Here is a 144,179-nt window from a genome sequence, read left to right on the forward strand (position 1 = left end):
TGTCGAGGGTGCAGCAAGTCAGCACCTCAGGAGTAAATGTCAGTGGGCTTTTCATAGCCGATCATTAAGAGTATCTCTACCGCTCCTGCGGTCTCTAGAGAGTTGAAAACAGCAGGTCTGGGACAGGTAGCACGTCTGGTGAACAGGTCAGGGTTCCATAGCCGCAGGCAGAACAGTTGAAACTGGAGCACCAGCACGGCCATGTGGACTGGGGACAGCAAGGAGTCATCATACCAGGTAGTCCTGAGGCATGGTCCTAGGGCTCAGGTCCTCCGAGAGAGAGAAAGAAAGAGAGAAAGAGAGAATTAGAGAGAGCATACTTAAATTCACACAAGACACCGGATAAGACAGGAGAAATACTCCAGATATAACAAACTGACCCTAGCCCCCCGACACATAAACTACTGCAGCATAAATACTGGAGGCTGAGACAGGAGGGGTCAGGAGACACTGTGGCCCCATCCAATGATACCCCCGGACAGGGCCAAACAGGAAGGATATAACCCCACCCACTTTGCCAAAGCACAGCCCCCACACCACTAGAGGGATATCTTCAACCACCAACTTACCATCCTGAGACAAGGCCGAGTATAGCCCACAAAGATCTCCGCCACGGCACAACCCAAGGGGGGGGCGCCAACCCAGACAGGAAGATCACGTCAGTGACTCAACCCACTCAAGTGACGCACCCTCCTAGGGACGACATGAAAGAGCACCAGTAAGCCAGTGACTCAGCCCCTGTAATAGGGTTAGAGGCAGAGAATCCCAGTGGAGAGAGGGGAACCGGCCAGGCAGAGACAGCAAGGACGGTTCGTTGCTCCAGAGCCTTTCCGTTCAACTTCACACTCCTGGGCCAGACTACACTCAATCATATGACCCACTGAAGAGATGAGTCTTCAGTAAAGACTTAAAAGTTGAGACCGAGTCTGCGTCTCTCACATGGGTAGGCAGACCATTCCATAAAAATGGAGTTCTATAGGAGAAAGCCCTGCCTCCAGCTGTTTGCTTAGAAATTCTAGGGACATTTAGGAGGCCTGCGTCTTGTGACCGTAGCGTACGTGTAGGTATGTACGACAGGACCAAATCGGAAAGATAGGTAGGAGCAAGCCCATGTAATGCTTTGTAGGTTAGCAGTAAAACCTTGAAATCAGCCCTTGCCTTAACAGGAAGCCAGTGTAGGGAGACTAGCACTGGAGTAATATGATCAAATTTTTGGGTTCTAGTCAGGATTCTAGCATCCGTATTTAGCACTAACTGAAGTTTATTTAGTGCTTTATCCGGGAAGCCGGAAAGTAGAGCATTGCAGTAGTACCTAGAAGTAGTACCTACCAGTAGTACCTAGTACCTAGAAGTAACAAAAGCATGGATTAATTTTTCTGCATCATTTTTGGACAGAAAGTTTCTGATTTTTGCAATATTACGTAGATGGAAAAAAGCTGTCCTTGAAACAGTCTTGATATGTTCATCAAAAGAGAGATCAGGATCCAGAGTAACGCCGAGGTCCTTCACAGTTTTATTTGAGACAACTTTACAGCCATCAAGATTAATTGTCAGATTCAATATAATATGGTGAGTGACGGTTGTTACTAGTTATACACAGCCACAAAGTCTTAATTTGGTAAATCGTATAAATTCATTTAAACAATATTAGCTTTTTGGTCTTAATTTAAGGTTAGCAGTGTGGCTATGGTTAGGTTTAAAATAACATTTTAAGAAGATACCTTACATAAATCGGTGGAGTTTCTTACTTTGTGATTGTGGTAACTAGTGACGACCTAGAGTGACGCTCTCAACTAGCAATGCGCAAAACGTTTATATAGAAACAAAACTGATTAAAATATTCGTACTGTTTTTCCACTCACATGAGCTCAGCAGAAAAAAAGGTTCCAAAAGGGTTATTCAACTGTTCCCATAGGAGAATCATTTTTGGTTCCCGGCAGAACCCTTTTGAGTTCCATGTACAACCATCTGTAGAAAGGCCTCTACATGGAACCCAAAAGGGTTCTACCAGGAACCAGAAGGGTTCTTCAAATGGTTCTCCCATGGGGACATTATTTGAGATTTTGGTTTACAGGTATCAAAAATCGAATACACATTCTTTGGCACATTCTTGTAAACAACAGGTGTAGACTAACAGTGAAATGCTTACTTACGGCCCTTCCCAACAATGCAGAGAGAAAAAATAGACAAATAATAAGACAAGGAGTAAATACACAACGAGTAACTATAATTTGGCTATATCCACATGGTAAGTACCGAGTCGATATGCAGAGGTAGTAGGTAATTCAGCAAAAGGATAGATATTAAACATTAGCAGCAGCGAATGTGATGAGTCAAAAGAGTTAGTGCAAAAAGGGTCAATGCAGATAGTTAAATAGCTACCTGGACTAACTAATAAATAGTTACCCAAATAGCAGTCTTATGGCTTGGGGGTCAAATCTGTTCAGGGTCCTGTTGGTTCTAGACTTGGTGCGTCAGTACTGATTGCCGTGCAGTAGCTGGGAGAACAGTCTATGACTTGGGTGGTATAGAGGTCCTGGATGGCAGGGAGCTCGGCCCCAATGATGTACTGGGCAGTGCGCACTACCCTCTGTAGCGCCTGGTCAGAAGCCGAGCAGTTGCCAGTTGCCAAGATGCTCTCAATGGTGCAGCTGTAGAAGCTTTTGAGGATCTGATGGCCCACGACAAATCTTTTCAGCCTCCTGAGGGGGAAGAGGCATTCTCGTGCCTTCTTCACCACTGTGTGTGGACCATGATAATTCCTTAGTGATGTGGACACCAAGGAACTTGAAGCTCTCGACCCGCTCCACTACAGCCCCGTCAATGTGGATGGGGGTGTGCTCGGGTCTCAATTTCCTATTATCCACAATCAGATCCTTTGTCTTGCTGACGTTGAAAGAGAGGTTGTTGTCCTGGCACCACACTGCCAGGTCTCTGACCTCCCTGTAGGCTGTCTCATCATCATCGGCGATCAGGCCAACCATGTTGTGTCGTCAGCAAACTTTATGATGGTGTGGTAGTCGTGCATGGCCACACAGTCGTGGGTGAAGAGGGAGTACGGTAGGGGAATATGCACGCATCTCTGAGGGCCCCTGTGTTGAGGGTCAGCGTGGTGAATGTGTTGTTTCAGGTGGTGGCGGCCCGTCAGGAAGTCCAGGACCCAGTTGCAGAGGGAGGTGTTCAATCCCAGGGTCCTGAACTTAGTGATGAGCTTGGAGGGCACTATGGTGTTGAATGCTGAGCTATAGTCAACGAACAGCATCCTCACATAGGTGTTCAGGTGGGAAAGGGCAGTGTGGAGTGTAATAGCGATTGCATCATCTGTGGATCTGTTTGGGGCGGTATGCGAATTGAAGTGGGTTTAGGGTTTCTGGAGATAATGGTGTTGATGTGAGCCATGACCAGCCGTTCAAAGCATTTCATGGCTACATATGTGAGTGCTATGGGGCGATAGTCATTTAGACAGGTTACCTTGGCTTCCTGTTCAGGGGGTTTACTTGTACATCAAGCTGCCTCACGCTACAGAAGCAGGAGATAGGCTCCTGCTCCTATGAGCCGTTCCGGCTCGCACACGTTAAGGCTCGTGCAAGGCTGCTTACTTACCTTGGCGTTCTTGGGCACAGAGACTATGGTGGTCTGCTTGAAACATGTAGGTATTACAGACTGGGTCAGGGAGAGGTTGAAAATGTCAGCGAAGACACTTGCCAGCTGGTCAGCGCATGCTCTGAGTACACGTCCTGGTAATCTGTCTGACTCTGTGGCCTTGTGAATGTTAACTTGTTTATTAAAGGTCTTACTCATATCGGCTACGGAGAGCGATATCACAGTCGTCCAGAACAGCTGGTGATCTCATGCATGGTTCAGTGTTGCTTACCTCCAAGCATAGTTCTGTTAGTCAACATAGATTAGTCAGATGGAAAAGATATTCAGAGCCTTTTATTCAATGGCTTGGTAGGCTATCTTAGATTGTTGGCTGTTAAAGGCTCTCTATGATGAAAAGAGAACTATGAATGTTAGAGATCGCCTGCACAAATAAAAATACACCTTATGGAACAGCGGGGACTGTGAAGAGATACACACAGACACACGCACACACACGCTAGCACACACACTCTACACACACACACATACATTGTAACATTGTTGTATGGTGGTATTATACATGTTGTATTGTAGATGTGTAGTGGTGTAATAATGTTATATGATGTACTGTTTTTATCTTTTGTTTTATGTGTGATGTAAGCGCCTTAGTGTGTTTGGATCCCAGGAATAGTAGCTGCTGCCTTGGCCTAACCCTAATACTTGGCAGCTAATGGGGATCCCTGATAAATACATCAAATTAAAATACACAAATAAATACTTTGTAAAGGGCAAGACAAAATACTTTTTGTAGTTAGCTTATGTTTAGAGCTTCAACCTCAGGATAAGACTAAAATCATAAAATAAAAAGGTGTACTTATCCCATCCCAAAACCCGCATAGCATGATGGTTTTAACATGCCTTTCAGTCCAACAATTATATAACCATCTGGTTGTGGAGAGTGTAGTCAGGAAGGAGGGAAGGCAGCAGCCCAGATCTATGTGAGAAATGTGAGGGAGGGGAAAAAAAGAGACTGAGTCAGTCTGTAGCGCAACTTCACTTTATGCAACAGTGCAACCAACCTTCCATCTGAAGTACCATCTGAAGCATTCCACCGCATATACAAAACGTTGAGCTCTCAGCTCTCTATAAGAACTAGACAGAGACTGAGATAAGCAGCTTACTTTGTGGCACACAGTGGCAGTGAATAATGTTTTGCCTACTGTTTTTTCTCACTCTAAGACGATAGCATACCCGATGAAGAAAACCAAATAGATCTATACACAGAATAAGTGTCACTTATAATAAATCATTGTAGTTTGGACAACAGTTTCCTGTGTGCGCCTGCGCTATGATGGAATTAGCGTGGGGCTGTGCGGAGATGGCCAATCACATCACAGACGAGGTAGGCTACGGTAACCCACCAACCCGGCCTGCTGGGAAGCGCTTGGCTAGAGCGCAGCTTTGAGTGACCGCAAGGGCGACAGACCAACAATCAGGGAGTGTGACGAGCAGCAAGTTATCCGTGTCACTCTCGTCTCTTTTCCTTCCCTTCCCAGCAAGGTAAGAGTTATATTGACTGGCATTATTTGAATTGATTATCATATTACTGAGATTAAATAGTTGCTGTGATAGTACGTTTTCGTTTTGATACTATTTGGTGAATGCTTAAAAGCCCTCTGAGAGTCCCATGAAGTGGCAAGAGTACGGAGCTCGATAGAGCGACATAACGTCCCTTGACAGGACACTTATATGGTATCAATATCAAATGTATTGTGAACACACAGCATGCATTTTGTTTTCGTGTATCATGATCTGTACAAATAAGCACCAATCCACAAATGTAAATCACTTTCCACAAAACACCTTTTGATTTGTATTTGTAAATCGATATATTGCATTAGATTTGTTTTTATTACTGCAGATATGCAGGTCATTTCCAAGGGCCTTAAGTAAAATGACTGCCATTAGCACAATTAGATTTATGAGGTGAAATTGTTTTTCTTTATCATTATTATAGTTAAGGAACCCGAGCAGCACATTCTCCCATAGAAAAACAAAAGTCATCAAGAATAACAACATTTATAAAACTATGAATATCTTGCCATCATTTCTTTACAAGTAGACAATGCCAAAATAAATGCAAAACTGTTTCTGGATGCTCAACATACACATTTTATTCAGGTAATGATTCGCAAGGTAATACTTATGGATCATTCTGAAAGAGACCTCTTTGATCTTGTTAACAAGCAAGTATTTGTGTGGTAATAACCAGACTTTTTTCCAATAGATATTATTGACAAATGTATTCCAGTAAGTTGTGACATAAGGAATGGATGCAATATCCCGTTGAAATAAAGCACGTATAGGTCTGTTGTTCTGAGGGAGCAAGGAGAAGCATATTTCCTATTGGAGAGTCAACTGGATTAAGCGAGGGTAGGTCAAGAAGGTGAGGTCTGGCTACACCTCTAAATAACATGAGAGTTCCAGATGGAATAGCCTTAATGTAACGGAATTGGTGATTCGACCAAGACGCAGCGTTGTAACTTGACATTATATTTATTAAACAAGACGAAAAAACACGAAACGAAATACACTTGAATAATTAACAAAATAACAAAACGGAGTAGACAGACCTGGACATGGAACTTACATAAAACACGAAGAACTCACGAACGGGAACAGACTACATAAACCGAGACAGTCCCGTGTGGCGCGACAAACACTGACACAGGAGACAACCACCCACAACAAACAATGTGAAACAACCTACCTTAATATGACTCTCAATTAGAGGAAACGCCAAACACCTGCCTCTAATTGAGAGCCATACCAGGCAACCCATTAACCCAACATAGAAAACACATAACATAGACTACCCACACAAAACTCACGCCCTGACCAAGTAAACACATACCAAACAACAGAAAACAGGTCAGAAACGTGACACTTAAAGACTATGGCGAACTCTAGGTGTAACAGGGATATTGTAATGAGGTAAAAATTCCTCATATTGAGTAACAATCCTTCTGCATTAAAAAGTTGACTCACCAGCAGGATATGATTATTAAACCAGTTCTTAAAAAATAGACTTGTTTCTATACAAAATATCCGTATAGTTCCAAATGAAATACCTATGCGGGGAAAATTATGTTTATATATTAACAACCACGCTAAGAATACTTTTGTAGGAATCCTATCAATATTATAGTTACAAAGTAACATCAAATTGAAGCCACTAAAACGGGAGAAGATGTAAGGAGGGATGCAATTCCAAATTGAAGTAGGATTCTGAAATGTTTAGCCCAATTTATCTTAAGTATTATTCAAAGTAGGAAAATCCCCAAAAATTTAGTCCACCATATTCATATGTGTTCATAACGACAGATTTCCTAGTATAATGTGTACGGTTTTTCCAGATGAAGTTGAAAAGCATCTGGTCAACTGCTTTACCTATTTTGTTGTCAAGATGCAGGGACTGGGCTGCATAACTAAGTCTGGAGATACCTTCAGCTTTAGAAAGCAATACTCGACCTTTCAAGCATACAATTTACACTTATTAAGGTGTAGGCAAAGACCAGATGCTTTGGGAAAAATATTTATCACGTCAACTCCTCTAGGAATCTGATCAGCATCTTTCAAAAAGAGGATGGTGTCATCTGCAAGCTGACTTATGATAATGTCTCTGTCAGCAATAGAGATCTCCTTTATATTGCTGGATTTAACAGAACATTTAAGAAGTTGGGTTGCAAGCAGGAAGAGGTAAGGTGAAATTGGGCAACCTTGCCTAATTCCTCTTTTCAAATCTAGTAGAAGTGCCATCCTTTAATTTAATGGAACTGTTCCCATTCATTATAAAGAGTTTCAATAGTACTACAAAATAATTCCCCAAAACCACATTTCTCAAGGGAGAGAAATAGAAACTCATGTTCCACTGTATTAAAGGATTCATAAAAGTCTAAGAAGACAATCAAACTATCTTGGAAGATTAGATCCGAATAGTCAATAGTCTCCTGTCCCTGACAATCTGTTCTTAGATCAGTGATAGGAAGCCTGTCTGACAAGGCACCCCTGTTCAAAGTATATCTGATAATGTTCTCAAGGGGCTGTGCCTTGTACCAATATCTTTTTAATACAACACATCTGTATTGTGCCCAAAGACAGGGGAATTAGTTTCCATTATTTACAGAACAAGCACAGTAACATACTTTTTTAATTGTCCTATAACTTGCTACCATGCTATTACCATGTTGGTCCCACTTTCGGTGCTATAATGTAAAGTTCTACGACAGTGCCAGTACTCTGCCCTCCTGGCCAGGTGTCCCGGATTTACGTTTACTATGTTACGTCTAGTCTATGAGACCAGGCATTTTGGCCAGGGTTCCCTTGAAAAATAGGTATTTTGACCTCACCTTTATCAGGACAACCTGGTCAATTAAAATAATAATAGTTATGTAAGTCACCCTTTATTTGAATAGGTCAATGGATCAAACTATGATACAAAACAGCTGTCTTTGTCCTAATAAAACTGTTATCAAGAATTTCTACTTCTTGGTTTTATGTCCATATAGATGACAGACGTGGAGCTGATGAAGAGAATGTTACGGGCGGTGCTGGCGGCCAATAAGAGCGGGCCCGGGGTGTCTTTGTCTCGCCTCCAGTCTGAATACAAGGCTCTGACTGGTGAACAGATCCCTCATAAACAGATGGGTCATGCCAGTCTGGACACCCTGCTGCACAGCATTCCCAGCGTGGTTCACATGGAGCGCAACTGCACTGGGGAGGTGAGGAGAGAGTGTACACACATACACATACAAACTCATGGATGGATGGATGCATGGATGGACGGATAGATGGATGGACGGATAGATGGGTGGGTGGGTGTGTGAGTGGACGGACCGGGAGACAAACAGCATGAGGAGAAAACACACAAACACATAGACGGACGGACATGGACACACACAAACAACACATGCACACCAACACGCACATATATACACACACACACCAACACTCACAGACACACAAACACGCACACGTACACACACACAGTCTTGTACAGCTAACCTTGTGGGGACTCAGATTTCAGTCCCATTCAAAATCTTATTTTCCCTAAACTTAACCCTAAACCTAACGCTAACCCCTACTCTTACCCTAACCTAACCCTAGCATCTAACCCTAGCATCTAACCCTGAAACTAACCCTAGCTTCTGACCCTAACTCAAAATGTAATTCTAACACTAATTCTAACCTTAACCCTGAACCCCCTAGAAATATAGCATTTGACCTCGTCAGGACTAACAAAATGTCCCCAGTTGGTCAAATTTTTGTTCGTTTACTATTAGTCCCCACAATTCGCTTACTGCACACATACACTCCAGTGGCTGGCTAAAGATAATGAAAGTATCAAAAGATGTCTCTATGAGACGTCAAAGTAATTAAAGCAATGATCCTGAACGATTAGCATCCTGCTGGCGTGAGATAATGAGTGTGCCATGTGGTGTGTGTGTGCACGTCTGCGGGTCTCCTCTCGATCCTCTCCAGATGGTGTGTTTCGCCTCAGTCTCCAGCGAGACGGTCCACGTTGCCAAACTGGTGGCTCGACAGCGTACCTCCAAGAAGACTGGACGACCCCAAATGGTCAACTGTCAGATGAGGGTCAAACCGGCCGCCCCTCTCATCCTCAATGGTAGGGGGTATGTGTGTGTGTGTGTCTGTGTGTGTGTGTGTGTCTGTATGGGGGGAGGTCTTTGTCTGACTGCCTAATCCATATTATTTTTCAATATGGAGTGGCTTCGGAGCTGACTTTTCTTGACCCCTCTTCCCCACAGCTAAATGTCCCCACGCTTCTGCGCATGTGCGGGTTTCTACATAACAGAACCGAATACAATAGCAGTGTAACATTACTGGAAGTTAAAAAACACCACCTCATTTCTTATGAGCATTTAGGATGATTGTGCGTGGCCAAAACGCAACAGTTCGCGCCACTAAGCAAAATATGTGCTTTGATTAAAATCAACACAGGTAGACTATGCTGCAGTTTGTTAACACCATCTACTTTAATTTACTCACTGTACATCATTTAAAACAACGCTGTAGGCTACCTCGACGCACCGCTGTAGGCTACCTCGACGCACCGCTGTAGGCTACCTCGAACCACCGCTGTAGGCTACCCCGACGCAACGCTGCGCTGTAGGCTACCTCGACGCAACGCTGTAGGCTACCTCGACACACCGCTGTAGGCTACCCCGACGCAACGCTGCGCTGTAGGCTACCTCGACGCAACGCTGTAGGCTACCTTGACACACCGCTGCGCTGTAGGCTACCCCGACGCACCGCTGTAGGCTACCTCGACGCAACGCTGCGCTGTAGGCTACCTCGACACACCGCTGTAGACTACCTCGACGCACCGCTGTAGGCTACCCCGACGCACCGCTGTAGGCTACCCCGACGCACCGCTGTAGGCTACCCCGACGCACCGCTGTAGGCTACCCCGACGCACCGCTGTAGGCTACCTCGACACACCGCTGTAGGCTACCTCGACGCAACGCTGCGCTGTAGGCTACCCCGACGCACCGCTGTAGGCTACCTCGACGCAACGCTGCGCTGTAGGCTACCTCGACGCACCGCTGTAGGCTACCTCGACGCACCGCTGTAGGCTACCTCGACGCACCGCTGTAGGCTACCCCGACGCACCGCTGTAGGCTACCCCGACGCACCGCTGTAGGCTACCTCGACACACCGCTGTAGGCTACCTCGACGCAACGCTGCGCTGTAGGCTACCCCGACGCACCGCTGTAGGCTACCTCGACGCAACGCTGCGCTGTAGGCTACCTCGACGCACCGCTGTAGGCTACCTCGACGCAACGCTGTAGGCTACCTCGACGCACCGCTGTAGGCTACCTCGACGCGACGCTGTAGGCTACGTCAACGCGACGCTGTAGGCTACCTCGACGTGACGCTGTAAGCTACCTCGACGCAACGCTGTAGGCTACCTCGACGCGACGCTGTAGGCTACCCCGACACACCGCTGTAGGCTACCTCGACGCGACGCTGTAGGCTACCTCGACGCGACGCTGTAGGCTACCTCGACGCAACGCTGTAGGCTACCTCGACGCAACGCTGTAGGCTACCTCGACGCAACGCTGTAGGCTACCTCGACGCGACGCTGTAGGCTACCTCGACGCGACGCTGTAGGCTACCTCGACGCGACGCTGTCGGCTACCTCGACGCGACGCTGGAGGCTACCTCGACGCGACGCTGTAGGCTACCTCGACGCGACGCTGTAGGCTACCCCGACGCGACGCTGTAGGCTACCTCGACGCGACGCTGTAGGCTACCTCGACGCGCCGCTGTAGGCTACCTCGACGCGCCGCTGTAGGCAACCTCGACGCGCCGCTGTAGGCAACCTCGACGCGCCGCTGTAGGCTACCTCGACGCGCCGCTGTAGGCTACCTCGACGCGCCGCTGTAGGCTACCTCGACGCGACGCTGTAGGCTACCTCGACGCGACGCTGTAGGCTACCTCGACGCGACGCTGTAGGCTACCTCGACGCGACGCTGTAGGCTACCTCGACGCAACGCTGTATGCTACCTCGACGCGACGCTGTAGGCTACCTCGACGCGACGCTGTAGGCTACCTCGACGCGACGCTGTAGGCTACCTCGACGCGACGCTGTAGGCTACCTCGACGCGACGCTGTCGGCTACCTCGACGCGACGCTGGAGGCTACCTCGACGCGACGCTGTAGGCTACCTCGACGCGACGCTGTAGGCTACCCCGACGCGACGCTGTAGGCTACCTCGACGCGCCGCTGTAGGCTACCTCGACGCGCCGCTGTAGGCTACCTCGACGCGCCGCTGTAGGCAACCTCGACGCGCCGCTGTAGGCAACCTCGACGCGCCGCTGTAGGCTACCTCGACGCGCCGCTGTAGGCTACCTCGACGCGACGCTGTAGGCTACCTCGACGCGACGCTGTAGGCTACCTCGACGCGACGCTGTAGGCTACCTCGACGCGACGCTGTAGGCTACCTCGACGCGACGCTGTAGGCTACCTCGACGCAACGCTGTAGGCTACCTCGACGCAACGCTGTATAACTCAAGAAGCTCTAAATGCATATCCCCATGAGACTGATTGAGGTCCAAACGTGGACGTATCATTCACTATTGACTGGGAGACATGTGAAGGGAAGGAGACCACAAAAATGTGTGTGTAAAATAGAGGTGCAGAAACGTGCAGAATGTGATTCAGGATGCGGTGGGACAGGGTGGATACCTACGGGGATGGTTACCAGGGTGGTTACCTACCGGGATCCGTAGCCTCAGCCTTTTCCATAGCCACAAAACCTACAGTGTAGAAAGGCATATTGGGTCTTATCTGAGCAGGGCAGCCTTGTGTGACTGTCTCTGTATATATCTGCTATTATATTAGCAGAGATCCAAGCCTTTTGAAACTGAGATTTCACCTCATACTGATTCCATTGAATGTTCCCTTTTGGAATGAAACTGGTGACGATGCAATTAACTTTTATCAAATTACACGGACACTTAAGCTTGATTGTAGAATAAGTCTGAACTCAACTACTTACACACGTTTGGAATGGGACCGCACTGGGCACACGCTGGTTGAATCAACGTTGTTTCCACGTGGAACCAACGTGGATTAAACGTTGAATTGATTGACGTCTGTGCCCAGTGGGACAGCGATGTAGGACAATGTATGTACTGGATTTACAAGAGTATGCTGACAGATGGAAAGTTAATGACATGGAAAGGTAGCTTGACTATTTCCTAATTAAGTTGTCAGTGTTCTGTGCATTCTTTCAGTATTCAATACATTCTTTCAGTATTCAGTACATTCTTTCAGTATTCAGTACATTCTTTCAGTATTCAATACATTCTTTCAGTGTTCTGTACATTCTTTCAGTGTTTTGTACATTCTTTCAGTATTCAGTACATTCTTTCAGTATTCAGTACATTCTTTCAGTATTCAATACATTCTTTCAGTGTTCTGTACATTCTTTCAGTATTCAATACATTCTTTCCGCGTTCAATACATTATTTCAGTGTTCTGTACATTCTTTCAGTGTTCTGTACATTCTTTCAGTATTCAGTACATTCTTTCAGGTGGTGTTGTTGTTCAGTAGTTTTACGTGCTGCTATGGCAGGTACATGTAGTGGCCTATTTTGCTCCTTGTTCCTCTGAGGGATCAGACTGTACCAGAGGTGGGCCTGGGGATGAGAGAGATGAAGCAGAGAGAGGGAGGGGGAGGGATGACACAGAGAGATAGAGATTGGGGAGGAAGAGGGAAATGAAGCAGAGAGAGAGGGGCAGGGAGAGCGAGAGGGGCAGGGAGAGAGATGAAGCAGAGAGAGAGGGGGGAGATGGAGGGAGATGAAGAGAGAGAGAGGGGGAGAGAGATGACGCAGGGAGATGGAGATGAAGCAGGGAGGGAGGGAGGGAGGGAGGGAGGGAGGGAGGGAGGAAGTAGAGAGAGAAGGGGAAGGTAGGGAGGGGGGAGAGAGAATAAGAAGGGGAGAGAGTGAGGGAGGGAGGCAGAGAGAGAGGGGGGGGAGATGGAGAGAGAGGGGGAGGGAGAGAGAGGACGCAGAGAGAGATGAGAGGGAGAGATGAAGCAGAGAGGGGGAGAAAGAGAAGAGGGATGAAGTAGAGAGAAGGGGGAGGTAGGGAGGGGGAGAGAGGGAGGGAGGCAGGCAGAGAGAGAGAGAGAGAGAGAGAGAGCAATAGGGAGGGGGAGAGAGAGGGAGGGAGGGAGGCAGGCAGAGAGAGAGAGAGAGCGAGAGAGAGGGAGGGAGGCAGAGAGAGCGGGAGAGCAGGAGACAGAGAAAGATAGAGCAAAGAAACTAATCGCAGCTGTGAACAGAGCATTTGGAAGCAAGAGGTAAGGTGCTGATTCGCATGCCAATGCAGCAGCCTCTGTCTCTTCCTGCCTCCTCTCTCTGTCGGTCTGTCTCTCTCTCTCTCTTTATTTCTATCTCTTCCTCTCTATCTTTCTCCCTCTCTCCCTTCACATCTCCTGAATGGAGGCTGATTACAGCTAGAAATATTGTGCCTTTCTGAAATCCAAAACCAGGAAACTCTGGGATGCTACTTCTGCTGTATCTGTCTCTGTCTCGCCACCTCCAGTGTCGCCTCGCCTAACCTCAGATGGCGCGTCACTAGACACTGTGTAACTGAGTTGCGTTGTGAGACAGACTGCCACATTCGGTAATTAGCTGCAGCTAAAGTATCTGCACAAGCAGTGGAATAAGGAGGCTTCCTGGCTGCGGTGGAGGACTTGGTGAGTATTAGGTTCTGCAGAGGTGTGGAAGAGAGGATGAGACAGTCAGGCTTAGTGGTATGGTGTGGAGTAGTGTGGTGTTGTGTGGTGTGGAGTGTGACGTCATGACAGCTGGGATGGGCTGGCATGGATGATGTAACATATCAGACAGAATCAGACAGGTCAGAGTTGCGTTGTGAGGCAGACTGCCACATTCGTGAGTATTAGGTTCTGCAGAGGTGTGGAAGGGAGGATTTTGTCTAACTGTGTTATTTTCTCCCCTTGCCAACTGACCTGTTGTAGATGATGGATGTGAAGGGCGTGCGTTTCTGAGTATGACGTGGAATGCTTTGCCTATTTGTGTGTGTTAGTTCTGTACATGTTTCTATGTGTGTATACAGCTGTGTATTTCTTATCATCCTGCCACCACCATCTTTGTCTCCTCCCCAGCCAAGCACAGAACCTCCCTGAGAGAGCCTGACCACAGGGGTCGCGGTGTGGGGCGAGGAGGAGGTGGGGGCGGCCGAGGATTGGGAGGCCAGCATGGAGACTTCAGACAGGGGAGGGACATGAGGGACACCCAATCAGAGGGAAAGAGCAATCAGAGCTCCAACCAGAACAAACCATTCAATCAGAACACCCCTGCTACCAGGAAGTCCTATGTGCCCTCTGAGAGGTGAGTGGTGATTAGTGGAAACCATAAACTAGACTGGCTAGACTGCACTAATCATTCCCTTATGACTGAAAGGAGTTCAATTGAGGAAGAACTTGTCAAAAAGAAAGACAGACTGACGTTTTCTCGCTCTGCTGACCTAGTACTGTGAATAGCTATCCTCTGTTGGGGCTGTTTGAAATTCTGTCCTTGTAGAACGACTCTCTAGAAATGAAACAGTTAGAGTTTCTTACTCTGTTAAAGGTGGAATCTGCAGTAGGGGGAAATAGTGCCACTGGCCGCTCCACCACGGTTGTTATTGTTTCTGTTGCGGAGCTGAGGAGCGCTGCACAGATTAGTGAAAAACATTTCAGCACATATTGTTCTCGTCTACCGTGCGTGCGATGATGTCAGAGGGGGAAAAACGGTTTGTTTTCAGTATCTTCTTTGTTGTTGTAATAACGCAAATGGATGTGGCTGTTTCACCATTAAGGATTCCAGCTTTAAGGAAATATCACTTTGAGTTGCAAGCATTGCCGTCGCTGCGAGGGGGGGATTCTGTTCCATGGACTCTACAGATTAGCAGCCCAATGAATCAGCATGTCTGTAGTAGGACAGTCACTTTCATCTGACGTCTCAAATCAAATGCAAAGAGACACGCAGGCAGGCAGCATGCACACACGCACGTACGCACACACACACACACACACACAGATATACACTCAAACACACACACAGATATACACACACCCACAAACACGCACAGATACACACACACACACACGCACACACACAGATATACACGGACACACACACTCACACACAGATATACACTCAAACACACACACAGATATACACACACCCACAAACACGCACAGATACACACACACACACACGCACACACACAGATATACACTCAAACACACGCACAGATATACACACACCCACAAACACACACAGATACACACACACATACGCATACACACATGCCCACACACACATCTGAGTGTATGTGAGGTCACTCACATTACAGCCAGGGTTGGAGAGCAACTGATTACATGTAATCTGATTATATATATATATATTTTAAGTACCTGTAATCAGTTACGTTATCAGCTAAATATTGTAATCAGATTACAGATATATTTTTTTGAACTAGATGATTACTTCTGGGATTCATTTTAAATTCAGAAAGGATGTTTGCGGAAAAAAAATACATTGACATCTTTCTGTTTTCTCAATGGCATTCAATTCAGCATGGAAGAAAGGTGCAAGTTTACATTTGTTCCACCTGAGCGAGTCTGACCACAAGTCAGAGACCACTATGATGTCAGAGACCATTACGATGACACACCAAATGCGTTTTATGAATCCTTTTTTTATTCTTCTAATGCCTCATAAGGGGAAACTAATTCAACATTAACTGAAAGTAATTCGATTACTGAATTTGGTTATTCAAATGTAATGTTACTGCTAAAATAATTTGACAGGTAACTAGTAGCGGATTACATTTAGAAACTCACCTACCTACCCAACCCTGATTACAGACGGTCTCAAAAGTTTATCTGGCTTCCTGTTAACTGTTGGGGCAGAAAGTTTTTAACAGTTACAGTTGAAGTCAGACGTTTACATACACCTTAGCCAAATACATTTAAACTCAGTTTTTCACAATTCCTGACATTTAATCCTAGTAACAATTCCCTGTCTTAGGCCAGTTAGGATCACCACTTTATTTTAAGAATGTGAAATGGCAGAATAATAGTAGAGAATGATTTATTTCAGCTTTTATTTCTTTCATCACATTCCTAGTGGATCAGAGGTTAACATACACTGAATTAGTATTTGGTAGCATTGCCTTTAAATTGTTAAACTTGGGTCAAACGTTTCAGGTAGCCTTCAACAAGCTTCCCACAATAAGTTGCATGAATTTTGGCCCATTCCTCCTGACAGAGCTGGTGTAACTGAGTCTGGTTTGTAGGCCTCCTTGCGCGCACACACTTTTTCAGTTCTGCACACAAATTTTATATAGGATTGAGGTCAGGGCTTTGTGATGGCCACTCCAAATACATTGACTTTGTTGTACTTAAGCCATTTTGCCACAACTTTGGAAGTATGCGTGGTGTCATTGTCCATTTGGAAGACCCATTTGCGACCAAGCTTTAACTTCCTGACTGATGCCTTGAGATGTTGCTTCAATATATCCACATAATTTTCCTCCCTCATGATGACATCTATTTTGTGAAGTGTACCAGTCCCTCCTGCAGCAAAACACTCCAACATGATGCTGCCACCCCTGTGCTTCACGTTGGGATGGTGTTCTTCGGCTTCCAACCCTCCCCCTTTTTCCTACAAACATAACGATGGTCATTATGGCCAAACAGTTCTGTTTTTGTTTCATCAGACCAGAGGACATTTCTCCAAAAAGTATGATGTTTGTCCCCATGTGCAGTTGCAAACCGTAGTCTGGCTTTTTTATGGCGGTTTTGGAGCAGTGGCTTCTTCCTTGCTGGCCTTTCAGGTTATGTCGATATAGGACTCGTTTTACTGTGGATATAGATACTTTTGTACCTGTTTCCTCCAGCATCTTCACAAGGTCCTTTGCTATTGTTCTGGGATTGATTTGCACTTTTCACACCAAAGTACGTTCACCTTCCTGTTCGTTATGACGGCTGCGTAGTTCCATGGTGTTTATACTTGCGTACTATTGTTTGTACAGATTAACATGGTACCTTCAGGCGTTTGGAAATTTCTCCCAAGGATGAACCAGACTTGTGGAGGTCTATAATTTTTTGTCTGAGGTCTTGGCTGATTTCTTTTGATTTTCCAACGATGTCAAGCAAAGAAGCACTGAGTTTGAAGGTAGGCCTTGAAATACATCCACAGGGACACCTCCAATTGACTCAAATGATGTCAATTAGCCTATCAGAAGCTTCTAAAGCCATGACTTTCATTTTCTGGAATTTTCCAAGCTGTTTAAAGGCACAGTCAACTTAGTTTATGTAAACTTCTGACACACTGGAATTGTGAGACAGTAAATTACAAGTGAAATAATCTGTCTGTAAACAAATGTTGGAAAAATTACTTGTGTCATGTACAAAGTAGATGTCCTATCTGACTTGTCTAACTAGGAATGTGTGGAGTGGTTGAAAAATGAGTTTTAATGACTCCAACCTAAGTGTATGTAAACTTCAGACTTCAACTGTATATGTAGCTATCCATCCTAGTTTACAATATATAATATTTAAATGTAGATTCCAGTGTTATGTACAGTGGGCCCAGGAGTTGTCCTGTGTGCTGACCACAACCTCACCTGACCTGATCAGGGGAAAGAAACTCCTAGGCTATGATTTATGGACGGGAGTTTTTCCTGGTCATTCAACATGGTTATGAAAACTCCTGGCGCCTCATTTATCAACCGCGCGTTGGTACAAATATGTGGGTGAACCAAGCGTAGGATCATTTCCACGCAAAGTGTGAGATGTAGTGATATGAACGTTCGCTTGAGAGTGTGGGTAAATGTACGCACAGCCATGACCGTGCGTAGACACAGCCAAGTGGTGGGATAAGGGAACTGCTTGTCAAGCGTAGCCTCGGGAATGGAGAAAATATATGTTTACAATGTGTGAAATTGGGAGAGTAATAATTAAATCATTTTTCGTTTTTATTGTATTTCCATTGTGAACTCATGCAACACGTCTTGACCATATCAGTGCATTTGTCACGATAATAATAACGATAATAATCCATATATCCACCTGCATTGCTTGCTGTTTGGGGTTTTGGGCTGGGTTTCTGTACAGCACTTTGATATATCAGCCGATGTAAGAAGGGCTATACAAATACATTTGATTTGATAAAGTACAGTCATTTGTTAAAGTAGAGGTACGTGTGAAAGTAAAACCATTGTTGATATACAATAAAAGACAGATAACGGGAAATCCAATGAGAGATGGCCGATCTTGCTCTGTTTAAAGATTTGGCACACGTTGGATTTCTTAGAGACCGTTTTTAGAGACAGGTGGGACTTTTTTGCACTAAATACATATTGGCTCATCATATATACTGTAGTTTCCCGAACCAATCTCTAAGGATTTAGAAAGGCAAACACATGCCATTCCGGTGCACATTCAATCGCTATCCACCCTCGGGTTTTTACTTTTCAGCGGGAGCTTGTTGATCAGCATGTCACAGCCCTCGATGAATCAATGTTTTGGATGCAATCATCAGCAAAACGACCAGTTAAATACAATTTCGATACACCATCGCACAACTGGTTAAGGTCAAGAGGGGTTTCTTTTCCATTAGGGCTCCCAAATACGAAGGGAACAATTGACAGCACGCACATCGCCATAAAAGCACCAGATCAAAACGAGTTCAACTATATGAACTGAAAAGGCTTCCACTCATAATGTGCAGGTGATAGGTTATGTGACGCGGGAAAGACTATAGTGGCCAGGTGGAATGCACCACTCGTTCATTCTGCAGAACAGCAATGTTGGCCTATACACCTATAGGAGGGAGCTGTTGAGGATGGATGGCTTATTGGTGAGTGTTGCCTACTCATTTGAAGTAAATTTGCCATTGCTAAAGCAACTTGAATTGTCCTAATGGTCCTCTCTTTGTAGTAATGTTTGCTGGTCAAGCCACAACTGAGTGTCTGTACTCAATCTCTGACACTAGCACCTCTTATTTAGTCTCGGATAAGTCTTTTTTTCGTAGTTCTATTTGGTTGTGCTTTGTATTTTATGGTACAGCGTTGTATATTCCCCACTGGCTTTAAAGGGAGGATTTTGACCCTATATGGTTAATTAGGGGCGTTTCGATATGCAAACAGCCAAGGTCGTGCACGATCACTGAAGCTAATAACAATTGGTATTTATCAATGGTTATCTACTACCGGTGTGAGTTTGATGCTCGTAGGTTTGTTTGATAAATCATACTTTTATTATGCGTACGAACATTCTAAGTTCCGTTCGTAAGTAGTATTTTAGAATATTTTTTATGCAATAATGATAAATGAGGTCCCGGGCCCACAATTATCTATGTCTGGGGATTTCAGGCCTGTTTCAGGTGCTGTTCTGCCTAGCGACTCTGTTGTATAAACGTGATCTATTCAGAATGTTATGCTCCCATTGTCTAAGGTAATTCTGGGATGGAGAAGATGCCTTCAGAGAGAATTATGGGTAGTAAGTAGTGTTTAATCAGTGTAGTAGAAGGGGAGAAGGCTCACTCACCCATTGAATTGAATGGGGATGACTGTTGGAGGAATTATTCCATTTCTATGAGGATATCTCAGGCCTCTACACTCTAGCACAGGCCTAATGTTTATGGAGTGTGAACAGGGTACAATAGAGTACAGCAGTTTCGTCTTGCACTGACTGGTTTGACTAGTATTTGCTGGCTTCTTCCACCTGAGTCTCTTTTTTTGGTTGAGAAATGGGGACACAAACTGCCATTATGTATCCAACCAGGAAACTAAACAAAAAGGAAATGAATGCAAGTCCTTTTGTTATTCCTCCATTGTCCGCCATTGTTTCAGAAGTGTCTGTTTTGTCTGATTGTGAGGAATTCTTAGTCAGGTGAACAGAAGGAATTGAGTTCCTGTATGTTGCTATGATTTCACCACGTCTCGTTAATCATAAGGCATACCCCCCCCACCCCTCTTCTTACCAGAAAGATGCTTGTTTCTGTCGGCGTGATGCGTGAAGAAACCAGCTGGCTGTACCGACTCCGATAGCGTGTCTCGAGTGAGCCATGTTTCCGTGAAGCAAAGAACGTTACAGTCTCTAATGTCTCTCTGGAATGCTACCCTTGCTCGGATTTCGTCTACCTTGTTGTCAAGAGACTGGACATTGGCGAGTAGTATGCTCGGGAGCGGTGCGCGATGTGCCCGTCTACAGAGCCTGACCAGAAGACCGCTTCATCTGCCCCTTAGACTCTCTGTCATCTGAAGGATACAGTGAAATGGTTCTAAGTCAACACTCTCCCTCTCTCTTCTTGTTGTGTGTTTAGGTCAGACAAAAGGATGACCCTGCCGTCACTGTTCCAGAAGGAAGTGTACACTCATTTCTCCAGGAACACCCAGAGCAACCGTATGTGGGACACTGACACACACACACACACACAAATGCCCAGCAGAGCAACAGTATGTAGAACCGTTTAAGGACTACAATAGACTGACTGTATGTCACAGATCAGGGGTTTTATCGGTTGCTGTTTTCATCTGGGGTGTAGTTCCTCACAGAGAGATCAGTCTTTACATCAGAAGTAAAACAGCTGTGTAAATGACTGTTTCAAGAGATGACTGACCCCTCTGGTTCCAGTCCTTCACATTACTGTCCTTTGAATACAGCCTGTCTCAAAGCAAAAATCACATTACAGGCTAGAGATTAGCATTAAGTTATGCTAACTCATGACTTAATTCTCGGTAATAAGAGACAGGTCTAGGAAAGCAGACCGTTTTTAGTGTTACCCCGAGGCACCAAAAGTCTCTTGCAATGTAACACAGAGATTTTCTCTGGGCCCTAGACGAAAGCTGCCTTCTCAGGACAGACTCCTGGACTTATATATTCCATATGATCCCAAAAACTGTGCAATAACACGTCTATACCTGTATTATTTCATACAAATCGTGCCTAACCAATTTCACCAAAAATGTCCCCCTCTTTCCTCCTCCAGCTTCTACAAACTTCAAAGAAAATGCTGTCTCTGGGAAGCCCAAGCCACATCACTACCCCAAGGACTACAACCCCTCACCCGGGGGGAACTACAACCCCCAGAAGGTGCAAGGGCGTATCAGAGAGGTGCTGAACAAGTACAGTAATGGTTTCTGGGTGTCCAAGCTGCCTCAGCTCTACAGAGAACTGTACAAACAGGACCTGCCTAGTGAAGCAATCAAAGACTTGGAGCACTGGACACACATCTGCACCGTACGCACCATACTTGTATTGTATTTATACTGTTGTACAGTATTAAATAACACTGTTGAAATATCACTATCTTGGTAAGACCTGGAGCACTGAACACACATCTGCGCAGAATGTACAGATGTAGGAACTTAATTTGACCACCCTATTGCAGGAGAACTTTCCTGCAATGTAGGACATTAAAACGTGTAGTGTATTTGAGGTTTAAAAAGGCTTCTGAAGTTTATAATTTCCACTTTGAAATTTCAGACTTGATATATCTTTACAAAAAATGTACCAACCCCTACAAAAATGTCCATTAATTATAATCCACATAATAATTCACATTTCCTGTTGCTGCAGGATTATTTTGATGTAGCAAACTAGCTCAAAATATGATCCTGTATATATTAAATACTTTATTTCAGTTTATTTTAAAAGCTGTATGAATAATGTATAGCTTAATAAACAGAACATGGTTTGAGTGTAATACTGATATTGTACATAGCGTTTTATTTTCTAGCCAAACATTTTCTATGTTTACGTGGAGTTCAGTAATACCGTCATAAGCATCCCTCATCTGGTTCGCAAGAGAAATAATATTTGCACCTTATACCCGTTGTAACAGTTGATACTCTCGAACTCAAATAGCCTGTAAGTCCCCACAACTGCATAATGTATGGTGTGAAGTATTTTAATATTATGTGATTTATAATGGCAGTATTATCCTTTTGTGTGTTTTAGATCTGGGCGTATATGTATCAAACGTGCTGATTTAAGATCTGTTTTGACTATTAGATCGCAATGTATAAGGTTACATGAACAGGAAAGACCTGATCCTAGATCAGCACTCCTATTCTGAGATGCTTTATACATACTGTATGGCCACTGGTTGTTCTAGACTCTGTTTATCTGAAGAATATGTCCTCCTGTTCCAGGTAGAGAAACCATGCAGCAGCAACCCCAATGAGTTACTCCTCTACCCGGCTAAGGATCCAACACAAACACAGACCGCATCCCCTGTCCCTACCAGAGTCCAATACCCCACCTCCACCGCCTTCACCCCAACCATGGACATCAAGCCCCAGTCAAAGCCCCCTACCACCCCCTCTACCTCCCCTAGTCCTCCAGCCTCCCCCTCCACCCTCTCTCCCGACCTCAGACAAAAACTGGGAGAGCTTCTAGTCAAATACAGCAATGGTCTATGGGCCCACGCCTTACCCAAACTCTACTTGGACACGTACAAAACCAAACTCCCTGAACACATCCTGGAGAATCTCTCGCTGCTCTCCGACTTCTGCACCATCGAATACCCCATGCCGGACAACCCCAAACGGGCCATTCTGTACAAGAGGACCAGGGAGGAGGAGAACCGCAACAGGAGGGAGTCAGTGGAGGAGTGCAGGGCGAGAGAGGAGGTGGGGAGGAGGCTCAGTACCCAGACTGTACCTCCTCTTCTCATCCCCCGAGAGGAGTACCCCTCTGTGTTGGTGGGGGAGGCTGCTAATACCAACGGAGTCATACTCCGGTAAGAACCAGTGGGATGGGCATAGGAGTCGTTTGGTTGTGGTGCAGTAAGAATATGCCCTCAGTGCTGTTTAACTAAGCCTTACCTGGATGAATAGAAAGAAATGAAAGATTCTCCTCTCGCTCTCTTCTTACCCCCCTCAAATCAAATTATATTTGTCACATGCGCCAAATACAACAGGTGTAGACCTTCTTGTGAAATGCTTCCTTACCCTCCCCTCTCTCCCTGTGTATCCTCCATCCAGGTACATAGGAGAAGGTTACTCCCAAGCCCAGGAGGCTCTGGAGGACAAGATGAGAGAATTCTACTGTTGCCAGGACAACAACACCCGTACTGGTGACAAGAAAAGTGGTACGCCCCTGGCCTCCCTAACCTCAGGTCAGCTGGCTGCCGTCAGGACGGAGGAGGATGAGGAGGTACTACGAGCACAAGTCACAGAGGTCATGGCTGACAAGGTCAAGGTGAGTTCAAAGGTCAATTGGTTGAAACTTTGAAATGAAAAAAGACATAATGATTTCTATATTGTAGGGTATATGTTATATTATGGATCTATGGTGCCATGTTAATGGTTTAAGGATAGGAGGACAGTTTAGGGTTTGACATTTTGGAAAATGAATCACTTCTCTCCACTTTCTTTTCACTGTTTTTTGCGAATCTGTAGGTTTACTATGTGGATCACGGGTTTTCAGAAGTCATCAGCAAGGCCAAAGTGTTTGAGCTGCATGAGAAGTTTTTCAACCTGCCTTTCCAGGCCACCAAGTGTCAATTGGCTGGTGAGTTTTGATCACAATCTCAGACAGTGAATTATATATATATTTTTTAAATCACAAAGTTACAGAAGGCTTGTGGATTTTTATATAATAGTGTTGCAGTCAGATGTTTGGATTCAGTTTCTTCTCCTTAATGAAGTGTCTGTCTGTTTTCCTACCTAGGTCTGGAGCCTTTCTACCAGGAGCCTGCTGTCCTGAAGAAGTTTCAGTCCATGGCCAGCGGCAAGATCCTGTTGGCTGAGATCCTAGAGAGAGGGCAGACCCCATTGGTGGTCCTGTACGACACGTCGCAGGATGATGATGTCAACATCAACGCTGCATGTATCAAAGCCCTGCAGGACAAGACTCTGGCCAGCCCCCTACAGGTGGGTTATTGTCATAGGAGGGGATGATGATGTCAACATCAACGCTGTATGTATCAAAGCCCTGCAGGACAAGACTCTGGCCAGCCCCCTGCAGGTGGGTTACTGTCATAGGAGGGGATGATGATGTCAACATCAACGCTGCATGTATCAAAGCCCTGCAGGACAAGACTCTGGCCAGCCCCCTACAGGTGGGTTACTGCCATAGGAGGGGAGAGTACCACTGTCAGTGGGTCGAAGACGTTCGTTCATCTTTCATCAGTACTGTATTAATCCCTGTTTTTCAGTCCATAGTATTTGAATCTGAGTGGAATGGGATCATGTCTAACCCAGCCATGGTTCTCTCTCTCCCCCTGTAGGTGAACAGTGCCTATATGAACGTGGCTGTGAGTAGTGTGTGTTCAGACGGGACCATCTACTGCCAGCTCCCGTCTCGAGGTCTGGCCAAACTCACTGAGATCCTGGAGAAGGCTGAGGCATACTTCCACTCACAGGTACCCGTGTGTCTGTGTGACTGTGCGTGTGAGAGCTTCTGTCTGTCTCGTCCTCTGAGGAGGCTGCTGAGAGCCAGACACAGTTGAGATTAAGGAACATAATCTGGGGTTAAGACACAGGCTACTTAGTTCATCTCATCACATGACACTGGAACTGACTGTCATTGACCCAGTGGCAACATAGTACCTACCGTAGTCCCCAGTTATCATTCACTAAGATGGTGTTCAGGTTTGTCCAGATGCACAAAATACAGACTCTCATATATATATATATATATATATATATATATATACCAGGCTACATAATATTGCATATAGAGTGTATTCAGAGGGTATTCAGACCCCTTGACTTTTCCACATGTTACGTTACAGCCTTAATCTAAAATTGGTTTAAAAAAAAAAAAAATCCCTCATCAATCTACATACAATATATTAACCTTGACCTGAGATGTTCTGCTTCAACAGTCTGAGTCAACGTAGATCTCATGTTGTTGTTTTTTGCCTGTGTCTGTCTCACGTTGATGACATAATCCTGTCCTATACTGATAACATAATCTCTTCTGTGTGGCAGGTGACGTCAGAGTTCCTGGTGTCCAGACCGTTCTGTGGGAAAAGCTGTCTGGCACGCTACAAAGGCAAATGGTCTCGCGTGGAGGTGAGATGGATTCTATTGCCTATACAGTCAATGGTTTGTGGCAGTGATAGATACTGCATGTCTCGGCTACAGTTCTGCCTAAAGGTCATACCATCCAGCTTCAGTTTGACCCACAATGAAGAGGTGGAGCAGAAGGTGACTTACCTGGATGGAAGTTAACTAGCTCAATTCTACACCAAATATTGTACAAAATGTATACAGATGGAGGATCTTAATTTGACCAGTATTGCCATGTCAACAATAATCCTGCAGCAACAGGATTTGAACGTTTAGTCAAATCAAATCAATCAAATGTATTTATATAGCCCTTACATCAGCTGATATATCAAAGTGCTCTACAGAAACCATAATCCATAATGTTGCTTGGTCTGTGGTTAGGCTATTAGCTGGCCAAAATTAAGCTACATGAAAAGTGCAATACTTTTAATATAACTGTGTGTTAGTGTGGGTTTTCAGTGAATGTATGTAAATCATCAAGCTCCTGCGGTGCAGAAGAATTCTCAGCAACATAAGAGTGATCAAATTAAGATCTCACATCTGTAGCACACAATGCTAGCACATCCTAGACAACCAGGTCATATGTTATGTTCTCACACTTTCTCCACGCTCTCTCCCTGTATTCTTTCACCCTCCCCAATTCCCCTGTTTCTCCTATAGATCACTAACCTCCATGGTAGTCGTGTGTTGGACATCCTCTTCATAGACCTGGGGGTGCAGGCCTCAGTGGAGGTGATTGAGCTGAGGGAAGTCCCACCTCCTTTCCTACGGGACTTGATTGCCATCCCACCACAGGTCAGAACATGGATGGATGGATGCATGGAGGGATGTTGTGTGTGGGGGGGGGTCTGTGTATAGGTAATGTAGTCAGTCCTGCTAGGCGTTGAAGTGTTGCCTGGGTAATGTAGTCTGACTTGCAGTAGTCTCTCTCTAGGTGGTGAAGTGTTGTCTGGCTGACCTGACTGTGAGTGGTGTGGGCTCCTGGACTCCAGACGCTGTTCAGTGGTTCCGAGACGCCGTGCTCAACTCCACAGACTGCAGCGTGAAGGTAATGTATCTTTTTCCTCAGTGTGATTGACTAGGCTTTGCATAGAACTCGTCTTTTTTTGTGAGTTTGTGACAACTTCCAATATCCATTCTGAGAATGTATCAACCCACACACATACTGTATACTCACACTGAGATACAAATGCATACACATACTCCTGTGTATGTCACCATGGTAAACTTAAAGCGGAATTCTTCTTAACATTGAGATTTTATATTACTGTTTTATATCTTTACTGTTTTACAGTGCATTCGCACAGAATTCAGACCCATTGACGTTTTCCACATTTTGTTACATTGCAGCCTTATTTTAAAGTTGATGAAATAGTTGTTTTTCCTCATTAATCTACTCACAATACCCCATAATGACAAAGCAAAAACAAGTTTAGACATTTTTGCACATTTATGAAACATTAAAAAAACGATCATTTTTTTATGATAATTTTTTTACGATAATTGTTTTACCTTTACTTAGTACATTGTTGAAGCACCTTTGGCAGTGTCTTAGCCTGGGTATGACACAAGATTGGCACACCTGTATTTGGGGAGTTTCTTCCATTCTTCTTTGCAGATCCTCTCAAGCTCTGTAAAGTTGGATGGGGAACTTTGCTACACAGCTATTTTCAGGTCTCTCCAGAGATATTCGATCGGGTTCAAGTCCGGACTCTGGCTGGGTCACTCAAGGACATTCAGAGACTTCTCTCAAAGCCACTCCTGTGTTGTCTTTGCTGTGTGCCTAGGGTCGTTGTCCTGTTGGAAAGTGAACCTTTGCCCCAGTCTGAGGTCCTGAGCACTCTGAAGCAGGTTTTGATCAAGGATCTCTCTGTGCCAAGTTTCCTCCAGACGTGACTCTTGGCATTCAGGCTAAATAATTCAATCTTGGTTTCATCAGACCAGAGAATCTTGTTTCTCATGGTTTGAGAGTACCTTAGGTGCCTTTTGGCAAACTCTAAGCAGGCTGTCATGTGCCTTTTACTGAGCAGTGGCTTCCAACTGGCCACTACCATAAAGGCCTGATTGGTGGAGTGCTGCAGAGATGGTTGTCCTTCTGGAAGGTTCTCCCATCACCACAGAGGAACTCTGTAGCTCTGTCAGAGTGACCATCGGGTTCTCAGTTTGGCCGGGCGGCCAGCTCTAGGAAGAGTCTTGGTGTTTCCGAACTTCTTCCATTTTAAAGATGAGGAGGCCACTGTGTTCTTGGGGACCTTCAAAGCTGCAGCAATGTTTTAGCACCCTTCCCCAGATCTGTGCCTCGACACGATCCTGTCTCGGAGCACTACGGACAATTCCTACAACCTCATGACTTGGTTTTTGCTCTGACATGCACTGTCAACTGTGGGACCTTTATATAGACAGGTGTTTGCCTTTAAGAAATCATGTCCAATCAATTGAATTTACCCCAGGTGGACTCCAATCAAGTTGTTGAAACATCTCAAGGATGATCTATGGAAACAGGATGCACCTGAGCTCAATTTCAAGTCTCATAGCAAAGGGTCTGAATACTTATTTAAATAAGGTATTTCTGTTTTTTGTCATTGTGTGTAGATTGCTGAATAACAAAATCAATATTTAATCCATTTTAGAATAGGGCTGTAACGTAACAAAATTTGGGGGGAAATCAAGGGGTCTGAATACTTTCCGAATGCATATTACTGTATATTACTGTTTTATATCTTTACTGTTTTATATCTTTGTTTTATGTCATTACATCCTCTTAGTATGAATATACCATTTTTATATCTTTTGAGATTGAAAGTAGTTTTTGGTTTAAGCTCTTTGTGTATGAGAAGTGTAATTATCTAGTGGTATACTGTAGGAATGTGTATTCCCAATAACTCCAGGTGCTATCTGATAAGAAGCACAGAAGAGCATGATATGTACCGAAGAGCATGGATAAATCCTGGATGATGGAAAAGTACTGAAGTACATCTTAGTGGAAGGGAGGGGTTGAGGGCTCAGAGTAGAAATGGACACTCCACTGTATTGAATGTGTGTATTCAGCTGGTACATCTTTGCTGAGTTAACATTGGAAACGTCACTCTGAGATTGGGCTGTTTTGTATGATAAATATGTTTATTGTGTATTGAAATATTGGGCTTCTTATCCACTCCCCGACCTCTCTCCACAGATCGCCAAGCTGGATGAGACCAAGCGCAGTGTAGCCCATGTCTACCTGTTCCCCGACAAGAACTTCCAGGACCCCGCGAGGAGTCTCAACCGCCAAATGGCTGCCTCGGATCTCTTCAAACAAAGAGGGGACCACTGGTAGGGCTGGGAGTCCATTTCAACAAGTCAGTTCCTGAATCCTACGCAGTGTGGAATCTCCTGCCGTTGTGCGAACTCCGCTTTCTTGTGGGGTTGGGGTTAGGAAAAATACACTTGAGTGGCTCTTTGACAATAGTATATATTTCATCTTCTCTTATCACAGCCCTTCCAAGACCTCCACCTGTACCTCCACTGCCACCCTTACCTCTACCCCCAAGACCTCCACAACCACCACCACACCCAGCTCCAACGGGACCAAGCCCCAGCTGAGATGTGCCCGCTCGGAACCAAGGCCGACGGGGGGTACAAGCACCCCTCCGGGGACTCCCCCACCTCCCTCATCCACCACACCTATCAAGCTACCCTTGCTGCTGGAACTACCACCTGCAGGTCAGTACCATACAGTGCACTCAGAAACTATTCAGACCCCTTGACTTTTTCCACAATTTGTTACGTTACAACCTTATTTTAAAACAGATTAAAAACAATTGATCAATTTACACACAATACCCCATAATGACAAATTGAATATTTTTTTAAATAAAAAACAGAAATTCCTTGTTTACATTAGTATTCAGACCCTTTGCTATGAGTATTGAAACTGAGCGTCCATCATTCTTAAATGGAAGACGTTTGGAACCACTAAGACTCTTTTTAGAGCTGGCCTCATGGCCAAACTGAGCAGTCGGGGGAGAAGAGCCTTGGTCAGGAACCCGATGATCCCTCTGATAGAGCTCCAGAGTTCCTCTGTGGATATGGTAGAATCTTCCAGAAGGACAACCATCTCTGCAGCACTCCACCAATCATGCCTTTATAGTAGAATGGCCAGACGAAGCAACTCTTTAATAAAAGGCAGCCCGCTTGGAGTTTTCCAAAAGGCGCCTAAAGACTCTCAGACCATGAGAAAAAAGATTCTCTGGTCTGAAACCAAGATTTAATTATTTTTGGCCTGAATGCCAAGCCTCACGTCTGGAGGAAACCTGGCACCATCTCTACGTTGGAGTATGGTGGTTTGCAGCATCATGCTGTGGGGATGTTTTTCAGTGGCAGGGACTGGGAGACTAGTCAGGATCGAGGAAAAGATGAATGGAGCAAAGTACAGAGATCCTTGATGAAAACCTGCTCTAGAGCGCTCACCTTCCAACAGGGTTCACCTTTCAACAGGACAACGACCCTAAGCACACAGCCAAGACAACACAGGAGTCGCTTGAGACAAGTCTCTGAATGTCCTTGAGTGGCCCAGCCAGAGCTCGGACTTGAACCCGATCGAACATCTTTAGAGAGACCTTAAAATAGCTGTGCAACGACGTTCCCCATCTAACCTGGCTCTCACGGGCGCGCGCCTAACTGAGCTCATGGCATTCTGCCAGACACCTGATTGAAACGGCTCTTATTCTCTCCCCCTTCACAGTAGAAGCCTGAAACAAGGTTCAAAAGACTGATGACATCTAGTGGAAGCTTTAGGAAGTGCAATCGGACCAAATTCCCACTGTATATTGGATAGGCAAAGACTTGAAAACTTACAAACCTCAGATTTCCCACTTCCTGGTTGCATTTTTTTCTCAGGTTTTGCCTGCCATATGAGTTCTGTTATACTCACAGACATCATTCAAACAGTTTTAGAAACGTCAGTGTTTTCTATCCAAATCTACTAATAATATGCTTATCTTAGCTTCTGGGCCTGAGTAGCAGGCAGTTTACTCTGGGCACCTTATTCATCCAAGCTACTCAATACTACCCCTCATCCGTAAGACATTAACAGCATTTTCACATAGGTGTTCCTTTTGTCCAGGTGGGAAAGGGCAGTGCGGCGTGGGATTGAGATTACGTCACCTGTGGATCTGTTGTGGCGGTATGCGAATTGGAGTGGGTCTAGGGTTTCCGGGATGATGGTGTTGATGTGAGCCATGACCAGCCTTTCAAAGCACTTCATAGCTACTGACGTGAGTGCTACGGGGCGGTAGTCATTTAGGCAGGTTACCTTCGGATTCTGGGGCACAGGGACTATGGTGGTCTGCTTGAAATATGTGGGTATTACAGACTTGGTCAGGGAGAGATTGAAAATGTCAGTGAAGACACTTGCCAGATGGTCCACGCGTGCTCTGAGTACATGTCCTGGTAATCTGTCTGGCTTTGCCTGTTTGATGGTTCGTCTAAAGGAATAGCGGGACTTCTTATAAGCATCCGGATTAGTATCACGCTCCTTGAAATCGGCAGGATCTAGCCTTTATTTCGGTGCAGATGTTGCCTGTAATCCATTGCTTCTGGTTGAGATATGTATGTACGGTCACTGTAGGGATGAAGTCGTCAATGCACTTATTGATGAAGCCGGTGACTGAGGTGGTGTACTCCTCAATGCCATTGGATGAATCACGGAACATATTCCAGTCTGTGCTAGCAAAACTGTCCTGGAGAGTAGCATCCGCGTCATCTTACCACTTCCGTATTGAGTGAGTCACTGGTTCTTCCTGCTTTAGTTTTTGTTTGTATGCAGGAATCAGGAGAATATAATTATGGTCAGACTTGCCAAATGGATGGTGAGGGAGAGCTTTGTAAGTGTCTCTGTGTGTGGAGAAAAGGTGGTCTTGAATTTTCAAGACCTGGTTGCACATGTGACATGCTGGTAGAAATGAGGTAAAACAGATTTGTTTGTCTCTATTAAAGCCCCGGCCACTAGGAGCGCCGCTTCTGGGTGAGCATTTTCTTGTTTGCTTATGGCCTGATAGAGTCGGTTGAGTGCGCTCTTAGTGCCAGCATCGGTCTGTGGTGCTAAATATACGGATACGAATAATATAGTGTGTTCTACAGCTTATCATGAGGTACTCTACCTCAGCCGAGCAATACCTCGAGACTTCTTTAATATTATACATTGTGCACCAGCAGTTATTGACAAATAGACACACACCCTGCCCCTCGTCTTACCAGACGTAGCTGCTCTGTCCTGCCAATGCACGGAAAACCCAGCCAGCTCTATATTATCCGCGTCGTCGCTCAGCCACGACTCGGTGACGCACAAAATATTAGTTTTTAATGTCCCGTTGGTAGGATAGTCTCGACAGTAGATCTTTGAGTTTGTTTTCCAGTGATTGCATGTTCGCCAATAGAACCGATGGTAATGGTGATTTACTCACTCGCCTACTAATCCTAACAAGGCGTCCCGACCTTCTCCCTCTGTATCTCCGCCTTTTCTTCACGCAAACTGTTTTCCGGAAAGCAGTATATCCTTCCCGTCGGGCTCATTAAAGAAAAAATCTTTGTCCAGTTGGAGGTGAGTAATCGCTGTTCTGATGTCCAGAAGCTCTTTTCGGTCTTAAGAGACAGTAGCAGCAACTTAATGTATAAAATAAGTTACAAACAATGCGAGGGGGGGGGGGGGGGGGGGGGGAAGAAAATAGCACAGTTGGTTAGGAGCTCATGAAACGGCAGCCACCCCTTCGGCGCCATTATTATTATTATTACATAGTTCACTATGTAGGGAATATTTTAGAACAGACACCATGTCAGCACCTTTGAGAATTCCCTACTGTCCACATATACAGCGAGTTCCCAAATTATTGGCACCCTTGATTAAAGATGAGCAACAAAAAAAAGGTTGCAATCATTTGGGATCTGACTGTATCTACAAATGCATTGTTTTATACAATATTTTAACATTTGATCAGTTACCTGACCAAGTTTTCCTGACCAAGATGGCCAATATTTAATCATGTTGCTAGGATGCCAAAGTCAATTCTAGTGTTCTATATGTAATTACATGGTCCAAACTCTCCCTAAATCTGTCTCTGCTGCAGGTCATAACATGGATATCTATGTGTCGGTGGCGTGTCATCCGGGCCACTTCGTAGTGCAACCTTGGAGAGATATGTACAAGCTGGTAGTTCTGATGGAAGAGATGATCCTGTACTATAATAAAACAGAGGAGAAGCCTCTCAAAGGGGAGAAGAACCAGATATATGCTGCCAAAGTAGAGAACAAGTAAGTATGTTGGTAGTGGATGGGAGCGGGTGGCATTTCGGGGGGGGGGGGTTAATGTGTGTTGGGAGTGTGTTGGGCCACTGTAGCCCAGGAGTGTGTTGGGCCACTGTAGCCCGGGAGTGTGTTGGGCCACTGTAGCCCGGGAGTGTGTTGGGCCACTGTAGCCCGGGAGTGTGTTGGGCCACTGTAGCCCGGGAGTGTGTTGGGCCACTGTAGCCCGGGAGTGTGTTGGGCCACTGTAGCCCGGGAGTGTGTTGGGCCACTGTAGCCCGGGAGTGTGTTGGGCCACTGTAGCCCGGGAGTGTGTTGGGCCACTGTAGCCTGGGAGTGTGTATGAGGGATTTGGGTAGGTCTTCTAGTAAGATAGTCTGACTGCATTCATTAACAGTGTACTAAATTGGGCACCCAGGCTAAGGATGAACTTGAATTAACAAACCTCTTGATTGAATTAACTTGATTAATTGACCTCTCTGTGCCCTCCCAGTTGGCACCGTGTGCTGGTGAAGGGGGTGTTGACCAATGGTCTGATGTCGGTCTATGAACTGGACTATGGTAAACATGAGCTGGTCAGCGGCACACAGCTCCGCCCCCTCATACAGGAGTTCCGACAGCTACCATTCCAGGGCATCACCGCACAACTCGCAGGTAACTAAGGAGAGTTGCCCCAGGCAACCATATAGCGTAGACTTCGTAATGCACCCAGACTGCAAAAGAATCAGCAACAAGTGGTTCTTCTGATCTGCACATTTTGGAAAAAGAGTTATGTCCCTTATATGGCTGTGTTGTTGTGAACAAATACCTCTGGAAGCATCTCTACATGTGTCACATGGTCCTTGAGCTTGTTAATGTCTAGAGAAGTCCATTAGTTATGAGCATACAGATTGTTTGAGTAGGGAGTCCTCTGGTGGCCAGGATAGCAACTGAACTGAGAAATTCATTCAGTGTGAGTTATGAGTTTAGAGCAGGGGTGTCACACATACGGGCCGGATCCGGCCCACGAGGGGGAACTGTTTTGTTGTTTTTGGTGGACGGGGGAACTAATTTAAATGGATTAAAACCACATTTAAACTGTGTAGAAAGGATAATGGACTTATATTTAAACCGTTTTTATACCTCCCTAATTATCACCGAAATTAAACCTAGACTGTCAGGGAGCATAGAAAATTCCCCAATTTTTTTGCTATTTATGACCACGAGGACATTTTCAGTGTGGCCCTCCGGACCTTGTTGAAGATCGAATTCTGCCCCTGGGAGAAAATTAGTTTGACACCCCTGGTTTAAAAGATATGTGATATAAATGTTTTACCTAACTTTTTTTTCCCCATTTCGTGAAATTAAAATTTTGACTTGCTTATTTGTCATACATAATTCTGAGGATAGCTTTTTTCATATGAAGCTTGTTGATTGGCTAACATTTCTGGTTGGAGGAGGCTTCCATTGTGTTCTGCTTTTGTTGTTGTTGATTAACATTACTTTCCCCTCCACCAATAGGAGTGAAACAGAGGCAGTGGTCGGAGGAGGCTTCCATCTTGTTCCGGAACCATGTGGAGAAGAAGCCGCTGGTGGCTCAGCTGGAGGCCGTACAGGAAGCGTATCACCCCTGGGACAGGAAGTTGACCGTCTTCCTGGTTGACACCTCGCAGGAGGAGAGGGACATCTGGGTTCACGACATCATGGTCGAGTTCGATGACGAACTCACCAAAGAAGTGTAGTTAGATCAACCCTGTGCACAACAGTGCATCTAGAGTGCTGGTTATGGCAGGAACAACTAGGTAGGTCTATTCAAAACAAATGTTTAAAAAAAATATATATTTATATAATAAAGTATAAACATTTGTTTTGGATACCTAAGTGTAGTTGGATGCTGGACATTTCTACGGATGTTGCTATGAGAAACCAGAACGCCTGTTGCCGTTACAATGGGAGACAGTTGGAAGGAGAGGAGACTTGTGACTTGGACTTGTTGTGCTTGAGAGTGGGGGGACACAGTGAAACACACTCTCGCTCACAGTATGGGATGGCATTCTGATCAAAAGCTCAATAATATCCCCATCGTGCCGACTTCCCTAAAAGCTTTGCCCCACAGAGGAGTTGTCATAATCTGTTGAATGTCTAGCCCTGATATGGGATGGGTTTCCTGACGCCTTCGCTCATATGGTACTTTTGTTTTCTTGACTCAAGCCCCTCCGTAGAACAGCAAAGTCCTACATTTGACAAATTTCGCTCCTTGACTGGATTGTGGAGAGATAATGTAGCTACGAAGGCTTTGGGAAACACATTAGTGTTCCTCTAGTTAGAAACAAATTATGGAAATAAATATGTTTGTGACACATAAGCTGCATTAACAATCAACGCAAAAAACGTATTTACAGTGCATTCGAAAAGTATTCAGACCCCTTGACCTTTTCCACATTTTGTTACGTTACAGCCTTATTCTAAAATGTATTAAATATATATTTTTATCATCAATTTTCACACAATACCCGATAATGACAAAGCAAAACAGCTTTTTTTAAATGTTTGCTAATTTATTAAAAATAAAAAACGAAATGCCTTATTTCAATAGTATTCAGACCCTTTGCTATGAAACATGAAATTGAGCTCAGGTGCATCCTGTTTCCATTGATAATCCTTAACATGTTTCTACAACTTGATTGGAGTCCCCCTGTGGTCAATTATATTGATTGGACATGTTTGGAAAGGCACACACCTGTCTATATAACGTCCCACAGTTGACAGTGCATGTCAGAGCAAAAACCAAGCCATGAGATCGCAGGAATTGTCCGTAGAGCTCCGAGACATAATTGTGTTGAGGCACAGATCTGGGGAAGGGTACTGAAACATTTCTGCAGCATTGAAGGTCCCCACGAACACTGTGGCCTCCATCATTCTTAAATGGAAGAAGTTTGGAACCACCAAGACTCTTCCTAGAGCTGGCTGCCTGGCCAAACTGAGCAATCGGGGAGAAGGGCCTTGGTCAGGGAGATGACCAAGAACCCGATGATCACTCCGACAGCTACAGAGTTCCTCTGTGGAGATGGGAGAACCTTCCAGAAGGACAACCATCTCTGCAGCACTCCACCAGTCAGGCCTTTATGGTAGAGTGGCCAGACGGAAGGCACTCCTCAGTAAAAGGCACATGACAGCCCGCTTAGAGTTTGCCAAAGGGCACCTAAAGGACTATGAGAAACAAGATTCTCTGGTCTGATGAAACTAAGATTGAACTCTTTTTGGCCTGAATGGCAAGCATCACGTCTGGAGGAAACCTGGCACCATCCCTACGGTGAAGCATGGTGGTGGCAGCATCATGCTGTGGGGATGTTTTTCAGCAGCAGGGACTGAGAAACTAGTCAGGATTGAGGGAAAGATGAACGGAGCAAAGTACAGAGAGATCCTTGATGAAAACCTGCTCAGGACCTCAGACTGGGGTGACGGTTCACCTTCCAATAGGACAATGATCCTAAGCACACAACCAAGACAATGCAGGAGTGGCTTTGGGACAAATCTCTGAATGTCCTTGAGTCGCCCAGCCAGAGCCCAGACTTGAACCCGATCGAACATTTCTGGAGAGACCTGAAAATAGCTGTGCAGCGATGCTCCCCATCCAACCTGACAGAGTTTGAGAGGAATGGGAAAAACTCACCATACAGGTGTGCCAAATCTTGTACCGCATACCCAAGAAGACTTGAGGCTGTAATCACTGCCGGCGGTGCTTCAACAAAGTACTGAGTAAAGGGTCTGAATACTTATTTAAATGTAATATTTCAGTTTTTTATTTTTTATAAATATGCAAACATTTATAAACCTGTTTTTGCTTTACACACTATAATGTATAATGACAGACTGATAAGGGGGAAAAAAACAAAGGCTGTAACGTAACAAAATGTGGAAAAAGTCAAGGTGTGTGATTACTCTCCGAATGCACTGTAACTCAACTTATCAAAGACTGTTGTTAATTAAGACAGTTACAGTATGAAGGCCTTTACCGAGACCTGTACACTTCCGTCTGACGTCATGAAGGTTTACAAAACGTAGTTAAAGGGATAGTTCAGCAATTCCTTTGGTCCATAGACTGCTTTTGAAGGTAAAATCGCTGAACTGTCTCTAGAAATATATTGCCTCTAGTCAGTTGATGATGCAAAGAAGCTATTGTTATTTCTGTTTCCCGCTCATGTGACTTAGATCGGTTGGGGAAAAAATAAAAGTGGGTTTTCATTTATTTATTTTTCAAGTGTTGAATTTGTGTCGGACGACAAGACTTTCTGCAGATATCCTTAGGGGCCAGGTGATTTTTCTGGCCATGTGTTCTGTGAGAAAAACTCTATAGTTTGTTACAGTATCAGGCTAGTACTTCATTATAGGGCCCAAAGTCTTCCATGATCAGGAAAAACTCCTGACTCTAGATACGCTGCACGATATGTTGGACATTTTGCTGAATTGTTGAGTTACCGTTTGAGTGATGGTTTGGCTGGAGTTTAGCTGAGAACAGAATATCTACTTGGCGTTAAGGGGTAATTCAGCAATTTTTACATATTTAGATATTTTTTTCCTAACTTTGAAATCAGTCTACAGACAAGTAATGACTAATCCACACTTTGGTTTTGTTAAAATACACTGCTTTCATGGGGAGGAAACAAAAATATATAAAATTGCTGAACTATCCCTTTAAGGGTATTGGTTTTCTTTTCGTTGACATTTAGACTTGAGGTTGACTGCATACAGTATGTAAAATGTTTTAGAAATAAAGTTAAAGGGTCAACTTTGCCAAGTTGTTTGCAGAAGTAAAGTTAATACTGAGACAGAAAGAAAACATAACTTTTTTTTTTTTGTCTAGTTGTCACTCATAATGGAATTGAAACTCTTTATTAAAATAGCAATATGGTAACTTATCTACATGTCATATCACATCAGTGTCAATAAATTGATAAGTAACCCAAATACATTAAAGTTCATACTCTTTCCCAACGTGCACACCTTCATGTCTTTTCTCAGTGACCGGGTATAGAGGAGAGAACAGAACTGAGAGGATGGGGAGCAGGAGGGGTGAGGAGATGAGAGGAGGGAGGAGTACATCTCATCCTTAGATCTGATATACACATTACATCATTAGGCATGGATATGATCTTGTAGCATACATACTGACACAAACACGTGTAGTTTATTATTTTAAAAGGCCAATCGATCATTAGAAAACCCTTTTGCAATTATGTTAGCACAGCTGAAAACTGTTGTCCTGATTAAATAAGCAATAAAACTGGCCTTCTTTAAACTAGTTGAGTATCTGGAGCATTAGCATTTGTGGGTTTGATTACAGGATCAAAATGGCCAGAAACAAATAACTTTATTTTGAAACTCGTCAGTCTATTCTTGTTCTGAGAAATGAAGGCTATTTCATGCGAGAAATTGCCATGAAACTGAAGATCTCGTACAACGCTGTGTACTAATCCCTTCACAGAACAGCGCAAACTGGCTTTAACCATAATAGATAGAGTGGGAGGCCCCGGTGCACAACTGAGCAAGTACATTAGTGTCTAGTTTGAGAAACAGACGCCTCACAAGTCCTCAACTGGCAGCTTCATTAAATAGTACCCGTAAAACACTGGTCTCAGTTCCTCTGTCCAGTGTCTGTGTTCTTTTGCCCATCTTAATATTTTATTTTTATTGGCCAGTCTGGATATGGCTTTTTCTTTGCAACTCTGCCTAGAAGGCCAGCATCCCGGAGTCGCCTCTTCACTGCTGACGTTGAGCCTGGTGTTTTGTGGGTACTATTTAATGAAGCTACCAGTTGAGGACTTGTGAGGCGTCTATTTCTCAAACTGGACACTCTAATGTACTTGTCCACTTGCTCAGTTGTGCACTGGGGCCTCCCATTCCTCTTTCTATTCTGGTTAGCGCCAGTTTGCGCTGTTCTGTGAAGGGAGTAGTACACAGCGTTATACGAGATCTTCAGTTTCTTGGAGATTTCTTGCATGGAATGGCATTCATTTCTCAGAACAAGAATAGACTGACGAGTTTCAAAATAAAGTTCTTTGTTTCTAGCCATTCTGAGCATGTAATTGAACCCACAAATGCTGATGCTCCAGATACTAAACTCGTCTAAAGAAGGCCAGTTGTATTGCTTCTTTAATCAGCACAACAGTTTTCAGCTGTGCTAACATAATTACAAAAGGGTTTTCTAATGATCAATTAGCCTTTTAAAATGACAAACTTGGATTAGCTAACGCAATGTGCCATTGGAACACAGGAGTGATGGTTGCTGATAGTGGGCCTTTGTACACCTATGTAAATATTCCATTAAAAATCAGCCGTTTCCAGCTACAATAGTCATTTACAACATCAACCATGTCTACACTCTATTTCTGATCAATTTCATGTTATTTTAATTGACAAAAAAATGGCTTTTCTTTCAAAAACAAGGACATTTCTAAGTGACCCCAAACTTTTAAATGGTAGTACAAGTGTAGTAGTACACACAGATGCACACATACAATGTTATCTTGTCTTAGTCTAACAAGATTCATTAAAACGATAGCGTCCTCTCAGGTCTTCCAGCGCTTATCGAATGGACAGAATCATGACGAACTCTGGGAGGGAAATTAGAAAGGCCACAGCATGTTTGGCCACCACTGCGTTAGAGAATTTTGTGTGTGTACCAGTCAAAGGTTTGGACACACCTACTCATTCCAGGGATTTTCTTTATTTTTACTATTTTCTACATTGTGGAATAATAGTGAAGACATCAAAACTAGGAAATAACACATATCGAATCATGTAGTAACCAAAAAAAAGTATTAAACAAATCAACATATATTTCAGATTCTTCAAAGTAGCCACCCTTCGCCGTGATGACAGCTTTGCACACTCTTGGCATTCTCTCAACCAGCTTCATGGGGTAGTTGCCTGGAATGCACTTCAATTAACAGGTGTTTTTTCTTAAGTTAATTTGTGGAATTTCTTTCCTTCTTAATGCGTTTGAGCCAATCAGTTGTGTTGTGACAAGGTAGGGGTGGTATACAGAAGATAGGTAAAAGTCCATATTAGGGCAAGAACAGCTCAAATAAGCAAAGATAAATGACAGTCCATCATTACTTTAAGACATGAAGGTCAGTCAATCCGGACAATTTCAAAAACTTTGAAAGTTTCTTCAAGTGCAGTCGTAAAAAAACCATCAAGCGCTATGATGAAACTGGCTCTCATGAGGAACACCACAGGAAAGGAAGACCCAGACTTACCTCTGCTGCAGAGGAAAAGTTCATTAGAGTTACCAGCCTCAGAAATTGCAGCCCAAATAAATGCTTCACAGAGTTCAAGTAACAGACACATTTCAACAACAACTGTTCAGAGGAGACTGCGTGAATCAGGTCTTCATAGTTGAATTGCTACAAAGAATCCACTACTAAAGGACACAAATAAGAAGAAGACTTGCTTGGGCCAAGAAACAAGAGCAATGGACATTAGACAGGTTAAAATCTGTCCTTTGTTCTGATGAGTCCAAATTTTAGATTTTTGGTTCCAACCGCCGTGTCTTTGTGAAACGCGGAGTAGGTGAACGGATGATCTCCGCATGTGTGGTTCCCACCATGAAGCAAGGAGGAGGTGGTCTGATGGTGTGGGGGTGCTTTGCTGGTGACACTGTTTGTGATTTACTTAGAATTCAAGGCACACTTAACCAACATGGCTACTGCAGCATTCTGCAGCGATACACCATCCCATCCGGTTTGCGCTTTGTGGGACTATCATTTGTTTTTCAACAGGACCATGATGCAACACACCTCCATGCTGTGTAAGGGCTATTTGACCAAGAAGGAGAGTGATGGAGTGCTACATCAGATGACCTGGCCTCCACAATCACTCGGCCTCAACCCAAATGAGATGGTTTGGGATGAGTTGGACCGCAGAGTGAAGGAAAAGCAGCCAACAAGTGCTCAGCAGACTGTTGGACAATAATCCAAGGTGAAGCTGGTTGAGAGAATGCCAGAGTGTGAAAAGCTGTCATCAAGGCAAAGGGTGGCTACTTTGAAGAATCAAAAATATATTTGGATATATTTAACACTTTTTTGGTTACTACATGATTCCATATTTGTTATTTCATAGTTTTGATGTCTTCACTATTATTCTACAATGTAGAATATAGTAAAAAATAAAGAAAAACCCTTGAATGAGTAGGTGTATCCAAACTTTTGACTGGAACTGTAAGTGATCGTACTTTTGTGTGTGTATCCTGAATGTTTTTGAGTATTTCCTCCACGTGTGTGTGTGTGTGTGCACAATTATCTCCTCACCGTCAAAGTCGATGCTTCCATCTCCGTTGATGTCAATCTCCTTGAGGATATCTTCCAGCTCTCCTTTCTTTAGTTTCTCCCCCAGAAAACACTTCACCGCTTCCTTCATCTCATCCTGACTGATTTTCCCATCACAGTCTTGGTCAAACTGAGAGGAGAGGTGAGGAGGGGAGAGGGGTGAGGCGAGGAGGCGTGAGAGGAGGGGTGAGGAGAGGAGGGGAGAGGGGTGAGGCGAGGAGGAGTGAGAGGAGAGGTGGTGAGGCGAGGAGGGGTGAGAGGAGGGGTGAGGTGAGGAGAAGTGAGGGGAGAGGTGAGGAGAGGATGTTGAGGACGAGAGGATGGGGGTGATTAAGTAAACAGGTGAGTTAATATTGGTTGAGGGCTGAATCTGAATTTGAGGAAGAGTAGGTCAGCTCAATCATGCAAGGATGTAAACGCTGGAAGATGAAAGTTTGAGTTATAATGCCTGTGTTTTTATTTGTAGTTTCCTTTGGTTCCAATCTCAATTTTTTACCTGAGAGAAGGCTGATCTGAGCTCTTTCAGCCCCAGCATGTCAACAGTCTCCCCCATTATCCTGGGACCCATTAGCTCACAGAAGTCATCAAAGTCCATCAGACCGCCCACTGCAGAGAAACATACCAATCAACAATCAGGACACAGATAGGGACTGGACCAACACACCAATCAACAGTCGGGACAGGAGGGTTTAGTGGAGTCAATAACCTCAGTCAATGAGATAGAGAAACAGTTTCTGTCAGTTGTAATGTCACTACATTGACATGAGTCTGTATCTGTTCTCCTCTCTCTCTTTCTCTCGGTCTTTCTCCATCTCTCTCTTTCTCCCTCTTCAGCAGTCATATCACACAATCCTCATCTTGATCTCCAGCAGAACTATAACAGGTCTGTAACAAGTTAGAACAAGTTATAAAAGGTCTATAACAGGCTATAACAGGTCTGTAACAGGTCTATAACGGGTTATAACAGGTCTGTAACAGGTTATAACAGGTCTGTAACGGGTCTAACAGGTCTGTAATGGGTCTGTAACGGGTCTGTAACAGATTTATAACAGGTCTATAACAGGTTATAACAGGTCTGTAACAGGTTATAGCAGGTCTGTAACAGGTATATAACAGGTTTGTAACAGGTCTATAACTGGTCTGTAACAGGTTATAACAGGTCTGTAACAGGTTAAAACAGTCTATAAAAGGTCTATAACAGGTCTGTAACGGGTCTATAACAGGTCTGTAACAGGTCTGTAACAGGTTACAACAGATCTGTAACAGGTTATAACAGGTCTATAACAGGTCTGTAACAGGTTATAACAGGTTTGTAACAGGTTATAACAGGTCTGTAACAGGTTATAACAGGTACATAACAGCTATATAACAGTTATAAGACACTCACTCCTCATCTTAATCTGTTGTACTATTTCCAGAAGCTCCATCTCAGTGGGCATGTAGCCCATGGTCCTCATGCACTCTGCCACGTCCTTGTAGTTCAGGTAGCCGTCGCAGTCGTAGTCAAACTCCTTGAAGGCAAAGTCCAGCTCTGCCCCAAACGCCAAATGTTAGAGGTCAGAAGGTGATGATGACACCATGGAAGTCGAATTACTAGAAAGAACATTCCCATTTAAGTCAACATTCTGTGATGGCTGGGCTGACGGCCATATTGAGTCTACCCCTGACAGTAGTACTGTCAAAGTTCCGTGGTCTGAGGGGCGTTTTGTCCATTCTAGTCATGCTATTTCTATGGATGACTCAAAGCTACACCCCTTTTACAAATATAATGTCTGGCTGAATCCTAACTTGAGTAATACGAGCTCAATGTAATGAGTGGTGCTACTGGTCAACCTACTTGAAATAAAGCATTCTACTATATACGCAACATCACTGTGCTAAGAAAACTCACCATCCAACTCAGCTTGAGCTAACTCTCTCTCCTAAAGGAAGACAGCAGGGGAGAGGTGTTTTAGTGAGGGAGAAACAACACTATCTGACAATACTTAAACCAGGCTTACATTTTGTGTAATATTATAGCGCAGGACTTGCAAAAGATCCCCATGTACTATAATGTGTATAGGGGCAACCTTGAAGACGTTGGGACAAAAACAGATGCTTATGGCTGGAAGTTTAGGACAGGAAATGTGAGATTTAGACTGTTGTGTAAGAGGAGGTCATTCTGGTACTGTAGTGAGGTAAATTAGTGAGGGATTGGGGACAGGCACAGTTAAGGACGTTTCCTTCTCATGGTGGATTAAATCATTAAGAGTTCCATCCTGTTTCTCTGGGAAAACCTTCAACCTCATTCATCAACACGCCACGTGTGTGGCGTGTTGATCCGCACAGCCCACATGCTCACACTGCATGCTCAATACCACCTAGTTGAAGTTCTGATCTGAATGATTATTTCCTTAATCGATGTCCCCGGGTTACGTTTCACAATGTCAAGAAACATTTCAAAGTAAGACAACAGCAATTGTTCATAAAACAGCAAACATGCACACATCAATTGGTCTAAACATGATTAAAATAACCGTATAACTTTCCCCTTTTGTTCGATGCTCTTCCAGCATCTTCTAGCCTTAATCCTAATGAGTGGTGAGAGGATAACTACTCTGTGTGTGTAACTTAAAGGATCATTACTACCCCCCCCCCCTCCCACACACACACACACACAGTCGTACACACAGGCAGGCACGGATGTAGCATGCTGGCAGATAAGCAGGCACGCACTGGCACGCACTCACACGCACTCACACACATCGGCATGCAAAGATCAGAAGCTCAGCTAAAATAGCAGCTTCCCTGACTTTTCACTCCCCACCAAACACCAGACTGCTGTTAGACTAGCATGTCGCTCACTAAGTGGTGTGGGGTTATAGGTCAGGATTATGGGTTAGGGGTTAAAGGGTAAAGTAGCTGTTATGGTGTGTGTGTGTATACCGCTCCAAACACGCTGCAGAGCAGGGTGGTGTGTATCTTCTCCATGTCCTGTCTCTTCTGCTCTTTCTTAGACACCTTCTTGGGAGCCGACTCCGAACCCGAGGCCGAGGACTTCTGGGAGGATTTACCACCTTTGCTAGGAGCCAAGAGACAACAAGGGTTCATATTAGAGACATTGACAAGCGCTATCTTACCGACTCAGTGGCCTGACCCTGAGATTGGAAGGTTGGGAGTAACACTAAAAGACTGTAAAAATGGGAGACAATGCGTCTCTGCTTGGCACTCAGCATTAAGCAGATAGATTGGGGGTAATGCTGTGCACTAGACAGGCATCATGTCCACTCCAGGCGGTGTACTTGTTCATCAAGCTGCCTCACGTTACAGAAACAGGAGATAGACTAGCATCATGTCCACTCCAGGCGGTGTACTTGTTCATCAAGCTGCCTCACACTACAGAAACAGGAGATAGACTAGAGTCATGTCCACTCCAGGCGGTGTACTTGTTCATCAAGCTGCCTCACGTTACAGAAACAGGAGATAGACTAGAGTCATGTCCACACCAGGTGGTGTACTTGTTCATCAAGCTGCCTCACACTACAGAAACAGGAGATAGACTAGCATCATGTCCACTCCAGGCGGTGTACTTGTTCATCAAGCTGCCTCACGTTAAAGAAACAGGAGATAGACTAGAGTCATGTCCACACCAGGTGGTGTACTTGTTCATCAAGCTGCCTCACACTACAGAAACAGGAGATAGACTAGCATCATGTCCACTCCAGGCGGTGTACTTGTTCATCAAGCTGCCTCACGTTAAAAAAACAGGAGATAGACTAGAGTCATGTCCACACCAGGCGGTGTACTTGTTCATCAAGCTGCCTCACACTACAGAAACAGGAGATAGACTAGCGTCATGTCCACTCCAGGCGGTGTACTTATACATCAAGCTGCCTCACACTACAGAAACAGGAGATGGCCGTTCTATGAGCCATTCTTGCTCACACATGCCAACGATGGTGCAAGGATACTTACTTACCATCTTGCCACCTTGACTTAACATAATCACCATTGGGTGAATGCATAGAAATAAGGTCATCACTCAATGGCCCCGCATACACATTAAAGTTTTACAACTGATGTAAAACGCATTTGGCACAACAGCTGTGATAAAAACAGAGATATTTTCTGCAACAACAAAACAAAAACAAAACGATCCAAGTATCGTGGTGAAGACACCACTTGATAGTGTTGTTTTATTTTGGGCATCATCAAAAACATCAGGTGTATCACAACCGCTTTGTCAACCTCAGGTAACATATCAGTGTGTACGGGGACAATGTCTCTCAATAACTTTTTATTGTTGCCCAACATTGCCACTGTCTTTCCCTGCTGTGAATTCCCCTGTCTCAGATGTAGACATTGATCTTACCTGTCTGTAGAGGCTGCAGACGTTGCCGAGGTTACAGAGGCTGCAGACGTTGCCGAGGTTACAGAGGCTGCAGACGTGGTGGATGGGGTCTTAGACATCCTGGAGAAAAATTTGGAAAGTTACTCAGTTGTCACACACTCACAAAAATTCTATGCAAGTCAAGCCAATCACACTGAGGAAAAAGAGGTGTCACCTACTTTAAGGATACACAGTCAAGGCATAGGTCATCAACCAATCTCCCCTTCTATTTTGTGCAAAGATCTGCGTTGTCCTTACCTTCAGCTGTCCGGTACAAAACCAAAAACTAAAGAAAGAAATAGGAGATAGAGAGCTGCAGTCTTTCTCCTTCAGGAATGTGAATGACAGGATTGGGTCCTCTTGCTCTCCTCTCCTTCATCCCTCCCTCCCTCCCTCCCTTCCTCCCTCCCTCCTTCCTTCCCTCCCTCCCTCCCTCCCTCCCTCCGTCCATCCGTCAGAGAGTATTATCATGTGATTACCTGGCTAAATGTGTCTAGGTCAGATAACCAAACAACACGCGTGACAGAGTGTGATTGACTGTGGCTCTGTCATACACACACTCACGCACACATTGTCAGTCACAACGTGTGTGTGTGTGCGCGTGCGTGCGTGTGTGTGAGTGTGCGCGTGCGTGTGACAGATACAACTAATTTACTTAGTGAAGCAGTGCACAAAGTCAAAGGCACAAAGATGAATGATGTTTAATTTAAATTGTGTTTCAATTCATCAAATGCAGAGCAAATTAATTGATGAATAAAAACGTAAGATAGGATTCACATTAATAAGCTGTATGGTAACCTTTTATTTGACAGTCCTCTTTCAGTTGGTATTTACCTAGTGTAGATGCAGGGTTGGTGTAGTTTACCTAGTGTAGATGCAGGGTTGGTGTAGTTTACCTAGTGTAGATGCAGGGTTGGTGTAGTTTACCTAGTGTAGATGCAGGGTGGGTGTAGTTTACCTAGTGTAGATGCAGGGTTGGTGTAGTTTACCTAGTGTAGATGCAGGGTTGGTGTAGTTTACCTAGTGTAGATGCAGGGTTGGTGTAGTTTACCTAGTGTAGATGCAGGGTTGGTGTAGTTTACCTAGTGTAGATGCAGGGTTGGTGTAGTTTATCTAGTGTAGATGCAGGGTTGGTGTAGTTTACCTAGTGTAGATGCAGGGTTGGTGTAGTTTACCTAGTGTAGATGCAGGGTTGGTGTAGTTTACCTAGTGTAGATGCAGGGTTGGTGTAGTTTACCTAGTGTAGATGCAGGGTTGGTGTAGTTTACCTAGTGTAGATGCAGGGTTGGTGTAGTTTACCTAGTGTAGATGCAGGGTTGGTGTAGTTTACCTAGTGTAGATGCAGGGTTGGTGTAGTTTACCTAGTGTAGATGCAGGGTTGGTGTAGTTTACCTAGTGTAGATGCAGAGTTGGTGTAGTTTACCTAGTGTAGATGCAGGGTTGGTGTAGTTTACCTAGTGTAGATGCAGGGTTGGTGTAGTTTACCTAGTGTAGATGCAGGGTTGGTGTAGTTTACCTAGTGTAGATGCAGGGTTGGTGTAGTTTACCTAGTGTAGATGCAGGGTTGGTGTAGTTTACCTAGTGTAGATGCAGGGTTGGTGTAGTTTACCTAGTGTAGATGCAGGGTTGGTGTAGTTTACCTAGTGTAGATGCAGGGTTGGTGTAGTTTACCTAGTGTAGATGCAGGGTTGGTGTAGTTTACCTAGTGTAGATGCAGGGTTGGTGTAGTTTACCTAGTGTAGATGCAGGGTTGGTGTAGTTTACCTAGTGTAGATGCAGGGTTGGTGTAGTTTACCTAGTGTAGATGCAGGGTTGGTGTAGTTTACCTAGTGTAGATGCAGGGTTGGTGTAGTTTACCTAGTGTAGATGCAGTGTTGGTGTAGTTTACCTAGTGTAGATGCAGGGTTGGTGTAGTTTACCTAGTGTAGATGCAGGGTTGGTGTAGTTTACCTAGTGTAGATGCAGGGTTGGTGTAGTTTACCTAGTGTAGATGCAGGGTTGGTGTAGTTTACCTAGTGTAGATGCAGGGTTGGTGTAGTTTACCTAGTGTAGATGCAGGGTTGGTGTAGTTTACCTAGTGTAGATGCAGGGTTGGTGTAGTTTACCTAGTGTAGATGCAGGGTTGGTGTAGTTTACCTAGTGTAGATGCAGGGTTGGTGTAGTTTACCAAGTGTAGATGCAGGGTTGGTGTAGTTTACCTAGTGTAGATGCAGGGTTGGTGTAGTTTACCTAGTGTAGATGCAGGGTTGGTGTAGTTTACCAAGTGTAGATGCAGGGTTGGTGTAGTTTACCTAGTGTAGAGGCAGGGTTGGTGTAGTTTACCTAGTGTAGATGCAGGGTTGGTGTAGTTTACCTAGTGTAGATGCAGGGTTGGGGTCAATTCCTTTTCAATTCAGTCAATACAGGAAATAAACTGAAATTTTGACATCAATTCCAATTTACCTCATTGCCTTCTATGAGAAAAAAATTGGAAACAGAATTGGAATTTCAGTTTGCTTCCTTAATTGACTGAATTGAAATGGAATTGACCCCAACCCTGCAGAGACAATATTTATGCTTAAGTATATACCAAGTCAAAAGTGAACTGCAAAACACACCAGAACCAAAAAAGGGCAGCTGACACAGGGCACACTGGTAGCCCTGAGCCCTCAGAGCCCTGGTAGCCCTGAGAGCCCTGGTAGTCCTCAGAAACCTGGTAGCCCTCAGAGCCCTCAGAGCCCTGGTAGCCCTGAGAGCCCTGGTAGTCCTCAGAAACCTGGTAGCCCTCAGAGCCCTCAGAGCCATGGTAGCCCTCAGAGCCCTCAGAGCTCTCAGAGCCCTGGTAGCCCTCAGAGCCCTCAGAGACCTGGTAGCACTCAGAGCCCTCAGAGCTCTCAGAGCCCTGGTAGCCCTCAGAGCCCTCAGAGACCTGGTAGCCCTCAGAGCCCTCAGAGCCCTGGCAGCCCTCAGAGACCTGGTAGCCCTCAGAGCCCTCAGAGCACTCAGCGCTCTCAAAGCCCTGGTAGCCCTCAGAGCCCTGGTAGCCCTCAGAGACCTGGTAGCCCTCAGAGACCTGGTAGCCCTCAGAGCCCTCAGAGCTCTCAGAGCCCTGGTAGCCCTCAGAGCCCTCAGAGACCTGGTAGCCCTCAGAGCCCTCAGAGCCCTGGTAGCCCTGGTAGCCCTGGTAGCCCTCAGAGCCCTCAGAGCACTCAGAGCTCTCAGAGCCCTGGTAGCCCTCAGAGCCCTGGTAGCCCTCAGAGCCCTGGTAGCCCTCAGAGACCTGGTAGCCCTCAGAGCCCTCAGTGACCTGGTAGCCCTCAGAGCCCTCAGAGCCCTCAGAGCCCTGGTAGCCCTCAGAGCCCTGGCAGCCCTCAGAGCCCTGATAGCCCTCAGAGCCCTGGTAGCCCTGGTAGCCCTGATAGCCCTGATAGCCCTGAGAGCCCTGGTAGTCCTCATTGGAGACCTTCAATACAATACAACTTTATTGTCCATTTGTTACATTAAAGAACAGAGATTGGTCATGTGCTTATATTCACAAAACACACAGACCTGGCAGACGAAGTGGGCCTGGAGGTGGTCAGTGTAGCCGCCTCACCTCGATCCCAGTTTGGCCTCAAGGTTGTCGGGGACAGCCTACTGGTCCCACTGGTCATTGTGGACTGGGCTGGGTGAGGGTGGCGATGGCTCCTCAGATACCAATGGAGGAAGAGGAGACGGATTCAGTCTGATCATGTCACTGTAGATGCGGTTACAGCCTGTGCTGTACGTCCAGCTGACCAGGAGGTGGGCCTGGTGGGCAGCAAGGCTGGGGAGTGGCAGCCAACACAAGCCACACTGGTAAGCCTGGGAGCCCTGGTCGTCTGGTGCCTCAGTGAGGTCCTGCAGGATGGACACGCGGTGGAGGAAGAGCATGGAGGTGGTCGGGACACTGGAGGTGCCACCCAGGTTCACCTCAGGGTCGTCGGGTACAGAGTGGAGGCATTTGGCCCCGTCGGACTCCTGGTCATGCTCCTGGATACTAAATACCTGTGGAGGAAAGACAGGCAGAAGTAAAAGGTTAGTCCCAAATGGCACCTCTACATAGTGCACTACCTTTAGTTAGAGAAATGGCACCCTATTCCCTACATAGTGCACTACTTTTGATTGGAGAAATGGCACCCTATTCCCTACATAGTGTACTACTTTTGATCAGGGTCCATAGGGAATTGGGACCTATGCAAAATTAGGCTTGTAAATTAGAGAAAAAAGTAACATTTAAACAAATAAACCTTCTTTGTAAAAAAAATTGTTTTGGTAATAAATTCCCCAAAATAATTATAATGGAAACGTTTGGATGTCATTGTAACTCAGACACGTCTTCTTATTAAAATAAATGTTTCAGTTCTGAAATGATTTCATTGTCTTTGGGTGATAAATGCATTCCAGTGTAATATTTGGTTCTGTTTCCCGTGAAATTCGGACACTTAGTAGAATGCCATTATCAAGGAACCCTAACGTCATAATTGATATCTATCATGTATTCGATTTTGACAGTAGCTTATTTCCCGGGAAAACAGAACCTAATGTTCGACTTTTTCACCAATGAAACGTGCTTACGAATATAATTTTAAAAACGTACATTTAAGTGCTTTTTTTTAATAGTGTGTGACGTTGAATACATATTATTCAATAGCTATTATTCTGTGCTTTTATGTTTGCTTATTGTCTAATCTAGGTTCAAACACCTTGTTTCATAGTGCGAAAAAGGTTTGGAACCAGGTTGATTTATTTTTCTAACAGATTCGAATGGAAATAGTGAGTCATTCTTTCCATTCAGTTGGATATGATAGACAGGGCTCTGGTCTCCGAGACTAAGTGTTAACTCCAGGCCAGGCTGATAGAGAGGAGGAAAGGGAAGCGCTGACTCTCTTCCTAGGATGTGACAAGAGGTTAGCTTGGGCAAAGGACACTTATTTTAGTGTACGCAGCAGCTGACTGTGGAAATGGTCAAATGATGCAATAGAGTACACATAGGACTACATTAAAGGTCTAAGCAATTGTGTGTTTATGTACGTACACGTAGGCTACGTGCGTGCTTGCGTGTAGCATTTTCAATTTCCCAATAGGAAATAGCTGAAATAGCAAGGAATTATGAATGCCACGATGAGGTCAAATAAGTGGAAAGGTTTATATACGACACATAGCACTCAAACTTCTGGAAAAATGTATCTGAGGATTGAGAAAACAGTTCAACTTTCCCACAGCCAATGGCCTATTTTCATAACAGGGAACTCCTTCTGTTGACAGAACAGCGCGGTGGATTTAAGAAAATAAACTTTATTTGTTCAGTCAGCGATTATTAACCTGTTCCCTGCAGTCAGCTGCACTTTCTTCGCACAAACGTCACAGGACAGGACAATTCTGATGGATTTGGGAAATCCTCTGTAAGCAAAACAACGGATGACAATCGCCGATTTTTCACCAAAGATCTGACTTTGGAATAAGTAACGCTTCTATGGACCATTGAGTGACAACACAATATTGATATTCTTCTACGACAAGGCATCTCCAAGTTAGCGGTTTTAACGTCTCACGCCCTCTTCGACAGCGATAGTAAACGTTTGTGACGTGCTCCATGGATAGTGTGCGCACTGCGCGAGGAGGGTGCAGATGCGCATGATATCCAGCTTCGCTCGGGGAGTTTAAAGTAGGGCTACAACATGAAAAAGTAGGAAATACTTCGATTCATTATGTCAACCGCGGAACAAAAGGTGGAACCCGTGGCGGTGGTTAACCGTAAGGACACTAACACGCGCCATTACCGGAGAGAGCTCTCAGCAGAAGACCACAACCATGATCCGGTAAAAAAGGGGACCAGAAGTAGAAAAATGGGTGAGTCATTGATCCATAAAGTGACATTAAAATGACACACAGATCCACAATCGGCCTCTGCAGTAGTAGCATACAGTGATATTGTTTTTAGGACTACCAGTCAAGTCTTCGAACACCTCGTTCAAGGGTTTTTCTTTGTTTTTACTATTTTCTAAATTGGAGAATAATAGTGAAGACATCAACACTATGAAATAACACATATGGAATCATGTAGTAACCAAAAAAGTGTTAAACAAATCAAAATATATTTTATATTTGAGATTCTTCAAATAGCCACCCTTTGCCTTAATGACAGCTTTGCACGCTCTTGGCATTCTCTCAACCAGCTTCATGAGGTAGTCACCTGGAATGCATTTCAATTAACAGGTGTGCCTTGTTAATTTGTGGAATTTCTTTCCTTCTTAATGCGTTTGACCCAATCAGTTGTGATGTGACAAGGTGGGGGGGTATACAGAAGATGGTCTTGTACCAAAAGGGTTAAGTCCATATTATGTCAAGAACAGCTCCAATAAGCAAAGAGAAACGACAGTCCATCATTACTTTAAGACATGAAGGTCAGTCAATCCGGACAATTTCAAGAACTTTGAATGTTTCTTCAAGTGCAGTCGCAAAAACCATCAAGCGCTATGATGAAACTGGCTCTCATGAGGAACACCACAGGAAAGGAAGACCCAGACTTAAAAAAAGTTCATTAGAGTTATTAGCCTCAGAAATTGCAGCCCAAATAAATGCTTCACAGAGTTCAAGTAACAGACACATCTCAACATCAACTGTTCAGAGGACTGTGTGAATCAGGCCTTCATGGTTGAATCGCTGCAAAGAAACTACTACTAAAGGACACCAATAAGAAGAAGACTTGCTTGGGCCAAGAAACACGAGCAATGGACATTAGACTGGTGGAAATTTGTCCTTTGGTCTGGAGTCCAAATTTGATATTTTTGGTTCCAACCGCCATGTCTTTGTGAGACGCGGTGTGGGTGAACGGATGATTTCTGCATGTGTATATCCCACGGTAAAGCATGGAGTAGGTGTTATTGTGTGGGGGTGCTTTGCTGGTGACACTGTCTGTGCTAGTCTTACAAGCTCAGTTTAAATGATGGTTATTTGACAACTTGTTCATTGTTTCAGTTCTATCTATGGTGGTCTGTTTTGTGACCCTGCCCCCTTTCTCTCAATTCTTCCTTCTTGTTTAGTTGGGGACACTGTTATGAAATCAGAACGTGACAGATTCCTCCTGTCTCCCTCTGTGTGGTGTGTGTAAGCGATAGCACACACAGGAAACAGCACAAACAGGACTAGGGATCATATGTTTTCCTGCTCTTGTCATAATAAACACATAAAAGACATGTCAACCACTAGCCAAAAGGCCCATAAAGAACTTTTGGGCATGTCACCTTTTAATTTGAAGGTTATTTTGTTTACCTACTTCTTACAATCGGTCAAAGTAGCATACACACTGTGTTCAGTATGAAATGAACATGTCTGTTTATTGCAGAGCGCTTCAGCTCCAGAGGAGCAGGCACATCCGAAGACGGCTTCCCAACAGGTGACTAACTAATAATTGTGTATCTACTCTACAGGGCTGATCTAGAATCAGTTCCCACCGGTCCATGTAATCTTATTCATTATGATCTACAAGGCTAAACTGATCCTAGATCATACCCTGAAACACTGTATTAATACAGACCCAGATATATGACACCTTTCAGTGAAAGGGGGATTTCCATTTTCAATTGTCCATTGCATGTAATATCAGACACTTCATTCTCATTGTGGAAACTCTGAATTTAACGGAATGGAATTTCATGAAGGTTCCAACCACAGTATTTCCAAAAGAAGGGGAGAGAGTTTGAGGTTTGGCTGTGGTAGTTGGAGTAAAGTTATGGTTTATGGGTTTAACTCTCTCTTGCCATTATGAGCTCTAAGATTCAACTGTGGGTTTTGAATGACACATTCTGCTACGAACCATCATGCTATTTCATACAGCCTCATGCTTCCAATATCAACATAGGGGTAGCGAGTAGCCTGAGTGCCAGCCTGTTTGTGCTATCATGCCAATTCCCTGTCACTCAATAATGAGAGCAATGGAGACAGATCTGGGACCAGGCTAGGTTGAGAGCAACACACTGAGCACTGCTGTAGTGATTTGACCCACGCTATGACTGCAGACAGACTCAGTCAACCATTAAAAAGGCGAGTTGACATTGGGTCATATTACAATCATATAAGTTATGAGTTTCATGTTTGTTCAGTAGGAAACAGTTTTTATATTTTGTATATTCCTACTGTGGTTTTTAGTGTACCCATAAACAACTTACTGCAGTTATAGTGTGTTCTGCACTCTTTCTTCTCGTCTCACAAAAGCAGTAGCCTGTACGCTATTAAACTAGAACTCACTAGCCTGGTTCCCAGATCGGTTTGTGCTGTTTTGCTAACTCCTATGGTTATTGTTACATTTGGTGTGACAGTGACCATAGGAAATGGCAAGACAGCACAAACAGATCTGGGACCAGGCTGGAAATTCACTTCTCATTATGGAAAAATCATGTATTTGACAGTGAATTTGAACTATGATTCTTGCACCTTGGACCTGAGAGAGCCTGAGAAAGCCACTTTGAAGTCATTGATTAATCTCTGTGGGTCATTCACTGTCAATCAGTGTCACCAGACCAGTCCATTACTGAAAAACAACATGAATTTCATGTGGACACACATTAAGGGTTCCAAAAACACACGTTTTCATGTGATCACGTGATCGTATGTAAAGTTAATATGATAACACGCGACATGTAAAGCAACGTGATAACATGGAACTAAACATGTGATCGTATGTGACGTTAATATGATAACACGAGACATGTAAAGCAACGTGATAACATGGAACTACACATGTGATCACGTGATCGTATGTGAAGTTAATATGATAACACGAGACAACATGTAAAGCAACGTGATAACATGGAACTACACACGTGATCACGTGATCGTATGTGAAGTTAATATGATAACACGAGACATGCAAAGCAACGTGATAACATGGAACTACACATGTGATCACGTGATCGTATGTGACGTTAATATGATAACACGAGACAACATGTAAAGCAACGTGGTAACATGGAACTACACATGTGAAAACGTGATTAAGTGTTCCAAAAACACATGATTTCACATTCAATTTCACATGTGAAATCGTGTGATTTCCCACATGTGAAATCATGTGGTTTTTCTGTAAGTGGTGAGATGATTGTGTCCAAAATGGACTTTGGTTAATAAAGAAACGGGAAGTAAAGCAAAGTTGAGGATACAGTATTAGTACTGTACCTGTCAGGATATTGACATTTTTGTTCTGAGTCGTTTTTAGTCTTTAACTATGACAAACCTCAAACTACACTTTTGAACTGCTTTTGGAATGTGGAAGTGAATTACTTCTACGTGGTGTTTTGATAAATGGCACTTTTTTTATTACGAAGTCACCAGAGTATCTCTGTCACCTCTTCTCTCCTACAAAACATTAACTAGAGAAGGATTGCCCATACTCAGCTTGACATAGACTGTAATGGTGATTTTAATGTGCTTGTTTCCAGCGCTGCCCATGCTGTTGGCCATGGTGGAGGGGCCGGACAAGCTTCCTGCAGACGAGGGGTCACAGGAAGTGCTGCGGGGAAAACTCCGCCTCCTGGAGGCCGACAGCATGGAGGTCAACGCTCTCTTCATGGTATAACACTCTATTAACCTTTATGTATCCAGGTTAGTCTTGTCGCAGGTTGGCATTTATTGTCAGAAATCTTGACCTGGAGGCATCGCTGCAGTGTGGTCAGTAGCTAGCATAGCCACAAAGTCATAAAATCTGATATTAACCCTAACCTTAAATTAAGACACAAAATATCATTTTTGTTTTCATGAACTACGATATAGACAATTTTGACTTTGCAGTTGGCTCATTTAGTGGAAATCGCTCAGTTCTGCCTCTAGGGAAAGATTCAGGACAATAAACGTTAACCTATGTAATTTTCATGTAATCTTTATGTACAGCTGTAATCTATATGTACTCCTGTAATCTATATATGCTGCTAAAATGCATTTGCTATGATACTGTACTCAGCACAGTCACACCCCATTTTGTCAATGCTTTGTCACAGCTTTTGTGGAATTATCGCAAGTCTGTAAAGTTATAGTGAAAAGAATGAATGCATTGTGTTTGGTCATATCACCAGTTTTGCATTTGAAGTGGTTGTGTTATCAGGTTGTATTTGTTCTTATTGAGTTTAGTACCTTATTAACAGATTACATTGATTTATACAGTAGTTTGTGAGAAATCATGTACATTTAGAACTCTTCTCTGTTCTCCTGTACTTTTAGGAACTATCAGCTCGGCTTGTTTCCATCAACTGTGAAGAAAACGCCATATTTGTCAAATTCAAAACATTTGAAGAGATATGGAGGTTCACCACGTATTACACAATGGGTAATGTCGTCTAGTATAAGAAGTTCTAGATATAGTATGGGGGTTTTATTTACATGAATGATACGCAAGTTCTGAATCCTAACTTAACATACATGGTTATAGAATATATAGGAAAGATAGAAATGCATATGGAGGTGTTGCCATGTACAGTGCATTCGGAAAGTATTCAGACCCCTTGACTTTTTCCACATTTTGTTACGTTTTTCCACATTTTGTTACATTACAGCCTTATTCTAAAATTGATTAAACTGTTTTTTTCCTCATCAATCTACACGCAATATCCCATAATGACAAAGCGAAAACAGTTTTTTAGAAAGTTTTGCAATTGTATAAAACTGAAATATTACATTTACATAAGTATTCAGACTCTTTGCTATGAGACTCAATTGTGCTCGAGTGCATCCTGTTTGTATTGATCATCCTTGAGATGTTTCTACAACTTGATCGGAGTCCACCTGTGGTAAATTCAATTGATTGGGCATGATTTGGAAAGGCACACACCTATCTGTCTATATAAGGTCCCACAGTTGACAGTGCATGTCAGAGCAAAAAAGAATACGGTACAAAGAATTCTGCAGTATTGAAGGTCCACAAGAACACAGTGGCCTCATCATTCTTAAATGGAGGAAGTTTGGAACCACCAAGATTCTTCCTAGAGCTGGCCTCCCAGCCAAACTGAGCAATCGGGGAGAAGGGCCTTTGTCAGGGAGGTGACCAAGAACCCGATGGTCATTCTGACAGAGCCTCATAGCTCCTCTTTGGAAATGGGAGAACCTTCCAGAAGGACAACCATCCCTACAGCACTCCACTAATCAGGCCTTTATGGTAGAGTGGCCAGACGGAAGCCACTGCTCAGTAAAATGCACATGACAACCCGCTTGGAGTTTGCCAAAAGAAACCTATAGACACTCAGACCATGAGAAACAAGATTATTTGGTCTGATGAAACCAAGATTGAACACTTTGGCCTGAATGCCAAGCGTCACGTCTTGAGGAAACCTGGCACCATCCCTACGGTGAAGCATGGTGGTGGCAGCATCATGCTGTGGGGATGTCATGCTGTGGGGAGATTAGTCATGATGGAGGGAAAGATGAACGGAACAAAGTACAGAAAGATCCTTGACGAAAACCTGCTCTAGAGTGCTCAGGACCTCCGACTGGGGTGAAGGTTCACCTTCCAACAGGACAACGACCCTAAGCACACAGCCAAGACACCACAGGAGTGGCTTTGGGACAAGTCTCTGAATGTCCTTGAGTGGCCCAGCCAGAGCCCGGACTTGAACCAAATCGAACATCTCTGGAGAGACCTGAAAATAGCTGTGCAGCGATGCTCCCCATCCAACCTGATAGAGCTTGAGAGGATCTGCAGAGAAGAATGGAAGAAACTCCCCAAATACAGGTGTTCCCCAAATACAGGTGTGCCAAGCTTGTAAAGTCATACCCAAGAAGACTCGAGGCTGTAATCGCTGTCGAAGTTGCTTTAACAAAGTACTGAGTAAACGGTCTGAATACTAATGTAAATGTAATATTTAACTTTTTTTAAATACATATGCAAAAATGTCTAAACCTGGTTTTGCTTTGTCATCATCCGGTATTGTGTGTAGATTGAGGAGGGGGGGGAACAATTAAATAAATTGTAGAATAAGGCTGTAATGTAACAAAATGTGTAAAAATGGGCAGAATAGTTTCCGAATGCACTGTATGTCCAGAGTCATATTCCTGTAAGGCGGAGAGAGGATCTCATGTCAGGTGATGTTGAAATAATATGGCTACAGGTTCATCTGCCTCAAAAGCCTATTCTTGTAGGAAGTTGCTATAGACCACCAAGTGTTAAAAGTCAGTATTTGGACTATATGTGTGAAATGTTGGATAATCTATGTGATGTCAACAGAAAGGTATATTTTCTGGGTGACCTAAATATTGACTGGTTGTCATCAAGCTGTCCACTCAAAAATAAGCTCCAAAATGTAACCAGTGCCTGCAATCTGGTTCAAGTCATCAGTCAACCTACCAGGGTATTTACTAACAGAACAGGAACGTACTCATGCACGTGTATTGATCACATCTTTACTAATGCTGCAGAAATCTGCTCTAAAGCAGTATCCACACCCATCAGATGTAGTGATCATAATATCATAGCCATGTCTAGAAAAACTCAAGTTCCAAAGACTGGACCTAAACATTTGTATAAACGATCATACAAGAGGTTTTGCAATGATTCCTGTGTCGAAGATGTGAATCATTATTTGTTGGTCTGATGTGTGTACTGAGGAACATCTGGATGAAGCACTTGAAGCGTTTATGAAACTGTTTCTTCCGGTTACTGACAGGCATGCGCCCATCAACAAACTGACTGTTAGATCTGTCAAATCCCCATGAATAGATTATGAATTGAAAAACAGTATGGCAGAGAGGGATGAGGCAAAGGTAATAGCAAATAAATCTGACAACACAGCAGACTGGCAAACATACAGTAAATTGACAAGTCACGTAACTAAACTAAACAAAAAGAAGAAGAAACTATACTATGGAAGAAAGATGAATCAAAGTTAAAAGCTCTGGAGTACTTTAAATGCAAGAACGCAAACTCAGCTCCATCTTTTCATTGAGACAGATAGCTTGTTCGTAACAAAACCCTTTGATAATGCCAACCACTTTAATAACTGTTTTGTTGACAAGATTAGCAAACTTAGGTATGACATGCAAACAGAGTCTTCATATTCATGCATAATGGACCAAATAATGAAAGACAAACACTGTAGTTTCAACTTCCTCAAAGTGGGTGTGGAAGAGGTGGAAGAATTGTTGCTATGTATAGATCGCTCCTCCGCTCTCTCCACTGGCTTCCAGTTGAAGCTCGCATCCGCTACAAGACCATGGTGCTTGCCTACGGAGCTGTGAGGGGAACGGCACCTCAGTACCTTCAGGCTCTGATCAGGCCCTACACCCAAACAAGGGCACTGCGTTCATCCACCTCTGGCCTGCTCGCCTCCCTACCACTGAGGAAGTACAGTTCCCGCTCAGCCCAGTCAAAACTGTTCGCTGCTCTGGCACCCCAATGGTGGAACAAACTCCCTCACGACGCCAGGACAGCGGAGTCAATCACCACCTTCCGGAGACACCTGAAACCCCACCTCTTCAAGGAATACCTAGGATAAAGCAATCCTTCTGCCCCCCCCCCCCCCCCCCCCCTTAAAAGATCTAGATGCACTGTAAAGTGGCTGTTCCACTGGATGTCATAAGGTGAATGCACCAATTTGTAAGTCGCTCTGGATAAGAGCGTCTGCTAAATGACTTAAATGTAATGTAAATGTAGGACAAATCACCTGGTACCAACAACCTGGATGGTCAATTGTTGAGGTTGGTAGCAGAATACATTGTGACTTTGCCACATCTTCAATTTAAGCCTAGAAGATGCTGTGTGCCCTCAGACATGGAGGGGTCTGAGGTCATTTCTAACCAAATATAGCAGAGCACCCTTTAATGGCCTCCCGAATGGCGCAGCGGTCTAAGGCACTGCATCTCCGTGCAAGAGGCGTCACTACAGTCACTGGTTCAAATCCAGGCTGTATCACATCCGGCCGTGATTGGGAGTCCCATAGGGAGGCGCACAATTGGCCCAGCGTCGTCCGACATTGGCCGGGGAAGGCCGTCATTGTAAATAAGAATTTGTTCTTAACTGACTAGTTAAATTAAAAAATATATGTTTAAATGGTTCAAATCGGCGACCAATCAGCCTGTTGCAAGTGCTTAGCAAACTTCTGGGGAAAAGTTGTGTTTGATCAAGTTATTTTACAGAAAACAAAGCGCACTCAACATGCTTGGCACTGACACAAATTACTGATGATTGGCTGAAAGAAATTGATAGTAAGAAGATTGTGAGTGTTGTTTTGTTAGACTTCAGTGGATTTGCATCTTCTGCCTGTATTATGGATTGAGTTACCCATCTAATAGAACACAGAGGGTTTTTGTTAATGGAATCCTCTCTCTCTTCGTTAATGGAAGCCTCTGCAAATTCAGTGTGGTGTACCGCAGGGCAGCCGGCTAGGGCCATTATTGTTTTCTGTTTTTACAAATGATCTTCAACTGACCTTGAATAAAGCCTGTGTGTCTGTACGCTGACGACTCAACAGTATACATGTCGCCTGTAACAGTAAAATAAATAAGACACTTAAAATATAGTTCCAGTCAGTTATAGAATGGGTATCTAGCAATAGGCTGGTGCTAAATATCTCAAAAACTAAAAGCATAGTTTTTGGGACAAATCACTCGCTCAACACTAAACCTCATCTGGATCTATTATTGAATATTGTGGCTATTGAGCAAGTTGAGGAGACTAAACTGCTGGGTCTAACCCTAGATAGCAAGCTATCATGGTCAAAAGATATGGACTTAATGGTTGCTAAAATGGGAAGAGGTCTGTCCATGATAGGGAGTTGCTCTGCCTACTTGACATCTCAGTCGACCAGACAGGTCCTACAGGCCCTAGTTTTGTCGCAGCTGGACTACTGCCCAGCTGTGTGGTCATGTGTGGCAAAGAACGAGTGTCAGTAACATGCATGTCAGTCTCTCCTGGCTCAAAGTTGACTGCATCACTATTGGTCTTTGTGTGTGGTGTTGAAGGTACCGAACTGTCTGTTCAAGCAGTTGGCACACAGTTCAGACACGCATCGGTACAACAGAAAACATGCAACCAGAGGTATCTTCACAGTCCCCAGGTCCAGAACAGAGGCTGGGAAACGCACAGTATTAAATAGAAGCATGACTACATGGAACTCTCTGCCACCCCAAGTAACTCAAGCTAGCAATTAAACCAGTTTAACAGATGAAAGAACACCTTACTGCACAAAGGGGACTGTGAAGAGACACAGACATTTTTATATAGTGTATTGTAATTTGCACTGTACTGTGTACTAGACCTAGATATTGTGTGCATGTACTGATATGTAGGTGTCCTGACTTGACTTTTAACATTAATCTGGAGACTGTTATATATCTAATCAACTAATTATGTTGTTACCCGATCAAATGAATCATGTAACAATTAACTCATTAGGATCTGGGGCACCCTGAGAGCAGTTATTTAAAGAGTTACCATCTCCCGAATTAAACTCTAAAGGTCTTTACCTATCACATCTATAAACAGTCAACTTATTAATCATAACCTTGTATCGTATCATCATTCTGAACAGTCGTAACCTATTTTCAGCTGTAAAAACCCGAGCCTTACTCGGTAAGATTCCGTACTACACAAATTTGTTTAATTATTTATTTACTAGCTAACTAAATGGTAACACAGGATAAACATACACACTTAATACATTAAAAACAGGTCCCTGGTGGACTGACAACAATAGGACTACTTGTTACAAAAGACATAGGGAGGGGGACCGAGACACTTAATGTTGGTACATTTAGAAACTACTCAAACTTGATTTCTTACTCCAAGCGGTTGCCGGCACAGGAACCGACACCAGCTTGGAGTAAGCAATCATGTATGTATTTACATGAAAATGCCTTGGTTCGCCGTGTATCTCTCTAAACTGGGTCGCCTTGGAAAGGGGTTTTAGGCCTTTTCGCGGCACGCTTGTAAGGCTCTGATTGTCCAAAAGGGGTTTCTCTGTTGCTCTCCTCTGCAGTCGTCCGGTATACGGTGACTTGTTGTGTAGTTCTGAACAGAACTACAGAGTTTATTCTACTTCCATTCACTCTGGAAGATGCTTCTTTGAAGCTGTGTCGATGCTTCCCAGTGAAATGGTATGGGCAGAGTAATAGAATGGTCCCACTTAAATTTGCTTTTCTAGATACTTTACTTCGGACAGCTAATCAGCCGTACCAGTGATTTTCCGGGAGGTGACTTTATTGTCTCTACCTTGTGTTGAGATTCAGAGTTCAAACCACTTTTTAAACGTAAGCTGCCGCTCTACATCTCTCTGGTCTCATATGTTAATTCTTAAACCATAATTTTATACAGTTTGTTCAAAAGGGGCGGTTCTATCAGGCTGACACTCTCTCTGACCTCAATCAAGGGGTTGGTGACTACTTACTGTGCACAGTTATAGAAACAATTTCCTCCTAGTTTCTAAAATCACATCCCTCTCTTAACAAAACATTCATGTTTCATATAGCATGCACAACGCAGAGGATGGAAAGTTTGTACATGGCGTATGTATACTTTCCAAGTTACAGTGTTTCCTTTATATTACTTTTAATGACATCACAAAATAACAACCAAACCGACAGTAGTGTTCTTTTAGGTCGCCTCTGACAATTCCCCACATTCTATGTTAGAAATATTGTTCTAGTAGTTGCTTTTGAACGTGTTAGACTTTTGGCGCGAAAAGTCTTCTTAAAACAAAGTACATTCCTTGAGGTAATTTAGAGAAGGATTTCTGAATGTTTTATTTATTGCAAAGCTGATCTGACCTATTTGGATCCTCACAGGACAGTCATGACATAGGCTATGTGTCACGTTTTAAATGTATGTATTTCAGTCCTTGACTAATAATGTTCTGCACAATGGATTGTTTCATGAGGACCCCAGGAAGAGTAGTTAATGCTTTTGCAGCGGGTAATGGATATCCTAATAAATACCAAACAAAGTAGAGTTCTTCACGGGTTCGGGTGGACCTGATATACCCGAGACCCGACCCAGGCCTGAACAGGTTCGGGTGGACCCGATATACCCGAGACCCGACCCGGGCCTGAACAGGTTCGGGTCTGAAATAACAAAGTAACTGATTTTATATCTCCGATTGAAATCAATACATAAACTACTTATAGACCAGGAGTTCTGACTGACCTCTGACATATTGACATCTGACCTTTGACCTCTGTTCCCCAGGCTTTCTGGGCCAGTGCATGGAGAACCTGCTGTTGGACCAGGACTTCTGGTTGAGTTCTCTGGACCAGGAGTACTTTGCAATAGAGATCTCTATCCAAGAAGAGACTCTCAACCTCATGTACAAAGGCATCCTCATGCAAGAGGGTAACTCGCCCAGTGATTCACAGATTAAAATATCTGACTTCGACAGCTTTTGGTACCCACATTCAGATGGTGTATTCAGAATATACAGAAGCACTTCATTTGATAAGTCAGCACATACAGATCAAATTAACATTGAGTATCCATGTTATGCTGTTATGATATGTTATACATGTTATACTCTTATTTACAATGCTACAAATTATTTGTTATTTAGTTATACCCACAAATAAAGTATGACAAATCTCCCCTTCTGTCAGGTTCCTTGTTCGCCAGCTGCAGCTCCACCCAGATGTTCGACAGCTCCACCTCTGGTAGAGACCTCTACCTGGAGCAGGGGGACATCGCCCTGTTTGAGCCCCCGTTCCTGGGCTCGGGGTGGACCGTACTCTCCCTGGGGGATGGAGCCCGGGGGACCAAACCCAAACCAGCCCTGGAGCCCGTCATTCCCTTCCACCAGTCAGTACTTTGCCTAGTGTATACTTAGCTATTTCATTCTTAGTCAATACAGAAGAAGAAGCATACTGCTAATTTTCCAAGTTTCACCTTTTTATTCGCATATTTCGTTCCTGTTTCCGCCCTATAGATGGTTCCTCAAATCATGTGCGGAGAACATCTTAGTTGGCAGTGGCAAGCCAGCATGTGATTTCCCCTGCCAGTTTGGTAAGAAGAACCTTGTTTGAATTCCTCTTGACAATCCTAATTCTAAGGGCTTCACTGTTCCTTTTTCTCATAGAATTAGAGTTATGTGGAGGAATTCTAGAGTCAAAACTTACTTTAAAATTCTAATTAATCTCTCCTGTCCACCTCTCTCTCTCTCTCCATGCTAGCCACTGGCTCCTGCGTGGCCACTGTTGAGTATGACGCCGGTGGGCCAGACGAGCTAAGCCTGGAGCAGGGTGATCGCATCATCATTGTGGGCCTGTTGGTGTCGTGCTTCGAGTGGTTCACTGGCAGACTGGAGAGGACAGGAGAAGTGGGATTGGTGATGACAACAGTGGTCAGACCGGCCGATAGCCTTTGTGAGTAAGTGTGTCCTTCTGCTGAGTTATATATTGATTAACCTTTCTGAACCACCCATCCCGGATCCGGGATAATTGTCATCAGCAACACTGAATAGCATAGCGCCACAGTCAAATAATATTACTAGAAAATATTCATATTCATGAAATCACAAGTGCAATATTGCAAAACACAGCTTAGCCTTTTGTTAATCCACCTGTCGTCTCAGATTTTGAAATCATGCTTTACAGCGAAAGCAATACAAGCGTTTGTGTAAATTTATCGATCGCTCAACAAAACATTAAGTACACTTAGCATCAGGTAACTTGATCACGAAAATCAGAAAAGCAATCAAATGAATAGTTTACCTTTGATGATCTTTGGATGTTTTCACTCACGAGACTCCCAGTTAGACAACAAATGTTCCTTTTGTTCCATAAAGATATTTTTATATCCAAATACCTCCGTTCGTTTCGCGCGTTATGCTGAGAAATCCACAGGAAAAAGCGCTCACGACAACGCAGACAAAAATTCCAGATAATATCCATAATGTCCACAGAAACATGTCAAACATTTTTTATAATCAATCCTCAGGTTGTTTTTTAAATATCTATTCGATAATATATCAACCGGGAGTGTTGGTTTTTCAATAGGACCGGGAGTAACAATGGCCGCCTTTCTCTGTTGCGCACAACTCACTCTGAGAGCCCCCACCTATCCACTTACGCAATGTGATCGTTCTCGCTCATTTTTCAAAATAAAAGCCTGAAACTATGTCTAAAGGCTGTTGACACCTTAGGGAAGCCATAGAAAAAGTAATCTGGTTGATATCCCTTTAAATGGGTGATAGGGATGCATAAGAACAGAGGTTTCAAAAACAGAGGCACTTCCTGATTGAATTTTCCTCAGGTTTTAGCCTGCAATATCAGTTCTGTTAAACTCACAGACAAAATGTTGACAGTTTTGGAAACTTTAGAGTGTTTTCTATCCTAATCTGACAATTATATGCATATTCTAGTTCCGGGGGCTGAGAAATAGGCAGTTTCAAATTGGTACGTTTTTTAGCCAAAAACGAAAATACTGCCCCCTACACTTAAGAAGTTTAACTGCGTCTGGTTAACTGCATCAGATTAACTGCGTCATCATGTATACAGTATTGATATATTCATAGAATTAAATAGAACACTTACATGGTGATTGGTATGCCAGCAACTATGCAGCTCGATGGTATGATCTATTCAAGTGTAGTTTTCCACACTCAACAGTTTCCTATGTGTATCAAGAATGGTCCACCACCCAAAGGACATCCAGCTAACTTGACACAACTGTGGGAAGCATTGGAGTCAACATGGGCCAGCATCACTGTGGAGTGCTTTCGACACCTTGTAGAGTCCAGTCCGTTCCCCGATGAATTGAGGCTGTTCTGAGAGGAAAGGAGGGGGGCGCAACTCAATAATAGCACACTTGGTTTATCTCTATGGGTGTATCACAGTAAATGTACAAAGGTACACTGTGGACAATGCTTTCAGAGCCATGTTGAATTATATGTTCAAACCCACATAGTAGCTCCTCACGTTCCTTTTAGAAAGTGTTATCAATCTACCTTGTCTGAAATTAGTAGACATTTTGTTTTATTAACTCCATTCTAGGGCGTCTGACATTTTCCTAGAGAAAGAAGAGAGGTTGTTTTTCAACCTGAAAGAAGATCAGATTAAAGAGGAGACAATCGCCTTGCTGAAAAAAATCAACCAGAATGATGTTGGACACGTCTACAAACTTGGTGAGGCAGAAATTGGGAAATGCTCAGGGGCATTTTCTTGGTGATGAACAGCTGCCAGCAAGAACAGCTTGTTTTTATTTTTGCATTGCTCTCTTAGACTTGCTTACTGTGTAAAGACAGTCTGTTTTAATATTGATTCATTAATTATTCCTTTCATTCCAGATCTGATTGCTCAACCGGATTCTCCAAATGAACCAACTCAAAGGAGGGGTATTTATTGTTTGCTTTGTACTTATGGACTATTGGGTTTGAGTATTTTTTTTCTCAACTTGGAAAACTATTCAAATAATTCCCTTTTTCTGATTCTTCCCACATGTCAACAAAATCATAAATAATGATCTTCATCTAATGTCTTACAGATGGTTCCCAAGGCAACATGGACACTCACCAACAAGCAGAACTGAGGAGGAAGATTGAAGAGATTCTGCTAAAAGGGAAGATGAAATCGAAGGTGCCTCATGCAACTGTGACGACAAACGGAACTCTGGAGGACCACAGTGAGACCTCTAAGACTACATTACCCAGTGGGCCTCACTTCACCATCCAACCAGTTGAGGAAGGCACTACCACCAACCAGGAGAAATTCCTTCCTCTTCTATCCTTCCTGGGTGGCAGCAACTACAAGCCAGAGTTTGGCGCCCTCTATGGCCAAACTCCGGAACGGCTCCTCGCCACTTTCACTGGCCACTTGGACGACGTTGACAAATTGGTGGCGTATCTAGGTGTTGCCAGGGAAACTGCCAGGAAGAAGCGTCTCCATTGGTCCCAGAGCCGCCTCTGTTTCCTTTTGGGAAAACTCTGTGCAGGACGATCAAAATTTTCCCAGGCTCGAGTCTACTTCGAGGAGGCCCTTAGCGTCCCTCGAGACGGCTTCACGGACATGCTAATGCTAGCTAGCATCTACGCTAATTTAGCGGTGATCTATCTCATGCAGAAAAATACAGAAAAATACTTGGCTCTGTCGGAGCGGATCGCTGCGCTGCTAATGGGCATCCCTTACTGCGTCTCGACAGTGGAGAAAGACTCAGAAGTTCTGAAGTTTATCCTGAAGAAGGCGGTGCTTAGTCACAACAAGATGGCAGAAGCCAGAGCATGCTTCCTTTTGGCCAAGCTCCACTGGAGGCGAGGTGAGGCGGCGGACACCGTTCCCTTCCTGGAGAGGCTTCTGGTTCTCTTGGCGGAGCCCCCTGGTGTCCGGAGCGTTGCACCCAGCCATGGCTACCTCAGCCTGGGGAGGCTGTACAGCCAGCTCTCCCTCCCCCACCTCTGTGTCAGCTCGGCCAGGAGAGCCACGATGCATCCATCTGCTAGGCTAGCCGATTGTCTGAATGGAATGGGGCTGGTTCTGGAGAACACAGACAGACTCTATGGGATCCGGAAGCAGGACGTTGCCATTCCGGCTCAAGTGGCTCCATATCTCAGCCGGTCGCTCTCCTTCACTGGGCGATTAGATGGAGTCGGTGGCACTGGTGACCACACTCTAAGCCAGGCTCTAACACTCTGCCTATCCCAGCTGTTTCAGGTACATGGGATGCTAGGTCACGCTGTACGCTCCATGCACACTCTCATAGACCATCATCGTGCGCCGTCATCATCATTGGGCACCACTAGCATTCCTGAACGAAACATCGCCCTTGTGTGGCTAGCATGGCTCCACATCTGTAACAGCCAACCAGAGGTATCTCTAGACGTCCTCGACTCAGTGCTGGCCTCCATGCCAGAACATTGCACTACCCCACAGGAAGGTACTGTTGAACTTACCTCTACATATGTCTTTTTTTTGTAATGCTAATCTTGTAATGCTTGTTTGTGTTATTATAAAAAATATGTGAGTATTTGTATAGTTTATTTACTACTGCTGTAAGTATGACTAACTAATTTCCCCTTAGAGATTAATGAAGTACAATCTCATCTCAAGGACTGGTCCACAACATGAGGGGTGTAGCCTTGCGAAGCATGGGGGACCTGAGGAGGGCAGCAGAGAGCTACCAGATGGCCATTGATGTGTGTGAGGAGTTTGAGGACAGGGCTAACTGGGCAGTAGCAGAAGCTAACCTGGGGTTATTGTGTCTGAAGGCTGGGGCTAAGGTATGTGAGCAGAAATATATTGTTGTTTTATTGTGTTACTATTTCCTTTTTTTTATTTAGCAATTTCTTAAAACTTTTTAACTCTGCATTGTTTGTAATGGGCTCGTAAGTAAGCATTTCATGGTTTCGTCTACACCTGTTGTATTTGGCGCATGTGACAAATAACATTTGATTTGATATATGAATTATGATTACAAAATTCCCAGGTTTTCCAGAAATCCTGTTTGGAAAGAATCTGTGAATATTTCAACAGGGATTTCTCAGAAAACCAGTTAATTTTGAGGAAAGTTAGCGAAATGTTGTTACTTTAATTAGGATTCCAGATAGATTAGCAGTCCTTTCTCTTCATCCTCAGAGGTTAGCGGAGCAGCATCTAACAGAAGCTGTTGAGATGTTGTCAGCGCTGGAGGGACAAGAACACGAGGTTAATTGTATTCCTTTTGTATTTTTACGCATCCCTATTAGGAGGACAACTTTTTCTTTTTTTTATGTCAAAACTTTTACTATTTTATTTATTTATTTAGTTCTATGTAATATTTGTTATAGTTACAATTTACTGTAGGTGTCATTATGAATGCTTTCATAAAGCCTTTATAACAGCTATATAATATACATTATAACATTTGTCATTCGTCGTCATCTTTTGTTATTCAAGGTGAACTTTACCACAGTGCTGTTGGAGCTGGGACAGTACTATGTGAACCAGAGACACCTGGACAGAGGAAAGATCTACTATGAATGGGCTCTACTCATGGCTATCAAGTCAAACCACTCAGACAGTACGTTCATTTGTTTTTTGTTGAAACCATCCTTTCTTAGTGTCACCACAATGCTACGGAAAACATGGCTCACATACAGGTTCAAACACAATTCTCGCCACTACCCATCAGCTGAATCAACATTCGGAGGTATGGGGACCCTCTGAGAACGTTGGTATTGGATCCAAGGAAAGGAATTACTCTCAAGCCTGTGGTTAGTTTTTGTTGGAGAAACCGAGATGCAGAATATTTCATACGTGTATATTTCCCTGCTAAAATGACATGAAAAAATATGCACAGGATGGAATGTCGATTATGCATTCTACAGTTCTATAATGTATTTATTTAATAATTGATTGTTTAAATACTAAGTTACTATATACTGAACATATGGAATGAATTTCATTTGCAGTATACCCGAATATATCACTTCTGCCCCAAATGTGTATATCAAGTAGCTCCTCTGGTTAATGTCGAGGCTTTAGCTCAGTAGGCTAACAGAAAGATGCTGTTAATCCGACTGTCCATGGTGTATTCCCCTCTAACCAGGTCAGATGAGCGTGACGCGACGCTTGTGCCACCTTTACAGAGCAGTGTGTCCGGATGAGGCCCAGTGCATCATCTACAGCGAACATCAGCTGGCCCTGCTGGTGACCCGGGGAGACAGGAGACAGGAGGGGGAGGTGTTGGAGACCATCAGCCAGCTATACCTTAGTCTGGGGACAGAGAGGTCTGTCTGTATGTCTGTATGTCTGTCTGTCTGTCTGTCTGTCTGTCTGTCTGTCTGTCTGTCTGTCTGTGTGCCTGTGTGCCTGTGTGCCTGTCTCTAGTTGGCAGCAAATGATAGCATTTCTCATCCTTTCCATCTCTGTGTCCAGGGCTAGGCGGTCTGCTCTAGACTACACCAAGCGTAGCCTGGGTATCTTCATAGACCTGGGCCGGAGGGAGAAGGAGGCTTACGCCTGGTTACAGGCTGGGAAGATATACCACCTGCTGGGCCAGACTGAACTGGTGGACCTTTATTTACAGGTCAGAACCTATTCTATTCTATAGCACAGTGCACACAGCATTCACTCAGACTTACATTGACACGTTACCTCTTGTATTTCCTCCCAGGTGGCCCAAGATGTGGGTGTGAGTACGGGAGACACACACTTCATCCTACAGCTGCTGGAGGCAGCAGGGGACGTCTTCTTCAACAGCTCAACGGAGAGAGAGAAGGCTGTCTGCTTCTATGAGGTAGGACACAGACGCACACACTGCTTCTATGGGGTAGGACAGAGGTGGTGTATGTGTGTGACCCACCTCGTGTGTGTGTGTGTGTGTGTGTGTGTGTGTGTGTGTGTGTGTTAGGACCGTGCCCTGCCCATCGCGGTGAAAACCAGCAGTACTGAGGTCAGACTGAGACTGTCTAACAAGCTGGTGGAGCTGCTGCTGCAGATGAAGCTGTATGGAGAGGCTGTTGAGTACGCCCAGACCGCCCTGGACATCAGTGTTAAATTGGGTAGGATACACAACAGAGCCTGGGTGTTCTAGCTATGGCCACTAGAGGTCAGACCTTGCTTAGCACAGACCCAGTCCTTACTTGTATGTTCCAATAGAAATATGTGTTTACATATCGCAGATGCTCTTATCCAGAGTGAATTACAGTCAGTGCATTCCAGTAAGGTTTGGCAGGAAAAAACAACCACATCACAGTTATTATTACAACAACAACAACAAAAAGCTGCCATCAGAAGAATCCGTGCCAGGAAGTAGAAACAAGTGCACCCTGGCTATAGCTCTTTCTGTGAAGAAATACTAACTAATGAAACCATGGTTGTACTTCATATAGGAAACCGTCTGAACGAGCGCGTGGCCTTCCACCGCCTGGCTACTCTGTACCACTGTCTGGGTCAGTTTGAGCTGGCTGAACACTACTACCTGAAGGCCCTCTCCCTCTGCCCCACGCCCCTGGAGTTTGATGAGGAAACCCTGTACTATGTCAGGGTGTATCGGACGCTGGGGGACATTATATTCTATGACCTGAAGGTAATCAAATTAATCAATCAATCAATGGAATTCATGACTGGAATGTTTGTTGTTTTTTCAGGTTTTAAATACATATCTATAAGAAATTGAAATTTGATCCCAAAAGTTCAACTTTGAATTGCACTCCTTTGGAGAAATTCCGTGTCAAGATGGAGTAGATGCCAACCCTCAAAAGCATACAGAAAACATATACATGAATTTCCATTTCATTATGGCTATATAACGCTTGATTTACATGGATCAAACCAAAACGGTTTCTCCACTGACCCGAACCAACCTTACCCCTAACTTTTCACCTTTGACCCGTAGGACCCGTATGACGCCGCAGGGTACTACCACCTAGCACTTGCTGCAGCCATGGACATCGGCAACAAGAAGTCCCAACTCCAGCTCTGCACCCGATTGGCTACCATCTACCACAACTTCCTGGTTGATCGGGAACTGTCCCTCTTCTTCTACCAGAAAGCACGAGCGTTCGCCTCCGACCTCAATGTACGACGCATCAACCTCTCGCCAGACCAGATCTTCAGCAGTATGTCACAGTACAAGACGAACAGGGTAAACATCCAGGAACCAAGAAATAAGTCCCCGTCAAACGGCCATCTTGGTTTGAAGTTAGTGAGAAGAGGGGAGAAATTATAGCCTGGACCCAGATCTGTTTGTGCTCTTACCAACTCCAATGCTCATTGTCAAGCAAAACATGACACTGAGTGACAAGGAGTTGCAATGATAGCACAAACAGACTGGCACTCAGGCTAGAGAGGTTATGGGTGTTGAAAGATATTGTGCCAAGTGGGTGGTGTAAGCCTTTGTTCGGTTTAAATATGTAATTCTGACATTTTGAAAAGCTGAGATGTGTTAATGTGATTTTGCCAATCAGTGTTCTGTGCCTTACTGAACAATATTACTTAGAATAGAATCATACAGCAATGACTGAATATCTATAATTGTCTTCAGTTGATGACCTGAAACGAGTTAAGTCATGGTGAAAGTAATGAATCATGAAAGATATCTCTAATAAAAAGTCAGAGAAGATAATGGAGAAGGTCCAGCTGTTGCAGGTTATAGTGGAGTCTGGAGTGAATTGCTCTGTGAGAGTGAAGACCACTTGGACTGCGCGGCTGGGCCCATATCCACAAAGTGTCTCGTAGTAGGAGTGCTGATCTAGGATCTGTCCATACAGTCGTATTTATTCTCATCCAAAAGGCAAAACTGATCCTAAGTCAGCACTCTGATAAGCCGTCAATGCCTTTTTTTGTATAATTAGCTAGTTTTCCATGCAATCGGCTCACAGATTTTCATGCGAATATTCAACTGTCCGCATAAAGAAAATATGCGCATTTTCCCATCAGTGGTGTTTCCACCCAACGGACTTGTTGTAGATAAAAATCAATGTGTGATGACGTAGTGCACACAAAATGTACTTTTTCGCTTAGGTTTTCGTGTAATGAATAAAAATCTAAAGAGTTAATGTGTTTCCATGGCATTTTTCTTTTCTTTACTCTACTGATAGTTTTGTCACAGAAACTGTTGAGTTGAATAGAAAATGTGCCTCCTCTGATCTGGGCACGTGCATTCTAGCCAACAGGTGGCAGATGCTGTGCAGGTAGGCTGTGCTGGTAGTCTACATCATGAGATTATTATGGATAAGAGAGAGAATATTTTCATTTGTCAAACGTCGATAATCAAGTCACCAGAATAAGACGCTTGATATTTATTGGAAAGGAGCATCAAGCCCATCACCGTCCACTTTCCCCACCCTGTTAAATTCATAACTTATTTAATCTGTAGCCTAATAAACTGCATGGTTTCCTGAGTCATAGTGGGAGGACCACACACCATATCATCTCGTGACTCCAAGTTTACTTCAATATGATGGTTATAATATAAATTATTATATTGTATGTTGTGTAGTAAGCTGTTAGTAGCCCATGTGCCTCACCCTAATAATTTGGTCTATTTCCCCTCTTAATTTCACCTACTGTTCTGACTTGGTGGTGCACATGTAGCCTATAACCTTTTTTAGAGAAATGTAATCATTGAATATTGTAAGAGCTTTCAATGTTTGCTTATATGCCCCCTTTATTTATCCTACGATTCTGACTTGGTGTACAGGGAGAACACTGTAAGAACGGCCCATGTTCTGAATTCTGTCGCTGTCCATTTCAAAAGTGCTGAACAAATAGTTATATTGACTACGTCTGTCGTCGCTCGCTCAGTTAAGGTCTTAATCGAAATTATGGATTGCCTCTTATCCGCTTGTCGTCCCCTTATGGTTTAGTTTGTACATCTCAATTGTCAGTAGAAATCACATTTGTTTAAGCAAGTCAGCCATAACAGCTATCTTTTTTTTAAGACAGTAAATGAGGCTGAATGAACTGTTTCACTGCCAGACAAGGCTCCGCTGATAGCCAGGTGTAGCAGTGGTATGGTGTTGGGAGTCTGCTGTTGGGACAGCTTTATGTAGGCCCTAACAGTTTGTGGGCACCGTTTGTCACCGTTATAGTGCAATTAATGTATTGTGTTGTGGCTTTGCTGGCATGCATCCCCAAAGAATTTGGGGGATTTGCCCCACCAAGATTCACATGCTAAAATCGCCACTGACTGGGGCCATCATGTGCCCCCCTGACAAGGGAAGAACTCTGGGCCCTAGTTTTAACTTCTAGTTATCCTACCTACATTTACATTTTAGCAGAAGTTCTTATCCACAGCGACTTGCAGTTACTGCATTGATCTTAAGGTAGCTACAGTGCCTTCAGAATGTATTCATACCCCTTGACTTTTCTCACCCATCTACACACAATACCCCATAATGACAGCGAAAACATGTTTTTAGAAATGTTTGCAAATGTATTGAAAATGAGATCTCATTTACATAAGTATTCACACCCCTGAGTCAATACTTTATAGAAGCACATTTGGCAGTGTTTACAGTTTTGAGTCGTGTTGGGTATGGCTTTATCAATTTTGCTCATCTGAATTAGGGGATGTTCTCCCATTCTTCCCTTCAGATTTTCTCAAACTCTGTTCACCACTGCCCCACATCTATCTTCAAGTCTTTCCACAGATTTTCAATGGGATTCAAGCCTGGGCTTTGGCTGGGCCACTCAAGGACTTTCACCTTCTTGTTCTGAAACCATTCCAGCACTGCTTTGGCTGTATGCTTGGGGTCATTGTCCTGTTGGAATGTAAAATCTTGGCCCCCGTCTAAGGTTGTTTGCACTCTGAGGCAGGTTCTCATCATGGATTTGCATGGATTTGCCATTCATTGTTCTCTCTGTCCTTACCAGTCTCCCAGTCCCTGCCGCTGAAAAGTATCCCCATAGCATGATGCTGCCACCTCCATGTTTCACGGTAGGGATGGTGTTAGATGGGTAAGGAGCTGTGCCTGGTTCTCCAGACATAGCGCTTTGCATTCAGTTAAAATGTTGTCTCATCAGACCACAGTCTTTCATGTGAATGTTTGTAAACTCCAGGCGTGCTGTCATGTCTTCCGTCTGGCCACTCTCACATAAAGCCCAGATTGGTGAAGTGCTGTAGACTGTTGTCCTTCTGGCAGGTTCTGCCATCTTAGCTAAGAAACTCTGTAGTTCTGTCAGAGTGGTCATTGGGTTCTTGGTCACCTCCCTGACCAAGGTCCTTCTTGCCCAGTTGCTCAGCACTAGGCGGAGTCTGGGTAATTCCATATTTTTTCCATTTCCCAGTGCTGGAGACCACTGTGCTCGTGGAAACTTACAACACTCTAGAAATTGTTTTATACCCTTCCCCAGATCTAATCCTCATCACAATTTGGAGATCTACGGACAGTTTCTTGGACTTCATGGTATAGTTTCTTCTCTAACATTCACTGTCAACTGGTGGGTCTTTTATAGACATGTGTGGGGTATTGTGTGTAGATGCTTTGCGAACAGCTAATAGGGATCCTAATAAAATACCAAATGGGGAAAAAATCTATTTAATCCATTTTGAATTCAGTCTGTAACACAACATTTTGTAACTCAAGGGGTATGAATAGTTTCTGAACATTTTATAACTCAAGGGGTATGAATACTTTCTGAAAGGACTAACACATGCATATACAGTGATTTTTAAAAGTAATGATACAATGACTGAGGTTAAAGTGCAGACTCAGCTTTAATTTGAGGGCATTTTCATCCACATCGGGTGAACTGTTAATAAATCACAGCACTTTTTGTACATAGTCCCCCCATTTTAGAGGACCAAACGTATTGGGGCAAATTCACTTACAGTGTATTCTGGGAAAGTATTCAGACCCCTTCCCTTATTCCACATTTTGTAACTTTACCACTTTTTTTCTCATCAATCTACACACAATACCCCATAATGACATGGCGAAAACAGGTTTTGTATAACTGTTTGTAAATGTATTAAATATAAACAGAAATACCTTATTTACATAAATATTCAGACCCTTTGCTAAGAGACTCGAAATGTAACTAACATGCAACCTGTTTCCATTGACCATACTTGAGATGTTTCTACAACTTGATTGGAGTCCACCTGTGGTAAATTCAATTGATTGGACATGATTTGGAAAATCTATATAAGGGCCCACAGTTCACACTGCATGTCAGAGCAATAACTAAGCCATGAGGTTGAAGGAATTGTCCATAGAGCTCCGAGACAGGATTGTGTCGAGGCACAGATCTGGGGAAGGGTACCAAAAAATGTATGCAGCATTGAAGGTCCCCAAGAGCACAGTGGCCTCCATCATTCTTAAATAGAAGAAGTTTGGAACCACCAAGACTCTTCCTAGAGTTGGCCGCCCGGCCAAACTGAGCAATCGGGGGGAAAGGGCCTTGGTCAAGGAGGTGACTAAGAACCTGATGGTCACTCCGACAGAGCTACAGAGTTCCTCTGTGGAGATGGGAGAACCTTCCAGAAAGACAAGCATCTCTGCAGTACTCCACCAATCAGGCCTTTATTGTAGAGTGGCCAGACGGAAGCCAGTCTTCATTAAAAGGCACATGACAGCCCGCTTGGAGTTTGCCAAAGGCACCTAAAGTCTCTCAGACCATGAGAAACAAGATTCTCTAGTGTGATAAATCCAAGATTGAACTATTTGGCCTGAATGGCAAGTCTGGAGGAAACCTGGCACCATCCCTACGGTGAAGCATGGTGGTGGCAGCATCATGCTGTGGGGATGTTTTTCAGCAGCGGGACTGGATGACTAGTCAGGATTGAGGGAAAGATTAACAGAATAAAGTACAGAGAGGTCCTTGATGAAAACCTGCTCCAGAGCGCTCAGGACCTCAGACTGGGGCGAAGGTTCACCTTCCAACAGGACAACAACCCTAAGCACCCAGCCAAGACAACGCAGGAGTGGCTTCGGGATAAGTCTCTGAATGTTTTTGAGTGGCCCAACCAGAGCTCGGACTTGAACCCGATCGAACATCTCTGGAGAGATCTGAAAATAGCTGTGCAGCAACGCTCCTCATCCAACCTGACAGAGCTTGAGAGGATCTGCAGAGAATAATGGGAGAAACTCCCCAAATACAGGTGTGTCAAGCTTGTAGTGTCATACCCAAGAAGACTCGAGGCTGTAATCGCTGCCAAAGGTGCTTCAACAAAGTACTGAGTAAAGGGTCTGAATACTTAACTTCTAGACTTGTTTTTGCTTTGTCATTATGGGGTGTTGTGTGTAGATTGATGAGGAAAAACAACTATTGAATCCATTTTAGAATAAGGCTGTAATGTAACAAAATGTGGAAAAAGTCAAGGGGTCTGAATACTTTCTGAATGCTCTGTTTATGTGCATTAATAAGGTAGTCAAAACTGTAGTATTTGGTCCCATATTCCTAGCAACCAATGATTATATCAAGCTTGCGACTCTAACTTGTTTGATTCATTTACTGTTTGTTTTGGTTGTGTTTAAGATTATTTTGTTCCCAATAGAAATGAATGGTAAATAATGTATTGTGTCAATTTGGAGTGACTTTTATTGTAAATAAGAATATTATATGTTTTATTTAAAAGGCATAAATATCATACCCCCCAAAAAATTGCTAACCTCCCCTGTTATTGAGAGAGGTTAGCATGTCTTGGGGGTATGATATTTGTAGGTCTGTAACTTTCTCACTGATCATTCGTAATCATCGTAGCATCCACATTAATGTAGAAGTGTTTAGAAACATACTCTATTCTTATTTACAATAAAAGTGACTCCAAAATGACACAATACATTATTTACCAGTCATTTTTCTAATCTGAAGCACAACCAAAACAAACAGCAAATGCATCCAACAAGTTTGTAGAGTTACAAGCTTGATGTAATCCAATGTGCTGGAGTACAGAGCCAAAACAACAAAGTGTCACCATCCCAATACTTTAGAACTCACTGAATGCACCAAACACTTTCCAAACGAACAACATGCTGCCTTGAAGTTCTGTACAGAGAGCATGCCTGGAAAGCACTGACTATTGAAAAAGTTACAGACAAAGAGAAAGAGTAATGCATTTACATTTACATTTAAGTCATTTAGCAGACGCTCTTATCCAGAGCGACTTACAAATTGGTGCATTCACCTAATGACATCCAGTGGAACAGCCACTTTACAATAGTGCATCTAAATCTTTTAAGGGGGGTGGGGGGGGGGGGGCAGAAGGATTGCTTTATCCTAGGTATTCCTTGAAGAGGTGGGGTTTCAGGTGTCTCCGGAAGGTGGTGATTGACTCCGCTGTCCTGGCGTCGTGAGGGAGTTTGTTCCACCATTGGGGTGCCAGAGCAGCGAACAGTTTTGACTGGGCTGAGCGGGAACTGTACTTCCTCAGTGGTAGGGAGGCGAGCAGGCCAGAGGTGGATGAACGCAGTGCCCTTGTTTGGGTGTAGGGCCTGATCAGAGCCTGAAGGTACTGAGGTGCCGTTCCCCTCACAGCTCCGTAGGCAAGCACCATGGTCTTGTAGCGGATGCGAGCTTCAACTGGAAGCCAGTGGAGAGAGCGGAGGAGCGGGGTGACGTGAGAGAACTTGGGAAGGTTGAACACCAGACGGGCTGCGGCGTTCTGGATGAGTTGTAGGGGTTTGATGGCACAGGCAGGGAGCCCAGCCAACAGCGAGTTGCAGTAATCCAGACGGGAGATGACAAGTGCCTGGATTAGGACCTGCGCCGCTTCCTGTGTGAGGCAGGGTCGTACTCTGCGGATGTTGTAGAGCATGAACCTACAGGACCGGGCCACCGCCTTGATGTTAGTTGAGAACGACAGGGTGTTGTCCAGGATCACGCCAAGGTTCTTAGCGCTCTGGGAGGAGGACACAATGCTGAGTCTTACTTTTCTGTAATAAGTGGTAATATCACAATTTCAGCAACAATTCCATCTTTTAATCCCAAGAATAACACATATAAAGTATGCTTAAGAATCGTGAAAATATCACCAAGTACTGCTTCCCACATTAACGGTCAGCTCAGTTGGTGACTGGAACAAGGAGTCCAGTGTTTCCGAAAAGTGCCAGGAGTGATTGACGTTGAGCTTTCAAATAAACATACCCGCGGTTGGTGAAATGCATATGGGTATGTCCCAAATGGAACGCTATTCCCTACAGGCACTGGTCAAACCTAGTGCGCTATATAGGGAATAGTGTGCCATTTCCTCTCTTCTTTACCTAAACAAACATTTATTAGGCTCTAGCCTGATGCCCATTCCGCTAGGAGAGAGAGTATGAGCGAGAAACAACCACCACTATGTTGCTACCGGCTGGTCATCTTAAATTGTCCTTAAAAGGGGTGCTTATAAAAACATGTGTTTGCATCCTAAATGCCAACCTATTAGTGCACCCATTCCCTCTATATTGCACTGGTGCATTGTGTAGGGAATAGGGTGCCATTTAGGATGTACATTGCACTTGCTCACATCCAGACGAATGGATGACTTCATATTTTGAAACGGAAAAAACAAATTGCCACGCGACAACTGTTACTGAGTGCATCCACGCCCATGTTTACTGACAGAGACCCAATTATTTACGTCAATATTTTGACACAGATTTTGACACGTTTATTGTCATGAATCTTGCACTGGAGGCAGAACTGAGCGGTTTCTGCTGGATGGGCCAGCTGCAAAGTAAAAATTGGCTATAGTGTAAAAAAAAAAATATGAAAACAAAAATATGCTTTTTGGTTTTATCCGATTTTATGATTTTGTGGCTGTGCCAGCTAGTGGCCACTCTGCAGATCCGCCTCCAGAACAAGATTCATGACAAAAAACGGTAACCTGCATAATATTGTCCAGTGATTATTGTGATTAATTATGCTTTGGCCTACGGTGGCAAGGTACAGACAAAGTTCATTTTCAAGTTATTCATCACAAGGTATGATGACAACTTTCATGCTCGATATGATGAAAACTCAAAGGTTATGAGGTGTGTGTGTGTCAATGGGCTCAGTCTCCGCCTCCTGGGGGCGCGTTTTAATGATCAAAGACCTCTTTTGCTCAGCTATGCGCTTCGGAGGGGCAGATCCAGACCAGACGCGAACGAATGATATGGGATCTGCCAAAACCCGGAGAAAAGACACTGCACTGCTGCACTGACACTCATTCCAATGGAGACTCAGCGTCACCGGGATCATTACAAATAACTTACAGCTGTAAACAGTGCATCGATTAGGCGCACAATTACGAGCATCTTTGGGATGAATTTCCACTCCTTTGGGATAAAGTTACCCATTTAATCTGAATCAGAATGTGCATATGAGTGGAGAACTTTTCAGTCGTAAGAAGACACCAATGTCTGTCCTGCAAGCGTAAATTTGTTTCAACAGCCCCGTGAAAGTGATGCATAAAGACGTTGCGCGTCGTTCAATCTTCCCATATTACAAGTAACGGTTTTGTGACGAACATGACCTTAATGTAAATACTTTACATTATTTTTTATTTTATAGGTTTAATTTTCTCCACCAGATCGCCAACAATGCAGGTCCTTCTGTTTGCCACCGTTCTCTTCTGCGTCGAGGACTTCGTCCGTGCTGAGCCCAAACCAAAGTGCACGGAGCGCTGCGACGTGAGCACTTGCCCCAGCCCCAGCTGCCCGATGGGTTACGTTCCAGACCGATGCAACTGCTGCCTGGTATGCGCCCAGGGCGAAGGCGATCCGTGCGGACGCAAAGACGACCTACCCTGCGGTGATGGACTCGACTGCAAGCACCCGGCCGGCAAGCGTCTCGCCAAGGGGTTCTGCCAGTGCAAATTGGGGCATAAAGTCTGCGGCAGTGATGGCAATACCTATGGGAACGTGTGTCAGCTTAAGGCGCAGAGTAGGAAGGCTCTGCAACAGGGGCTGCCAGCCATCAACTCGGTCCAGAAGGGACCATGCAAAATCAACCAAAACAAAGGTAAGTCATTTGTGTCTAAAAATAAACTAAATCAACAACAACAACAAACAGTTGCAACATACAAAACATACAATTCAATATTAGCAGAAACTCGCTGTTTATTATCTATGCATGGTCACTTTACCCCTAACTACATGTGCAAATTACCTCGACTAACCTGCACCCCCGCACATTGACTCGGTACTGCTGTATATAGCCTCGGTATTGTTATTTTATTGTGTTACTTTATTTTTTAACTTTTTAGTTTATTTAGTAAATATTTTCTTAACTCTATTTCTTGAACTGCATTGTTGGTTAAGAGCTTGTAAGTAAGCAATTCACGGTAAAGTCTACAACTGTTGTATTCCTGCACATGTGACAAATCAGATTTGATTTGCACACACACAGTTACTTTGATGCACTTTATGCGATGTGGACGATGCATTGATATGGTTGATGTTTGCATAGTGCAGTTACAGGGTTCATCCCAAATTACACCCTCTTCCATATAGTGCACTTCTTTTTTTTTTTACATACTCAATAATGCTGAGATTTGGTTAGGGCATATAGGGCTCTTCTCAAAAGTAGTGCACTATATAGGAACAGCTTACTGTAAGTAGGCTAGTGGAAGAGCAGGAACAACCCTTCAACCCCTCCTTTGTCAGAACGGGCAGCCAGCAGACTGTCTGGGTGAATGGATCGTTAAAGTCAACCCATACAAGTCCTTTATGTCCCTCATTGGAAAATAACAAATGTTTCCCATTGACACTGATCTGAGGCCAGTTTTGTGGTTTTCCCTCCTAATGGTTTCCCATCCAATCATATTTGTCACATACACATGGTTAGCAGATGTTAATGCGATTGTAGCGAAATGCTTGTGCTTCTAGTTCCGACAATGCAGTAATAAACAACGAGTAATCTAACCTAACAATTCCATAATTACTACCTTATACACGCATGTGTAAAGGGATAAAGAATATGTACATAAAGATATATGAATGAGTGATGGTACAGAACAGCATAGGCAAGAGGCAGTAGATGGTATAGAGTACAGTATATACATATGAGATGAGTAATGTAGGGTATAGGTTAGGTTAGGATTGGGGGAGAGAAAGCTGATCTGTGCCTAGGGGAATCTCCATCATTACACCCAGACAGACTTCCTATAGATTAGTCTCACATGATTAAAACTAATGACCAGCCACTGAATGAATGACTTCACTTGTCAGAGTTTAATGTTTGTTTTCCTGTCTAGCTTTTATTTGCATTTCCTGTGTCCATTTATAGGCATTTTCCTGCCCAGGGGTGGAAGTTACCTTGGTTCCCATTCCATTCTGAATGTATTTATTTGTATTAAAATAATGTAGCACATTACAAATAGTTCCTGAGAGACATTCTAGAATCAATACATGACTTCATACCATCTCCGACCTACACAGGTCCTTGGGGATAGTGTGTAACACGCTTTACTGCAGGCTACATCAACAAAATTGTACTGTGTAATATAGACAACAGAGCACATGCAAACTGAGGGGGCTCCATTGTAATATGGTAGAGATATCCTGCAGGTCTTTTACACAGAATGAATCAAACCGTATTGAATTTGTCCATCAATTCCCTTTTCAAAACAACTAAGTGTATGACGTCTCAGGTTGACCTGACCCGAATAATACAGTACTTTCTCACTAATGAGGGAAACAGTTGGCTTGTGTCCCTTCAGAGACTTTACACGAAGTAGGAAGTCTCATGCAGAGACAGAAAGTTTATGGCATATCCGATTTGTCTTGACTTTGATCAGAAGTCATTATTCTGTGTCAGGGGCTTAAAAGCATGTGGCTGACTGCCATTGAATTGTTCTAATCGCCATAGATGGGTTCAACTACTATTTCAAATAATTTCAACAATGTAAGCTGGGCTTGATTGAGCTTGCCTGGCGCAATGGAACCAATACAATAGTCCCAAAATTGCAAACCTTGCCCATCGGGCACTCCAGGGAGAGCAGAGCAAACGTTAAAGATATTGGAAAGATTTCAAATATTATTTGAACCCATAACTATATGGAGTTTAATAAGAGGGATACGGATGACTGATGATGAGATTTGTATTCTTATCTGCTCATTGGTCCAAATCATCCATGAGCCAATTAGAATCAAGGCTTTGTAGAGACCTCACACAGGCAGATTATTATGGATGGTGGCGTTTTATCTTAATCTCCTGACAAATTGGCCAATTACTCAAGGTTTCCCTAACTAAACTGAGCATTCCCTGTTGAGTTAGGAATAGAAGATTATCCGTATTTACATTGTAGTTTCTATTCTCAGATCTCCATTGCCTCTCATTTCTCAGTCTACAGCATATCCCACTCAGTCTAATATTATATCAGCATGTGAACCCATTCAACTTATGTTGAATTATGTGTGTTTGCCCTCAAGTCATCCTTGAGTTATTTCAGATGGACCAGCTACCACATCGGCCTAAAGCTAAAATTATCTCCCCATTATCATTGGACTTCAGTCTAAGTACATGTTTAGTATCTTCAAACTGTTCTTCATTCCAAACCCACATTTTCCAGACTTATCTCAAACCCTTACCTTAGCATTGCATCTACAGTATGCACACATGCATGCGTGCACATAAACACTGAAATGACAATATATTCTTCTATCCCACAGAAAAGCATGAGGTAGATGTACAGTATCATTAGTGGCCACCACACAGGATAATAGCAGCCTGGTCCCAGATTTGTTTTACTGTCTTTCCAACTCATATGGTTATTGGCAAGACGGCACAAACAAATCTGGGAAACCAGGCTAGACTAATAGCAGAGTTGGTTTTTCCACAGTTACTGCCACGATTGTGCCATCCACTGGTTTGGTTTTTCTAATGCTTGGTTAGCCAACCATAGAGGACCAATTTGTAGCCTAGTGCTGAAATATGTTCTTCTGAGATTCCACTTCGCTTGGATGTTTAATTCTACTCTCCCTTAGCCAACGGTTTGCCAATGATTACGAGGATGACCATAGCCAAAAATTGGATTTGCAAATGGTTGAATGAGAATAGTTCTAAAATCTAGTCAGATGTTTTTCCCTGACCATGTGACCTGACTAGGAACTCTGGGCCCTGGTTAGTGATAGTGTTTTTCATGATGACGATCCCCCAGTCAGGACAAACTCCTGGCCCTAGTATAACTGCATGAGATGAATAAGAGTAACTGGAAAATCTGGGAGTTGATATTGAGGTCACTAGTATGCCACAGGCTAGTTTCAGGACAGAGTGTATGTTTGCTGACTGTTTGTACTCTAAACTCAGCTGTGTAGCCTGATTGTGTATACATGTACAAGCCAAGGCGGTCACACACCGACACACACACCGACACACACACAGGAAACCGCAGTCAGCTGAGGAGAACCAAACGCTAGCCGGTGGCGTGGCTGCCATGTACTGGAAATAACCCGCTGTAATTAACGTTTGTTAACTGCTGCACGCACCCCACACACACCACCAAGGCTCTTTCATGGCCCTGAAAGAGTGCAGCCCAGCAAAACCTCCCAGCTGTTTTTAGACCAAAGTACTGAGGTTTCATTTAGGAAGGGATGGAGGGGAAGAACAAAATAGTATAGGGCATCACAAAGGAACTTCAGAGGAACCTGCACTTGTTGACGTCAGATATATGTTTTGATACTGTTGATGTTGTTGTCCAGGATGTTTTCCTGATCACATGACCTAACTAGGGACCACTCTGGGCCCTTACTGTTACCACTTTGAAGCCTACTGTTTTCAGCACATTAGGTTGCAGCTACCAGATAACAGCTAGAAAATCTGTTTCAGTGGTGATGGTGTGGAGGAGTGACTGGATTCTATTATTAACATGAGTAATTCTTCCCGCTAGTATAGGTACTTCACACCCCACCAGTCCCAGGTATAAGTTTAACTTCATAGCTGACGTGGTGGAGAAGATCGCTCCGGCTGTGGTCCACATCGAACTCTTCCTCAGGTACGCCGAGTGTGTTTGTGTAGGCAGACACGTGTGTTTGTACTGCATTATACAACGGGTGTGTCTAATCCTGCATGCTGATTGGTTGAAAGCACATTGCAGCCGGTGTCTATTCCACAAGTTACCACCGGCTAAATCTGACGTTAAAATGCCTATTTACTGTGTTCCATCTGACTACGCAATCCACTGTCTCATCTGCCCAACCAAGTAATGTATAAACTTGATCTCCACTATAAAAATCATCTAGACATTATCTCACATTTCTTTTTAGAATATCATTTAGTTCTCAACAGCGGAGATTTGTAAAAATATTGTGGTCTGTCTCTCTGACATTTGCAACATAGTTTCAATATTCAAATTGGATTTCCAACTACAGTTGGTGTTGTGTCAGTATGTGTCTTACTCGTGTTGAAGAAAGGGCGCATGATGGTTGAACCAAAATGATCACGTATAACGTAGTAACTTCATCACAACAGTGTAGATCGTATGTCATCTCTCATCATAGGCAATAGCACTTCACATGACACAGTAAACTCTCGTCTTGTCACTAGAAAGTCTATATTTCTAGCTCTATGTGTACCTCTTGACTCCCAGACACCCTCTGTTCGGCCGGAACGTCCCTCTGTCTAGCGGGTCAGGCTTTGTGATGTCAGAGACGGGCCTGATAGTGACCAATGCCCACGTCGTGTCCAGCACCACGCCCATGTCAGGTCATCAGCAGCTCAAGGTCCAGATGCACAGTGGGGACATCTACGAGGCGACCATCAAGGACATCGACAAGAAGTCCGACATCGCCACCATAAAAGTCAACTCACTGGTGAGAGAAGTGGATTATATATTAGTTATTCCACTGTATTGTTGAATGGTCAATTTCTTCAAATCTTACCCCATGGAGGACCAGACTACTGCTGGTTGTCTGTTCTACCTGATTATTCTTTGTGAACAATATGTCTGTGGTAAGACTCCAATATTTGTGGTTAGAGGAAGACTAACACTGTATCCTAAAGACTTTTGGACTTTTTACAATGGAACAGTCCAAATACTATGGTGGTTATATATTCAGGTTCATGTTTTTCAGGATAAAAAATAAACAGAATGGAGCTAAGCACAGGCAAAATCCTAAAGGAAAAACCTGGTTCAGTCTGCTTTCCACCAGACACTGGGAGATGAATTTACCTTTTAGCAGGACAATAAACTAAAACACAAGGCCAGATCTACACTGGAGTTGCTTAATGTAGATGATAGTGGTGGCTGCATGATGTAGCCACCACTATGCTTGAAAATATGGAGAGTGGTACTCAGTAATATGTTTGGGGCAAATCCAATACAACACAAAAAGTGAATTTCTTTGCCACACATTTTTCAGTTTTACTTTAGTGACTTGTTGCAAACAGGATGAATGTTTTGGAATATTTGTATTCTGTACAGGCGTCCTTCTTTTCACTCTGTCATTTAGGTTAGAATGGTGGAGTAACTACAATGTTGTTGATTCATCCTCAGTTTTCTCCAGTCACCATTGGCCTCATGGTGAAATCCCTGAGCGGTTTCCTTCCTCTCCGGCAAGAGATGGGGTGTATTGATATACCATCCAAAGTGTAGTTAATAACTTCACCATGCTCAAAGGGATATTCAATGTCTGCTTTTTTATTTTTACCCATCTGCCAATAGGTGCCCTTCTTTGTGAGACATTGGAAAATCTCCCTGGTCTTTGTGGTTGAATCTGTGTTTGAAAATTCACTGCTCAACTGAGGGACCTTACAGATAATTATATGTGTGAGGTACAGAGATGAGGTAGTCATTCAACAAGTGTGTGAGTCCATGCAACTTATCATGTGATTTGTTAAGCAAATTCTTACTCCTGAACTTATTTAGGCTTGCCATAAAGTGGTTGAATACTTATTGACTAAAGACATTTCAGCTTTTCATGTTTAATTAATTTGTACAAATGTCTAAAAAATAATTCCACTTTGACATCATGGGGTATTGTGAGTAGGCGGGTGACACAATCTCATTTTAATCCATTTTAAATTCTCTCTGTAACACAACAAAATGTGAAAAAAGTCAAGGGGTGTGGTGTGAATACTTCCTGAAGGCACCGTGTCATCCTCTATCTTTTTTACATATGTTGATATTGGGGTGGTGCTGGACATGATGAATATGAAGTTGAAACATGTGGAAGTTTCCCTTTAAGGAATTCCTACACAAGTCCCTCTCTCTTTCGCCCTCCTACACCATCCGTCTCGTGAGCATATGTTTTTACTTAACTGTTCTCTCCGTCTTTCTCTCTTCTTTCCTTTTCCATCTTCCCCCTTTCTGTCTCCTCTTTCTCCCTCTTCCAACCCCCACCCTCTCTCCCTCCCTCACCCTCTCTCCCTCCCCCACCCTCTCTCCCTCCCCCACCCTCTCTCCCTTTCCCACCCTCTCGCTATCGCCCCCATCCTCTCCCACTTCCTCCCTTTAGAAAAAGCTCTCGGTGCTGTTGCTTGGCCACTCGGCCGACCTTCGACCCGGTGAGTTTGTGGTTGCGATCGGCAGCCCCTTTGCGCTCCAGAACACGGTTACCACGGGGATCGTGAGCACGGCCCAGAGGGACGGCAAAGAGCTGGGCATCAGAGACTCTGACATGGGCTATGTACAGACAGACGCCATCATTAACGTGAGACATTCAATTAAACTTTATCTAAACTTTATTTAAAGGGTAATTATAGCACACTCCACTTATAACCAACTCATAGGCTGTCTGTGTTGACATTTTAAAGAGGACATCCATGATCAGAGACACATCCCATTGGTTGTTTGAATAATCATTGTTTCCATCTTTTCTCAGTATGGAAATTCAGGTGGACCTCTCGTTAACTTGGTAAGCGTTACATCAGCACCCATAACATTAGTCACAACCTTCACTGTGATAATCTTGAAGAAGCCGTTGCCATAGAAATATAATACGCTAGTAACAAAACGTTCACTGATCTTGTGATTCACGTTGCCAGGATTCCAATGCCCATTCTAATATTCTATGTAATTAAATGAAGCCAGCCCAGTGCGGACCCCTATTAACCCTGTATAGGATGCCACCATGATGGTGAGGTGATCGGTAACCGTAGCAATCCAGTTTCTATTCATAACACAATGTTACATTATCTGTCTGACTGCCACCAGGATGGAGAGGTGATTGGCATCAACACTCTCAAGGTGGCTGCTGGGATTTCCTTCGCCATCCCCTCTGATAGGATCACACGCTTCCTCAACGAATCAATGGACAAGCAGAGCAAAGGTAGGCCCACCCCTCCCCTTCCTTAACAAATCATCGGACAAGTAGAGCAAGGCCCATCACCATGCATACAGCAGGAAAGACAGACAGACATTAGCATCATGCATGTGTGACGTGGCAAGGTTGGACCAAGGTGCAGAGAAGAGACCAGACGATGAATCAGCGTTTAAGGATAAACATAATACTTCACTGAGAAACGGTAGCCGCAGGATCACAGTACACTTGAATAACACAACAAACACTAAGTCTCGCAAACTCACTCAGGAAACAACCGCACACAGTAAACAATTCAAGTTTCTGCAAAGGACAACGGAAAACACACCTCTTTTAAGAGGGAAATGATAATGAGTAAATTGGACACACCTGAGTGTCGTTAATGCCTCTAGAACGGTCTCTGCCGCCCTCTGTTGACAGGTGGAACCATGACAGCATGATCACATTTTAACAGAAAAGGGAAGAATAGAACAGATGAGTATAAATAAAATAAAAATTCTCTTTTTTTTTTATTTTTTTTTTACAGAAGTGAGATCACTGAAGAAACGGTTTATTGGGATAAGGATGCTCACCATCACCTCAGCGTAAGTCTTTCTAACACGTAATCATAATACTAAAACGTGTCTCAAACTATATATTACATCTCTATAGCTTACAATAAATACGAAAAATCGTACTATTTCCAAAACTAACTTTACTGTGTGTCTAGCCTGGTTGAGGAGCTGAAGCAGCAGAACCCAGACTTCCCAGAGGTCACTAGTGGGATCTACGTTCATGAAGTGGTTCCTCACTCTCCTGCACAGAAGTAGGTGGTCTACACTGCTATACCATGACCATTGATTGGCTTAAAATATTTAGTTACATTTTATAATAACGTTCATGAATAAGCCACGATAAATTAACATTGTTATTTATATATAAAAACAAAATGCTTTGCAATACCCACAGACCATATTCAAAATATATATATTTTGAAATCCCTTTTCTCCACACAGAGGTGGAATCAGAGACGGCGACATCATCGTGAAGCTGAACGGCCGTCCGCTGCTGACCACTACTGACCTACAGGGGGCGCTCACACAGGAGACGACTCTGCTGTTGGAGGTCAGGAGGGGCAACGACGACCTCCTCTTCAACATCCAGCCTGATGTCATTATGCAGTAATCATGATGAAAATGACCACGAGTGTATTCAAGATTTTTTTAAAATTGTAATAATAATCTGAACGTTCTGTAACGTTACAATGTCACTCATGAACAGGCCCCTTGCTGTTCAACACCGAGCCCGATGACGTCATCCTGCAGTAACCATGGCAACTGTGGTGTGGAATCCGCGAGACTGATAAAAGTATATGGACCACCAAACAAACACACTTGTTGAGAGACCTAGACACTGATAGTTGCAGTTAAACATCGATCTAGGGTCAGTTGTTTGTTTCTCCCCCTAATGGTTGATGATAGGATTTGGGAGGGTAAAATAGGATCCTAGATCTATGCCTAAAGGGGGACTTTTTAACCATTCAGATCCAAGGAGAAGACGATCAACAAACAAAAAAACTGTGTTTGTTTGTTGGAACCTTGACGGGGAAACGATAGACTGACTGAACCTTGTTTGGGAAATCTCCACAGAACTCGAGTCCAGATGCATTTAGGACTGAAAGTCCCAGTGAAATGAAACACTTGATTTTTATTGTTATATATGTGTTTTGTATCATTTAAATGTCTTTGTTAAAGCATACAAGCTGTTTTTTTGAGAATCACTTACTCCGAAAGCAAGCGATCATTGATAAGACAAGTTTTAGATTAATAGATTTTTCAATTGTTACATTGCTTTTATGGCCTTTAAAATCTGTTAGAATAGAAATCATTTCTGTATATACGAGTAGCTGTGTCCAATGCTGTCGGTTCAGAACCATTCCATAACCAACTGTGAATGTTATTTGTTCAGTTATAGGTTGAAAGAAAGATCCCATTTTGGTCAGAAATGGTCAGTTGAAAGAAATACATTATTTTTCAGCTGGCAAAATGTAAGCAAATGTCTGATTTGCATCTGTTGCTGTATTCTTGCGGTCTTCTACTATAACCGACACGTTGGTAACACTTTACATTAATGTCCCCTTTATAAAGGTGTTATGAGTTCATAAGTAGTTTACAATACCAACTTGTGCTTATAGTATGAATAAATAAACTCACTTTACAGGCAGTGAGTTATATATTAATCATCATAACTTCATATTGAATGTTTACATATCCGGATTCCTTACCAACAGGCTATGTGAATGGGAGCGATTGTTTTTTTTGTTTTTTTTTACAAATAAATGTTTTATAAAAATAAATGAACATCTTTAATGGAATCTAGGTCATAGGACGTTCTTGCATTGACCCAGTGAGGAGTGTGTGTCCGTGCATGTGTGATTCCCTTGACAACGTTCTGCTGCACTTGGAGATGGCTGATGAGGAAGCCAGGAACGTTTACTGCTGCAGGCCTTGTTTAGTACAATCGGAGTATTGTGGCTGCCTGCTACACACACACTCAAACACACACGCACACACGGAAATGTCTTGAGTCAATAAGTATTCAACCCCTTTTGTTATGACAACCTTGCAATGATCACCAACCAATTTGACAGAGCTTGAAGAATTTCTAAAATATTCATGGGCAGATGTTGCACACTCCAGGTGTGGAACACTCTTAGAGACTTACCCAGAAAGACTCACAGCTGTAATCGCTGCCAAAGATGCTCTACAAAGTATTTAAGAAGCACCTTTGTGAATACTTATGCAATTTAGATATTTCTGTATCTCATTTTCAATCAATTTGAAAATATTAAAAAATATATATGTTTTCACTTTGTCATTATGGGGTGTTGTGTATAGATGGCTGTATGTTATGTTAGGGGTCACAAAAAAAAATCTTACAGTTTTACTTGTCTTGCCACAGGTCATACATGTATGTCTAATGTCCTAAAGGAGGACGTCTGGAAAGGAAACTGTATTCGAGAGAGATGATAAGGAGAGTCTGAAAGAGTTTTAGATGTGATTTACTGCCATGGAAGAGTTGACCCATATTCTGGTCTGCCAGAGAATCTGTGAATTGTTGGCTAATATCCTTGATGCAGCTACTACTGGTAAGTGAGCTTAGTATAGAAACTTGCCATATTGCTGAGAGAAAGAACATTTAAAAACAAGTTTCAATTGCAACTTATATCCAAGTTGGGTGCTCGTGATGGCCCTTCTCAGTGTGACATCGCTCTTGAATCTCATAAAACAATGTCATGATTTTGACCAGGGTTTAGTTTTCATCTGTCAATATTGACTATAAGATACTTAGGTAATGGTTTATCCATCTTGCTCAGGCAGGACTCTGTTGAAACCCTTTATAAATATTATCATCATAAAAATGGGATGTTGCATCCTAACACATGAAAACCTAGCACAACTAGGAACAGGAGAAAGTAATCTTACAGCCAAGGAACAAGTCTGGTTTTCAACTTTCTGATTCCAGAAAAGGATTTCTAGGTAAAATAAACTATCTATTCTCCATCCTGCTTTAGTTTGAAAGACTCAATCAACGAGAAGGAACCTGGGATTTCTTCAGAAGGCTGGAACCATAGAAATAGAATCGCTATAGAAATCATTCTAGTTCTGATGTTGGAACACGACAAAAACGTTCAGATAGAAATACATAATGTAGAACAGATAATATTCATTATCTAACATGTCCGTCACTATAAATGATATGTCTCTTTGCAACACTCTAATGTTTCAGCCTTATGAATACACTCTTTAAGTTTTGCTGAGTTAGTTCATTGGAAGATTTACTCAGTGGTTATGACAACGACATAAGATATAGGCCATAGTAATACTAGCCTTTCAGGCCAGTTCCTGTAGCTCTTGGCACAGATCGAGGCCGCCGGGCTCCAGTTTCCCAGCCCAAACCTCAAACCTCAGTCTGTGTGGGTAGCTGATCAATCCAACATGGCTGTTGGAGCCATGTGATTTAGTGTATCACCCGGTCATGGATATATAATAAAGCATTACAGAAGCATTCCTAAACCCCCGATATTAGATTCCAAGACAGTGTCGAAGGAAAGCTGGTTTTCAGAATACTCTGATAGTTGGATCGTGGTTTTTGCAACATCGACTTTGAAGGTTTATGACTTATGGGCAATGGCCAGATAGGCAGGATGGTGTCATAGTATCAATGATAATAGGCTACCTAAACTATAATTTGAACATAATCTGGGTCAATACCATAAGCGGAGGTTGACAGCTGTTTCTCTCCATTTTGTTTCGCCCCATCCTGTTGAAATACTATATTAAATACTACATTAAATGCTATATTAAATACTATATTAAATACTACATTAAATGCTATATTAAATACTATATTAAATACTACATTAAATGCTATATTAAATGCTATATTAAAAACTACATTTAATACTATATTAAATACATTAAATGCTATATTAAATACTATATGAAATACTACATTAAATGCTATATTAAATACTATATGAAATACTACATTAAATGCTATATTAAATACTATATGAAATACTACATTATACGGCCAGGTCGCAATTGTAAATGAGAACGTGTTCTCAATTTGCCTACCTGGTTAAATAAAGGTGAAATAAAAAATAAAAAAATAAACATTAAATGCTATATTAAAAACTACATTCAATACTATATTAAATACTACATTAAATGCTATATTAAATACTATATGAAATACTACATTAAATGCTATATTAAATACTATATGAAATACTACATTAAATGCTATATTTGTGTCCCTAATGGCACCCTATACCCTACATAGTTCACTACTTTAGACCAGGGCCCATATGGTGCACTATGTATGGAATAGGGTGCCATTAGGGGATGTAGCCTATGACAGAAACATTTTATAATCGGATAAGAACCATAATGTTGACTTTGGCTCGCTAAACCACACATATATCTAATAAACAAAATCACTTCACTTCTCATTTCATTTCATCATCTGCCCAAAAAATGACAATCCTCTGAACTCTCATACTGTCATCTTTTATGACGTTGATGGAAAAGTTGGCAGAAAACTTCATTTGAAATGTTATGTTAAAATGAAAAGCTTGCTAATATGGGACTGATTTTGTTTGGCTTTTGAAAATCAGTCAAGTCAATGGACATTGTCCAAATGGGATCAGAGAGAATGTATTTGGGAGAGGAGAGATGTGAGGCCAAAGCTCCTTCCCACAGTAGAAGTGTTGCATCTCCTGTTCAATTGTGTGTGTGTGTGTGTGTGTGTGTGTTTGTTTAGTTCTATGTAGCCTCAATCCAGCCATTACAGAGCAAATGTGAGATTCTCTCTCTCTCTCTCTCTCTCTCTCTCTCTCTCTCTCTCTCTCTCTCTCTCTCTCTCTCTCTCTCTCTCTCTCTCTCTCTCTCTCTCTCTCTCTCTCTCTCTCTCTCTCTCTCTCTCTCCTCTCTCTCTCTCTCTCTCTCTCTCTCTCTCTCTCTCTCTCTCTCTCTCTCTCTCTCTCTCTCTCTCTCTCTCTCTCTCTCTCTCTATATATATATATATATATATATATAGCTGGGGCCTCCATTCCTTCTCTGTTTCAGACCACATGTGTTTTAAAGGAGTATCCTAAACACAAACCACCGGTGCAATCTCAAACCAATATAGAAATTCACCTTTGCTCCCATTCTGACTGCAATTTGCCTTTATCCTCCGCAGCTATGAGCTTTAAACTCTTTAAAAAAATACCATCCATTTAGCTATAAACCATCCATTTAGTTATGAACCATCCATTTAGCTATGAACCATCCATTTAGTTATAAACCATCCATTTAGTTATAAACCATCCATTTAGTTATAAACCATCCATTTAGTTATAAACCATCCATTTAGCTATAAACCATCCATTTAGCTATAAACCATCCATTTAGTTATAAACCATCCATTTAGCTATAAACCATCCATTTAGTTATAAACCATCCATTTAGTTATAAACCATCCATTTAGTTATAAACCATCCATTTAGTTATAAACCATCCATTTAGTTATAAACCATCCATTTAGTTATAAAACATCCATTTAGTTATAAACCATCCATTTAGCTATGAACCATCCATTTAGCTACAAACCATCCATTTAGCTATGAACCATCCATTTAGCTATAAACCATCCATTTAGTTATAAACCATCCATTTAGCTATGAACCATCCATTTAGCTATAAACCATCCATTTAGTTATAAACCATCCATTTAGCTATAAACCATCCATTTAGTTATAAACCATCCATTTAGCTATAAAAGAAGACATTGGTGTCTTGGCTGATGTATGCTCAGCATGCTTTAAGTTAACACCATTATTGTCTTATAGTTAAGCGTCTGTAAATATTGCTGACAGTGCAGTAATAGACACAGGGACACTTTAAATGACCTGGCAGTTTGGATTGAGTTATGATGTTGGGTTCATAATTCATTGGGATGAACTTGTGTCTCCTGAAAACAAAGAGCTTGAATTTAGAATTTGGCCTCCTAGAATCTCCTGGGATTCTAGAATGAATGTCTGGAATGTAACGCATAGAGACGCAGCAAATGAACCGAGAGAAAGGGTGAGACGTCGAAGGAAAGAGGGAAAGAGAGATGGTAGAGATATAGAGGGAGGAAAATAAGGAGATGAAGAAGAAAGGAGAGAAAGAGTGACAGAAAGAAGAGAGGGAGACAGAAAGAGTGACAGGAAGAAGAGAGGGAGACAGAAAGAGTTACAGAAAGAAGAGAGGGAGACAGAAAGAGTGACAGAAAGAAGAGAGGGAGACGGAAAGAGTGAAAGAGAGAACGAAATAGTAACGCTACAGCCATAAAACAGAAGACAGCGAGGGAAGGAGAAAACTGAAATAAGAGATTGACGGCACGGACATACAAGAGAGGGAGAACGGCCGGAGGGAGGGAAGGAGAGAATTAGTGATGGTACAGACATAGAAATAAAGCAGGGAGACATGAAGGAGAAAACACGGCTGGCCCAGACAAGACAACCACAGCTACATACAGTACCAGTCAAAAGTTTGGACACACCTACTCATTCCAGGGTTTTTATTTTTTTGCTATTTTCTACATTGTTGATGCTACATGAGAAGTGGAATACTACTGTTAATATGACCTTGTAAGCTGTGAATTTATGTAAATCATCAAGCTCATCTGCATTAACTGCGTTGCAGGAAAATTCTCAGCAACAAAATAATGATCAAATTTAGATCCTACATCTGTAGACTGAAGATGGTCCAACTTAAAGAAATATAGCAAAAATAATCTGTCCAAACACACACATTCAGGTGCCAATGGTCATCCACAATAGAGACAAGTGTCTAGACTGTTTGCACTGCCGAGCACTTCTAATTCATAGGTCCTGTCCATGTCCCTCCCAAGGAGGAAATTATGAATTTCAACAAGTCTGCCATCTTGGATTCACCAGTAGGTCAGAAGTGGTTTGATTGGGCTCCAAGAAATGAATTACTTAAGTCTACATGCAATTTATGATGTTGAAATATCGTAGTGACTTCCAACATAAACATCCCTCAAACCCTTATCTGAAAAGGTAACACAAACATTTTTGAGCAATTAGTTCTGAGATTAAGTTAAAGTTACAACACACTGACGCATGCACGCACGCACACATACACACACACACACACACACACAGTCTTGTACAGCTAACCTTGTGGGGACACACAATTCTGTCCTATTTTCCCTAACCCCTAACCCGTACTCTTACCCTTACCCTAATCTTAACCCTCCTTAATCCAAAAACCTAAACCTAACCCTAGCTTCTGACCCTAACTCTAAATGTAATTCTAACCCTAACAGTAATTCTAACCTTAACCCTAAACCCCCTAAAAATAGCCTTTGACCTCGTCGGAACTGTCAAAATGTCCCCAGTTGGTCAAATGTTTGTTTGTTTACTACTCGTGAGTGGACTTCTGGTCCCAAGAATAGTTAAACACGTCCACACACACCACACCCACTGTAAAATCTGAGACAACATATGTCCAAAGCTTAATTTTAAGGACCGGATGTTGGGAGGACAAGGGTTGTGGTGTTGATTAATGAATATTTCCTTCCCAGACAACGTGTGAGTGTGTATGTGTGTGTGTGCATGTGTTGCCAGGCAAATACAAACACAAAACTGTGTCACACTGTCACAAGTGCTCCCTCTCCGGCCTCTAGGTCACCAGGCTGCTCCGGCCTCTAGGTCACCAGGCTGCTCCGGCCTCTAGGTCACCAGGTCAAACACAAAACTGTGTCACACTGTCACATGTGCTCCCTCTCCAGCCTCTAGGTCACCAGGCTGCTCCGGCCTCTAGGTCACCAGGCTGCTCCGGCCTCTAGGTCACCAGGTCAAACACAAAACTGTGTCACACTGTCACATGTGCTCCCTCTCCGGGCCTCTAGGTCACCAGGCTGCTCGTTATGGCGCACACCTGTCACCATCGTTACGCGCACCTACGCGTCATCAGACTCACCTGGACTCCATCACTTCCCTGATTACCTTCCCTATATATGTCACTCCCTTAGGTTCCTTCCCCAGACGTTATTATTTATGTTCCTGTGTCAGTTCTGTGTGTTGTTCGTGTTTCTTATTATGTATGATGTTGTGTTTATTCATTAAAACACTCACTCCCTGAACTTGCTTCCCGACTCTCAGCGCACATCGTTACACACACCAGGATCTTTGGGGTTTTCAAACTTCGTTCCGATCCAGAGATGGATGAACTAAACCTCTTTTCCCCCTCTTATAAGTATCTTCTTATAGAGTGACTATCCAAATAACATGTGACCTATTTCTTTGCCAAGATGGTGTGTTTAGAAGAATGGATCTTTAGGGTTTGAAAAAATCTGACACATAGATGGATTCCACCCTTTCTTAAAGGGGATACCTCAGAATGAGGCCTTTTATTTACTTCCCCAGACTTTTATCTACTTCCCCAGATTTTTTTGTCTCTGCATGCAGTTTGAAGAAAATTGCTAACTAGCACTAGTGCAAAGACTGGAAGTCTATGAGTCTGTGGGCAGCCATAGAATTCCAGTCAATGTGCTAACAAAACTAGATAAAGGGCATCCTTGCCAAAATCCTGAAGTATCCCTTTAAGAGATGGATCGTTTTAGAACCTCAGAAGTTATTTTTTTTACTAGAGCCCCTGCTGAAGAAAACAATATCAGGACATTTCGGGAGGTTAGTGTGTTCATAAGGATTTAATAAGATTTTGATTGGAACGGATGCTGATTGCCAAACATGAAGCTCAACTGATAGGAACGAGAAAAAAAGAGTATATAAAAGGACTAACGTTATTAAAATGTCATATTATTGTAATAAATGCTAATGTGATCACCTAGACTTCAAATCCGGGTCTCCAGTAAACCGCAACAGTGTTAGCCAGCTGAGCTAAAACCTCGACATTAGCTTGGGGAGCTAACGCAAGTCTTCAGGTCTCAGGCAAGGGTGCTACTCATCAAGCAAGCATGGTTACTTAAGATGTGAATATAAAATTAACTAAGTATGTGCTTCACTGAAATTATAATCCATCAATGCAATCCATGTATTTGTATTAGTCAAAATCTTTATTTCATGTTTATTTTACAAACCCTTTATTCAGTCAGTATTTTACCAAATTTGCTAGAAATATATACAGCATTACGTGTGAAATACAGTACAACTATATACACATTAGACAACCATGGAATCATTTGGCAATCAAAATAAGCTCAAATATCTTTCTGTACAGCACTTTCTGACATCTGCTGAGGTAAAAAGGGCTTTATAAATACATTTGATTGAAATCTTAATTCATGTAGTTATCTATAATCTAATTCATGTGGGGTTAGCTGGCATCCTATCATGGTAAATCAGTTCCAATTATGAAATATAATGTAATGAATATAAACTCTTTCAAATCAAATCAAAGTTTTGAATACAACAGGTGTAGACCGTACAGTGAAATGCTTACTTACAGGCTCTAACCAATAGTGCAAAAAAGGTATTAGGTGAACAATAGGTAGGTTAAGAAATAAAACAACAGTAAAAAGACAGGCTATATACAGTAGCGAGGCTATAAAAGTAGCTAGGCTACATACAGACACAGGTTAGTCAGGCTGATTGAGGTAGTATGTACCGGTACATGTAGATATGGTTAAAGTGACTATGCATATATGATGAACAGAGACTAGCAGTAGCGTAAAAGAGTGGTTGGCGGGTGGTGGGTGGGACACAATGCAGATAGCCCGGTTAGCCAATGTGCGGGAGCACTGGTTGGTCGGCCCAATTGAGGTAGTATGTACATGAATATATAGTTAAAGTGACTATGCATAGATGATAAACAGAGAGTAGCAGCAGCGTAAAAAGAGGGGTTGGGGGGGCACACAATGCAAATAGTCCGGTTAGCCATTTGATTACCTGTTCAGGAGTCTTATGGCTTGGGGGTAAAAACCGTTGAGAAGCCTTTTTGTCCGAGACTTGGCACTCCGGTACCGCTTGCCATGCGGTAGTAGAGAGAACAGTCTATGACTGGGGTCTTTCACAATTTTTAGGGCCATCCTCTGACACCGCCTGGTGTAGAGGTCCTGGATGGCAGGCAGCTTAGCCCCAGTGATGTACTGGGCCGTACGCACTACCCTCTGTAGTGCCTTGCGGTCAGAGGCCGAGCAATTGCCATACCAGGCAGTGATGCAACCAGTCAGGATGCTCTCGATGTTGCAGCTGTAGAACCTTTTGAGGATCTCAGGACCCATGCCAAATCTTTTTAGTTTCCTGAGGGGGAATAGGCTTGTCGTGCCCTCTTCACGACTGTCTTGGTGTGTTTGGACCATTCTAGTTTGTTGTTGATGTGGACACCAAGGAACTTGAAGTTCTCAACCTGCTCCACTACAGCCCCGTCGATGAGAATGGTGGCGTGCTCGGTCCTCCTTTCCCTGTAGTCCACAATCATCTCCTTAGTCTGGCACCACCCGGCCAGGTCTCTGACCTCCTCGCTATAGGCTGTCTCGTCGTTGTCGGTGATCAGGCCTATCACTGTTGTGTCGTCTGCAAACTTAATGATGGTGTTGGAGTCATGCCTGGCCATGCAGTCATGGGTGAACAGGGAGTACAGGAGGGGACTGAGCACGCACCCCTGGGGAGCTCCAGTGTTGAGGATCAGCGTGGCAGATGTGTTGCTACTTCCCTTCATAGGCAGTTTCCCACAATTACCCCAATTTTACCATAGTAAATTGAGGGCCATACAGATGTAGGATCTTAATTTGAGCCAGTTTGCTACAGCAGAAAAATAATCCTGCAGCAACAGGAAATGTGAATTATTATGTGTATTGTATTGTATTGACTCAGAGGTGTGAATACTTATGTACATTAGACATTTCTGTATTTCATTTTCAATATATTTGCATTTTCAATAAAGTAATTAAAATGTATACTTTAAGTAAACTGTTTTTATATATTTTTAATTGAACATGTTTATGTTAATCTCACATAACATCATTTGAAAGTTATATTTAAAGCATTAAGGTGTCTGTAGCTTCGTCGCGAACCAGGAGGCGTCACAACGACTTCATTTCTATAGCTTCCAAAATGGAGGTACCATGGCTTCAACAGTCATCTAGTGTATATATTAATCAATGGGTGGGTCCGGGGAACCAGGGACTCTAGAACTGCGATCTAGAACCCTACAGCTTGGGTCAGAGGAAAACCCACCACAGGCTTGTCTGAGGTGAACTCTGCCCACCAGGATGGATGCTCTAGAACCTTGTTCCCCTCCATCACCGTAGACCACAGCTTCTTACACATCTAGAACACAGGAGAGAGACAGAGAGAGATGATGGAATGATTAGGAAATGTGTGAGAGAGAGAGAGACAGAGAGAGATGATGGAATGAATAGGAAATGTGTGAGAGACAGAGAGAGCGAGATGATGGAATGGAATTAAGAGAGATGACAGAGAGAAATGACGGAATGAATAGGAAATGTGAGAGAGAGAGACAGAGAGAGATGATGGAATGAATAGGAAATGTGAGAGTGAGTGAGTGAGACAGTGAGAGAGTGAGTGAGAGAGACAGACAGAGAGAGAGACAGAGAGAGAGCGAGACAGAGAGACGTTGGAATTAATAGGACATGTGAGAGAGAGAGACAGGGAGAGAGAGTGTGAGACAGAGAGTGAGAGAGAGATAATGGAATGAATAGGAAATGTGTGAGAGAGAGAGAGAGACGGAGTAGAGTGAGAGAGACAGAGAGTGAGAGAGAGATGATGGAATGAATAGGAAATGTGTGAGAGAGAGCGAGAGAGACCGAGAGAGAGATAGACAGAGAAACAGAGCGAGAGAGACCGAGAGAGAGATAGACAGAGAAACAGAGCGAGAGAGACCGATAGAGAGATAGACAGAGAAACAGAGCGAGAGAGACAGAGAGAGATAATGGAATGAATAGGAAATGTGTGAGAGAGAGAGAGAGACCGATAGAGAGATAGACAGAGAAACAGAGAGAGAGAGACCGATAGAGAGATAGACAGAGAAACAGAGCGAGAGAGACAGAGAGAGATAATGGAATGAATAGGAAATGTGTGTGAGAGAGAGAGAGACGGAGTAGAGTGAGAGAGACAGAGAGTGAGAGAGAGATGATGGAATGAATAGGAAATGTGTGAGAGAGAGAGAGACGGAGTAGAGTGAGAGAGACAGAGAGTGAGAGAGAGATGATGGAATGAATAGGAAATGTGTGAGAGAGAGAGAGAGACCGATAGAGAGATAGACAGAGAAACAGAGCGAGAGAGACAGAGAGAGAGATAGACAGAGAAACAGAGAGAGAGAGACCGATAGAGAGATAGACAGAGAAACGGAGCGAGAGAGACAGAGAGAGATAATGGAATGAATAGGAAATGTGTGAGAGAGAGAGAGAGAGAGAGACGGAGTAGAGAGAGAGACAGAGAGTGAGAGAGAGATGATGGAATGAATAGGAAATGTGTGAGAGAGAGAGAGAGACCGATAGAGAGATAGACAGAGAAACAGAGAGAGAGCGACAGAGAGAGAGATAGACAGAGAAACAGAGCGAGAGAGACAGAGAGAGAGATAGACAGAGAAACAGAGCGAGAGAGACAGAGAGAGAGATAGACAGAGAAACAGAGCGAGAGAGACCGATAGAGAGATAGACAGAGAAACAGAGCGAGAGAGACCGATAGAGAGATAGACAGAGAAACAGAGCGAGAGAGACCGATAGAGAGATAGACAGAGAAACAGAGAGAGAGAGACCGATAGAGAGATAGACAGAGAAACAGAGCGAGAGAGACAGAGAGAGAGATAGACAGAGAAACAGAGAGAGAGCGACAGAGAGAGAGATAGACAGAGAAACAGAGCGAGAGAGACAGAGATAGACAGAGAAACAGAGCGAGAGAGACAGGGAGAGAGATAGACAGAGAAACAGAGCGAGAGAGACAGAGAGAGATGTTATATAATATCATAGTAGTCCAGCTGTTAAATCTTATCTAGCTGTACACTCACCTATGACTAATCACCACTAGTTTACATTAAAAACACGTGCAAACGTAGTGTGTGTGTGTGTGTGTGTGTGTGTGTGTGTGTGTGTGTGTGTGTGTGTGTGTGTGTGTGTGTGTGTGTGTGTGTGTGTGTGTGTGTGTGTGTGTGTATATGAATATACTTTGTGTCACAAAACATAAACCTCAGTGTTTTTATAAATACTGCATTACTCATCCAGCTCTTCTCAGAAACTCCTCCGTTCATAACAATCTCTTTCCAGAAACTGTATTAACCCAGCTTAACACAGCTATAAACGTAATGCTTTGCTTGTAATGTCTGTGCTTGTTGTGACTTACTAAGCCTGTCTGGTTTGTTAGTGATTCATACTGAAGAGACGGATGGTGACTAGGAGTAGATTATGGCAGAAGTCAGATCTCTGTTAATATGATAACAGTTTGACTACCCTCCAGGAGGTTATGATAACAGTTTGACTACCCTCCAGGAGGTTATGATAACAGTTTGACTACTCTCCAGGAGGTTATGATAACAGTTTGGCCACCCTCCAGGGGGTTATGATAACAGTTTGACTACCCTCCAGGGGGTTATGATAACAGTTTGACTACCCTCCAGGGGGTTATGATAACAGTTTGACTACCCTCCAGGGGGTTATGATAACAGTTTGACTACCCTCCAGGGGGTTACGATAACAGTTTGACTACCCTCCAGGGGGTTATGATAACAGTTTGACCACCCTCCAGGGGGTTATGATAACAGTTTGACCACCCTCCAGGAGGTTATGATAACTGTTTGACTACCCTCCAGGGGGTTATGATAACAGTTTGACCACCCTCCAGGGGGGTTACGATAACAGTTTGACTACCCTCCAGGGGGTTATGATAACAGTTTGACCACCCTCCAGGGGGTTATGATAACAGTTTGACCACCCTCCAGGGGGTTACGATAACAGTTTGACTACCCTCCAGGGGGTTATGATAACAGTTTGACTACCCTCCAGGGGGTTATGATAACAGTTTGACTACCCTCCAGGGGGGTTATGATAACAGTTTGACTACCCTCCAGGGGGTTATGATAACAGTTTGACTACCCTCCAGGGGGTTACAATAACAGTTTGACCACCCTCCAGGAGGTTATGATAACAGTTTGACTACCCTCCAGGAGGTTACGATAACAGTTTGACCACCCTCCAGGAGGTTATGATAACAGTTTGACCACCCTCCAGGGGGTTACGATAACAGTTTGGCCACCCTCCAGGGGGTTATGATAACAGTTTGACTACCCTCCAGGGGGTTACGATAACAGTTTGACTACCCTCCAGGGGGTTATGATAACAGTTTGACTACCCTCCAGGGGGTTACGATAACACTTTGACTACCCTCCAGGGGGTTACGATAACAGTTTGACTACCCTCCAGGAGGTTATGATAACAGTTTGACTAGGGGTTGCCATTCTTTGGACTGTATGATTTGTACCTTTATAATAAGAACAATTAAAAATATTGATTTTATTGTCACATACACCGAATAGATGCATTGAAATGTGTTGTTTTACAGTGTCAGTCAACCATTGTAGTACGATGCCTCTGGAGCAAATTAGGGTTAAGTGCCTTGCTCAATGGCACATAGACATTTTTCACCTTGTCGGCTCGGGTATTCGAACCAGTGGCCTTTTGGTAACTGGCACAACACCACGTAACCGCTACCCGCCGCCCATTTAACCCAAGACTTATTTGTCACACACGCCGAATACAACAGGTGAAATGCTTACAAGCCATTAACCAACAATGCAGTTTTAAGAAAAATAAGTGTTAAGTAAATAATAGAAAATAAAAAGTAACAAATAGTTAAACAGCAGCAGTAAAATAACAATAGCGTGGCTATATACAGGGAGTACCGGTACAGAGTTAATGTGCAGGGGTACCGGTTAGTCGAGGTAATTGTGGTATGTACATGTAGGTAGAGTTAAAGTGACTATGCATAGATAATAAACAGAGAGTAGCAGCATCGTAAAAGAGCAGTCTGGGTAGGCATTTGATTAGCTGTTCAGGAGTCTCATGACTTGGGGTTAGAAGCTGTTAAGAAACCTTTTGGACCTAGACTTGGCGCTCCGGTACCGCTTGCCATGTGGTAGCAGAGAGAACAGTCTATGAACAGGGTGACTGGAGTCTTTGACCAGTTGGAAGGCATAATGGGATTTCTTATACGCTTCTGGGTTCGAGTCCCGCTCCTTGAAAGCGGCAGCTCTACCTTTTAGCTCAGTACCCTTTGTCATACAACATGTTGTTTTCTTCTCCCTTCTAACCTGAACTGCACTATGAGAAAGCTATGCATGTATCAAACCATGCTTATAATGGTCTTATAAGGCCTGCGTGTCAAATCCAACTGCCTTAATATTAACTATATCACTAGTCATCAATGGATTCTTTCCTCTTCGTTGTGGATGAGTTTGACCCCTATTCAGAGTGTATATTCAATGCTTCCCTCCCCATTCCATAAGAACTTCTGGGAAGTTCTGGAATCCCCCTGTGCGTCTGGGTTCAATCACCAGCGCTGTGTTGCTTCGGCAACACCTTCAGGCAGGGCGTTGATTGATGCAGCATGTCTTGTTATTGTCATGGTAACAGTCACTCACACCATGTCTGCGTCCCAAATAACACTCTATTTCCTACATACTACACTACTTTTGATCAGAGCCCTATGGGCACTAATCAAACGTGGTGCACTACATAGGGAATGGGGGGCCATTTGGGACAGATCCACCATCTCACTGACATCACCACTGCAGCATTAGTTAGTATGGGTTTGGGTAGCTGTTGCCGTGGTGATCTACATCGCTGGGCATTTGTTATGCCTCTCTGGATCGTGTTAACGCAATTAAAAAATAAATGGGTTTATAATCTACGGACACAAATTTTGAACTGAAATGGTGGCGCTATGGGTTCACTTGGAGGAACAAAACTTTATGCCCACGAACACACAGTTTGCACAGTCTGCACAGTCTACACAGTCTGCATAGGGAGCAGAGGCAGTCCGACTCACACATGCGTGAGGTTGGAGAGAAATGCCATTACGTCAACGACATAAAGCAACACTGCTGTAGTTAAACGTCTGCTGTGAAACTACGACATCATAAAAGTTGCACCTGCGAATGTCCATTAAGTTTACAACAGCATCGTGTTAACACCGGCTCCTGCTAATACTATTCCTACTGACCATGACCAGGGCCAAGAGTTTTTCCTGGTCAAGTTGAGGTCAGGAAAACTCCTATCCCTAACTACAGAACGCAACAGCTCATACTATTGTGACTGTTCTGTTGTACTGCTATAAGGTCACGATGATGATAAAGATATTGATGAATTATCAACTTGACTTCGACTTGCTTAAAATTGTTCTGAATGATTCTACTACTCAGCCCAGCCTGGAGGGCATATTTATCCCACTGTGTCCAGAACTGGTTTATTATCATGCATCTCCATGTGTTGTGGACTGTCTATATCTCTGAATCTTCACAGAGGGAAAACAGAACATCCCTTTTCTGGGGCAAAAAAGACAGGTGGACTCAGAACAGTGATGTTACAGGTCACACACACACCTTCCGTGTGATAGTCGAGGATAATGCGTTACTCACACACACACCTTCCGTGTGATAGTCGAGGATAATGCGTTACTCACACACACACCTTCCGTGTGATAGTCGAGGATAATGAGTTACTCACACACACACCTTCCGTGTGATAGTCGAGGATAATGCGTTACTCACACACACACCTTCCGTGTGATAGTCGAGGATAATGCGTTACTCACACACACACCTTCCGTGTGATAGTCGAGGATAATGAGTTACTCACACACACACCTTCCGTGTGATAGTCGAGGATAATGCGTTACTCACACACACACACCTTCCGTGTGATAGTCGAGGATAATGCATCACTCACACACACACCTTCCGTGTGATAGTCGAGGATAATGCGTTACTCACACACACACCTTCCGTGTGATAGTCGAGGATAACGCATTACTCACACACACACCTTCCGTGTGATAGTCGAGGATAATGCGTTACTCACACACACACCTTCCGTGTGATAGTCGAGGATAATGCGTTACTCACACACACACCTTCCGTGTGATAGTCGAGGATAATGCGTTACTCACACACACACCTTCCGTGTGATAGTCGAGGATAATGCGTTACTCACACACACACCTTCCGTGTGATAGTCGAGGATAATGCGTTACTCACACACACACCTTCCGTGTGATAGTCGAGGATAATGCGTTACTCACACACACACCTTCCGTGTGATAGTCGAGGATAATGCGTTACTCACACACACACCTTCCGTGTGATAGTCGAGGATAATGCGTTACTCACACACACACCTTCCGTGTGATAGTCGAGGATAATGCGTTACTCACACACACACCTTCCGTGTGATAGTCGAGGATAATGCGTTACTCACACACACACCTTCCGTGTGATAGTCGAGGATAATGCGTTACTCACACACACACCTTCCGTGTGATAGTCGAGGATAATGCGTTACTCACACACACACCTTCCGTGTGATAGTCGAGGATAATGCGTTACGCACACACACACCTTCCGTGTGATAGTCGAGGATAATGCGTTACTCACACACACACCTTCCGTGTGATAGTCGAGGATAATGCGTTACTCACACACACACACCTTCCGTGTGATAGTCGAGGATAATGCGTTACTCACACACACACCTTCCGTGTGATAGTCGAGGATAATGCGTTACTCACACACACACACCTTCCGTGTGATAGTCGAGGATAATGCGTTACTCACACACACACACCTTCCGTGTAATAGTCGAGGATAATGCGTTACTCACACACACACACCTTCCGTGTGATAGTCGAGGATAATGCGTTACTCACACACACACACCTTCCGTGTGATAGTCGAGGATAATGCGTTACTCACACACACACACCTTCCGTGTGATAGTCGAGGATAATGCGTTACTCACACACACACCTTCCGTGTGATAGTCGAGGATAATGCGTTACTCACACACACACCTTCCGTGTGATAGTCGAGGATAATGCGTTACTCACACACACATTCCGTGTGATAGTCGAGGATAATGCGTTACTCACACACACCTTCCGTGTGATAGTCGAGGATAATGCATTACTCACACACACACCTTCCGTGTGATAGTCGAGGATAATGCGTTACTCACACACACACCTTCCGTGTGATAGTCGAGGATAATGCGTTACTCACACACACACCTTCCGTGTGATAGTCGAGGATAATGCGTTACTCACACACACCTTCCGTGTGATAGTCGAGGATAATGCGTTACTCACACACACACCTTACGTGTGATAGTCGAGGATAATGCGTTACTCACACACACCTTCCGTGTGATAGTCGAGGATAATGCGTTATTCACACATGCACGTTAAGTGTGTTGTGTGTGTGTGTGTGAGTAATGCATTATCCTCGCTCACACACACACACACACCACACACACACACACACACACACACACACACACACCTCTTTCCTCCTTAATGTGTGTGTTAGCAAAGGTAATGCATTACTCACACACACTTAACTCCCCGCACCCCTCCTGGCTGACACTGGGGTCAGTGTGTTACTGGAAGATGACAGCAGCCTCAAACTCTTCTCTCTGTGTCCCAGTGAAAAGCTTCCCCACCCCTCCTTTAAAAGTGAAAAGCTTCCCCACCCCTCCTTTTACAGTATATAGCCCCTTTGGGGGGGGGGGGGGGGGGGGGGGGGGGGGTTGTATTACTATCCTCATGGGTACCGGAAATACCCAAAAGTCCCCACAAGGATAGTAAAACAAGGAACATTCTCTCTCGTAGGGTCATTTCCCATGTCCCCGTGAGGACAAAGGTTATTTTAGGCTTAGGAGTTAGGGTTAGGGTAAATAATACATTTTAGGTCCCCACAAGGATAGTAAAACATACTCTCTGTGTGTGTGTGTGTGTGTGTGTGTGTGTGTGTGTGTGTGTGTGTGTGTGTGTGTGTGTGTGTGTGTGTGTGTGTGTGTGTGTGTGTGTGTGTGTGTGTGTATATATAAGCTCAGTGTCTGAGCCATTGTCGTTAGTCTCCACAGACCCTTCAAACACAAGAACACTGTCTGAGTTAACGGATAAAGAGGCTGTTACAGACGGAGTGTATAATTAAATCAATGGATGACTGTTAAGCCTACTGTTAGTCATACATAGGAGCACTGAAAGGACTGTGTGTTTTAATAAGATGTTTTAATGATGATGAATACATAGACATTGTGTTTTAATCAGATCCGTAAATGGATGCTGAATACATAGAAAGTGTGTTCAGGTATTGGCAGGTTAGTATCTTAGCTAGCCAAATGAGCAAGAACAGACAAATGTGTTGTGGTTGCCTGGTTGCCGCGGCCTTTGTAGAGCGATGGGTAACGATGCTTCGTGGGCGACCGTTGTTGATGTGTGCAGAGTGTCCCTGGTTTGCGCCCGTGTCGAGGGGACGGTCTAAAGTTATACTGTTACATTGGACACACACACACATCCCCACACACACAGCCTTCTACCACACACCTCACACACACAGCCTTCTACCACCCCCCCCCCCCCCACACACACACACACATCCCCACACACACAGCCTTCTACCACACACACAGCCTTCTACCACACACCTCACACACACAGCCTTCTACCACCCCCCCCCCCCCACACACACACAGCCTTCTACCACCCCCACACACACACAGCCTTCTACCACACCCCCCCACACACACAGCCTTCTACCACACACCTCACACACACAGCCTTCTACCACACCCCCCCACACACACAGCCTTCTACCACACCCCCCACACACACAGCCTTCTACCACACACCCCACACACACAGCCTTCTACCACACCCCCCCACACACACAGCCTTCTACCACACCCCCCACACACGCAGCCTTCTACCACACACCCCACACACGCAGCCTTCTACCACACACCCCCCACACACAGCCTTCTACCACACATCCCACACACACAGCCTCCTACCACACACCCCACATCTCCACACACACAGCCTTCTACCACACCCCCCACACACACAGCCTTCTACCACACACCCCACACAAACAGCCTTCTACCACACCCCCCACATACACAGCCTTCTACCACACCCCCCACACACACAGCCTTCTACCACAGCCCCCACACACACAGCCTTCTACCACACACACAGCCTTCTACCACACACACACAGCCTCCTACCACACACCGCACATCCCCACACACACTGCCTTCTACCACACACCCCACATACAGCCTTCTACCACACACCCAACACACAGCCTTCTACAACACACAGCCTTCTACCACACACCCCACATACCCCACACACACAGCCTTCTACCACACACCCCACACACACACAGCCTTCTACCACACACACAGCCTTCTACCACACACCCCACACACCCCCCCCCACACAGCCTTCTACCACACACCCCACATAGCTTTCTACCACACACCCCACACACACAGCCTCCTACCACACACCCCACATCCCCACACACACAGCCTTCTAACACACACCCCGCCTTCTACCACACACCCCACACACACAGCCTTCTACCACACACCCCACACACACAGCCTTCTACCACACACCCCACACCCCCCCCCACACAGCCTTCTACCACACACACCACATAGCTTTCTACCCCACATCCCCACACACACAGCCTTCTACCACACACCCCACACAAACAGCCTTCTACCACACACCCCACACACACAGCCTTCTACCACACCCCCCACACACACAGCCTTCTACCACACCCCCCACACACACAGCCTTCTACCACACACACAGCCTTCTACCACACACCCCACACACAGCCTTCTACCACACACCCCACACACACAGCCTTCTACCACACCCCCCACACACACAGCCTCCTACCACACACCCCACATCCCCACACACACAGCCTTCTACCACACACCCCACATACAGCCTTCTACCACACACCCAACACACAGCCTTCTACAACACACAGCCTTCTACCACACCCCCCACATACAGCCTACCACATACCCCACACACACAGCCTTCTACCACACACCCCACACACACACAGCCTTCTACCACACACACAGCCTTCTACCACACACCCCACACCCCCCCCACACACAGCCTCCTACCACACACCCCACATCCCCACACACACAGCCTTCTACCACACACCCCACATACAGCCTTCTACCACACACCCAACACACAGCCTTCTACAACACACAGCCTTCTACCACACCCCCCACATACAGCCTACCACATACCCCACACACACAGCCTTCTACCACACACCCCACACACACACAGCCTTCTACCACACACACAGCCTTCTACCACACACCCCACACCCCCCCCACACAGCCTTCTACCACACACCCCACACACACAGCCTCCTACCACACACCCCACATCCCCACACACACACCCTTCTAACACACACCCCGCCTTCTACCACACCCCCCACACACACAGCCTTCTACCACACACCCCACACACACAGCCTTCTACCACACCCCCCCCCCCCACACAGCCTTCTACCACACACCCCACATAGCTTTCTACCCCACATCCCCACACACACAGCCTTCTACCACACACCCCACATACACAGCCTTCTACCATATATCATATCATAATATCATATTTTTTCAGATATCCGGATAATCAAAATACATGTGTTTTAAAGAAATAATATGTATTTTTAAACTTCAAATGGAGACTTGCTCAAACGACTTGAGAGAGAGCCACTGCTTGTTTCAATAGAGGGGTGGGGGAGGGGCAAGAGTGGAGCAGGGTCCACTGTGTGTGACAGTCTATGTGATGCACGGAGAAAGAGAGAGAGCATAGTCAAACCGACTCGCGCTAATTAGACAAACTTGTTACTGCCACAGTTTATCGATCGTACCATCTGGAAATGCCGGTCTTGACCGCAAATCGTTTTAAAGAAGCTAGCTAGCTACAGTAGCCAGCCACGTTAGAAGCGGCCTGGCCTACAATAACAATTCCATTCATATGAAACAACAGCCTACAAGACAGGAATGTCCTCCCCCTCCTGTTCGCATTGGCAATTGAACCGACTGCAGAAAGACAGGACACAAACATGTCTAAGCTACCGGTATGTCTTTCTTTAGTCTTTCTTATAAACATTCAGTCTGGCTGAATGTTGTTGTTTTTTTATTCTCAAAAATGAATACTCTCCCCAGTAATCGAATACTAACGTCCGTTAAGATGTTTCAATAACCGTGTCTATCCCCAACACAAACCTCCTAAACCCTCATTCTTCAGGAGGCAGAGAAGAGATATGAGAAAAGGAAGGTCCTGTCTTGAAGACATTTAAATACATTGGTGTTCATCCATATTTCTGTAACTACAAGTCTCTCACCATTGCTGCTTGTTATAGACCCCCCTCAGCCCCCAGCTGTGCCCTGGACACCATATGTGAATTGATTGCCCCCATCTATCTTCAGAATTCGTACTGTTAGGTGACCTAAACTGGGATATGCTTAACACCCCGGCGGTCCTACAATCTAAGCTAGATGCCCTCAATCTCACACAAATTATCAAGGAACCCACCAGGTACAACAATAAATCCGTAACCATGGGCACCCTCATAGATATCATCCTGAGCAACTTGCCCTATAAATACACCTCTGCTGTCTTCAATCAGGATCTCAGCGATCACTGCCTGCGTCCATAATGGGTCCGCGGTCAAACGACCACCCCTCATCACTGTCAAAAGCTCCCTAAAACACTTCAGTGAACAGGTCTTTCTAATCGTTCTGGCCCAGGTATCCTTGAAGGATATTGACTTCATCCCGTCAGTAGAGGATGCCTGGTTGCTCTTTAAAAGTGCTTTCCTCACCATCTTAAATAAACATGCCTCATTCAAAAAATGTTGAACTAAGAACAGATATAGCCCTTAGTTCACTCCAGACCTGACTGCCCTTGACCAGCACAAAAACATCCTGTGGCGTTCTGCATTAGCATCGAATAGCCCCCGTGATATGCACCTTTTCAGGGAAGTTAGGAACCAATATACACAGTCAGTTAGGAAAGCTAAGGCTAGCTTTTTCAAACAGAAACTTGCATCCTGTAGCACTAATTCCAAAAAGTTTTGGGACACTGAAAAGTCCATGGAGAATAAGAACACCTCCTCGCAGCTGCCCACTGCACTGAGGCTAGGAAACACTGTCACCATTGATAAATCTACGATAATCGATCATTTCAATAAGCTTTTTTCTACGGCTGGCCATGCTTTCCACTTGGCTACCCCTACCAACAGCTCTGCACCCCCTGCAGCAACTTGCCCAAGCCCCCCCCCCCCCCCCACTTCTCCTTCACCCAAATGCAGACAGCTGATGTTCTGAAAGCTGCAAAATCTGTATCCCTACAAATCAGCGGGGCTAGACAATCTCGACCTCTTTCTAAAATTATCCGCCGAAATTGTTTCAACCCCTATTACTAGCCTGTTCAACCGTTCTTTCGTATCGTCTGAGATCCCCAAAGATTGGAAAGCTGCCGCGGTCATCCCCCTCTTCAAAGGGGAGACACTCTAGACTCAAACTGTTACAGACCTTTATCCATCCTGCCCTGCCTTTCTAAATTATTCGAAAGCCAAGTCAATAAACAGATCACCGACCATTCTTTTTTATTTTTTTATTTTTAGCCCCTTTTCTCCCCAATTTTTGTGGTATCCAATCGCTAGTAATTACTATCTTGTCTCATCGCTACAACTCCCGTACGGGCTCGGGAGAGACGAAGGTCGAAAGCCATGCGTCCTCCGAGGCACAACCCAACCAAGCCGCACTGCTTCTTTAACACAGCGCGCCTCCAACCCGGAAGCCAGCCGCACCAATGTGTCGGAGGAAACACCGTGCACCTGGCCCCCTTGGTTAGCGCACACTGCGCCCAGCCCGCCACAGGAGTCGCTGGAGCGAGATGAGACAAGGAAATCCCTACCGGCCAAACCCTCCCTAACCCGGACGACGCTAGCCCAATTGTGCGTCGCCCCACGGACCTCCCGGTCGCGGCCGGCTGCGACAGAGCCTGGGGGCAAACCCAGAGACTCTGGTGGCGCAGTTAGCACTGCGATGCAGTGCCCTAGACCACTGATCACCGACCATTCTGAATCCCACCGTACCTTCTCCGCTATGCAATCTGGTTTCCGAGCTGGTCATGGGTACACCTCAGCCACGCTCAAGGTCCTAAACTAAATCATAACCGCCATCGATAAAAGACAGTACTGTGCAGCCGTCTTCATCGACCTGGCCCGGGTTCAATTCTTGGGCTGACTCTTTTCTATGTATATATTAATGATGTTGCTCTTGCTGCTGGTGATTCTCTGATCCACCTCTACGCAGACGACACCATTCTGTATACATCTGGCCCATCTTCGGACATTGTGTTAACAAACCTCCAAATGAGCTTCAATGCCATACAACACTCCTTCCGTGGCCTCCAACTGCCCTTAAATGCTGGTAAAACTACATGCATGCTCTTCAACCGATTGCTGCCGGCACCCGCCCGCCCATGCAGCATCACTACTCTGGATGGTTCTGACTTAGAACAACTACCTAGATGTCTGGCTAGACTGTAAACTCTCCTTCCAGACTAACATTAAGCATCTCCAATTCAAAATTAAATCTAGAATCGGCTTCCTATTTCGCAACAAAGCCTCCTTCACTCATGCTGTCAAACATACCCTCGTAAAATCCTACCGATCCCTGACTTTGGTGATGTCATTTACAAAATAGCCCCCAACACTCTACTCAGCAAACTGGATGTAGTCTATCATAGTCCCATCTGTTTTGTCACCAAAGCCCCATATATTACCCACCACTGCGACCTGTATGTTCTCGTTGGCTGGCCCTCGCTACATATTCGTCGACAAACCCACTGGCTCCAGGTCATCTTTACGTCTTTGATAAGTAAAGCCCTGCCTTATCTCAGCTCACTGGTAACCATAGCAACACCCACCAGTAGCACGCGCTCCAGCAGGTATATTCACTGGTCATCCCCAAAGCCAACACCTCATTTGGCCGCCTTTCCTTACATTTCTCTGCTGCCAATGACTGGAACGAATTGCAAAAATCACTGAAGCTGGAGAGTTATATCTCCCTCACTAGCTTTAAGCATCAGCTGTCAGAGCTGCTTACCGATCATTGCACCTGTACACAGCCAATCTGTAAATAGCCCACCCAACTACCTCATCCCCATATTGTTACTTATCTTTTTGCTCTTTTGCACCCCAGTATCTCTACTTGCACATCATCATCTGCACATCTATGACTCCAGTGTTAATGCTAAATTATAATTATTTTGCCTCTTTGGCCTATTTATTGCTTTACCTCTCTAATCTTCTAAATTTGCACACACTGTAAATAGATTTTTCTATTGTGCTATTGACTGTACTTTTGTTTATCCCACGTGTAACTCTGTGTTGTTGTTTTTTGTCGCACTGCTTTGCTTTATCTTGGCCAGGTTGCAGTTGTAAATGAGAACTTGTTCTCAACTGGCCTACCTGGTTAAATAAATACAAATTCTGTGGCTATATATTTAACAGAATAACTGTATTCTCTATGGTACATTGTAGAGTGTCCTCATTTTCTCTCACACACACACACAATATCAAAACACTTTCCAGCAGATAAAAGGCCTGCATTCCGTATTATTTTTGGAATGATTCCTAAAATTTTAATCTGTGTCCAATTTCCTATTGACATGAGTGCGTGATTTCAAATAAAAGTCAGAGTTAGGTGCAGACACATCCGTCCGTTGACAACAGCACCAGCCTAGTTGACATTGAATAAGGCCCAACTAACGTTTTGTTGAAATAAAGGATGAAACAAGCACACACACACAAAATGCTCTCTATTCCTAATGACGTGACGACAAGGGTGTGTTGATATTTAAATTCCTCCAGAAGTGATCACAGACAGTGATTTTAGTCTTCAAGTTTAGATAGAATAAGGCTCAGCTGGCTTTTGAAACACGCACGCACGCACACCAAATACCCTCTACACGTAATGACACGTGCTTGAGAAAGGTGTGTTTGTATTTACATTCTTACACATTACCTTAGCAGTCTTAACATAGATTTAACCATCTGTTTTGGGTTATTACGCCACGTCATTAGCTCATTCATAGTGCTGTGGGGTGGCGTCATGTTGTGATTAGGGCTGTTACGGTGACCGTATTACCGCCACACCGGCAGTCACGAGTCATGACCACAGTCAAATTCCACGTGACCATTTAGTTATGGTAATTAGGCTTCTCCAAGCTCTGATACTGCTCATGGTCATTAGTAGACTACCAAACTTGCTAACTGCCTGGTACTCAGCACTCTATTGTCCATCTAATCACTCTGACAACAATGCAAATGTAATCGAAAATCTAATAAAATACTTCATGAGAGCACATGAGCTCATGTTGTGCAACATTTCTATAGGCTATGCAATTGCGTGAGAAAACAGAGTGATGGCCTCTGTTAAAAAGAGGAGGTTCTCATCAGACTTCTATAGGCTAACTAATATATATATATATATATATATATTTATCAACTTTCTTAATATTAAGCACATTGTTTATCTTTACAACAGGAGTATAGTCTACCTGGCTGGCATGAAAATGAACCACGTGAAAAGCATTCTCCATTCGCTATTTAAGTGCATAAATGACATGTATTTTTTTCCACTGCCCCTGTTCTAAGAACGGTGCATGATAACGGTTCATTCTAATTCCAAACTAATTTCAGGCATATATTATTACCATTAACACAACATTTCATGACCGCTACAGCATCAGTTGTGATGGTGTGTGTGTGTACTATTTACCTGCGAGCCTCGAAGTCAGCCTTGCCAGAAGCCTTCTCTCCTGGGCCAGCTTCCTCTGACTCTCTCTCGTAAGGAAACACACCAGCCATTTATACACTGCCAACAGCACTGAGGTGGGAATATAGAGAAGAACGAAAAATTATTCGGTGTTCTTAATGTTTTGTATACTCAGTGTACAGTATGAAGTAATGGAGGAAGTGAATTTGCCCTTTCTGCTAAAAACAAATATTTCATCAGGGCTCCCGAGTGGCACAGCGGTCTAAGGCACTGCGTCTCAGTGCTAGAGGCGTCACTACAGACCCTGGTTCGATTCCAGGCTGTATCACAGCTGGCCGTGATTGGGAGTCCCATAGGGTGGTGCACAATTGGCCCAGCGTCGTCCAGGTTAGGGTTTGGCCGGGGTAAGCCGTCATTGTAAATAAGAATTTGTTCTTAACTGACTTGCCTAGTTAAATAAAGGTTAAATATATATATACTGTATATATTTTTTACATCAGGTTATATTTACTATATGTACCTATTAAAAGGGGAAATTAGTTTGGCTTCGGAGATTTCACGAGGTTTTAAACTCGGCCCCTTTTCAGGAACCTGTCTTTCAAAGATAATTCGTAAAAATCCAAATACCTTCACAGATCTTCATTGTAAAGGGTTTAAACACCATTTCCCATGCTTGTTCAATGAACCATAAACAATTAATGAACATGCACCTGTGGAACGGTCGTTAAGACACTAACAGCTTGCAGACGGTAGGCAATTAAGGTCACAGTTATGGAAACTTAGGACACTAAAGAGGCCTTTCTACTGACTCTGAAAAATACCAAAAGACAGGGTCCCAGCACCAGACATCAGCGGCAACAACATCGCCTATGGTCACAAACCCACCGTCGCTGGACCAGACAGGACTGGCAAAAAGTGCTCTTCACTGATGAGTCGCGGTTTTGTCTCACCAGGGGTGATGGTCGGATTCGCGTTTATCGTCAAAGGAATGACCGTTACACTGAGGTCTGTACTCTGGAGCGGGATCGATTTGGAGGTGGAGGGTCCATCATGGTCTGGGGCGGTGTGTAACATCATCATCGGACTGAGCTTGTTGTCATTGCAGGCAATCTCAATGCTGTGCGTTACAGGGAAGACATTCTCCTCCCTCATGTGGTACCCTTCCTGCAGGCTCATCCTGACATGACGCTCCAGCATGACAATACCACCAGCCATACTGCTCATTCTGTGCGTGATTTCCTGCAAGACAGGAATGTCAGTGTTCTGCCATGGCCAGCGAAGAGCCCAGATCTCAATCCTATTGAGCACATCTGGGACCTGTTGGGTCGGAGGGTGAGGGCTAGGGCCATTCCCCCCAGAAATGTCCGGGAACTTGCAGGTGCCTTGGTGGAAGAGTAGGGTAACATCTCACAGCAAGAACTGGCAAATCTGGTGCAGTCCATGAGGAGGAGACTGTTAGACCCCCCCTTTGTTCAGGGACACATTATTCCATTTCTTTTAGGTCACATGTCTGTGGAACTTGTTCAGTTTATGTTTCAGTTGTTGAATCTTGTTATGTTCATACATATATTTACACGTTAAGTTTGCTGAAAATAAACGCAGTTGACAGTAAGAGGACGTTTCTTTTTTTGCTGAGTTTAGACACAATATGTACCTATTATTTGGGAAATTAATTTAGCTTCAGAGATTTCATCAGGTTATATTTACAGTACAACTTTGGGAAGATAATCAAGGAATGGTTCCAAAGTGTACAGTATCATTAAGACTTTATTAGTCAAGTTCATATTTTAGCAAGTCACAGGAAAACGATGAAAGGGATAGTTCGGGATTTTGACAATGAGGCTCATTAGCATGCTAGCAGAAACTAATGATAGTAAGCATTGGCTTATGAAACTACCTTTAACTTCCTTCATACTGGACACAGAGACATAAAATGGTATCCACAAGTTCATCTGACTCTGGGGAAGTATATACATATATCCAAAATCCTGAAGTATCCCTTTAAAACAACCCTGTGGAAACCATGCTCCAGTTTGTGAGGAACCAAAGGTCACACAACATCAAGAAAATGTTTAAACAACATTCTCTTAGAAGCCTCCAGTGATAAAGAAGACATTGTAAACTGGGTGGGTCGAGCCCTGAGTGCTGATTGGGTGAACCCCCTTGGTGCCTTATTGCTTAAATACACTATAATTTTTGTGATGGTATTTGTAGTATACTTATAGCATGGGAGAGGTCTTGGACAACACAGCCCCAGTCTGTCAGTCATACATCATCAAGCTCAAACACTCTGTCTGATAACAGTAAGAGAGAAGCCTTCAGTCAACCTGGAAACATGTGGAAATCGGTGGTTCTGTGGTGGAAATCCCTGGCTGGGCCAAAGCCTCCTTGTGGGACTTCAAACAGACAGGGAGGCTTTCACACAAAAGGAAGCCATAGAACGAATGCAGACACACACACACACACACAGAGTATCAAAGATTTTCCAGGGTAAATGATTCCCTATCCAAAAGGCCCACATACGTTAGAGGTAGTGAGTAACTGACCTGAATCCTTCTGACTATAATAACACTGGGTTGTGTTTGCTTCATGAGGAGTGGGGGTTGAGCGAGTGCAGGTGTCTGTGTGTGTGTGTGTATGTTTGTCTGTCTGTGTGTGCGCATCTGTGTGTGTGCGCGTCTGTATGTGTGCGTCTGTGTGTGTGTGCGCATGTGTGCATCTGTTTTCACAGCTTCTAGGGCCAAGGCATGCAGAGGAGTGTATAACATGATGATAAGGACAAACATATGATCTGGATCGATTATCAGGAGGATATGGTTGTAGGGTTTAGACACACAAACACTAACCAGAGACCATATGAACTTTGAAGGGTCAGATAAGGAAATAATTATAGCATTAGAGTAGATTTAGTTTTTTGGACAACGTTAGTTACTAGGAAACCTTATAAACCACTTTAATAAAAATAAAGAAAAAGGAAAGAGAAATAACAATAACAAAAACAAAATCAAAGCATTGCCATCAAAGCATTGAGAATGAGATACTCCTTTAGGGAGCATAGTCGGTAATACCGGCACTGAACACAACGGGAGCTATTTTCAACCCCCACTGAGCCTCTGTAATCCGAAGGTTAGCAATTCTAACGAGTACATCTAAAATCCCATAGCGATTGCTAGCTAAATGCTAATGAGCGCATTGCGAAAATGTTATAGACTCTGACAAACTATTTGCAAGACAAACATCCATAAAGTTATACAAGTAACTCAAAAATGCTACTTACAGTTTGTTGCACGCACAAAACAAATGTTAGACAGCAAGGCTCTTGATCCAGGAAGTGATTCTCTGCGGTTACCAAGAGAAGTTTGATTTTGCAAGGGGAACCACTACTTCAAGGTCTCAAAGCAAGTGACGTCACCGATTGAAAGGCTATTAGCGTGCACCACCGCTAACTAGCTAGCCATTTCACATCCGTTACACTCACCCCCCTTTCCCTCAGCAACCCCGGTTCGAATCCAGGTCACGGCACCAATGTAACAGTATAACTTTCGTCCGTCCCCACGCCCCGGGCGCGAACCAGGGACCCTCTGCACACATCAACAACAGTCACCCACGAAGCATCGTTACCCATCGCTCCACAAAAGCCGCGGCCCTTGCAGAGCAAGGGGAACCACTACTTCAAGGTCTCAGAGCAAGTGACGTCACCGATTGAAAGGCTATTAGCGCGCACCACCGCTAACTAGCTAGCTATTTCACATCCGTTACATACCCTATACTGCCCAAGCCGAACACAAGCACACACACACACACACTTGAATTCTACTCCTCCACCTCCTACTCCCTCTTATGACACAGACACACGTGCTTGGCCTTTACTGTGACAACATAAACATTACAATGGTGACAGGCTGTGACCGATCCGGTACACAAAATGGGAGCCTTTATTTTTACCCTTCCTCTTTCCAATCCAGCCAATTAGATGCCAGAGCTGACCTGTGTTGCTAGGCGACCCGCAGGCTGAGTCACCCTCTGTGGTATGATGTCAATAAACCAACCAGATGTTTTGCAGATGGGGGAGAAAGGGCTTGGTGTGTGTGTGTGTGTGTGTGTGTGTGTGTGTGTGTGTAGCATATGAGGAAAGTGAGGCTCTAGCCAAGGTTCACATCATCTGTTCCCTCTCTGAGACATGGGCTGTCTGGATGGCTTTACCTTGGAAGGGCATTCATTCACTCACACGGCTGCATGCAGAACATAGCAGGGAGCCGGTGTGTGTGTGTGTGCGTGTTTTCGATTCAACACATTCTATTTGCTTTTTAATTGACATAATTTTATTACAGCCCTCTAAAATTGAACAGGGGTCTGGAGCCTAGCCAGTGTCTGGGGTCATTCAGAGGGTTGGCGTGGCTTTGCTTACCCTCTACCAGGTGTGGCAGCTGGAGTGTGGCTGTTACATCTGGCATCATGACAATAGCTTTCCACCAGAACCAGAACAGTGGACGGCTTATAGAACTGACTGCTCATAGGCACAGAGCTAAGGGTGTCACGTACAGGTTGGTGACACCTTAATGGGAGAGGACGGGCTCGTGTTAATGACTGGAGCGGAATCAGTGGAACCGTATCAAATACATGAAACGCATGGTTTCCAGGTGTTCAATGCCATTCCATATGCTCCGTTCCAGCTATTATTGTGGTGTTTGTGGTGTGTGGTGTGTGGTGTGTGGTGTGTGGTGTGTGTGTGTGTGGTGTGTGTGTGTGTGTGTGTGTGTGTGTGTACCTGTGGAGTCCATGCACTGCTCTGTGGATGTGGCAGTGAACCTAGTCTCCAGAAGGAGGTCAAAGTCTTCCAGGGAAGTCACAGCCTCCAGTGGAGACTCAATCCTCACTACATGGACAATGACCAAATACAGTTGAAGTCAGAAGTTTACATACACTTAGGTTGGAGTCATTAAAAATAGTTTTTCAACCACTCCACAAATTTCTTGTTAAACTATAGTTTTGGCAAGTCGGTTAGGACATCTACTTTGTGCATGACACAAGTAATTTTTCCAACAATTGTTTACAGACAGATTATTTCACTTATGATTCACTGTATCACAATTCCAGCGGGTCAGAAGTTTACATACACTAAGTTGGAGGTGACGTCAATTGGAGGTGTACTTGTGGATGTATTTCAAGGTCTACCTTCAAACTCAGTGCTCAGTGCTTGACATCATGGGAAAATCAAAAGAAATCAGCCAAGACCTCAGAAAAAAAATTGTAGTCCTCCACAAGTCTGGTTCATCCTTGGGAGCAATTTCCAAACGCCTGAAGGTACCACGTTCATCTGTACAAACAATAGTATGCAAGTATAAACAACATGGGACCATGCAGCTGTCATACCGCTCTGGTATGACTGTTATTTTCGGTCTCCTAGAGATTAACGTACTTTGGTGCGAAAAGTGCAAATCAATCCCAGAACAGCAAAGGACCTTGTGAAGATGCTGGAGGAAACAGGTACAAATGTATCTTTATCCACAGTAAAACGAGTCCTATATCGACATAACCTGAAAGGCAGCTCAGCAAGGAAGAAGCCACTGCTCAAAAACCGCCATAAAAAAAGCCAAACTACGGTTTGCAACTGCACATGGGGACAAAGATCGTACTTTTTGGAGAAATGTCCTCTGGTGGAGGCTTGCAAGCCGAAGAACACCATCCCAACCGTGAAGCATGGGGGTGGCAGCATCATGTTGTGGGGGTGCTTTGCTGCAGGAGGGACTGGTGCACTTCACAAAATAGATGGCATCATGAGGCAGGAAAATTAAGTGGATATATTGAAGCAACATCTCAAGACATCAGTCAGGAAGTTAAAGCTTGGTCACAAATGGATCAATCACCCCAAGCATACTTCCAAAGTTGTGGCAAAATGGCTTAAGTACAACAAAGTCAAGGTAATTGAGTGGCCATCACAAAGCCCTGACCTCAACCCTATAGAACATTTGTGGGCAGAACTGAAAGTGTGTGCGAGCAAGGAGGCCTACAAACCTAGCTCAGTTACACCAGCTCTGTCAGGAGGAAAGGGCCAAAATTCACCCAACTTATTGTGGGAAACTTGTGGAAGGCTACCCGAAACGTTTGACCCAAGTTAAACAAATGAAAGGCAATGCTAATAAATACTAATTGAGTGTATGTAAACTTCTGATCCACTTGGAATGTGATGAAAGAAATAAAACCTAAAATAAATAATTCCCTCCACTATTTTGACATTTCACATTCTTAAAATAAAGTGGTGATCCTAACTATATATACTGCGCGCACACACCTACACTTCAAATGCATGCCCCTCGCGTCCTCTCCTCTTCCCCTTCTGAAAACCCATTGGACAAGAAAGCCAGAGGTCTCGCCCCTCTGACCTTCTCCTCCAATGGGTTTTGAGGAGGAGGGGAGGAGAGAGGACCCGATTGTGTCTCTCCCTCTCTCTCTCTCTCTCCCAAGTATTGGGATCACTGCCTAACCCTCTTTCCCTTCCTCCACTCCCGTTCCTTTCCTCCCTGTCGGTTGCTCTGTCCTTCATCATCATACCGATCTGGAACTCCAAAAGGCCATGAAGATGGATTTACAGTGGTGCATTGCAAAGTAATTGGGGGGAGAAAATTGTCTCTGGGAAAATATTACATTGATTTGCATTGCTGGCTTTCCAAACCCTGCTATAACAACTAGTTTGTTATATATTATTTATCATGTATTCTGATCCCTGTTGGCTGACCCCTTAGAGACCACTAGTCCATCTTGGCTCCACAGACGATTTATGTAACCTTCAGTGAAATGATAAAGGATTTATAGCCCAAGGAATGTCTCCGGAAAAACTCCTGGCACTAATTTTGTCCACCAAGAGTAACCAACTGGGATTTCCTGGTCGTCTTTGGGACCAAACTGACGACGGGTGTCGGAGAAGTGAATAGCTACAGTCATGGCAAGCTTCAGGTTTACAACATCCATTCTGGAGATGGAGACTCAGCCCCTGGACAGGGCACCCAGGGAAACACTTGTTAGGGGGTCATACAGAGGAGGGAGGGAGAGGGTGGACGGACAAGAGGGAGAGAGGGTGGACAGGAGGAAGGGGGAGGGAAGGAGGGTGGACGGGAGGGAGTGTGGACGGGAGGGAGGGAGAGTGGACGGACAGGAGGGAGGGAGAGTGGATGGACAGAAGGGAGGGTGGGTGGGTGGAAGGACAGGAGGGAGGGAGAGTGGACGGGAGGGAGGGAGGGAGAGTGGACGGACAGGAGGGTGGGTGGAAGGACGGGAGGGAGAGTGGACGGGAGGGAGAGTGGACAGGAGGGAGGGAGGGAGAGAGGGTGGACGGACAGACGGACGGACGGGAGAGTGGACAGGAGGGAGGGAGAGAGGGTGGACGGACGGACGGGAGAGTGGACGGGAGGGAGGGTGGACGGACGGGTGGACAGACGGGAGGGTGGATGGGATGGAGGGAGAGAGGGTGGACGGACGGACGGGAGAGTGGACGGGAGGGAGGATGGACGGGAGGGAGAGTGGACGGACCAGTTTTCATATCTTTCAGAATTTATTTGTGGAGCCCTTGAATAAAACTTGAATAATGCAAGGGGGTAAAACTCTTCTCAAGAGTATCAGCATTCACTTGTTAAAAAAAAACTAACTGATTGAAGAAGGAAATCCCACTTAATTACTATCAACTGATTAATACAGTCCAGTTCTCCAAGTTTATGTACAAGTTTAACATCAATGTGAATCATTTTCTGTTGACTTTCACCAACATGAACAGTTTCCGGTTGTTTAGAGTAGTCCTGTTAAGACTGACTCCTTTACATGTCTCAAGGGTACAGAGGAATTTTCCAAACATTTCCTCCTACTCTCCTCACCCCCTTTTTCTAGGCTCCTTGTTACCCATTAAACTAGCAGTAAAAAAGTGCCAATTTTGACCAGGGTCGTATTCATTAGGCACCAAACAGAAGAACACGGACTGAAACAAGTAGGGGACACACTGAACTTGTCCAATAAAACAAAACAATCATTTTCATTTTCCGTTGCAAAACTTTTTACTGCATTTTGTTACGGTTTTCTGTAATGAATACAGGCCTTTCTGGGATTCCAATCCTAACCGCAGAGCGATTAAGGGCTCCCTCCTCCCCTAGTCATTAGGTGTTTTCTCAGAAGCCTCTTAAGGCCAAGTTCCCATCATTCAGGTCAACCCAGAGGGGCCCGCTCTTTTTCTTTTTACGTGTTTGAGCACATGCAGTGTCATCTCAGTGTGTGTGTCTGTCTGTGTGTGTGTTTGTGTGTGTGCATGTCTGTGTGTGTGTGTGTGTGTGTGTGTGTGTGTGTGTGTGTGTGTGTGTGTGTGTGTGTGTGTGTGTGTGTGTGTGTGTGTGTGTGTGTGTGTGTGTGTGTGTGTGTGCAAACACAGACAGACATTTTTCTTTTCACGGGTCAAACCCATCCATGTTTGTTTGGAACAAAAACAGAGGAAAGATTCTTCCTGTGAGATCAGGCGTGGAGGCCTGAAGACTTCAAACCAGAATGTTTGTTTATATGTTTTCATTTGACATCCCACCACGAATAAGTAGAGCCCAGCCAAGTCCTACAGAAGGTTGGTGTTGGAATTCTGGCTAAAACTTTACAATGACAAACTATTAGGTTCTGAGACACAATAGTAGATATTTGATCATAGTCGTGGACACGCAGTTAGTTGTAAAAAATTTACTTCTACTTCCTCATCCTTTCCTTTTTCCAGAGAGGAAAAGTATGTGTGAAAGGAGTCTGTGTGTGTGTGTGTGAGTGTGTGTGCATGCAGGTGGGTTTCCTCATCTTAAAAAGGTATGACGGAGTATCCCTCAGGGTGACATCAGTGATCTTATTGAGCATATTTCCAGAGGGACTTGGCCATTGTGAAACACTGCAAACCTGATCGGTGAAACAAAGAATATCTTAGGTAGTTGCCAATAACCTTTGAGCCCATTTTAGGAATACTGTTTCCATGACATAGACTGACCAGGTGAATCCAGGTGAAAGCTATGATCCATTATTGATGTCACTTGTTAAATACACTTCAAATCAGTGTAGATGAAGGGGAGGAGACAGGTTAAAGAAGGATTTTTAAGCATCGAGACAATTGAGACATGGATTGTGTATGTGTGCCATTCAGAGGGTGAATTGGCGAGACAAAAGATTTAAGAGCCTTTGAACGGGGTATGGTAGTAGGTGTCAAGAACTGCAACCTGCTGGGTTTTTCAAGCTCAACAGTTTCTGGTGTGTATCACCCAAAGGTCATTCAACCAACTTGACACAACTGTGGGAAGCATTGGAATCAACATGGGCCAGTATCCCTGTGGAACACGTTCGACATCTCGTAGAGTCTATGCCCCGACAACAAGAGGCTGTTCTGAGGGCAAGGGGGGGGGGTGCAATTCAACATTAGGAAGATGTTCCTAATGTTTTGTACACTGTATAGCTTAGTTCTAAGCATTTGTACTGTAGAAACTCTGCACACCCTGGGAGAGATGGTTATGCACACCCTGGGAGACAACATTCTCATGGTTGAAAGTTCTGTTCCAAATAACATTGTGGACGTTCTAAGTCATATAAAGTAGGATTATACTGCCCTCTGGTGGTCTTGAAGTGTCACAACCAAAGTTCACAATGAATATGACTCTTTAGTAATATAATAACATGAATGTTTCTCATTTTGACTGAATGCCAAAGAATAGGATGGTGTGATGAAAGGCATCGTTTTTTTTCTATAAAAACAAATGGTTTTGAACCTATTCATTGTCCAGTCCGTTCTGACACAGTTTTTCCCCCATATCTCCTACCATCACTCCTGGCATCACCAGCAGTCTTGGGGTCTCTGACCTGTCAAAGACATAAATCACAATCAATATAGGTTGGAAAGATTTGATATATAACATCACAAGCTAACACTGAAAGAGAGTGCCCCACATTATTTTCAATGTTTTTATTGTTTTTAGTGTCTCCTGACCGCTCCTGTCTCAGCCTCCAGTATTTATGCTGCAGTAGTTTATGTGTCGGGGAGCTAGGGTCAGTTGGTTATACCTGGAGTACTTCTCCTGTCTTATCCAGTGTCCTGTGTGAATTTAAGTATGCTCTCTCTAATTCTCTCGTTCTCTCTTTCTTTCTCTCTCTCTGAGAACCTGAGCCCTAGGACCATACGTCAGGACTACCGGGCATGATGACTCCTTGCTGTCCCCAGTCCGCCTGGCCTTGCTGCTATTCCAGTTTCAACTGTTCTGCCTGTGGTTACGGAACCCCTACCTGTCCCAGACCTGCTGTTTTCAACTCTTAATGATCGGCTATGAAAAGCCAACTGACATTTATTCCTGATTATTATTTGACCATGCTTGTCATTTATGAACATTTTGAAAATCTTGGCCCTCTCTAATTTTCTCCTTGTCTCTTTCTTTCTCTCGGAGGACCTGAGCCCTAGGACCATACATCGGGACTACCGGGCGTGGTGACTCCTTGCTGTCCCCAGTCCGCCTGGCCTTGCTGCTATTCCAGTTTCAACTGTTCTGCCTGCGGTTATGGAACCGCCACCTGTCCCAGACCTGCTGTTTTCAACTCTTAATGATCGGCTATGAAAAGCCAACTGACATTTATTCATGATTATTATTTGACCATGCTTGTCACTTATGAACATTTTTGAACATCTTGGCATAGTTCTGTTATAATCTCCACCCGGCACAGCCAGAAGAGGACTGGCCACCCCTCATAGCCTGGTTCCTCTCTAGGTTTCTTCCTAGGTTTTGGCCTTTCTAGGGAGTTTTTCCTAGCCACCGTGCTTCTACACCTGCATTACTAGCTGTTTGGGGTTTTAGGCTGGGTTTCTGTACAGCACTTCGAGATATTAGCTGATGTACGAAGGGCTATATAAAATAAACTTGATTGATTGTAATTTTCAAAGATGCAGATGTTCATTACAAATAATCCAATGTGTTCTTTCCATATAGAGCAAAACGAGACATACAATACATAAATACAAATAAATATGTAAATAATATAGTTGGTAAGAGAATGGTAGTTGCTAAGGGGGGGGGGGGGGGGGGGGGGGGGGTGCTATGCCCTTCCTCCAAAACAGTACTAATAGTCACAGGATCAGTACCACACAAATGTACACTTGCAACATTTTGAAATAATTGTACCTTATGCAGGATTGGGTAGGTTACTCCTCAGATGCAATCCGTTACAGCCACTAGTCAGCTGTCCAAAACAGCAATCAGCAACGTAATATTTGGACTACCCAAACACTCAGCAATGCAACCCGACAACTCCCAGCTACCTCTGGACTACCCTTCCCCCAAGAGGCCCCAGAAGAAGACAAAAAGGATCCATCAAACAAACCTGCCGTGTCATCACAGTGGTCCCTTACCCGCGCGCGGTTCGAAAGCTCAGGTGGAACAGACCCAAACTGGCACCGTTTTCAAAGCCAAACCAAATGCCACCGAGAAAACAGAAAGGTGTCACAATGCACCTTTTTTTCCCCAAAACATCTCTTCTGAATTCAAAAGTAATCGGAGAAGCAATCGTCTAGTTTTTAAGTGTATCTGCAATCTGATCACAATAGCCCTGCTGGTTACGCAACCAATCACATCCACAATCCTTTTTTAATCAGAGTACAGACCATGACAGGCTCCCTTCCCAGAACTTAGTAAGGGGTGTTGATTATGAATTCATGGATAGGAGAGAGGTTATCACTATAGTATGGTTTATTCACAGTAAAGACTAGCTACTAGTGAATCCTCATTGACACTCAAGTTGTTTAACTCTATGAATCATGGCTGAGTTGCTGAAGAAAACAAAATGGTGCCAGGTTAGGTTTCCAATGTATTTACGTTTTTATATAAGTCAGTGTATTTATTTTTATTACAAATACGAAATAACCAGTGTTTGTGTCCCACCCACCTTTGTACTAGGATCGTACTTGGCTGTGGTCCTCATAGCTCTGGTATTGGAGGGGAAAAACAACAGGTGCAGCTTACAGGACTTCGGACACCAGAAGTTGTATTGAACTGGCGTGTCATTGTATTTCAACAGTTTTGTGTCACTGGATATATGTTTATTGAAGTAGAGAAATAAATAGCCTGTAGTCGTATTGTCTCCATACCTGTTTATCTATGGGCGATGTGCAATCTGTTTCTCTACTGTCTACCTTTTAGGTTTTTTTTCTCTGTTTGTTTTTATGGAGAACATTTGGGTCAATGCCTAGTTGGTAGAGCATGATGCTTGCAACGCCAGGCTTGTGGGTTCAAATCCCCAACGGGGGACCAGTTTGAAAAAATTATGACAAATGTATGCACTCCCTACTGTAGGTCACTCTGGATAAGTGTGTCTGCTTAAATGTAACATTGTGTGGTAGTGTGGTAACAACTGGAAGTTGCCTTTTAGGTGCAGCATTCTAGCAGTTAGCAGCATCCAGGGCAAAGTGCATACATGCATAACACACTGAAAAGCAATAACCTGCCACTATGAAATCACTGTTTAGACGTGTTTACATGGCTTCCAATACATTTCAAAGGGAGAAGGTAGATATGAATGAATGTGTATGCTGATTGTTTGTCTACTGTCATGTCCTCTGTATCCTGTACAAACTGGCTATGTCTCTGGGATCCGGAGTTGGCTACTGTCCCACCAAACATCTGAACCAGAACAAAGCCATGCTTACACTGTAATAATCTCTCATATCATGTCTTTTGAGAAGATAAAGACATGCATTACTCCATATGATGCTTCTTCAAAAGCGGTACCGGAGTGACAAATCTAGGTCCAAGAGGCTTCTAAACAGCTTCTACCCCCAAGCCATTAGATTCCTGAACATCTAATCAAATGGCTTCCCAGACTATTTGCACCCCCCCCCCCACACCTATTTTACACCGCTGCTACTCTCTGTTATTATATATGCATAGTCAATTTAATAACTCTACCTATATGTACATATCACCTCAATTACCTCGACTAACCAGTGCCCCCGCACATTGACTCTGTACCGGAACCCCCTGTATATAACCTCACTATTGTTATTTTACCGCTGCTCTTTATTCCTTGTTCTTTTTTCTTCTTATTGTTATGATTTTTTAAACTGCATTGTTGGTTAGGGGCTTGTAAGTAAGCATTTCACTGTAAGGTCTACACCTGTTGTATTCGGCACATGTGACTAATACAATTTGATTTGGTGATGTCTAACCAAGTCTTTGAGACACTACCGTAACACTACTGTTTTGACTGGTCCCTGCAGATTAGATAAAGAAAACAAAATCCATGCATCCTTTCTCCTTCCATCTATCCAAACTCACCCATTTGTTGGGAAGGAACTTTTCCCCCAGTGACCAGCTGTACATGCCCAGGCAATTTCTCTATCCCCATCTCTCTCTTTCGCTCCTCTTAGCCCATCTATCCATGTAAACTCACCCATTTGTTAAGGATTCAAATAGTTGGCACCCAGGGGCCAGTCACACATGCCCAGTCATTTAGCACCACTGTCCTCCACGGCTTCCCCATGATGTCATCGCGTGTCAGAAAGTCGTACTGGAACATCTGTTTACAGCGTCTGAACGTGACCTCACACATCTACTCCGTGGACAGGTCTTCGCCGGGCTGCCAAGCAAAGATACGCTCGTTCTTTAACGTCCGGAGCACGTGTTGTTCTGGAATTGTGGGCAAAAATATTGTCACGTGATTTGTGGTAGATACCTGTGACTGAAGAGGAAGCGAGATATTTTTCTGGTTCATATACAGTCAATGAACTAACTAGACCAGACCCGGCTGCTATTGCATTGGTGCGTATGGGAAAGCCACTCCTTACGTAGACCGGAACTGTGACCAACCTTTTTTTATATGGTAAACAGCCTTTATGTGATATCTTCATTTATCCACCATGGTAGACACTCCTCTAAGAATAAGTCTAACAGTCAGTCAGTCACCATTGTCAGTGTTTCTTTACATAACCTATTTACACATAAAAGGCTATGATATAGGTTAGCCTTCCTTTACTGCATAGCGTACTTTCAATGCTAGCAGTCCTCTCCCTCAAGGAACATGACCATGTCTTTCCAGTTGAAGGACACTTTCCTCCTGTGTACGTCCAGCAGAACTGCTCCATCCTCTGCTCATACTTTCCTCTGTGTAGTTGGGGACACTCATTCCGTCTAAGGCACTTTATGCTTCCCTAGAAGAAAGACTGGAAATAACAGGGGATGGGTGGAGAGTTGTATTGATGCAAGCAATCCCTGAGTCATCCAATCTCTTGATGTAGTCTACTAGAAAAGATTTTAGATAACATTCTTGAGAATGTGCAGAGAGGTCGCAGCCAGGGTTTGTGCAGTTCAAACGTATTTTTCAGAAAATGATCTATAGAGCAAGTGTCACATTTCAATATCTGAGAAAACCATGCACAACATCACGTAGACATTCTAAAACGATCAATTTGCTCTATCAACAAGTAACTGTCACCATCTTAACATTGACTGTCACAAACCTAGACTAGATAAACGTGTCATTTTGTTGACACTGACAGGCAAATAAACAAACACTTTCAAAACACAGCACACTTCAAAAGCGCTCACAGCTGAATATAATTACACTACGTATAATGTATTATATTCTGTTATGACGAACATCTACAGATTATATAAATTCAGAACGACCAAATTCCTTCCCAAATTGATAAAAAGCAAAATGGTCGAAAAGACCAAAAAAATCAGATTTTCTTACCTGTACACTGCCCTGCTCTGCTCGGATGTCACGTCAAGGCGCTAGGTCAAAAATGACGCATATGCAGTGCGACCGATTTTGTGTTGTCAATTGGCAGGGTTGTTATTATAAAATCGCATTGCTAAACTGCTACTGCTTTTTAACCCATTTTAAAACGTCCCAAATGTAATTAAAGTTATGTCCCTTATTATGCAGAGTGCCGTATAACAGCAAATCATCTGTACTAAAAGTGATGTTATTTTCTTGAAACCGGAAGTCCGGAAAGGGATCAAAGTAACGGGGGGTGACTGACGATTGCTTCAACTACACCTGTCTGCTTCATTGAATGAGGTTTACTAGAAAATTTGTGTCAGTTTTGATCCCAAATATAATTGAAAACACTGCGTAAACGCTTAACTGTATATAAGTCATACATTTGCACAAAACTGCAGTTTAACGGTGAGTACGGGTTAGCGTTATCTCTAACACATACGTTGGGCCGACCGGCTGTATTTTTTTTTTTTTTAATGTTGGCTAGTTAGCTTGCGTTAGCAGCGACATAACTAGCTAGTCTTGCTAACAGCACCGTTTTACACCTAATTTGTTATGTAGCTAACTTGCTATATCACGAATGCAGTTGCTTCCACATTGTGTATGTAACACACTAAGGTGTAACACAAATATTGTGATAGTTAACCTAAAATTAGCTTAAGTAGGTCATGTCGAAACAACCTAAACATGTTTCCATCTTCTCATTAGCTAGCTAACGTTAGCTAGTTAGCTTAGCAGCTAATGGCTAAAAAACTAGCTGCATACGCTAGCTGTAGCCACCTTGCCAGCCCATGTTTTACTGCCTAATGAGCAGTCCTGTAATGCAAATTTGTAAAATATGTATTCTTTTTGCGTCTTCAATAGGAGTGTAAACCATCACTGCCTAGCTAGCGCAATAATTACACATTCTGTTTCCAGTACACAGCAATAATGATTCGTTAAAGTAACGTCACCTAACTGCACGTATGGCTTTTTCACGGCCAAGGATGTAAATGAGTCAATGCAAATTGTTGTAACTTATATTGAGCTGTTGACAACTACCTAATGTGACATGGACAGCTTATCTAGCTAACACACACATTTGGCCAAATAATTGCAGAAATAAAAATCTGGTTGCAGAATAAGCGTGCACACTTGCAAGACACTTCATTTTATATAGATTTTCTTATTAGTACCAGAATACCTTTACCTACTGCAAAAAAACAAACACTAACCAGTCATGTGCCATTCTTCCGTTGTCTCTATCTCCCCTAACTCATTCCACAGGCGACGAGCTGGCGCAGGTCGTGGGTTGCCCGTGGACCATGAGGGACAGTGGTAGCAGCCTAGCACAGAACCGCTGGCAGGGGGAGCTGGGCCTAGCTGTGGGCCAGGAAGACAGTGGTGGAGGTGGTGGTGTAGGGATCTCTGGGGGTCACCTGGGGATGGACCCCACCTCCACCCACCAGATGCCCAGCCCCATGCACCTGAAACTGGACCAGAAAGAAAGGGAGGCCTGGGATGCTGAGTACATGGAAGAGTTGGAGCGGGAGGAGATGGAGGAAGATGAGGAAGAAGATGAGGAAGAAGTGGATTTTGAAGAAGGTGAAGGCTGGGATGAGGAGGAGCAGGAAGATGAAGAGGAGGAAGATGGAGAGGAGGCTGAGGTTGAATGGGAGGTCCCACACATGGTTCCCATCACATCACTACAAGAGCAGAATCATCATCACCAGCTGCAAGCACCACTGGAGGATGATGATGACGACGACAATGACAACAACCAGGCCGAAAATAAAGCCAGGGACTTTCCCAGCAACCCTATCCAGTCCAGGCTCAATGTGCTCCGGCAGCGCAGGCTAAGGCGCTGGCGGAAGCTCCGCTCTCATTCCGGCCTTCGGTCCCGCCTTACTCAGCATTGGAAGACCTGGCGTCAGCGGGCCCTATGGGTCGGCACCCTGGGGCACAGGAGGGCGAGGAAGTGGCCCCAGTACAGTCAGTACGCCAACCGGCACAGGAGGGGAGCAGACCCGGGCCTCAGCCCTCTGTCAGAGGACGAGAGGCTCAGTGGGTCTGAACGAGGTGAGCTCCCTAGATGGGGAAGTTGTTTTTGAGAAACTGAAGGGTTGACAGTTTCTTTGATAAACAACACACTTAGATGTAGCAATACATAAAACATTCCATTTATTTTATACACATTAACGGGTACCATTAACTTAGGAGAGGAAAACAAGTATATTGCTTAAAGCGTCTGACAATGAGTGCCTTGATTTTTACAAATCTTAAACGGTTTAATCTCCACGATAATTGCCGTAATGTTTTAATTATTCCTTAACTCATACTAACCTGGATGTAAGATGACAATCATCATAATGTTAGCAATTCTCTCTGCGTTGTTGGGAAGGGCCCGTATCTAAGCATTTCACTGTTCATCTACACCTGTTTTGACTAAAGTTTTTTGACTAAAGTTGTCATCCCTGCAGACGACCGGTTGAATGGTTACTCAGGAGACTACCCGTCCATCCAGATGGGAGTTCTGGGGGAACCAGAGGCTTCCTACTCTATCGTCCGAGAGAAACCTGTGGAGGTCGCCCTCACTGAAGAACACATGAGCTGCGTGCATGGTAAACTAAAATATATAATTGTTCTTCCGGAAAAGTACCTTTTCTGGTTAAATTGGTTATGTTATGAAATTACTAAGACACTATTACAAACATGTTATGCAGACATTTCTGGGCAATACACTGTACATCAATTCATGTCATATTTTGTTAGAGTTGGAGAAATTAAGCTTGTTGGATGAAATGGCCTGCGGTCCAAACAGTTAAAAGACACACCCTATCCACTCAGCCCTCAAATTAAGTGGACACTTTTGATGACGTCTGACGTGTATACAGTTGCAGGGCGAGAAAGGAAGGAATGATTTTTAAATGGACCACCCTTGGCCGGATATTTGCCATTCGTTCATCCCGCGATCATTGTGTTTTCAGCCACCGGTAGATTGTGAGTGCTTTATATGCGCTACAGTCAATTATGAGTGATTGTCTACTTATATTACATGTATAATTATTCATATACGCCTACTGTATGATAGCTAGCAAATTAATTAGCTAACTAATGTTAGCCTGCCTAGCTGGAACTTATGAAGGACATTTTTTTATTTCAAAAATTTCCAAATGATAACCAAACAAAAACATTTACAAGACATGTTTGTGCCGTCATGTGCATTAGTAGCACAATTTGTAACTTATTTGCATTTGTTTTTACTTACACTTTTATGTTGGCTTCTCCATTGATGTTGTTTTTAAGTTTTCGCTGACTTTTCTTAGCGGATGTACAATCGTCGCGAATTGAATTATGGGGAGTTTCAGGCCAGGAATTAACATAATTGTACACTCGCAAAGCCGACTAAAAATGAGGGCTGAGGGGCTTACGTTGCAAACTTCCCGTACTTGGCTAATCATTTGGACCGCCCTCCAAGATGGCGACGGGGCTTCCTGCAAGGGCACAAGGCGGGGGTAAGTGGACGGGGGTGTGTCTTTTAAGTGTTTGGACCGCAGCCATGGTTTTACATATCGAACCGATGATGAAAATGTAAAAGGAAGTTCCAAGCTTTCTTAGTCGTATGTACAGTATACACCATCCAATGACAAGCTTACTTGAAGGTACCTTCTCCACAATGCAACTACAGTAAGAAATAATAAAAGATAAGAATATGAACATAAAGTAAACGGTTCAGTAGAATAGAATAAACATGTTAGCTGAAGGATAATACACTAAGGCTCAGTTTCTAGTCCAATATTTAAACATGCTTTGGGGAAGGGGGAAATGGGGGGCGAGTGTATTAAGGTAGGGAGAGTCAATGCAGGTGGTCAGTTCACTTCAAGGAAGTGTTGCATCAACTCCGGTGATAGTAGAATCCTCTGTCTGTGATTTTTTTTAAATCCCATCCCATAGTAGAATCTACTGTCTGTGATTCCGTAGTAGAATCCTCTGTGCGATTCACTATTACTCTCCCAACATTCTGTTTTCCCATTCTCTCAGGGATCCTGGACGAGTCTCTCCAGAAGTATGGCAGTCTGATCCCCATCCACGCTGACGACGTGGTGGAGAAACTACAGGACATCTTCAATGACAACTTCTCACAGCCTCACAGGTCCGTCTGACCCATACACATGCAAACACACACAGACATGCAAAGCAATACACGCACACCTGCGCATGGACACGTTCACACACGGTACACACGTACAAACCCCAATGAAACACAATTTCCTGTACTGTGCAGGGACACATACACAGAGAGCGACACCAATCCAAAAAAGAAACGCAATGTAGCCTAATATTTATACTAACTGATGTCTACTTGGGATCGGTAAGGAGCCTTTTAAATGTTGGCCTTAAAAAGCCTGGTTCTCTTGGCCGAGGCCAGGTGGAATGTAAATAAATCTGTCCTTACAGAGAGTACTCACGCATTCCTTCTACGCAGCACTCTTTATTTCAGACATAGAATCTGAATGATTCTAATTCTATGATTTCAGACTCCCAAATATGGTATTTTTACCTCTTCTTATTTGTTAAGCTATTTGAACCAAAGGGAAAGGAAACCACCAACATGTTACCAGCATCACCCAAGTTCTCAGTATGTTGATGCAAGTTGGTCTTTGTGTTATGACAAGGCACAAATCTTATGAACTGAAGATGGTGACTTAAACCATCTGTAATGCAACAGGCATTATAATGCTTTGTAGAGTGTTTAGTACAGGGTCCCACCCACTTGGTCATTGAGCCAGTTCTGTCCGTTCATCATCACCAGGGTTTAGGCACCAAACAGAAAAAAACGGAATGAAACTGAGGGAATAGTTGTAGAAAAACTTCTTGCTACAGTGTGCACTATTGAATATGACCCAGCTGTTACCAAGTGTAAACTTTTAATAAATATATATATACACATACACACAGTAGAAGTCGGAAGTTTACATACACTTAGGTTAGAGTCATTAAAACTCGTTTTTCAACCACTCCACAAATTTCTTGTCCTAACCGACTTGACAAAACTATAGTTTGTTAACATCTACTTTGTGCATGACACAAGTAATTTTTCCAACAATTGTTTACAGACAGATTATTTCACTTATGATTCACTGTATCACAATTCCAGTGGGTCAGAAGTTTACATACACTAAGTTGACTGCCTTTGAACAGCTTGGAAAATTCCAGAAAATTATGTCATGGATTTAGAAGCTTCAGACGGGCTAATTGACATAATTTGAGTCAATTGGAGGTATTTCAAGGCCTACCTTCAAACTCAGTGCTCAGTGCTTGACATCATGGGAAAATCAAAAGAAAATCAGCCAAGACCTCAGAAGAAAAATGGTGGCCCTCCACAAGTCTGGTTCACCCTTGGGAGCAATTTCCAAACGCCTGAAGGTACCACGTTCATCTGTACAAACAATAGTACGCGAGTATAAACACAATGGGACCACGCAGCCGTCATACCGCTCAGGAAGGAGACGCGTTCTATCTCCTAGAAATGAATGTACTTTGGTGCGAATGGTGCAAATCAATCCCAGAACAACAGCAAAGGATCTTGTGAAGATGCTTGAGGAAACAGATACAAAGTATCGATATCCACAGTAAAACGAGTCCTATATCGACATAACCTGAAAGGCAGCTCAGCAAGGAAGAAGCTACTGCTCAAAAACCGCCATTAAAAAAGCCAGACTACGGTTTAAAAATGCACATGGGCACAAAGGTTGTACTTTTTGGAGAAATGTCCTCTGGTCTGATAAAATAAAAATAAACCTGTTTGGCCATAATGAGCATCGTTATGTTTGGAGGAAAAAGGGGGATGCTTGCAAGCCGAAGAACACCATCCCAAAAGTGACGCACGGGGGTGGCAGCATCATGTTGTGGGGGTGCTTTGCTGCAGGAGGGACTGGTGCACTTCACAAAATAAATGGCATCCTGAGGCAGGAAAATTATGTGGATATATTGAAGCAACATATCAAGACATCAGTCAGAAAGGTAAAGCTTGGTCGAAAATGAGTCTTCCAAATGTACAATGACCCCAAGCCTACTTCCAAAGTTGTGGCAAAATGGCTTAAGGACAACAAAGTCAAGGTATTGGAGTGGCCATTGCAAAGCCCTGACCTCAATCTTAGAAATTTGTGGGCAGAACTGAAAATGCTTGGAGGCCTACAAACCTGACTCAGTTACACCAGCTCTGTCAGGAGGAACGGTCCAAAATTCATCCAACCTATTGTGGGAAGCTTGTGGTAGGCTACCCAAAATGTTTGACCCATATTAAACAATTTAAAGGCAATGCTACCAAATACTAATTGAGTGTATGTAAACTTCTGACCCACTGGGAATGTGATGAAAGTAATACAAGCTGAAATAAATCATTCTCTCTACTATTATTCTGAGATGACACATTCTTAAAATAAACTGTTGATCCTAACTGACCTAAGACAGGGAATTTTTACTTGGATTAAATGTCAGGAATTGTGAAAAACGGAGTTTAAATTTATTTGGCAAAGGTGTATGTAAAACTTCCGACTTCAACTGTGTGTGTGTGTGTGTGTGTGTGTGTATATATATATATATATATATACACACTGCTCAAAAAAATAAAGGGAACACTTAAACAACACAATGTAACTCCAAGTCAATCACACTTCTGTGAAATCAAACTGTCCACTTAGGAAGCAACACTGATTGACAATAAATTTCACATGCTGTTGTGCAAATGGAATAGAAAAAAAGGTGGAAATTATAGGCAATTAGCAAGACACCCCCCAAAACAGGAGTGATTCTGCAGGTGGTGACCACAGACCACTTCTCAGTTCCTATGCTTCCTGGCTGATGTTTTGGTCACTTTTGAATGCTGGCGGTGCTCTCACTCTAGGGGTAGCATGAGACGGAGTCTACAACCCACACAAGTGGCTCAGGTAGTGCAGCTCTGTTAAGTTCATGTTTTAAGTATCCCTATATTTCTGTTATTACGGGGCTATCACTCAGTCAAGAGTGCGCATGCGCAGGAGGTCTTGGTCGTTGTTGGACCTAGCCTCGAGTGTGATGGCTACTTGTAGTGTTTTCATATAGTATAGTAAACTTTGTTAAACTGGAACTTTGTCGTTGTGTCATTTCGAGTTAACATTGGTAGCAGAAGATGGCTTCTAACTACATCGTGCCACCTCGCTTCGACGAGAAGAGGTCGTACGAAAGTTGGAAAAATGAACTGGGAATCTGGATACGCGTTACTAATCTGGAGGCGAAAAAGCAAGCACCTGCGGTGGTATTATCGCTGGAGCGCTGGAGGGAAGAGCGAGAGATACAGCACTGGAAATATCCGTTGAGGATTTGAACAAGGATGACGGTATGGGAACTTTGATCACAGCACTGGATTCTGTATTTCTCAAAGAAGAGAAAGACCGTGCCTACGAGGCATATTCAAACTTTGACAGTGTTACGAGCGATATTTCGGTTGCAATGGCAGACTACATCATTGATTTCGAACAGAGGTACAATAGGATGCGCAAGTATGACATGGTTCTCCCAGATGCAGTGCTAGCGTTCAAGTTGCTAGACACTGCTTGTCTAGATGGTAGGGAGAAACAGTTGGCTTTGACTGCTTGTACTGTGCTGACTTTTGCATCTATGAAGTCGGCACTAAAAAGAATATTTGGTGAGAAGACGTCTGTCGCGCCAATAACAGATGGAATGCAAGTGAGTGACGCAGCATATTACACCGAGCAGCACAGAAAAGGCGCCAACAAGTCACGTTCTCAAGACAACCAGAAGAGGGCGCCATTTCCAGGCACAAATCCACTGGACAAATTTGGAAGGAGATCGAAATGATCGAGATCGAAGGAGATCAATTTGTCAATGCACTTACCATTGGGTTAAAGACTGTCCTCATAAAAATGAACAAGTTAAACTAACAGAGGAAAATGTAAACACAGAGATAGAGCAGTGTAACATTACACTGTTTTCAAATGAATCTGCTTTTGATACTGAGATTTTTATAGTTGAATCCTTAGGATCTGCTGTGATTGATACTGCATGTACACGGACAGTGTGTGGTGCAAAATGGCTTGATAGCTATGTCAGTGAACTAAATATGAAAGAAGTACAAAATATGATTGACACACCAAGCAACAGAGCTTTCAAATTTGGAGATGGGAGAATTGTCCATTCTACCAAGAGAGTTAAGATACCAGCAAAAATTGGTCAGACTAAGTGTCAGATTGAAACAGAGGTGGTCCCTACAGATATCCCCTTACTATTAAGCAAAGCTTCCCTCAAGAAGGCAGGGGCTGTGCTAGACATAAAAAATGACCAGGCAGTGATGTTTAAACAACCAGTGACTCTTGAACTTACTACCTCAGGCCACTATTGTGTAAACATTTTAGACAAAGACATCACACAGACTCCATGCAAAAATGAGATTCTGACTGACACAGATTCTGACAGTCACAGAGAACATGAGCACTAAAGAAAAACACAAAGTATTGTTAAAGCTTTACAAACAGTTTGGACATGCTACAGTTAACAGACTTCAGAAGTTACTCAGCAGTTCAGGGAATAATGATGATGAGAAGTACGAAACTGGAAACAAAGTGTATTACAAACGAGTTGACTGTCAAGAGTGGAAAGGACCGGGAGTAGTCATTGGTCAAGATGGTGTGGTGATATTTGTGAGGCACGGAGGCATGATTGTCAGGGTGCATCACTCAAGATTGCGGAAAGTAAATGATCAACAAGATAGAGGGGCTGTTGCTGAGAATCAGTCTCCTAATGAAAATGACAAAAAGGACACAGTAACAGACACAAACCTACCAGATGTCGCATCCAATGATATGGACAACGAAACTGACACAGGAAATGGAGTAGAGACCTTCAAACATGCCACAGGTAATACTGTTGAGCGTTCAAATGAGGAAAACATTCAACAGCCACATGTGTTAAGAGAACATGGTTGTTCCAATCTGAAAACTGGACAAACTGTTAAATACACGGACAGAGAAAGTGGTATTCCACATACAGCAACCGTCATTGGACGAGCAGGAAATGCAAGACACAAGAGCTGGTACAACTTGCAGTACTCTGAACCAGCTACACTTTCTGGTACAACAGGGTCAGCTGACCTGCCACTTGTAGATAATATCAGAATTGAACCAATGGAAAATCGAGAAGAACAGCATGACATTCAAAATGATGATGTACTTGAAACAAAGGATGTGTCATTTGACTCAGCTAAGCTAGATGAGCTCAGTAATTGGAGGAAAAATGGAGTGTTTGAGGAAGTCAAAGACATTGGCCAAAAGTGCGTCTCAACAAGGTGGGTGTGTACCCTTAAAGAATCCTTAACTGGAATAGTGCCCAAAGCACGTCTAGTGGCTAGAGGTTTTGAGGAGCTGGCTGCTAAACAACTCCCAAAAGACTCACCGACATGCACCTCAGAGTCACTCAGATTGCTGATGTCAGTGATCTGCCAGAAAAAATGGAAACTTAATTCCATAGACATCAAATCTGGATTTTTGCAGGGAACAGAGCTGTCAAGGGACATTCACATCCGACCTCCGCCTGAAGCTAAAAGCGAAGGAACACTGTGGAAACTAAAGAAGTGTGTGTATGGACTGGCAGATGGATCACTCTACTGGTACAACAAAGTCAAGGCAACAATGCTGAATACAGGTGGAAAAATGTCACAAGTGGATCCTGCAGTCTTCTATTGGCTTGATCAAGACTGCAATTTGACTGGAGTACTTGCCTGTCATGTTGATGACTTTATCTGGGGTGGCTCACAGACCTTTGCTTCAACTGTGATTCCACACCTCAAAGCTGTTTTCTAGGTTGGCCGTGAGGAGCATGATCATTTTTGTTATGTTGGCATAGAGTTTATTACAGTTGATAAAAAAATACTGATGCAACAGGAGAGCTATATCAAGAATCTTCAACCTATCCACATGGATTCTTCAAGAGCCGTACAAAGGAATTCCCCACTGTGGAATTGAAGCTGGTCAATTGAGGTCAAAGAGGACAAATTTTATGGGCTGCGAGACCGAGTAGACCTGGTTTGATGGTTGCAACTTGGCATCTAACACTAAACACGGCACTGTACAAACCATTCATGAGGCAAACAAAGTTGTTCGTAAACTGAAATCACAAAAAGTGACTTTAAAGTTTCAGCATGTTGGAAAAGATGACTCTTTGAAACTAGTTGTCTTCAGTGATGCTTCGCTAGGTTAACACTGGTGGGACAAGACGGCACTTTCTACCTGTAGTTTGTGTCACTGTCAACTACTCATTAGTTGATGCTGTGAAGTCAACCAAATCTGTCAGAGAAAAGACTTTGAGATTAGCAGCATCAAGGAACTTATTCAAGCACAGAGAATCCAGAGGATTCTGTGGTCAACCACAAAGGAAAAGCTTGCTGACTGTCTGACTAAAAAAGGAGCATCCGGTCTTGTGCTCCTACAGGCTCTTGCTCCTACAGGCTCTCAGTAATGGAATGTGGCAGCTTGAGTAATACAAATAAAAACTGTCACACAACCCATTTGTAATGGGGGATCTTGAATAATACTTGGACATTTAATTATGTTGTTGATGTTTTATTTGTCTTTAAAGAAAAGGGGGAGATTGTTAAGTTCATGTTTTAAGTATCCCTATATTTCTGTTATTACGGGGCTATCACTCAGTCAAGAGTGCGCATGCGCAGGAGGTCTTGGTCGTTGTTGGACCTAGCCTCGAGTGTGATGGCTACTTGTAGTGTGTTCATATAGTATAGTAAACTTTGTTAAACTGGAACTTTGTCGTTGTGTCATTTCGAGTTAACAGCTCATCCAGGATGGCACATCAATGCGAACTGTGGCAAAAAGGTTTGCTGTGTCTGTCAGCGTAGTGTCCAGAGCATGCAGGCGCTACCAGGAGACAGGCCAGTACATCAGGAGACGTGGAGGAGGCCGTAGGAGGGCAACAACCCAGCAGCAGGACCGCTACCTCTGCCTTAGTGCAAGGAGGTGCACTGCCAGAGCCCTGCAAAATGACCTCCAGCAGGCCACAAATGTGCATGTGTCTCCTCAAACGGTCAGAAACAGACTCCATGAGGGTGGTATGAGGGCCCGACGTCCACAGGTGGGGGTTGTGCTTACAGCCCAACACCGTGCAGGACGTTTGGCATTTGCCAGAGAACACAAAGATTGGCAAATTCGCCACTGGCGCCCTATGCTCTTCACAGATGAAAGCAGGTTCACACTGAGCACATGTGACAGACGTGACAGAGTCTGTAGACGCCGTGGAGAACGTTCTGCTGCCTGCAACATCCTCCAGCATGACCGGTTTGGCGATGGGTCAGTCATGGTGTGGGGTGGCATTTCTTTGTGGGGCCGCACAGCCCTCCATGTGCTCGCCAGAGGTAGCCTGACTGCCATTAGGTACCGAGATGAGATTCTCAGACCCCTTGTGAGACCATATGCTGACACATGCACATTTGTGGCCTGCTGGAGGTCATTTTGCAGGGCTCTGGCAGTGCACCTCCTTGCACTAAGGCAGAGGTAGCGGTCCTGCTGCTGGGTTGTTGCCCTCCTACGGCCTCCTCCACGTCTCCTGATGTACTGGCCTGTCTCCTGGTAGCGCCTGCATGCTCTGGACACTACGCTGACAGACACAGCAAACCTTTTTGCCACAGTTCGCATTGATGTGCCATCCTGGGTGAGCTGCACTACCTGAGCCACTTGTGTGGGTTGTAGACTCTGTCTCATGCTACCCCTAGAGTGAGAGCACCGCCAGCATTCAAAAGTGACCAAAACATCAGCCAGGAAGCATAGGAACTGAGAAGTGGTCTGTGGTCACCACCTGCAGAATCACTCCTGTTTTGGGGGGTGTCTTGCTAATTGCCTATAATTTCCACCTTTTTTTCTATTCCATTTGCACAACAGCATGTGAAATTTATTGTCAATCAGTGTTGCTTCCTAAGTGGACAGTTTGATTTCACAGAAGTGTGATTGACTTGGAGTTACATTGTGTTGTTTAAGTGTTCCCTTTATTTTTTTGAGCAGTGTATATATATATATATATATATATATATGGTTCAAGTTATCCTTCACTGATACAGTTCCATGTCATATTTCCCAAAAATACAAGGTGGCGGCCAGTATAATACAGAAAAGGTTTTGAACGTTTTATATTCCTCGTCTGATGTTTCCATGTCCAACAGGAAAGCGGTGGTGCAACACCTAATCCAGTCCTACCAGAGGTCGTCCGGCACGGCCATGGTGCGAGGGTTCCGCGTCAACTACAAGCGTCATGTCCTCACCATGGATGATCTCAGCACGCTGTACGGACAGAATTGGCTCAATGACCAGGTGGGTGGGACCCTGTACTAAACACTCTATAAAGCATTATATGGCCTGTTGCATGCTTATAACAAGTAACAAAACAACTGTATGCCCTAAGGTGGGACCCCCGACCAAATACAACAGACTGGATTATAACTTAATATCTGCACCTGAATTTTTTGCATACATTTTGCATACATTGCAATGACATCTTTGCATGACTTATGCAAAATGTGTACTTGTTTGCATGTCAAGTTAGGATTGTGCCTTGTTTGCAAAGAGCTGTTATTCTTCAAGGTCCAGTGCAACCATTTTTATCTCAATATCAAATCATTTCTTGGTAACAATTTAAGTACCTCAAATTGTATTTATCACATGCACCGAATACAACAGGTGTAGACCTTACAGTGAAATGCTTACTTACAAGCCCTTAACCAACCATGCAGTTTTAAGAAAAATAAGTTAAGTAAAAAAAGAATTGAGTAAAAAATAAAAGTAACACATAATTAAAGAGCAGCAGTAAAATAACAAAAGCGAGGCTAAATACGGGGTACCGGTACAGAGTCAATGTGCGGGGGCAAAGGTTAGTTGAGGTAATTGAGGTAATGTGCATGTAGGTAGAGTTAGTGACTATGCATAGATTAATAGAGTGTAGCAGCAAATGTAGGGGGGGGCAGGCAATGCAAATAGTCTGGGTAGCCATTTCATTAGCTGTTCAGGAGTCTTATCTCTTTGGGGTAGAAGCCTTTTGGACCAAGACTTGGGGCTCTGGTACCACTTGCCTTGCGGGAGCAGAGAGAACAGTCTATGAATCAAATGTTATTTGTCACATACACATGGTTAGCAGATGTTAATGCGAGTGTAGCGAAATGCTTGTGCTTCTATTTCCGACCATGCAGTAATATCTAACAAGTAATCTAACAATTTCACAACATCTACCTTATACACACAAGTGTAAAGGAATGAATAAGAATATGTACATAAAATATATATGGATGAGCGATGGCCTACTGCTTCTTGCCTATGCTGTTCGATGGTATAGAGTACAGTATATACATGTGTATATACACACACATACATTTTCCGCCAAGATAGAACTGCCAAAGGGGGCGGTGATAGCCTGCAGAGTTCTGTCAATTCGAGCTTCTACTTCTAAAAATTCACCTTTCCAGAAAAAATTCTCGCTGTTACCACTTGCTATAGACCACCCTCTGCCCCCAGCTGTGCCCTGGACATCAAATGTGATTTGATTGCCCCCCATCTATCTTCTGAACTTGTGCTGCTAGGTGACCTAAACTGGGACATGCTTAACACCCCGGCCATCCTACAATCTAAGATTGATGCCCTCAATCTCACACAAATTATCAATGAACCTACCAGGTACAACCCCAAATCCGTAAACACGGGCACCCTCATAGATATCATCCTAACTAACGCGCCCTCCAAATACACCTCTGCTGTTTTCAACCAAGATCTCAGCGATCACAGCCTCATTGCCTGCATCCGTAATGGGTCTATGGTCAAACAACCACCCGTCATCACTGTCAAACGCTCCCTAAAACACTTCAGCGAACAGGCCTTTCTAATCGACCTGGCCGGGGTATCCTGGAATGACATTGACCTCATCCCGTCAGTAGAGGATGCCTGGTAATTCTTTAAAAGTGCTTTCCTCACCATCTTAAATAAGCACGCCCCCTTCAAAACATTTTGAACTAGGAATAGATATAGCTCTTGGTTCACTCCAGACCTGTCTGCCCTTGACCAGCACAAAAACATCCTGTGGCGTTCTGCATTAACATCGAATAGCCCCCGTGATATGCACCTTTTCAGGGAAATTAGGAACCAATATATACAGCTAGCTTTTTCAAACAGAAATTTGCATCCTGTAGTACAAACTCAAAAAAGTTTTGAGACACTGTAAAGTCCATGGACAATAAGAGCACTTCCTCCCAGCTGGCCAGGAAGGCTAGGAAACACTGTCACTACCGATAAATCAATAAAAAAATTCAATAAGCATTTTTCTACGGCTGGCCATGCCTTCCACCTAGCTACCCCTACCCCGGTCAACAGCCCTAACCTCCCCACAGCAACTCGCCCAAACCTCCCCCACTTCTCCTTCACCCAAATCCAGATATCTGATGTTCTGAAAGAGCGGCAAAATCTGGACCCCTACAAATCAGCCAGGCTAGACAATCTGGAACCCTCTCTTTCTAAAATTATCTGACAATTATTGCAACCCCTATTACTAGCCTGTTCAACCTCTCTTTCGTATCGTCTGAGATTCCCATAGATTGGAAAGCTGCCGCGGTCATCCCCCTCTTCAAAGGGGTAGACACTCTAGACCCAAACTGCTACAGACCTATATCTATTCTACCCTGCCTTTCTAAGGTCTTTGAAAGCCAAATTAACAGATTACCGACCATTTTGAATCTCACCGTACCTTCTCCGCTATGCAATCTGGTTTCCGAGCTGGTCATGGATGCACCTCAGCCACGCTCAAGGTTTTAAACGATATCATAACCGCCATCGATAAGAGACATTACTGTGCAGCCGTATTCATCGACTTGGCTAAGGCTTTCGACTCTGTCAATCACAACATTCTTATTGGCAGACTCAACAGCCTTGGTTTCTCTAATGATTGCCTCGCTTGGTTCACCAACTACTTCTCCGATAGAGTTCAGTATGTCAAATCGGAGGGCCTGTTGTCCGCACCTCTGGCAGTCTCTATGGGGGTGCCACCAGGTTCAATTCTCGGGCCGACTCTCTTCTCTGTATACATCAATGATGTCGCTCTTGCTGCTGGTGATTCTCTGATCCACCTCTACGCAGACGACACCATTCTGTATACCTCTGGCCCTTCGTTGGACACTGTTGATTAACCCCCAGATGCGCTTCAATGCAAGTAAAACTAAATGCATGCTCTTCAACCGATCGCTGCCCGCACCTGCCT

The 144,179-nt window shown here is 43.8% G+C and overlaps 5 protein-coding genes and 2 long non-coding RNA genes across 10 annotated transcripts in view; 5 read left to right on the forward strand and 2 right to left on the reverse strand.

Annotated features, from left to right (window-relative positions):
• Positions 1–5,033: 5,033 nt before the first annotated feature.
• Positions 5,034–37,473, forward strand: LOC129835414 (tudor domain-containing protein 7B-like). The gene is made up of 19 exons (XM_055901061.1): positions 5,034–5,142; positions 8,151–8,363; positions 9,124–9,268; positions 14,309–14,534; positions 20,523–20,602; positions 21,189–21,439; positions 22,354–22,943; positions 23,188–23,404; positions 23,605–23,716; positions 23,876–24,078; positions 24,435–24,569; positions 25,141–25,224; positions 25,882–26,016; positions 26,156–26,269; positions 28,397–28,533; positions 28,697–28,923; positions 32,325–32,508; positions 32,993–33,153; positions 34,000–37,473. The coding sequence occupies exons 2-19, from the start codon at positions 8,151–8,153 to the stop codon at positions 34,218–34,220; spliced, it is 3,435 nt and encodes a 1,144-aa protein (XP_055757036.1). The 5' UTR covers positions 5,034–5,142; the 3' UTR covers positions 34,221–37,473.
• A 1,237-nt stretch (positions 37,474–38,710) lies between these two features.
• LOC129835415 (calcium-binding protein 2-like) lies at positions 38,711–48,782 on the reverse strand. Of its 2 annotated transcripts, none has more exons than XM_055901062.1 (8): positions 48,706–48,782; positions 45,160–45,258; positions 43,734–43,869; positions 42,700–42,730; positions 42,196–42,339; positions 41,305–41,414; positions 40,791–40,938; positions 38,711–39,092 (listed from the first exon to the last, which is right to left on the reverse strand). In XM_055901062.1, exons 2-8 carry the CDS (start codon positions 45,255–45,257, stop codon positions 39,064–39,066), a joined length of 696 nt encoding a protein of 231 aa, XP_055757037.1. In that variant the 5' UTR covers position 45,258; positions 48,706–48,782; the 3' UTR covers positions 38,711–39,063. The 2 variants fall into 2 exon arrangements, with proteins under 2 accessions (XP_055757037.1, XP_055757038.1); XM_055901063.1 differs by lacking the exon at positions 48,706–48,782 and adding an exon at positions 45,436–45,525.
• A 1,587-nt stretch (positions 48,783–50,369) lies between these two features.
• Positions 50,370–71,609, forward strand: LOC129835416 (SH3 domain and tetratricopeptide repeat-containing protein 1-like). The gene is made up of 20 exons (XM_055901064.1): positions 50,370–51,027; positions 52,523–52,573; positions 54,615–54,745; positions 55,390–55,495; positions 62,339–62,482; positions 62,740–62,938; positions 63,066–63,142; positions 63,310–63,505; positions 65,131–65,261; positions 65,424–65,471; positions 65,621–67,006; positions 67,180–67,349; positions 67,705–67,773; positions 68,005–68,128; positions 68,657–68,837; positions 68,986–69,136; positions 69,224–69,346; positions 69,461–69,611; positions 69,942–70,138; positions 70,448–71,609. Exons 1-20 carry the CDS (start codon positions 50,886–50,888, stop codon positions 70,778–70,780), a joined length of 4,110 nt encoding a protein of 1,369 aa, XP_055757039.1. The 5' UTR covers positions 50,370–50,885; the 3' UTR covers positions 70,781–71,609.
• A 6,990-nt stretch (positions 71,610–78,599) lies between these two features.
• On the forward strand, positions 78,600–89,058 carry LOC129835420 (serine protease HTRA3-like). 2 transcript variants are annotated; one of them, XM_055901066.1, is made up of 9 exons: positions 78,600–79,485; positions 83,359–83,458; positions 84,053–84,275; positions 85,920–86,114; positions 86,286–86,318; positions 86,618–86,732; positions 87,250–87,307; positions 87,433–87,528; positions 87,719–89,058. In XM_055901066.1, exons 1-9 carry the CDS (start codon positions 79,065–79,067, stop codon positions 87,885–87,887), a joined length of 1,410 nt encoding a protein of 469 aa, XP_055757041.1. In that variant the 5' UTR covers positions 78,600–79,064; the 3' UTR covers positions 87,888–89,058. The 2 variants fall into 2 exon arrangements, with proteins under 2 accessions (XP_055757041.1, XP_055757042.1); XM_055901067.1 differs by having other exon boundaries at positions 79,367–79,485; positions 83,354–83,458.
• Positions 89,059–109,100: 20,042 nt separating this feature from the next.
• Positions 109,101–125,067, forward strand: LOC129835423 (uncharacterized). Its single transcript, XR_008756412.1, has 2 exons — positions 109,101–109,438; positions 124,304–125,067. It is a non-coding gene; the product is annotated as an uncharacterized LOC129835423 (long non-coding RNA).
• On the reverse strand, positions 121,426–128,978 carry LOC129835422 (uncharacterized). The gene is made up of 3 exons (XR_008756411.1): positions 128,880–128,978; positions 127,578–128,346; positions 121,426–124,007 (listed from the first exon to the last, which is right to left on the reverse strand). It is a non-coding gene; the product is annotated as an uncharacterized LOC129835422 (long non-coding RNA).
• A 143-nt stretch (positions 128,979–129,121) lies between these two features.
• Positions 129,122–144,179, forward strand: part of senp3b (SUMO specific peptidase 3b) — a 28,371-nt gene continuing 13,313 nt past the window's right edge. For both annotated transcript variants that reach the window (XR_008756410.1, XM_055901069.1), the window contains exons 1-5: positions 129,122–129,317; positions 130,176–130,967; positions 131,369–131,509; positions 132,930–133,041; positions 141,109–141,256. Coding sequence is in view for 1 of the 2 variants with exons in the window: in XM_055901069.1 (XP_055757044.1) it covers positions 130,214–130,967; positions 131,369–131,509; positions 132,930–133,041; positions 141,109–141,256 (1,155 nt within the window). In the remaining variant the exon portion in view is untranslated. The remainder of the gene's footprint in view (positions 129,318–130,175; positions 130,968–131,368; positions 131,510–132,929; positions 133,042–141,108; positions 141,257–144,179) is intronic.

The sequence above is a fragment of the Salvelinus fontinalis genome, chromosome 36 (assembly GCF_029448725.1).
Source record: "Salvelinus fontinalis isolate EN_2023a chromosome 36, ASM2944872v1, whole genome shotgun sequence".
NCBI lineage: Eukaryota > Metazoa > Chordata > Actinopteri > Salmoniformes > Salmonidae > Salvelinus > Salvelinus fontinalis.

Excerpts from the sequence above, each read along its gene's own strand:
- LOC129835414 (XM_055901061.1), top strand. The coding sequence starts at position 8,151 with ATGACAGACGTGGAGCTGATGAAGAGAATGTTACGGGCGGTGCTGGCG. Across the intron at positions 20,603-21,188 it reads CAGGAACACCCAGAGCAACC|CTTCTACAAACTTCAAAGAA; the intron begins GTATGTGGGACA and ends TTCCTCCTCCAG. Across the intron at positions 32,509-32,992 it reads GCTGCCAAAGTAGAGAACAA|TTGGCACCGTGTGCTGGTGA; the intron begins GTAAGTATGTTG and ends GTGCCCTCCCAG.
- LOC129835415 (XM_055901062.1), bottom strand. The coding sequence starts at position 45,257 with ATGTCTAAGACCCCATCCACCACGTCTGCAGCCTCTGTAACCTCGGCA. Across the intron at positions 42,731-43,733 it reads TCTGCAGCGTGTTTGGAGCG|GAGAGAGAGTTAGCTCAAGC; the intron begins GTATACACACAC and ends GTCTTCCTTTAG. Across the intron at positions 42,340-42,699 it reads AGCTCAAGCTGAGTTGGATG|AGCTGGACTTTGCCTTCAAG; the intron begins GTGAGTTTTCTT and ends CGTTTGGGGCAG.
- LOC129835416 (XM_055901064.1), top strand. The coding sequence starts at position 50,886 with ATGTCAACCGCGGAACAAAAGGTGGAACCCGTGGCGGTGGTTAACCGT. Across the intron at positions 65,472-65,620 it reads TGAACCAACTCAAAGGAGGG|ATGGTTCCCAAGGCAACATG; the intron begins GTATTTATTGTT and ends AATGTCTTACAG. Across the intron at positions 67,350-67,704 it reads GTCTGAAGGCTGGGGCTAAG|AGGTTAGCGGAGCAGCATCT; the intron begins GTATGTGAGCAG and ends CTTCATCCTCAG.
- LOC129835420 (XM_055901066.1), top strand. The coding sequence starts at position 79,065 with ATGCAGGTCCTTCTGTTTGCCACCGTTCTCTTCTGCGTCGAGGACTTC. Across the intron at positions 83,459-84,052 it reads CACATCGAACTCTTCCTCAG|ACACCCTCTGTTCGGCCGGA; the intron begins GTACGCCGAGTG and ends CTTGACTCCCAG. Across the intron at positions 86,733-87,249 it reads AATGGACAAGCAGAGCAAAG|AAGTGAGATCACTGAAGAAA; the intron begins GTAGGCCCACCC and ends TTTTTTTTACAG.